The sequence below is a fragment of the Aplidium turbinatum genome, chromosome 11 (genome assembly GCF_918807975.1).
Source record: "Aplidium turbinatum chromosome 11, kaAplTurb1.1, whole genome shotgun sequence".
In the NCBI taxonomy this organism is placed as follows: domain Eukaryota; kingdom Metazoa; phylum Chordata; class Ascidiacea; order Aplousobranchia; family Polyclinidae; genus Aplidium; species Aplidium turbinatum.
In genome coordinates, this window is record NC_137482.1 from 9,522,950 (window position 1) to 9,667,128 (window position 144,179).

Sequence of the window (144,179 nt, forward strand, 5' to 3'; positions counted from 1 at the left end):
TGTGAAAAAATTGTTTGGGCGGCGTCTGGCAACATTAGTTTTATTTATTTTTTTAACAGTAGGCTATAAATGATTGTTTTTGTTCTAACTTTGGTGCACAAAAAAGCAAAAGAAAACTTGGCATCACTATTATCGTTATTATCATAGGCGTAGCCAGGGGGGGGCGAAAGGGGCCATGGCCCCCCCCAAATTTTCAAAGTTTGGATTCCGAAGTTGAACCCTTTGTTGAAAATATAATATAATTTGTATAAATTTATATTGTTTTTCAAGACATCTGGCTATTAACACCCTCCAGGACTTGTTTTAGACACACAGAAAGACACCAATGAGTTTTGCAAATCGTAAATCCCGCAAAATTTACGCAATTTACGCTTCTTTTAACTAATCTGTGGAAGCAACTTCAGGATCGTTTACTCTGTTGGTTTTTTTTGTAGTTTTTGTGTAGCTAAGTTTTTTTGTGTTCTCTAATTTTAGCCGCAATTCTTGCCCGTTTGTGTGTAACAGCTAACTTTAATAAGTTAATAGCTGTTTATCTGTCTATAAATTTCATACAAATATTCCCTGAAAGTGTTTCCGGAAAGCGCTATAATCCATTATTTGAGTGTAATTTTGCAAAAATTTTCCGGGGGAGCATGCCCCCGGACCCCCCTAGTATACGCGTGCCTTCGGCACGCTCTAACCCCCCATCAGCTTTATTGCTTCTCTTTCTTAACCCACCAGGAAACGCCACTGCAGATTTCTTAAATTAAACACTTTGTCGTTCTCTTCAATTCATCAAATATTTGGCCCCCCCCAAATTTTTTTTCTGGCTACGCCACTGATTATTATTATTATTTATTTCGGTCGGACAAAGTTGTGCAATGTGCATACTGGCTACTGCATATCCAAAACAACGAAATAATACACAAACTGCAAATGCAAAAGGTCGCAGTGAGCCACTTTGGATGTCGTCAGCAGCGCGCGGATTTATGGGGGGGGCCCGGGCCCCCCCCGAAATTTTGTGAAAAATTGTATGTTTCCGCATCAAATGGTTTGATATGCTTCTAAACAGCTGATATTAGTCCCTCGGCATCACAATTGATGAAAAAATGGTTGTTTTAATGTCTATTTTATAGCATATCGTATATATATGTCGTAGTATCATTGTTCATATCTGTTTAGCTTTTTCTTTCTTATTAATTGATTTTCAAATTTTCTGGCCCCCCCCGAAAAAAACTCTTAGATTCGCGCCTGGTCGTCAGTTTAAGAGCTCACTAAATATCTACGGTAACTTACTGATTACAAATTAATAATAATATACAATGAGCGTTGTAAGAGTTGAAAGTATTCAGAACGATAAAAATAATCAGATCACATTAGGTCTGATACCGTATAAAGCGATTTGTGGAGTATATGCAATGGTTGATAAACGAAAACATGTTTTTTCTCATATATTATATTATGCGTTTACTTTTCAATCAATCAATGGTTCATTTGCCAGAAACAGGAACAGCAGTAGCATATATTTGAAATATGCACGTATACAGTACATACACAGCAAAAGTTGTACAAAGTTCCCGTACAGACAGGGAAACGACCATACGGTCTACAAGTCAATTGCCAGTTCTGCAGAAATAATAACTTTGTCATTTAAAATAGAAAAAAAACATCTAATACTTACGAAAAAAGAAAGCAAACTCCAAAAAACTGACTGAAGTCAGTCATATTTCCCACTTATCTGATACATAAATAATTGTATGTGAACTTGACAAGTGGAATTTTATAACATATCACTTACGATAGCTTTGTAAAATTAACCGAACGTTTTGATCACTTTTAAAACAGTGAAATAATAGTTCTTTCAAGTTGCTTGGAATCTCTGACCAGACCATTGGTTCCAGTACTTGCATGGATTTTATGCCAAAGTTTATATTTGGTCTGTATTTTCTGCTTGTCTGATATCTTGTGCTATGCTGATGAATGGATGGAGCATTTGTGAATAAATCATAACCAGAGATGGGCAAGATCACCAGTATTGGTGATCTTGAAGATCAAGATCAAGATCACCAAGAATAGGTGATCTTGAAGATCAAGATCAAGATCACCAAACTATGTAATCTTGAAGATCAAGATCGTGATCTTGAAGATCAAGATCACTTTTAAGATCACTTTTTGTGTACTTGAAAAAAAAATGAAGTTTTTGATCAATGATGTTACAAAAAATAATTACTATAAGCAATCTGGGTAAAGGTATATAGTTGGTATTGCTAACTTTTACTTTTAACTACTCGATCGCTGGCCTAAGAATTGTAATAAGTTAGTGACTGTTGCTATTATAGGCCTATCAATTGTTGACGTAGTTTGCTTAGAATCGCAACGTCACCCCCAAGGCAGAGGTTAATTACAGTAGTTCTGAAAAGTCGCGAAATTTGCAATTAGTTTTATACTTTTTATTTATAATAAATAAATAAAAATAAAGTTTAAACCGCATCATTTTTTACCAAATTTTTGTCTGGTTCATGTGGGAGTTTTTATTCGTGTTACTAAGTAGTTTTAACTTTCACTACATTATGTAAATGTTTATTGCACCATTTACCCACCTGGCAACTTTGATACTGTTGTCTGCTATCAAAAAAGTTCAGAGGTTTGCGGTCAAACAAACCGCTCCATACTCAGACCCTAAACAAGTCTTGGTCTGGTTGATTTGCTGCAATAAACCACTTTACATGACCAAAGTCGGCTAGAATCCAGATTTTTTAACACCGCCATTCTAGACTTTTGAAACATCTAAAATTGGGTCAATAAAAGCAAACATTTCTTTAAAATTCACATTAAATCATTTTTTATTATCCGTTAACATAAAGTACACGGAAGTTGACTTCTTCATTATGACCAACACAGAAAACTTTTTCAATTTTGAAATGGCAACACTGACCAGATTTGATGGAGACTTATCGTCTTTTGTTGGGCACAGATCATATTAACAGTGGCTTAATGTTAGTAGTTGCCACTAACTACTTTGTACAGTACGAGTTCTAAAAAATGCCTCTATGTAGGAAGTAAAATTCAATTTTAAAGTGATCTTGATCTTATTGTTCTTCAAGATCAAGATCACACAAAAAAAAGTGATCTTAGATCAAGATCACCAAAAAAAAAGTGATCTTCAAGATCAAGATCACGCCCATCTCTGATCATAACACATAGAGGGATAGGCTAGGTACTGATTCGTATAGCCTAAGTCTTGTACTTATGTTCTTTAATATCAATGTTATAAATGTCCTTTTGTTTGAAGATGTTTGTTTGGAAAAATAAAAAGCTAGTATGAGCATTAAAACTTTTTTTCATAATTATTCTTATAACTTTTTTTTCAAACTTGTTAAAGAATCCAGTGTACTGTCATAGGCCTTTCCCCCAACTTAATACCGGTATGCAATTGCAATACTGTAATTGTGAGTAGATCAAAGCATAATACACAATTTTTAAAGTCTTTGGGTTGACATAATTTTTTAGTTTTAGTACCGGTCGGTAACGTCCATGAAATTTTAGCAGCTTTTTCACAGACAATGTGATATTTCAATGTTAATTTGTTGTCTATGTGAATTATGAACGCCAAGATATTTAGTTTGATCTTTTTGTTGAATATGCAGATTACCGGGTGCAACCTAGTTCGTACCCTGAACAGTTCGTACCCTCAGTTCGTACCCTGAAAAGATCGAGAGAGAAAATTAAAAAAAGCCGAAGTCGCTGATCACAGTTTAATAGCACAAAGCCGAAGTCGCTGTTCGGAGTTTCCGCAAACAACTCAAGGGTTAGGGTTAGCGGAGACTGCGGTTAGCGGAAACTGCGGAAAAATATTTGCGGAAACTGCGATCAGCGAGGGTTAGAGAGCATAGATTACTCGATGGTTAGAGTTAGGGTAAGCGGAAACTGCGGAAAAATGTTTGCAGAAACTGCGATCAGCAAGGGTTAGGGTTAGAGCATAGATTACTCTATGGTTAGAGTTAGGGTGAAGGTTAGCGGAAACTGCGATCAGCAAGGATTAAGGTTAGAGCATAGATTAGTCTATGGTTAGAGTTAGGGTTAGCGGACAGTGCAGAAAAATGTTTGCGGAAACTGCGATCAGCGAGGGATAGCAGAAACTGCGATCGGCGACTTCGGCTTTGTGCTATCTTTCTCTCAATCTTTTCAGGGGGGAAATTTTAAAATGTTTGCAGAAACTGCGATCAGCGACTTCCGCTGTTTTTAATTTTTTCTCTCGATCTTTTCAGGGTACGAACTGAGGGTACGAACTGTTCAGGGTACGAACTAGGTTGCATCCCATATTACCAATGTTAATGTTTAAATTTGTTATTTGTTTTTTGTTTGTTAATATCAGTATTATCACATATTTTCACTCCATCCATGTTCCATACAGATTTCAATTTTCAATAGAAGCATTTGCTTCAGTGATCACTGTTTAAACGTAAATCTTTTAAATTTGTACACATGTTGATTGTGCAAGTGCAATCTATTTCATAGATATAAAACCATGCTCTGCTGCAGAGTCTGCACTCTGCAGTAGTAATTGGTGTGTTCAGCTGAAGGGGGAATTTGGTGGTAACAAATCTAAAAATATCCATTTCTTTGAATTTACTACCCTACTCTTGTTGTGTTTGAGCTTAGTTGATTTTCAACCTGTTAAAACTGTTCTAATATGGTATAGTAAGAGTACGTGTTGATGTCTTAAGTGTTTTTCGCTTTTCAATTCAATTAGAAGCATTATTTTAAAAGTAAATACATTAAACTTAGGCTATTTTACTTAACTAAGCTTAGAGTTGTAAGATTATAATGTTCAAATATTCAAATGCTTAGTTTAACTTTAAAATGTATTTTATTTTAGCATGCAAAATGCAATATCATTTATTGATGATTTTAGTTGTAGCAGTGCCATATTTGTTTCCGATTTGTGAATGCCGACAAGAAAATCGTGAAGGCAAAAAGCAAGCAGTGCTTCACAACAGTGAAACATTAGGTCTTCGTCCAAGGGAGACCATTCATAAAACATTACGGTATGATCGTCCAAATCCCAGTTCTGATCGAGAAATGTTAGATCAACTGGTTGATGTTTATAAATATTCAATAAAACCTTTAGAAGATGCTTACCACTATAATGATCTGCCTGTTAGAACTGATATGACAGTTGGGCAAATTAGAGCAAAGCCAATGGTGTTATTTTTGGGACCTTGGAGTACGGGAAAGACAACTATGATAAATTACATTTTAGACAGTGACATTCTTCGAGTTGGTGCAGAGCCAACTACTTCAGAATTTATGGTGATAAATTATGGCGAAAAAGTTAAAAACACTGAGGGTGTGGTTTTGGTATCTGATAAAATGAAAGAGTTTTCCCCACTTGAAAAGTATGGTCAAAATTTCATGGAACGCTTTACTGGTGTGGGTTTACCTCACCCGTTATTAAAGAAAGTAACTTTTGTTGACACGCCAGGAATTATTGAAAACAGAAAACAGCAAGAACGAGGTTATCCATTTAATGATGTTATCCAATGGTTTATTGATCGTGCTGAACTTTTGTTTATAGTTTTTGATCCTACCAAATTAGATGTAGGATTAGAGTTGGAAACATTATTTAAACAGCTTAAAGGTAAAGAATCACAAATCAGACTAATTCTCAATAAAGCAGATAGCATTGCTTCTCAAGAGCTTATGAGAGTGTATGGTGCTTTGTTTTGGAGTTTAGCACCTTTAATAAATGTGACTGAACCACCTCGACTGTATGTCGGATCTTTTTGGCAATACGAATACAAGCAGAATACCAACATTCCTCTGTTTAAGCAAGAAGAGGGATCCTTGCTTCATGACTTGAATGATTTAATTGAAAATAGATTAGAAAATAAAATTGCTTTTGTTCGTCAACATGCTGCTCGTGTGCGTATTCATGCTCTGATTGTAGATGAGTTTGTAACTCGCTTTAAAGAACAATGGACTTTTCTGAAAGATCAGGAGCAAGTTGCAGATGATTTGATTTTCCATCCTGAACGTTACAATATCTTCAAAAATGTTCAATCAAAAAACAATATCAGTCCGTTTGATATTCCTAACCATAAGGTATATGTGGATTTTTTCTCAACCAACAAACTCATCAATTTCTTGTCCTTACAACAGCATTGTGGCTACTTTTCAGGATGCCCAATGGACAAATTAGAAGAAGCTATATCTACCACTTTACCAGCTTTACTTGCTAGTGCTAATCGTCATAAACAATTTTCAGGTTCACGTGATGAACTCTAATTTAAATTGTGTGTCATTATATATCTACATGCTTTTTTTAGTCAAGCTACTCTTATCACCTGTTTCAAATGCAATGGCAAGAGAATGAAAATGCTTCAATTGTTTAATTTATTGTGTGCTGGTACAGGGTCTGCTACTATTCGGGTAGTCTGATTCAGTGAGTTTCTAACCTCTAACCCCTAACCCTAAAACGGCAATGATAATTAGGCTACGGTACCCGATAATTAAAAAATTGAAAAAATTCCCCCTTATGGGATCGGACTCACCGAAACGAGCCATTCCGGCTGGTGCAACACATATATATTCTTTTTGATTGATGTATCATAATTAAAAACTTATGAACTTGGTTGTCTACTATACTGTGGTTGTTTACTGTATAATCCGATCGGTTTAGATTTTTTGTTTTGAAGATTCCTTTTAAATAAGAATTGTCTTGTAGTGTTTGTGTGTCCACAACGGTTTTGCGATAAACTTTCCTCATTAGTATATCATCTTTTGAAATAGACTGTTAAAAAAATGAGAATATTGAACTAAAAATACTTTGTCTCAGAAAAGTCATGTGAGTGTTTATTTGCTTGTGATTGCATCTACTTCTGTGTGCCATTTTTTTAAAGAAAACTTGTTTATTAAAAGCAGTACAAATACGATATAATGAATAGTGTACACAATCTGCAATATGACAGCCTTTTGCCCTTTTTTGTAACAAAAACAATCATTTAGTAGCCTAATAATTGTTTTAAAAGCTTTGCTCAGTTCAATTTCAATGTTGTTTGAGCTTTTAGATCCGAGAATCTATCATTTTACCATCCCTTAATTGGATATATTTTTCTTGACTACACCAAGAGGCACTGAGAACGAATTAACAATATCATTTTTATAATGCTATATCTTATAAAACCAATCTGTTGTTAGGCTATGCAATTTTATGAATCTTGTCCTGATGTTTAAATTTTGCATTTTAATTTTCAAAAATGTTTGCCTGCTTGAACATCGAAAACACTTTGCTTTCCGATTCGTTGTTGACTAGGCTATTTGTCACGTTGGTGGTTCCTAGTGGCATGACCATATCAGCAAAAGAAATTTATCTTAACTATATATTTAAACAACTATTATATTGAGAGCTGGTGCATGTTTTTAACCTTTTTCGGCTTCATTATGTTTCCCCAATGTGGTAGTATTTCATTTTCATATTACTGGTAGTGCTTTTTTATCCCAGATGCATCACTGACAAAGTTTTAATGAGTATCTGCTTCAAAAGCAGTTTTGAAGTATCACTGTGATTTCTGCAATGTTTTTATAGGATACTTGCAAGTCTTGGAAGATGAAGTGCTGTTAAAATCCCTTTGTAGTTTAGAACTAAAGTGATTGTTGTTATTCCAGAATACAAACACTGCATGATTATCTTAGTAATGTGAAAGTTACAATGAAGAAACTGTATTCATTGTTAGACAAGCTTTTTAAATGCTGTCACCTGAACTGACGAGGCAAGCCTATAAAAAAAGCAGTGATATACAGGTATATTGGATTAAAAGTACAATATGCTGATTGCTGATAATGACTAAAAAAAATTAATAAATTAGTATATTTTACGTATATCACTCTAATAGAGAATTTTTATATGGTCAACCCATGCAGTTTTGTGCATTTATCTAACACACAGATGTAACACAGTTTAAATCATTTATACAAACTCAGCTGGATTTCAAAAAAAGCAAGGTATTTTTGCTTGAAGTTGCAAGTTTGTTTTTAAAATTGATGGAACATGTAATTCAAATGATGTGCACTTGATGCAATAAGCACATGTACTGTAGGAGTGTAGGTAGTGTCTACATATTTGTATGCAGTAAGTTATGACAATTTATTTTGCGATTTGTTGAGCAGAGAACATGGACTGGTTAAAAAAATTGAAGAAATCAGAAAATTCCATTCCAAAGGTTCCAGAATTTGTCTCTGATGAGCCAGCTGTAATACGTTTCGATGCCTTTAAAAGTCACTGGCTTCAGGTACATGGCATTTTTTATCTAGCGAAATCAATCCTTTTGCATTGATGTTTCATCAACAGACATTGACTCATTGTAAAAACAAAGGTTTCTGTTAGCTAGTTCTGTAGTGTTGTATAGTTGGTAGCTTCTAACTAAGACAATATATACTGCCTTTTGAAGGTTCTGGATAATTAAGGTTCATATTTTAATTGCAACTATATACATTCTGTATTTGAAATAAAATTTGTGTTTGTCTTTTTTAAAACGTGATAGAACTATGAGAAATTGCCTTACAAGTGATTTTATCAGTGTAGGCTTTTCTAAATTGATGACTGAAACTTGACAGCCGAAACCAAACCAGCAAGACTGTCTTACAAAAAGACTGATTGAGTCATGTCATGAATAACATAAACCGTGTAACAAACCGTGGACTAGAAATAGAGAGCCAAGCATTTTGTGAATCAAAGTATTTATGCTACTGTAACTGTGAAACAGCAATTGATATATGGTGTTGTCATGAATTGTTAGATACACAGTGTGATCAGCCCCACTTCTTCAAAGAGAAGATTTATCACCACTAAACAAAGCGCCCAAAAAGATGAAAATATAACATCTGATGATGTTGATACTGTACGGATTGTTATGGAGCAAATGGTTTTTCTGCTTATTGAAGAACAATGTTCAGGTGATAAATTTAAATTTTGTACATTTTTGTTTTTGTATGATTTTGTTGCGTTTTTATTTACAACGGTTACATTACAACAATTCATACACAATCAGTTTTTTTGTGCCCTGGTTTCTACGTGGTGGTGGAGGTATGATATAGGAGAAGGTGGGCAATCTTCATGTCCACCTTCAACTTGCTTCAAGCGTAGCATCAAGTGAAACGATGGAAAGCAACTTTTTTTGTGCATTTAGATCAATTTTCCAACCTCATCTTGGATTATGCCATCAACCAAGAGATCTTTCAAAATCTCTATAATTGGTGGGAAGGATCGTCATCATTCAAAGAGCAAATATTGCTCAACTTGGTATGGGCACATATTAGTTTTATTCTTTATATTAGAATAACTTGCATGGCATTTTGTTTAGTGGTACAGTAGTCGCCACTTATAAGATCCACCTCCGTTCCAGGAGAAATGGATTCTACAAGAGCCCATAAGCAATGAGACCTTATATCCATGGATTCTTTAAGCGACAACTACTGTAGTACCATTTCATCTAAACCTCTTCTTCTAGTAGCTTTAGTACCACATTATAAGACACTCAGATTCTGCAATAATTGCAGTCAGGCAATGTATTAATCAAAACATCCCAAACAATACGTTGTTGTTGTTTTCCAAACTTCGATTTCAATTCCTTTGTTTTTCAGTTGAAGGTTTATGAAGTCATGATCAGCCAAGCTCAGCATTCTCTACTTCATCACAAACAACTTGTGTCTCCAATGTTGCAGTTACTTTCAAGCAACTCTGGTCCCAAGTGAGATACATTGCTTCTTTGTTCAAATGTTCTTTCCAAATTGGAGACACTTTTTAAACGTATGATACACTTTATGTTTTTATGACCTGATTGAAACTGAACAAGATGTTCAGCAATAGCTCAGCCAACGTACTTTTTCCAGGGAACACTCACTCATTAGCTAAGTGGATATTTACTAACCTGACGGATTACTCGGATTATCAACATCATTATTTTTCGCATCTTTTCTTTCGAAGAACTAAGCTCATACACAAATGGTAGCCTATCAATCAGAAACACAATGTGCAATGCGTATGTTTTTAGTTCAGAAGAAACGGACGGACACATCGTGTTGCTGCTTAATCTTCTCTGTGTTTGGATGAACCGGGATCTCACTCTGATAGAAGTATTCTTCAATCCCCAGCCTGACCATGGGCCTGATCACTTTCAAATATTTTCTCTTTTGATTGGATACATTCACAGGTTTGCATTCCAGTTGCAATCGTTCTAATTTCGAGGAATTATTTTACTACACTGTTGGGGTTTTCTCGTTACAATGTGTAGCTTTATTTATGTATTACGTCATTGTTTCAATTCAACTCAATTTCCGTCACTTGCGTATTTTTTTAGATTGGAATATATTTTTTTTAAATCAGTGGTCGTGTGTAGGGTAGGTGTATTAAGTTCAAAGTGCCAAAATTACCTTCAAAATTTACTTTTCTAAAAAAGGTTCACCAAAGTTGTAGTTGTAAAATCGAGAATGTTGTAATTGGAAGCACTCGTGTAGTCGCATTAAACGGAGGCTTTAAATCGACTTATGCTTTGATACATAACATTATTTTATATTAAATTTGAAAAGCCATTATGTAGCTTGTAATTGCCAAGAAAATCTGCTATTTAGAAATATTTACTACACACGGAAACGGAAGTGAACATTTAATATCGATTTGTTTCACTTTGCAGGGAAGGCACAGTTGGGCAACAAGCACGTGACGCATTACTTCTTATCTTGGGATTGACTCTTGAACATCCCGCCATCGCCGACTACATTGTCCAAGACTCCAACTTTTGTCCGGTACGTGTCTGTGTGGTGGTGTGCAGTGCTGGGCTACAGTTTTGTACCACACTGCGATACCTGGGATCTGAGTTCAATGAGAAAGTTGTTTAACGCATGCTCAACATTGTTTTCATTCTGTGGTAGCCCACTGCTGAGCGAAGGCCTTCCCATTTCTTGCCAATCCGGTCAATTGTGTGTTTTTGTATATCAGTTAGAATTAGATGTTGCACATTCTTTATCAATCTCGTCTCCCCATATCATTTTTTGCCTCCCAACTATGTCAATATCGCATGTTAGAGACGTTTTATTGATCTACAAATATTGTATAACAGTTGTCTAGTATTTGGCTGTATTTTCAATGAAAGACCATCCCACATGGAAACATAGCTATCCTTTGTTTACAGTTCAATGTTGCAAAGTTTGTTAAAAACTTCTTTGTTCGTTTTACGACTTGCCAGTTGTATGTCACTCGAAGGTTCGATTTTTTGAAGACCATTCTATTGTCATCAGGTTCTTGCCACCGGGTTAAGTGCCTTGTATTCCACCCTACCTCGCCACATGGATGTGAGGGCAGACGACTGGCATTGCTTGCAAAAGAATGACTGGTCGCATGTACCTGAGCTTATCAACTTCATGGATTCATTTGATTTTTGCAATTCCGTTATAGAAGTAAGATTTGACGCGAATCAATACTGTTTTTATTCTATGCGGTGGTGCAAAATGGCGTTATTTTGCTTTGAAAACAAACAACGCTGTTGTAGATATTTCTATCACTGACGAGCTGTCGCTACAGTTTAAATTAAACTTTTTACATGGCAGTTCGATCCCACATGTGCTTGAAGATGGCACGGATGGCATACGATATCGCAACAGGGCCGATTGTTTAACCGGTTAGCGGATGCTTACAGCTCTTTTCAATCGTTCTACTGATTGCAGAAGTTATTTGTGCAAAAGTTTTCGACGGGATTTTTTTACATCATTGCAAGGGGCCAGACAACACAATCCGTCATTTTTACATTGGTTTAACGTCTTCAGGCGTTGAATCAATGTAAAAATGACGGATTTTGCTGTCTGGAAGGTTACGTGCTTACTACAAAAACATAAGGCTGATGTTCATTGCTCAAATGCTCACAGGTTTCATGTGAAAGCGTCACCGAACAGCTTCTAGATTTCTTCTATAATGGATTCCTTGTGTCTGTTTTCGGACCCTCTTTACACAAAGTAAGATTTTACATAAGAACTTCCTAATGACTGCTAACCATTATTTTTATCTCGTGTAATGATGCTTATTCCTATCGTTCATCTTATTAAGATTCTGTAAGGGATCAAATGTTGTGTCGGTAACTGATCTTGCTGACTGCTTCTTGCTGATTCAATTTATTTTTGCAGTTTTGTTGCTTCAGTTTTTGGAAGAATTCTCTTTCTTTTTAGAAAGTATTCTTTCTCAACTGACATTGTATCTGTGTATTAATGTATTATTTGCTTGTGACAGAGCTGCTTCAACGAATCTTTGAAGTATGTTTTTTTGTTTTCCTACGATTAACTTTCCGGGATATCGAACAATGCCTGATATACGATCAGTCCCCTAGTTTTAACACTTTGATTATTTTTTGTAATGACCGGTCATTAAATTGATCATTTTCAGACTGATTTATTCATGGTCCACCTACAAGATAGGTGAAACGCCAAATTAACGTGACGAAATAGTTGGTTTGTCTTGGTTTTATTGTGTTGCCTTATTCCCCTCGTCTTCCTGTGGTAATGGTATTACCACGAAAAGATGAATCCATGATTTTTTGTGTTTTAAAACCTCCAATCTAACGCTGATCACATTCACAAGTGATTACGTCACTGCACAATTGGTGTACGGTGACGCGACTGTGCAGAGAATGCACAATTTTCAAACTTAGTCCTTTATCAGATTTAAAAATCACTGGGCATTTGTAGCATTGATAAAAAAAGTAACAAAGATCTAAAAATTATTCCCTTTGAGTACCAGGTTATTCGACACTGATCTAGTGTTGTGTGTCTGTTCCATGTTTTTATGACTATCATTAAACTCAATGAGTCAATGTTGGCATAATCAGGAAAATGAAAACGTTCTCACTGCATCAGGAGTAAGTGGTGCACTCGAATCAACTCAATCAATTGCTTTAGATGACATTTATAATTTCGAATCGTTTATTTGCAATTCAGAAAGGCATTATCCACCACTGCATGATGCATTATATGTTTTTTAATCATTTTATCTTATTTTCAAAATCACATTGTCTGCTGGCAGCCCAGTCGGCAAAGTTGCGACGTTGAAACGATTCAAAACAGCATTTTTGCCATCTGGAAAACCTGTGTGCTATTTAAATGCGTACAATGCCTTGAGTATTATGTGCATGTACAAAACCTCATGACGGTTGGTTACTTTGCATGATTGTTCTGAATATATCAGTGGAATGATTCTTATTTACATTCGAGCTTTTGGTAATGGTTTATCAACGCTTTTGGTACTGAAATAATTGTCAGTTAATATTGTTGGAATTACGGTATAATTTAGCAACTGGTCAATGGTCATACCACATATTTCTTCTTGAAAACAATAATCACTTGACCTTCTTTTTTTGTATGTATAGAAAGATTGTTATCGCCAGTTTTACCCAGGGTGTCTTTGCATGAGATCTCACTATAGTCTTCTATTCCGTATCTTAGTTGTTTGTATTCACGACAATGTGTTGCCATTAACTTCAAAGTCAAATCAAAAAGCTTCCATGAAGCTGCTCCATGTTTCAGACGTCAGCTGATGAAGTTGTGGTCACCACTGCTTACCTCAATCTCTTTCTCCGATCTGTCATTGCTCCGGCTCTGATGCGCTGTTTCCTTCGCTTCCTATTAACACATCGTCACGAGAGCAGCCTCATCATCAACACCCTCATACAAAGAATCACAAGCAGCAACAAGGTGCGTCCAAACCAGGCCTTTAATCAAATTGTTAGAGGCTTTTGGTTTCAGGGACAATGTGCCTGCGGTACTTGCACGTGGTATATTGTTCAAAAATATCAAAATTTCAGTTGAATTAATGTTCTTGCTCAATTGCATTCTGGATGAAAACCTTTAATTTTTTAGTGAATGCGGAACCTTTCTCAATGTTGGCATTGTTTTCAATGCATTTAGTTTTCTATTTCAAACAGATGTATGTTGCACCCCTGACAATGTAGTTTTTGTTTGTTCTGACATCAGCGAGACGTTTTTTTGTTCGTCTAAACTGTGATCTATCACACTCTTTATGACTTCTAAAGTAAACAGCCATTGCTTTAACAGCAGCCTACAGTACTTTGAAGGCATGAAGTGAACTTGTCAAAACCAGCTGTTTTTGTTTCAGCTCGCATTAGTCTCGCTATCCTTGATCAGGACATTGGTTGACATGAATTGCGAAGACTTGCTTTTGCAATTGGTGTTGCGGTAGGTCTGCTAGTGTAATGCACTCTGAAGTCTATGACTCATCGTTCCAGAATGTATGTAACATTACAATATATAGAGAATTGATACATATATTTAACGTGGTCCTACTTTGCCTCGTCATGTTCAATTTTTTTTTACCAGCTTAACTTGTTGTTTTGGTTTGCTTAAATGTATACAGCACTTTACATTTATAATATCCCACATCCCTGGCACGAACTCTTATGACGCTTCCTTCGAAAAGACAATAGACAAATATCACAAGATTATCAGTATGCAATCAATCCTCGCATCCTTGCCTACAAACCCTACATGGCTATTTGTAAATTGTAACACAAAAAAGTTATTTTCCAAAAAGCTCCGCGGCACACTTGTGTATTTTGGCACAGTAGTGTCGTCGTAGCACACAGTTTGAGAAACACTGTTTTAAACCATTACACATGATGCACGAAAATGTGTTGTCATTTCTTAAATTTTGTCCTCCAAAAATTGTAAAAAGAAACTTTTTTTCTATATAATACTCGGCTTGAAAAGTTTTTACAATTTGACATCAAAAAGATAGTATCTTGATGTTTTAAGACGGTTAAGGTGGTAATCATATCTGGCCCTTTCCTTGCAGGTACCTGATGCCTTGTCAACATATACTTGCCAGCCAGCGACGAGCAATCTGTGACGTCGACCTCTACAATGCATCAGCGTCGCGCTTCCTTGCGCTAACTCCGACAGCTTGTGCATCGGAGTCGCACCCCGATCACGATGACGAAATATTTTGTCCCGTTTCCGAGAACAAACAACACGAGGCCAAGACTGAGGTTTGTAAATTTCATTCAGGACTTTTTCCATTCTTTATTCCAAGTCACTTTTAAATTTGTCATGTTCCAACGTTTTATAACGGTTTGGAATCTTTTGAACATGACCTACTCTTTGAACCTATATATTTCATTGTGATTATCGCTACTAACGTGTTTCGGAGTAAAAGAAACTTTCAGCGATATACCAGCACTTCAGTGAACGTGAAAAAGATGGAACAACTTCGGAAAGTTTCAAATATGCTATTGAATATTTGTGGCAAGTCATCATCATGTACTTTAATTCTCATAACTACCCACGAGAAATTGTGGATGGCTAAAGTAGATTTTAACATCAGACTTCCTAGACAGCGAATCAGTTGTTTTCGTTGAATCAATGTAAAAAACGACTGATTTGCTGTCTGTCATTTCAATCACTTGTTTCAACAACGTATCGATCGTTAACAACCAACTTTGCAACATCATTTGGCAACAGCGCAGTCTCTTTTTCTTTAGAATCCCGTCGTGGATGTGAAACCGGATCACAGAGAGTCTTCTAATGATGAAGACGGTAACAATCCATTTCACATCTTGTCTCCTCCTCCTCGTATGCATGAATCTGCATCAATCAAACCTCCATTTTATAGAAAATCACAAACTCACAGCAGCTCCTCCATCAACGGCGTCCTCCATGCTGTGCCAGAATACACAGTCAATGAGGACTTGTCCGTCACTGTTAACATGCATCCAGGTTTTTTGTTTAATTTCTTCGATTTTGTTGCCATATCTAGACAACAAATCAACCGTTTTTACAACGTCTGCAGACGGTGAATCAATGTAAAAAACGGTTGATTTTCTGCCTGGGTTCTGATGTAATCCCATTAGCACCAATTTACCAACGCATGCTTGCAATTCGTTTGTTCAAAACTTAACAATTCAAAACATCGTTATTTTATTTTTATTCAGTAAACTTTGATGAGCGTGATTCGCTATTTTGTGCCTATATCAATGCATATTGTTTAATTTTTTGCGTCACGACTTGAAAAGCATGACCCATTACCAACAGAAAGCGTCTTGCAGCATGCGGCGATCGAGTAGCATTCGGTAGACTATCTAGTATGTGTAGATGAAGCTCTGGTTAGGGCAAGATCTGTTTTATTCTGGTAGTAGTTTCGTGTGGCGTTTTCATACTTGAAGCTCGTTGTCATTTAGCTAGTTTTTAAACAAATTTCCGCATTGGTAAAGTGTGTTGAAACCACCGGGTAGCGCAGTTCATGGACAGTGTAAAGTCAACTGATCAACGGTGTGCCTGCTTTTTTCGCAATTTGGACAAATTGGTGTGTTTGATAGCTCTATTTATTTTGTGCTTTCTTACATTAAGTGAAAGGTTGTATTTTTAATATTCAAATCCAATATTTGATCAACTATTGCACGTGTCAATGCCAGCATTGTGTCACAACACCTCTTCGGTATGAAACCTGTAAAAGTAGCATCAATTACGTAAAACATTTTTCTTTTTTTAGAAGTTTAAATGTAAATTTGTAAAAAAAAAAGATAAGATAAATCTCCATTGCATCAAAACTCGTTTAGTTTAATTAAGTCTAAATTTAACACGACAACCAAGCCCGTATTAAATCCACAGTGAATCTCAACGAAACTCCGCACGAGGAGCATGAGATGCAATCTTCAACGCCAACACACCCAACTCCCGCGGATGACGTCGAAACAGATTTGCGATCCCATTTGGATCTGGGCACAAGCTACATGGATTACTTGGAAGACGCAAAAACACTCATCGCTCAGTGCAAGTAATAACAATAATACTAATCATGCTTTTATTTGCGCCCATTGCGATAACATACAGTACACTGCGATTACAGATGCGATACAACAGACGACAGGAAGCAGCGAAGTGACATATAGTCTTCGAGTCAGCTGCTTCCCTTAGTTGGGCTTGCCATTAAGTGTCTTTGCCAAGACACAGCCGCGTGCTCTGGAGCGGTATCGAACCCACTTCCTTTCGAACGTGGCGCAGACGTTCTCACCACTCGGCTACGCAGCCGACAAGTGAGCAGCTCAAACTTCCAGTTGACATTGGAAACTTGTTGGTGTCTCTTTGACAATCAAGTTTATTTTTTCAAATACTTTGGGTTGGGTACACCAACAACGGATCGTTTTAAGCCGCCGATTATGCTCACCCTGTGATTGATCTATAGAGTACAGTATCAGTTTTTGCAAAGTTTGTATGCAAATCTGTAATCTGCGATTCAAATCAGCGGATTATGGTCGGTGTATAAGCAGATAAATTGTCTGCAAATTTAACGTCTTAATCATCCGGTTTACCTAATGCGTTGATGATCGACTGTCGGTGCATCCAACTCGAAATGCGACAGATGGTGACTGTGAGTTTTTTGTAAATCTTTCGATTTTCAACAGAGAGGCCTGTGCGGGATGGTCGGCAACCTACGATGGCGCGGAAACCCCAAACGATCAACTCCCCAGTGACAACCTTAACCAAAGCAGCACGGCGAAAGGTTTGTAGAAACGCATGTTTTTAAACACGCTCATACCAGCAATTTAGAGTTATTCGCACAGAACACGCATGGAGCTAATTAGGTTTTATGTTACATTAACATTTAGCGACGTTAAAATAATGATAATAGTCTTTTTTGTATTTCATATTAAATTTATAACATTTTTACTTCGTGCAGCTGAAAAGCAACCGACTTCATCTTCAGACTCCAGCGCAAATGATCAAGCAACGAAACCTGCAGAAAAAGTCGCTTCTGTGCCAAACGCTTTGCAATCCGATGCAAGTGACACGACTATGAAAGCCTTGTCTGCAACCTACCAGACCTTGAGCATCACCGCCCTTGCCTTGAATAGAAGCAACGACAGCCAACCGACGAGTTTGTTAAATTCCACCGACGACACTTCAACCGAGTTGACAAACGGGGATTCACCGAAACTGCCCTCTACCGACATCACGCGGTTTGAAAATATTGAAGGCGACACCGGAGCTGAAGTGACTGAACAGTCAGTTGTAATTGACGAAGAAACACTAAGCGACTCCCAGCATGCACGCAAAATGTCGCTGAGCGAACTGGACACCGATACCAAGTTTTTGGAAGCTTCACTTGACGACACAAAAGAAGCTGCGAGCAACACAACGCAAGCCGCTCTAGGTTGGTACCGCACAAGTATTGTTATAATGGGAAACTGTTTGGTTGCCAGGTTTGGTTTTATGCCTTCGGTTTATATTTGCACGATCGTTAGTTTTAGACATCAAGCAATATAACATCTGTTATTTTTTTTATCTTTATGCCGAGTTGCATCAGTAGATGTCAGCGGCAATCCTCTTCTTTAATTGCCCTGCCTGAATGAGGTATCTACGACCCCAAATCATTATTTAGTCCAAGTTTTTCTTTTGTATGATTTATAGATAATTGTTTCTGCCTTGTCATTGCAGGAATGCTCTGCACAGCGTATTATATCAAGTTATGTCACTTTTTTTTTAATTGCACCTGTCATTGTATTATTAAGAGCTTAGGAAGAGAATTGGCTTCACTGCACCACGTTTACTGCATCCGATTATGTTCAATTTCTTGTGTTGTTTGATGTGAAGTAATGCAAAACTGGCATTGCTTGTTTTTTTTTGTACTGCAACAAAGGCAACTGTATATCGAAGTTTTGTGTTTGTGATAGCGAGTTTTTTCAGTTTAAGGGAAGAAGGTGATAGGTAGGATTTAAGATGCCACGCTTTAGCAGTTTTTTTTGTATTTTGAAGCGTTTTATATTGTTGCAGAAGCAAGAAGTTACCTATCTTCGTCAACTACAACCATGTCCACGTCATCAGTTGACGAATTCTTCCGCGGGTTGATGGAAATAGTTCCAAAAGCTTCCACAGATAAAATAGAGACAAGCAAAGATAAAAAAGTGCGTAGCCTTTTGGTCATTTGAGCGCATTCTTTGTAAAACCTCATTTCATTCAGCGCATTGCTTATTGAAATACTGAGCATGGATTCTGCATTGAATACGAAGGACTTTTGATAAGTTTTAAGTTGATGTCATGGTTGGGGAAATACTCTTATGCTACTTTTTCCAGAGTGTGCCTAACGTAGCCTGTTAATGTACCCAGGTTTTAGATTTGAAAATCGAAGGCGTTGAACCCAGCATTGAATTATCCGCTGAGATTGACCAACTAGCTACTAAAGAAGTAAGCTATAGTAGTATTTTAACGACGAAAGAAATTTGAGCTAACGTACGTTTGAACACAGTGGAAGCCAGTTTTATGTGTTTAACTTTGCTTTATTGCGATGTTAAGTTCACCTTCTTTCCGGTGAAAGAAACCGAGGCTCATCTCAATGGAACGTTGTCAAAAGACAAACAATCCACAGCTTAGTAGCTGCTTATACGGAGAGCTCTTGGTCGTCATCCCAGGCTGCAAAATCCGTCATATTTACATGGATTGAACGTCTGCACAGACGTTGAATCGATATAAAAATGACGAATTTTGTGGCTTGGGATTGATACGGTTGCTGCATGTTTTGTCGGTAAATCGAAATTACGTCATTGCAGGATGACAGTCGAGAGCCGATGGCAGATGTATCGGGTGATTTTAGCGAGGTCGTGGAGGAAACAGAGAGTCCACAGGAAGAAGTATCTGAACTTCAGGAAGATTGCGCCGAAGGAGAAGCAACTGACGCGCGTACTTACAGGTTGGTGAAAAGAAACAGTAATCTGTGTGAGATCGTAAGTTTTGTCTGTGTTTGTAAGGGTGTTTCATTTTCGATTTTCAACATTATTCGGAAGGTGTCTCACACCTTTATGAAGTCATATTGAGCTAAAATTTTGGATGACGAGTTTTCACCCAAAACCGCAAGATCAGATTCCAAGCTTTCACAAATTGAAAGTATGAAACACCCTGATCTTTGTCCTATTAAAACCGCGAGCTTTCTTGGAATATTTGTATCATTGCACCAGATTTGTGGTGGGAAAGTACAGCTGATGATAAGTGAAAGTAGAAAATTCTTTGCAAACAAAATAATACACAACCAACAACGGCAAATGCTGCAGTTTAGTTTCATGCGGACGTCAGATGTTTTCATGTGGATATATACCTAATTACTTAAATCAAATTAATAGTATTTATTGTTTATTTAATTACTTACATGTTTTAGTTTTGCCGATGAAAGTGACTACGAGTTTGATGATTCCATGTCAATGACATCATCATCTTTCTACGAAGGTAATGATGAGTATGAACCCACTGACGTGTCTGTTGGCCCAGCTGTGCCTCTCAAGTTGCAAGGAGTGCCATACACAGGTAACTAGCTTCAATATTATGGTAGCCTATAAGCAATTTACTGTCCATCTTTATTCGAGTAGGCAATTTCTTATCAACTTCTGTTATCCATTTCTAAACGAAAAGGTGAGTGCTTGACTGCAAAACAGTTTTGCTCGAATCAGGTCAAAAATTGTCGGCTGCTTGGTAGGGGTGTTCAATTTCGATTTTCGATTCGATTTCGATTAAGGTGATATTCGAAATTCGTTTTTCGTATCGGACATATTCGAAATTATAGCCGCCCTTTCGGCTGAACGCGGTTGAAAGTAACGCGAGTGGCGCGAAATCTGTCTTGTCGCATTTTGCAAGCGAAAAAAGACTTCGACACATGCGCATCGTCGATCACGTGACTATCACACGCTCTCGCGGGTCCAACGGCCAGTCCCGCACCAGGGATGCCAGGTTGGCATTTTTAATGCCAAATTTCTCAAGAATGAAGATAGCTAGGTTGTGCAATAGCAGAAAGTGTAGGCTGAGCTTTGTCGCAGTTTTATCCATTTTTTACCGAATCCATAGGTGCCTAAGCCGTGGAGGCAGGGCCGTAGCCAGACCGCAGAGCAAGGGGGGGCAACTTTTTTTAGGGGGGGGGCCGAAAAAATTTAAATGGGCAAAATCATTATAATTGTAGCTGTTGCTCGAGAATGTTGAGATTTTGTCAAGGGGGGGGGGGGCGAATTTTTTTCAGAGGGGGCGAGGCCCCCCTGGCTAAGGGCCTGCGTGGGGGCCAGGCCCCCACGCATATTTCTGTGTGGGGACAACTTTTTATGCTGTATTGATACATAAAACAATAGATGAACTAGCGATCGGTAGCAGGAAAACACTTTTTGAATGCAAACCGCAACAGGTTCGCGATAAATAATCACTAGAACGAGTTGCGATGCTACAATCCAACACCAGACAACAAAATCTGTCATTTTTACATTGATTTAATGTCTGCAGACGTTGAATCAATGTAAAAATGACTGATTTTGCTGCCTGGGACAAAGCAAAAATCTACCATTTTGCGTCGATTCAATATCATCAGATGTTGAATGCACCCAAAAACAACATAATTTGCTACGTAGACGAAGCGTGCATTTAGCTTTATGCGCTTGCAAACATACTCGATGTCGCTTTCGAGTCGAAACCTCTGCACTCTGCAGTGAAATGTCGCGGCAGTGAAAATGAACTTGAAGTGTTTGGGATCCCAGCGACCTCGGCTCCAGCGGAACGATCGTTTTCAAAAGCTGGCCTAACCGTCACGAAGCTGAGATCCCGACTGACGGGTGACCATGTCGATCAGCTTTTCATAAACACCAACATGGGCCTGGAGCTGTAGACGTTATTTTGTGTTCTTTTTTCGCAAATTTTCATGACTTTTTTTTTGCGTTTTCTAGCGAATTTTCATGTCGTTTCTTTCAAGAAAATCACATTTTGCAGTGTGGTGAATAGTTGTGATATTCGAAATCGAAATTCGAAAATAAATTGAATTTCGAATATTCAAATAATTGAAATTGAACACCCCTACTGCTTGGTGAGGGAGAGTGTTTCAGCGACACTGGGTTTGACGCTGCTGTTGAGTTCCCGGCGGTGTCATGGCACGATATTAAATGGCAATTAACACAGAGGTTGCTTCCTTGCATTCCGGTTCAAACAAACTGTAATTTTCAACCCGGATACGCGAAATACTTAATCAATCATGCTTATTAAGCTAAACAAGGTAAAATTGCTGTTAGATTCGAACTTATTGAAGGGTAACATTTGATATTAAAACGAATTATTTGGACTTGTTCGAAGGGCCACTGATTGGAAACCTGTTTGCAAAACTGGATCAAATGATCAACAACTCATTGTACGAGAACCTTCTTTTGACGGGCATCGTTGCAAGGCTGGCTGCTTACCCTCAGCCGTTGTTGAGGTCATTCTTGCTCAACACTCACATGGTATTTCATCCGTCTGTTCGCTCTCTATACCAAGTAAGTGCCAGAAATTGGAGATTGCAAGCTTTCCATTTGGAATCGACGAATGTGTGGTGGTTATGTTTGCTGTTATGAGTTATGCAGTTATGAGTTTACTATACTGTTTGCAGTTATGAGTGCTGAAGTGACACGGAAAGTTGTGATGTATTTCTAGAGACGGTTTTTTGTTTTGTAGAGACGGTATCAGGTTTGTGATGCCAATGTCGATTTAGGTTTTAAACAGCGCGAGAAACAAAATTGACACGTACGCGTCGCAAGTGAACGATTTCAAGTTATTGGTCCGGAGAGCACAGAAGTATCTGCTAGCCCGTGGCACTTATTCCTTCCCTGGCAACGCGAGATCGAGAAACAGCGTCAACAATAGACCCATGCCTGTTCCAAAAGGTGCCTGGAATTCGTTTGTGCTTGTTGTATTATATATCATTGTATCGTCATAAACACAAGCCTGAAACTGGCGATTGCGCCGTTAGTAATAAATCGATTGTTGTATTTTGTATAATATCTGATCTCAGATTGAAAGATCCCCCTTTTCACATTGATTCAGTGTTGAAAGGACGGATTTGTCTAGCTGGGATATTAATCTTTCACAGTTAAAACCCGAACTTTGGGAGACATGTTTAAACGAAAAAAGCTGAAAGAATCGGCAAAGAAGAAATCCCTGCTTCCTTCGCTGGACAATCTGTTAGAAGTAAGTTGCACTAGCACAGGTCATGAAATTGCACTGCTACAAATAATTATTCTATCTTTTTATTATGTCTTGTTCAATACGGTACCAAGTAACCATTTTTTTAGCGACGCCATCGAAGCAACTCTTCCAAAGACGCCGAACATAACGGGCGAGACATCCGAGATGGCCATGAATCTGGAAGCATGTTTTATGTACGGCAGCAAATCCAACAGAAAGAAGAACGTAAACTAAGAGAACTTCGAACAAAGAATGCTGTGTACGCCAGCATAGTTCTGGCCGAGTTTCTCAAAGAGTTAGCGGCCATTGCTCAGGAACACGCAGTAGCCCAACTCTCATGTTAATATTATTTTATCCTGCATGCAGTTTTCATTCGCTTTTGTGGTTTTTGGAGTCCTGAGCTGCTTGATTTTCTTGGTATTTAAAAGTCATTCGCTTCAGTTTGTAATTGCCACAATTTTGGCTTTCAGTCGCATCATAGTCTTTATTTTCATCTTTTATCGATTGAGGACGATACAAGTGTGAGGTACCCAGGTAACTTCTATATTGGATATTCATTTGTATTTTATGAGCAATATTTGACAACATGTCGTCGATGCGGTGCATGAGGTTTGCTCTGCCGTTCTGTTGCAGCTCAACAAAACACTCTGTGCAATGTTACAATTATCGTCTAAAACTATGCTGAATTAACAACGCCTATCACTGACAATCCAATCCAGGTGTGAGGTAGCTAACAACAACCCACCGCTTGTGCATTTCCGGTTGTTCAAGTGTCGTCAGCCGATTGCTGTTTTGTATCATGTTGTGACGTATTAGTGCCTTAATACTTTCGCCTTTTGAGAGTAGGCATTCGATTTCTTGAGTGTATCTGACTTCGATGCAGGCCAAACAACTGTATCATCTAAGCACACAAAAAGCGTGCAATTGTCTATTTTACAATGAGATGTTTTATCTGCTTTTATGTAAGTTGTCACTGCTTTGTTCAGAAAGGGTCAGACTCGTGAATGCCTTGGTCAAAACACGCCGTTTTCATATCTCGTAGGGAGTATATGAAAATTTAACACAAACAGCATCCGGCCACGTTTGGTTTAGAACTGACCGTGCAATGTTAATTTTAAAATTCAGGCTTCAGCTAAGATTTAAAAAAATTAATACCGCATTTAATTTTTGCAGTTAAAATGTGATTGGCCGTTTTTTTTTCAAACCTACGTTGCACGGCTGAATTTGGTTTGTAAAGTAGTAAGATGCACACTGCACAGGTCTACTGAATACCGATATTTCTGAAGGGTTTGAAAAGTTGAAATGTTCTTCGAGCAGTATTGCACAAAATTCACTTGCAGTGTGGGCTTCTGTACTTTCTTTCATAAATTTAAAAAGCCAAAAGCCATCGTAGTGAAGTATCCATTGCATTTGCATGAAAATGACAAATGACTACACGAGCCGGCTTTGCCAAAATACGTCTAAGTGGATCACCCGATCTCGAAATCCTAACCCTTACCCCAACGTTACAAGGATCACGGAGTCCAGCCACGCCTGGTTGATGGCATGATTTCCTTGCATATCCAGTAAAACATGTCTTTTCGCTTCAAACGACGCAATAACCGTTTAGGAATTTGCATGTTACACGGCATACCTTTTAGGCTGTTGAATCCCATTTTTCCGTGGTACTGAATACATGTTATAATGTCATATCAGTGGAATGAAGGGCTGTGAAGTCGAATGGATTTTGGCATGTCCGGAGTCGTTAAAAAAAGGCCGACTCCGATTTGATATAGAACAAATAACTTTTTTGTTTTGTTAGCCATCTATATTTAAAATATTGTTTCTTGTTCTCTCTATTGCGCTCTAAACCTTTTCAAGAAAATTAAAGTTTTTGTGAAAGTCGATCACAACGTAAGTGAATTTGTTTTTTCATTTTTTTGAATTTACATTGCCAGTTACAAATCGAGGAGTCGGAGTCGCATATTTTTCACCCGACTCCACAGCCGGAACGAAATTAATGTCAACACACAAGCAGTTCAACTACAGTAGAACTTACGGTTGGTAACTGACAAGTAACGAATCGAACGACCAGATTGTAAATAAGTTTTCACCGTGGAATTCCTTTGGTGTCTCGGTTTTATTGACTGCTTTCCAAACAACAAGTATACAAACAAAAATAACATATTGCATCATCCACAACTAAAAAACAGCAAATTCGCAGTTAATTCTAAAGTTAACTGAAGCTTGGTTAAGGAAATTGTCATCTCAATAAAATAACTATTCCGCAAATGAAAAGAAAGAAACAACATGTGCGAAAAAAAATCGTGTAGCTTAATTGTCAAAAGCTGATCTCCTTGGCGTAACCAAGGATTCCCTTGCACCACAACTTCTATTCCATATAGTCTTTAAATCATGCGCCTCAATGAGCAGGCTTGAAGTTTCCAATCGATATGATTACCATTTTTTAAGACACTATTTTTACATAAATTATAGGGCCAAACCTGCACTGACACTTATTTAACAATAAATTGACCATAGTAATTGTACTGGCAATGGTAGATTGCTTAGCAACAGTTTAATCTCATGTTCCTTGATTTGCATTGCAAGCATGGGACATCGCTGGTCTGCACAAATACAGCAACAGATCAATAAACTTGGTTAATTTTCTCAACGCTAAATTTCTCAGTGCAGTGCAGAATATTTTATTGTCGATTGATAATCATTTTTTGAAATATTTTTATGGCGTACTAAAAGTACACCTGAAACTTACTCAAAAGTTATCAGGGCTGCCAAATATCTTTTTTATTGCCACCCAGGGCTGTACCATCGAGCAACTACCCTATCAGTCCTTATTTGCATTAATTGAACTACGGCAGACGTAGAATTAATGCGAAAGGTGACTTTATTAACCCCACGTGTAGAACATCAGAGTCGCTGAGCACGATTTTTTGAAAACAAAACCATGACATCAGCTTTGTGGCACACTTGAGATCAGCAATTTTCATCGGAAGCATCTCAGGCCAGTGACGGAAAGTAAAATAATAAATAAACAACAAAAATATAAATAACTTCAATAAAAAAGTCAGCTTACTGAATCTTATATTTAAAGAAAGGTTTTGCAATCGTAGTAGTGACAAAACGATTTCGATATACAAGACGTAGGTACCTTAAGTATCTGCCTTCAGAATGTTACAAAGACGACTTATTAATTTGTAATTGGTGGGTCTTACTAGTATTTTAAGATCGTTCCTCAGCTCGTTTACATGGATTTATTAAAGCAGACCTCTACTATTTATGAGGTACAAGATATACGACGATCTAAAGTGAATGAAATATTGGTTAAAGAGTAGAGTGAACATCAGACAAAAACTTTTTGTTTGATGTTTTGTTTAAACATCAAAATTTTTTGTTTAAACATCAAATGTCTTATAAGAACGGTATTGACACTGGATATATTTATATTTCACGACATGTAAATAAATGCAGATCAACTCTAAGCAGCTGTAGGTATGCACAATGGGAGAGTCTTATCAAAAGTTTAAAAAGAACTAGCCTTAGAGGGACGCGGTTTTATTCAACAATACCTTCACGTGACAGCACATCATAAAATTCAACGGTAATGCGATCATAAAGAAATTAACACCAAAAAATACTCTGGGTGGGAACGCGGGTGCAGAATAGCTCAATAGATAAAACTGTCCTCAAAATTCATTCAGGTCGCATGATAACAACTCGCAGAAGCAAACGTGGCGATGAAACATTGACGTCAATAAGCAATGAAAAAATGTCCAGCAAAATTATTTTCGTTCAAATTGAAAACGGGCATGGTGCTAAAAAAAAAAGTTTATCTTGTCTTTCTTGTTGAAAATCGAATTGAAACCATCAAGAAAGGAAGTTTTTCTTGTTTAAAAAATCACGTATAAGGAATTCTATCCCAACTTTGATATAAACACATGTAAGCATCACAAAGTAGTCTTCTCATATGCTCAGGCATTTCTTTTTGATCCATTTCCAACAGTTTGCTCTGGTCCATTTCTAACCAGTCTTCAAAGTGGTCGCAGAGCGTCACTTCTGGTACATTGTAGCCGTTTTGCTCGCCGACCCTGTCCGCCATGCTGTCGAAGAAGCACCACTTTGCATTTCGACCTCGACCGCACCTTGACAAAGCAAATAAACAGTGAGCGGTATCAAAACATCCTCAGCAAGTCGAGACTATACAGGGAAATTACCATCTGCTTGCACCTTGAGGCGTCGAGAAACAGAAAGTTTCGGTGAGATGAGAGATTGTACATTGTGTTAGCAGTTGGCAGCCGCATTGAAAACTTACTTTGCAAAGGCGACGTAATGACTAGTCTCAATGCAGACCACGGCGTACAAATCTAGAATATGACGTGCAACCGGAGCTTCACCTTCTTGAGCAATGAAACTTCTAAAAACAAAAAGCCATTTTTTTTTACAAACCAAACCACACATTCCTTTTATTAAGCCTACTTGTAAACAGAAAATTTGAGTATCATCATCTATTCGGGCGTACCCGGACGCGAAATTTTTTTTCCACGAGATTTCTGTCTCATTGATTCTAGTCACTCCAAAAGTAAGATTTTCCGAAAGTGTTCTGAGAGATTGGTTGATTCAGATTGCGAAATAACTATTTGCCAATGAAATTCTGCAATGATAATAAAATATAAGCTTTCCCTAACCCTAGTTTTTTTGAAAAGCTCATGTGCACCGCAAAAATTAATTCAAAGAAAAAAAAAGTTTGACTTCGACGGGCGTCGAACTCTCGTTCTCACGATCACTAGGCAGAGGATGAAACCACTGAACTAACCGTGCCAACGAGAAAATATCGCATTCACACGGTTTAATACAAACATTTACCAAAATATGTAAATGAGACAGAAATCTCGTGCGAAAAAAGCCGGACACCATCAACGTAGTTTTCCAGACGTTTCTTTGTTCCACATCACATTTGACGGTTCATGTTCCTGCACTGCAGTCCCGTATTCTGCTCTAATTGTCGAAGAAAGGTTTTTGCTTACCGATCTCTTTTTCTAATAAAAAGTTGAGTAGGCCTAGTAGTCTAAGCCTCACCTATATTCGTCAAAGACTTCAATTTTTTTATACTGGTGTTGCCTTCTCATGGGGTGCTGGTGACAGATTTTAGCGCACTGGTCGCAGTACGAACTTATATGTTCCTGGAAAAGTAAAGATCATGTTCAGCCAAACGCAGCGTGTAAAGACGGTTTCAAATTTCAAGTGACAACACACCTGCATTGATCGTTCTATTGAACATTGCTGGCATTCATATTCGGCGAGGCCTCCGCACACAGTGCAACTTCGAGGGAGTTTTTCGAGCATGTCGGTTACATCCAGGGTTAAACTGGGGCGAACTCTATTGTACATTTTATAATCTTTTCCAAACCTGAACAGATGACAAATCACAGAGTTAAATATACCGTGACACAAAGGCAGCCAGGTACAGCTCTCTGCAAAACTCGTGACATTTTTACCTGGGCATTTGAAGTATGAGACATACAGGAACTTCGCGGAATTTTAAATCGGATGCGAGGAAAGATTGTTCGATGAGCAGCTGTGTGCTGGGAAGAACCATCTTCTCATCTTTATCCATAAATATTTGATAAAAATAACATTCTTGTATGTGGTCGGAATCCCCTTGGCGCAGCTCAAACAAAGGTTCTGCTTTAAAAACCTGTAAAAGGGTTTAAAAAAACGTCTAAAAACAAAAATACAACGTTCACTCCGTGCAGAAACATAACAATATTTCTGAAGCACAATGAAGAACCAGATTCTTTAAAAAAATTACAGCGTAAAAATAATGATATTTTATGAAAAGACGACGTACGTGATTTAACAAAGTTTGTAAAAATTCTTCGGGGTCCTTTTCTTCGTTGGTCAAGCCAGTGACAGAACCCAGCTTATCCAGCATTTCACGCAACTTCATTATCTTATCAGCGCGCACAAAGTTTCGTTTTCGTAAAGGGTTTACAATGTCTTCTTTGAGAACCTGAAAGCAACAAGGAGTCAAATTACTTTTAAAATACAACAAAAAATGGGTGGCTAAATCATGCAGGGAAATTAAATGTAGAAATTGTAGCATTAAAAATGATGTTCACATTATGTTGGCAAGCCATGTGCAATGTAATAGCTACAGGGCAAGATAATGTCCATACAATGAGGTCGTGGCAGTAAGTACTTCTATGATCTGTAAGCAACATCAGATGAGTTTAGGAAGAAAATCCAACTTCAACTCAAATATCGCAATTTGTTCAAACCTGCAGATATAATGTTTGCGTGGGTAGAGGTCTTGCACTTTTCACACACGCACAGCACAGTCATGCAACAACGTTTGACTTTAAATACCTGCTGCACATCTTGATATTGCTGAAGATCCGAAGGAACTTTGTTACGAAACAAAATTGAATCCAAACAATATGAATACGCGAACAAGCTGTGAAAAAACATCATTGAATATTTTGTACAATGAAACAAAATTTTGACAATCATTAAGCAGGAGGCGATACCACCCCACCGTCAATTGCTGCTTTCTTCAAACCAGTGGTAACGTAATTTAAAAATCTATACCTAGACTTATCATTACCTAAAAAGTGTGCTGTCAAGATAGCACGAGTTGTGATGGCCTTGGATACCTTTCCCTTTCCCGATCATGACGTCATCAAGCTTGCTGGGTGGCTTCACACGACCGGGCAAACTCGATGCTTCGAAACCACCAAATCTGTGAGTTGGAAATCTTTCGGGAGTATTGGAGTGCTTGGCCACGTCAGTTGACATAGGGGCGGGCACTGAACAACGCAAATCAACACAGCAATGATAAAAGCGATTAGAGCTGAGAAGTAGAATTTGAACCTTTACTTTTTAGAAGCAAACCGTCTTCTGCTGAATGCGATTATAATGATATTATTTTCACATTCTTTTAACTCGCAAGTACAGTATGCAAATGATGCACGCAAACGCCTTGTCTCTAATTAAAGATTTAAAAAACGCAAGGTTAATATAATCAAATTTCACATAGTTGAGTGTAAACTAATTTTAATGTTTGGAAAACATAATTCGACAATATGATCTTTTAATGCTGCGCATGCGATTTCAATGTTTACCAAACGTAACTTGACATCAGAACGATATTTAATGCTTTATATCCACGCATGCATGCGAGAGTGCTTGGTAACATGAATTATTACCTGAGCCGGCAAATCTTGGGTCAGATCGACAGTTGTGTAAATAAACAAAGAGAGCTCTTTCCGGCGGACAAGTAAAATATCGTCGATCGTACAAGAGGCCATCAGTGAGACCAGGAACAGGCAACTCCAGTTCAACTCCGGCCATCGTTTCCTGTTAAGTGTTGATAGAAAATAATTAGATTTGATGGCGGCAGTGAAAGAGTAGCCGGAGCCGCAATGATTAAAACATCCAGCTTCGCAAAGTAGAATTTGGTACTTACAGCGAAAAAACGTGTGCGATTAAATGCAAACACAACATTACTGCAAAAAAAAATTATCACGAATCATGATATAACAAATTCAAGCGCGCAAGTAGCGGGGTCACAGTAACGGGAGGCTGCGAAGTAACCATAAAGGTTTTAAGTCAAGCAGTCACAAATAAAAAACCGGAAAGACATAGTAACAATGGTCATTCAGATGTCAACTGCAAGCACAACTTAGATTCATGTCAGACGCAAAATGGTCAATCTTACCCCATAGTGCTTAAGCTAATATATCACATAAAATGACATTTTTGACATGTTGTTTTTAGTGTTGGGCTTTTTATAACTCTTTAACCGCTCCCCAGCCAGAAAATTAAACGCTTTTTACATTGCTTCAACATCTGCAGACGTTGAATCCATGTAAAATCGATTGATTTGCTGTCTGGGTCATTAACAATTTTAAGATGAAAACAAATAAACGCAATTTAAAACAAGGCTGTGCGTTGGTTGGTAATAATTATTGATGGTTTCAAGAGGTTAAAGTGTAATAGTTTTTTTGAATGTGACACATCCATCTGGGTTACAGAGACCACCATTTATTCAAAATATAAAGGTTTGAAAGTCATCAAAGTATGACGATTAGATTTCAAACCGAGTTTCGGAAGCGTTGTTGGTCTGACGTAAGTACATAAAATCCCCTACCGTGTTACATGACTCTGTCGTAAGGCACGTGGCAACTAAGTAACACAAAGTTCAGTCAACTCTTGTATCTAGCTGTTTTGCTTACCGCGTCTTCGACGTGTGGGATAGTTCCTATCCACCTTATGACGCCATATAGAGGGCCAATAATTCCCACGTCGCCCAAGTGTTCTATGCCATCCATGACTTCCACCATGGAACCAACTTCAAGGTACGATGAAACAAAATCGAAGCTTTCCGCTGAACAACACAAAGCATGAGTCAACTCAGCCAGAAATGTAACCATGTTTTACGTTGCATAAACGTCTTCAGACGTTAAATCAATTTAGTCAGATTTACGTCTGCAGGAGTTGAATCTACGCAAAAACTGATTTCCTGCCTGGAAAGTTTGATAAACTTCAACATTTTTCTTGTGGTATTGTAGTTTGATATGAAGTCAGTTTCGGATGCGACTTGCTTATGGATATATAAGGAAACAGACGTGCACTTATATTTACAGCCAATCAAAAGCTGTCGTTTTCTCATCATTTTAAACGTCTGGAAACGTTGAAGTGATATGCTTGAAGCAGCTCTTGATAGCTAACTTTAGATGCAAGTTTGGTTTAAAACAGCCCACTCGCAACCACTGCAACCGGGCAAGAAGCTGAAAACTTAATAAGAATCATGCAAGAACTTACCATTAAAATTTTGCCTTGGAGTTGGCGTCAATATTGTGGATTTCTGTTCAACATAACATACGGTGAGACATGGTCCCCTTTAACAGTGGATTCTGCATTTGAATAACTTAGCCTTCGGTTGAGTTAATGATTGCTTGAAATAAATCAAATCTTTCTATTTGAACTAGATATCAAAAAAGCCGCTTTACGGTGGCCACAGCTTTATCAATAGGTTATTTTATCAAAGCTTTATCTCCGTTCCCAGGCAGCAAAATCTGTCATTTTTACATTGATTCAACGTCTGCAGACGTTGAATCAGTGTAAACATGACAAATTTTGCTGTCTGGGTTATCAATCGTGACGCGTTGCAAGAACACGAAATGATGAAACTGATACAACCCAGCCATCAAAACTAATTTTCTTTCGATCAAATCTAAGTAGCTAGATGTTGAAATGATTTAAAAACAATCAAGCGTGCTGAATGCTAACTACGAATAACTACCACAAACACAACTCAAACAAACTTTTTAAAAACCCGCAGTCTATACCAAATGCAGCAATAACTCCACAGTGGTTGTTAAAGTACTGCAGCTTAAGTTAGATATTATATTTCATAAGCTATAAGCGTACTTGAATAGTAGATGGCTGCTGTTGTACTAATCTTTTATCTTGGTCGGTTAAGGGTTGTCGGTTTCCATTTCCACCGTAAATGTCGATTTGGGAATGAAGATCTTCATCAAAGTCCGGGATGGGTCCTCCATCAGGCATCCCGCGATTAGAGCGCAAATGTCTCGGCAAGGTGGTTGTTGAGAAGGGCGTTAAATAACCATCGTCAGCTAGGGGTACGGTGCTGCTATGAGCGTTATGGAAAACTTTCTGGCGTGGAAACGTTGAGTGGCTGGAAGACTTGGCAGCCCTTGCTGGCTCGTCATATCCCAGTCGGTACTGTGGTTCGCTATGGAATTTGTTGGTGTTATTCGATTGTTTGTGGAGCAAAGCGCCATTTGATGGTTCGGACGCAGTGCTTCTCGCCTACAAAATACCAGTTTCGAATCAATAAACTAACATCAAAACAACGCAGTGGCTCGCAGCACTCAGGATTCGACACAACGCTTCCAACACAAGATTTTCTTGTCCAGAATAAATGGTTGCGAATTGCAATACAAAGTATTCCACGGAGGACTACTCAAAGGCAAATTATATCACTTGTACAGAAAAAAGAAGAAACGAAACAGGAAATTCATGACAAAACGGGTCATATTTTCTTTAACAAACGGCCAAATTGATGATATGACAGATTTAACTACGCCTACATCTGCTGCACAATGGTCTGCAGACGTTCAATCAATGCCCATAGATTGTTTTTTTATGAGCATAGAATGCATGAACCTGATAATAATTAATCAATAAATGAGAATGCATAAATAACCTGACGTCATCACAGAAATGTTTACGTTCTTTTCCGGTGACTTTGCAAAAAAAAAGTATCGTAATTATTTTTGATTTCTCAGGATTTGAATCCTCTCTGACCTTTGAAGTGGTTGCGGCAAGAGGCGGGGTGTCGTCACAAGTTGAAGCAGCTAGAACGCCAGTGAGTGGCACCAGAGCAGCGTGGTTTGATTTGGTTTGAAACAAATGTCGCTTGTTGAACACGCCACGTCCGTTCCCAACAGGATTGACAAGGTCGATGCCGACGTAAATCTCAGACGTAGGTAACTCCTTCGGCATCCGTCCTTGAAATGAGTGCAATCGCTTTAGACACGACGCCAACAATAAAGAGTGGTTCGCCCCCAACTAGCAAAGTTCGGTTAGGGAACAGGAAGGTTTACATGACGCAAATCGGGACCAGTTCACCTCTCAGCAGAATGGAACCAGGAAATGATTCGAATATACACGGCACTTTCACCTTTTATACTACATACTTCGAAATTAAGGGAATATCACATTTTTAGGGTTGCACAAAGGTTGAGGTTGGAACAAGAAAGCACATTCGCAGTGGAAGGCATTAAAAGTGTGCCTCTATTCTATACAAATGACTTAAGACGCCACATGTACCACTGTTCAAGTCTGGCTATGTTAAACCGTTTTATGGATTAGGCCTTAACCACAGGCACTATATCTGCTCGGTGCTCGTGCATAAAGAAACTTTAAAAATAGTACAAGCTTTTTTTTCTTTAATGGATTTTTTCTTATTAAGGCATACAAAGTTATAAACTACTTTCTGCTATGTGCTGTTTTGCGCGCAGTATCACAATGAATGTAATGTACATTAAACAAACATTAGCAGTGAAATCGAAGTTGAACTGAACGACTTTATTTAAGCAAAACGGGCTGTCTGAATGCCAACGAAAAGGTGACATTCACAAAGTATCGGTTTAATATCACAAACCAGAACATACAAAGGATAAGTGACGTCACGTTACTTCCCTTTCTCGCTGGTTACGACTTCCATACAAAAAGAAAACAATCTAATTAGCAAAGAAGTCATTTCACATAACTTTAACGTCGCGAGGAGTTAAAACGACGTAAAATGACTTCTGTTGGTTGCAAAAAGTACCTATAAACTTGACGGTTCCCCTTTCTTGACTTTCTCTTCCTCTTACTTCGGTGAAAATATAAACATCCATCCCGATGTGGACTTGAAGATTGTTTTTCTCTTCTTCTGTCAAGCCGATGATGGGCTCGGGTTCGGCAGAACGGGATGGCGCTGCAAATAAAACTTGATTCTCAAACACAGGCCAGGAAAACATTCTGTTGATAAAGCTGTAGTTTCGTTGCATTATTTACCGAGCACTCAGCGGTATAACCGCTGTTTTAAGCAGTGCCACTAGCTTCTGGCGTTTGAGCGCTTGGGGTTGGCTAGTTGCCCTGATGGAGGCACCGTCATCTAAACATATCTGTTAGTTCGAGCTGTAGCACACGAACAATGTTGTGCTACCTTGTATAACCACATATAGCCTTACAATTTTGGTAAAGAGGTCACTTTCTTCAACCACAGACATATACAACCAAGCAACCACACGGCATTTAACATAATCCATTAAAATTGAACATAAACTAATTAGCTAACTGCTTTAGGCTGCTGCTGAGCTGAGTCGGAGTCTGCCTCGCTTTCTGACCTAGTCTTGTTCTGAAACGATCCCTGTTCCATATCTAGAAAGCTAAAACCTCAATTGCTAAGGTAACAGAGATCAGTAGTCAGTAGATGTAACAGAAAATATATTTCGCACTTGCTAGTGCATCGTCAGTTCTAATCTGATTCAGCATCAGAACTGACGATGCACTAGCAAGTGCGAAATATATTTTCTGTTACATCTACTGACTACTGATCCCTGTTACCTTAGCAATTGAGGTTTTAGCTTTCATAAACTAATTAGCTTATAGTATATGTTCAATTTTAATGGATTATGTTAAATGCCGTGTGGTTGCTTGACATATAGCCTTGTTGGTCATGTCTTATGGGTGAAAGGCTAAAAGAAAGAAACACTGACCACAAACTATCGATTGCCGAGGTGGCACCCCTTCGACTACATCCCTTGATTTCTCTCATGATTATGAGCTGTAAGCGGTTCTAGAGAGGTGTCTACGGGCTTTCTTAGGGCCATTGGCTGCTGAACTGTTACTTTTCAGCATTTTAGACGAGAGGAACAGCAAAAGAAGAACTACATTCCGTAAATAATAAAACTGAGTGATTGCAGAGACGGAATTTCTCACATGCAGGTATATATAATTATTATATACAGTAGTTGTCACTACACTTTGAAGATTCGTCAATCAATTCGTCGTCAATAAACGCAATCGATGAAAGCTTTAAGTAATCTTGAAGACAGCATGTTTTATTTGGTAGCAACAAGAATTTTTAAGCAGTGATTCTTGAACATGCTAACCATCTTGAACAATCTAACCATCCCCGATAGCTCAATTGGTTAGCCCGTCACTTCTGGAACGAAGAAGCTTCAAGATCAAGCGGCTCTGGTTCGACTCTCGGGGTGTGTGCTTGAGCAACGAACGTTAAGGATTGCTCTCCATTCAGCGGCATCTAATGAATGGAATAATTCTCCGCCAACAAGATTTCAACAATCGGAAACTTCACTCTGTCAATCTCGGTGACCGGGTCTGTGATTCAAAGCCTCTACAAGCATGCGAAACTGCCAGGATTAAGCTCTGCAAGAAGCTTTCCCAGTCCGAGGATAAAGATTCAATCAATCATTCAATCTACAAATAGAACTGACCAATGCGATAGTGAACGAATTTTTGAAGTAAAGAAATACGTATAAAAGTTATTAATGTACCGGTATCAGGTTTTTACCAGGCTAAAAACTTTTTTTCTGAACTTTTCATTTAAGAAAAAATACTTCTGGAGATGTTGAAACGATAGTAAAATGGTAACTTTTGTTAGGGCTATCCAGTATCCCCTATATTACAACATATCTCAATGAAGGCAGTTAGCCAGTCTTTGGTTGTTGCCATCGATGAAGAAATCTTCCTTGTTTTCATTGTAAACAAACCAAAAAATGCTATTTTTAGCTTTTTAATGACATTGCATGATAGAGAGTCGTATGATGAAATGACTTGAAACTATTATATAACAACACTGTCATAGCAGGTCGGAGGGTTACGTCATTATCACATGACTTGTTCTTGTAAATAAATGTGCTGTGGCATCAAATCTAATCAGTAGTGGGCCTAAAGTAGTAATAGGTCCACAAAGTACTTTGTTTTCAAGTTTAAACTATCATGGCAAAATGTGATATTTATTCGCTCCAACTGAGTACTACTACCTATTTACAGTTCCATGCTCGCATTCATAAAACCAGGCCAAATCAATGCAAAAATAAACTAGTTCGATGGTTGGAGACAATCTAAAACGGTTTGCGAACAAACCTGGCTGGCTGCTTGGCCCCGCATTTCTTGCGAGAACATGGGAGTTTGAACTGCCAGATGATCTCAGTGATGACGACACTGGCTTTTCCGCAAGGCTGCGACGGACGGTTGGCGTAGTCGCTCGAAATTGATCATAATCCGCTGACATGACCCTGTTGAGGGGAAGAAAGATCCCACATTCGTCAGGACAATCAAAGTATCTAAAAAGGTAATATGCGGTTCGGGGAGTTGACCATTATGGGAAAGAAGAATCCACAAAACACTATTTTTAAGTTCTAGTAGCCGCAATTGTAGCCAATGCACCAACCTGTACTTGTTGACAGTGCCGTTCGTATTTCCTTTACCACGTACGTTGATTAATTCGACTCCAAAACGAGTGCCAATTTGGTTATGCAATAAACCTTTGTAGTGCAGTTTTCCTGAACAGTAAACTTCAATTTAAAAAAAAATCTTAAAGTTATAACACGAACTTGAAAATGGCATAGAAATGGAAGATTCAAAACGACAATTTTTTTTAGAAACACGTCAATATGGGCCGCACAGGCACAAAAGTTTGCCCAAGTCCAATTACATGAAACCATGAGAATCACTTTTGAGCGCAGTGAGCTTACCACAAAGAGTTGACAACCACTACAATGTTACACAATAATACTGTTGGCATAATAACATTGTTGACACTATTTTTAGACACGTATTTGGGAAATGGGAAAGTACCACACATCAAACACAGTGGCTAGTATGAGACACCAAAAACCTATTATTCTCAGGTGACTTGACTGGGAACAGGACAATTTGAAGTGGCCATCTTGTTGCCAGTCTGTTTGGCATTGGCCTTCAACGAGTATCACAGACTATGTAAAACAATGCTCAGTGTGGGAAAAGACATCATTTACTTCTTTCACTCAATGTCACGTTGAAGGTTTGGAAACATTAGTTAAAGTTGGAACAAATATTGTTGCTAACAGAACAACTGAGAAGAGAAGACACAGTCGAATTCCACTCTTGGACTGCAAGCATCACCGCGTTCATAATAAACAAATAACAATTTGCAAAAGCAGCCAGCAGTCACAACTACAAAAAATGAACAAGCAGCAGAAAAAGTTTTTCAGGATAAGGCAGATGTGAAATATTTCTCAATCTATTACCACACAACCAAATCATACCAAAAACTTCTCCAGACATTGTGGAGAGTCTCACAATGACATCACATCCGGGTTGCATTTCCAAACCATCAGCAAGTCTTCGTTTGTCACAAAACACTTTATATCTCTCCTTGCAACTTGAAATGGCCACAAGCAGCAACATGACATCCTACAATGCAAATGCAGACAAATATGTGATGTACAATACATGTCAAAAACATATTTCACAATCTTTTAAAAAAAAAAAGTAAATTATATCTCAGTTAAAAGAAACATGCTTGTATATAAAGTTGTTGAACATGTTTCTATCTGTGACATAACAGATAAAATGAGTTTTACAATAAACTGATTTATGTTAAGTCATGATATATATTTAGTGTGTCATAAACAATTCTAGGAATTAAAACATGTTCACTGGCCTCGGTATACAGCTTTACCGACAATGGTAAACTCAAGAAACACAAAAACAAAAAAAGGAGGTTTTCAGTAATCTTCGCTAACTTGAGGTGATAGCATATTAGTTTACTGAACGAGTAAATAATACATCCTTAAAAACATTTATTGGAACCAAAAAGCCTTCAGAGATGGAAATACATAACAAGCAATTCATCATGATAATCTTAATCAAAAGCAAGTCTTCAATAATCTTAATCAAAAGATTATCAGAGCAGGAAGATGCAATTACAAAAACCACATGTTTCAGATTTTCACCCAGCGAGATGTAGACATATATCATATACTTTATTTTTCTGTATGACAGTACATTTTTCAAAAATATGTCATATTTATATATTCATTTTTATATCAAATAATGATCATACGACAGCAAAATTTTAATACATTTCAGAATAATTACAATTTTGCATAAGCTACCATCCGGTTTGCAAAAAATGTCTCGAAAGATACCTCAGTTAATTCTTCCACATCTTCTTCATCACACTTAATTACATCATTGGAGTCCATCACAACACAGGTTAATTTTGCAAAAGAATTTACCAAAAGCATTTCGCGCAAAATAGTTCCTGAAAGTTTAACAAAGTCTTGGTGAAATGTTGCAATAAAAAGTTCAGTTAACTGATGAGTATGTGACATGAGATATAAAAAGGTAGGAACAACAAAATAAGTTTTCTACCATTGGTGAGCAGAAAATTAAACTATATATATTATACATATTATAAACTTGTTGCACACTGTACTAAACTTCTATTAAATCAGGCCTTTAAGCTCCCGGTGGCCATCGTGGTCATAGCAGCTGAGAAGTCGTTAAATGCCCCCAAACTACTGAGCCGATACGAAATGGCCTGTTTCGGTGAGTCCGATTCGGTGAGTCCGATTCGGTGAGTCCGATTCGGTGAGTCCGATTCGGTGAGTCCGATCTCTTTTCGGTGATTTTTTCAATTTTTTTTTAAATTATTGGGTAGCCTACCGTAGTCTAATTATCATTGCCATTTTAGGGTTAGGGGTTAGGAGTTAGAAGTTAAGAACTCACCGAATCGGACTCACCGAATAGTAGCAGACCCGAGCCGATAGGCCATGTTTGGTGGACGGTTTTGAAAAGCCAACGTTTCCCTGCTCTGTTAGTATTTCAAAGCCGAAAAAGAAGGGAGCTTAGAGGCCTTATTAAACTATACCGTACTTCATGTATAGCAGTATGACCTGTACAAGTGTACATATAGTGTATGCACATCATCCATGGCATGTGGTTAAATGTGAAATTAACATTGCAAAATAAATTATAAAGTCACCAGTAAGCAATGACACTGATGTTTTCGAAAACTCCTATATTGTAAATGTAATTTTTTTATCATACCGTATATATATACTACATAGTGACACAACTAGTTATTTTAATATTTGTTCTTTATCAAATCAAGGTCTTTTGATTTATATATACTTATTCAGCAAAAATAATTATATATACCGGTATTTACCTTTAAAAAATTCACTGGAACTTGAAACAGAATCAAAGCTTCTTGATTTCGTATCATTTGCTGGACGATTGACAAATAAGTCTCTAGTTAAAATTAAATATCTATCCATTTCAGGTCTCCCATCCATGGTGAAGTTTATTCACTTAACTGTTACACAAAAAAAGTATATAATACTAAATTGTTACATATTTGAGGTGCTCTGCAAAATAATTATAGAATTTCAAGTCAAACAAAATCTCCACTAACACGAGAATATTAAGCCAAAACATCTTTGAGTTTTTAAAAAAGTGTTGCATACCATATGAAGGCAAAGTCCTTTGATCCTTGAATCAGTGAAGATGGGGGTTGATGTGTAAGAGTTTCACACATAAACATAAATAACTTAATAGCAAAACTTTATAAAATAGTATTAAGACCGTCTAAACCAGCGGTCACCAACCTTTTTAACTCCATGAACAACTAAATGTATATACAATTTTAAATTTGGAAGACCACTAATATATATAATAAACAATTAAACATCAAAAAACTAAAATGGTCATGGGCAGGTCATGTAGCAAGACATCAGGACAACAGATGGACTAAGAAATTAACAACTTAGACAGTAGACACCCTGGGAACACAAACGCTAAAGAGAAAAGCCAAAAATGAAATGGAAAGATGAGATTGACAAAGAATCTGGAACAACAAACTGGTATACAAAAACACACAATCGAGTGGATTGGCAAAAAAAGGGGAAGGTATTTGCTCAGCAGAAGGTTACTACACTACAGGCTGCAAAGGATGATGATAACTAATATACATAAATCAAGAAAAAAAAAGTAAACATGTTACAGAATAATACGGTATTTAGAAAACTTTTTTATCGATATGAAATGCACCCGTTAAAGGTAGCCTAGGAAACAAAGTAGTAGTGACTAGTGAGGTTATATACATATTACCGGAATGGCCCGATTCGGTGAGTCCGATTCGGTGAGTTCCCTATTTGGTGAGAGCCTTTTTCGGTGAGAGCCCTATTCGGTGAGTTTTTTTTTAAATTATTGCGCGCCGTAGCCTAATTATCATTGCCGTTATAGGGGTTAGGGTTTTTGAGGTTTGGGGGGTTTTTGGGGTTTGGGTTTTTGGGGTTTTGGTTTTTGGGTTTGAGGTTAGGGGTTTGGGGTTTTTTTGGGAGTTTTGGGTTTTTTTGGGGGTTTGGGTTTTTGGGGTTTTGGTTTTTGGGTTTGAGGTTAGGGGGTTTGGGGTTAGGGGTTTTAATTAGGCTACGGTACCCGATAATTTTAAAAAAAAAAATCAAAAAAATCACCGAATAGGGCTCTCACCGAAAAAGGCTCTCACCGAATCGGACTCACCGAATAGTAGCAGACCCACATATTACATACTACAAAAATAAACATTGGAAATTAGAAGTTTATTTAAGTAATACCAAACTCTATAGTGTGGTATTTGTTCTTGTTTGTTTGAAACCAGTTTGTAGATTTTTGATTCCAAAGATATATACATGCCTATATATAATCTTTTTCTTTTGGTTAATAAAAATCTAAAAAAATTGTTATGGTTGGAATTGGATAATGCCACACTTGTGTGATTGTGTAGCCTACTTGTGTTTATTTAAAGATTACTTTGAACATATCATATATATAATTAGTCTATACCAACGGTGGGCAAACTGCGGCTCGCAAGCCGCATGCGGCTCATCAGCATAAATTTTGTGGCTCTTGTATTGAATCGTAATAATACAAAAAAATTAAGATTATTATATTTTATAAATATGTTACCGTATTTTACGGACCATAAGGCGCAATTTAAATCCTATTTTTCCTCATATATTGATCATGCGCCTTATAAGCCGGTGCGCCTAATGTATGGATCAAGTAGTGCTTTATTGCCTACACTTAAAACCAGTACCGATACTATTATTATATCAATAAACCACCGTGTTACAGTTACACAATAAACTACGATAGAAGCAATTAGCAAAGTTCTGTGATATTCACTAGGCCCATTTTTTCTTTTGCTCATTGTACTATTGTGACTTGCTTACATTTATTATGCAACAAGTAAACTGTGATATTGACTAGGCCCATTTTTTTCTTTTGCTCATTGTACTATTGTGACTTGCTTACATTTATTACGCATTTTTGTTTAATGAACTTTATACGGTATCCCATACTCCTTAAAATACGTTGCATTCTATAGCCCGGTGTGCCTTATGTATGAACAAAAAACTAATCAAAGCAATTTATTGACAGTGCGCCTTATAATCGGGTGCGCTTTATGGTCCGTAAAAGACGGTATCTCCCAAATTCAACCAAGCAGTGGTGTACCTAAGGTATGGCAGGCATAGCTCAAGCCATGGGCGTCACATTGATAGAGGCACGAAAATCGGTTGGTAAAAATTAAAGTTTGTTACTTACACTTCATTCAAAATCTAATTTGCACCCAATACAATACAAAGATCAAAAAGGAGTCTTTTACTGTAGTAATTGTTAGACAATGAAAATGTGACGTTGCAAAGCAACATTGTGCCTCTCCTGGCTCATTTTGCGTTCAGTCAGCAACAGTTGGAAGTTTGATAATGTCGCTTAGCAGCAATTAGTTGAAGCTTAAAAGTAGCACCAGAATTGACTTATTCATTTTGATAAGAATTTATAACTTTGTAAAATCAAAACATCGTGCAACCTTAACAAATGAACACTTGGAAGAATTAACTCGCACAGTATTAACAACTTATCGTCCAAATTTTCAGAGATTAGTGAGTCAAATACAAAACTGATATGGATAAACAAGCATTGTGTTTTTATTGCTGTTATGTTAGTATGTGTCAACTGATTTTGCGGCTTGCCTAACACAAAAATTTAACACAACTTAAATGGAAAAGGTTTCCTCTGTATTTTATAGGCTATTGTAGCCTGCATGATAAAGTATATTTACAGTATGTGCTACATATACAACATGAATTAGATGTCTATTAATCAGTGTCAGAAATACTGCAAAAGCTCCGAAGAAATTTTGGCATTTATAATTACCAAGATTTAGACCCTGTCTTAATTTGTCAAATTTGATCTGTTTGTACACCATTCTTTAATTGAAAGCAACCTGAGGTATTGCATTACAACTTGGAAATATGGCAATGAAGGACTTATACAAAAACTTCAAAAAATCTGTGACAAATTTCATCATATTTTTCGTCCTAACAATGATAGTTGTAGCAAGATCCCGACATCAATTGAGCAATTGTTCAAACTGGAAATTGGTGTTTTTGTGTTTAAATTTCACAACAATTTATTACCAGATTGCTTCTCCAACCTTTTTAAATATGTCAAAGACAGCCTGTCTATAAGAAACCATGATAATGATTCTCTAAACATTCCATACTTCTCAAAAATGCTTAGGCTACTCAGCAGTCAATAGAATTCACAGGGGCGAAAACATGGAACGAATTTCTTTCTTCACTTAGAAAGACTGATACAAAGGGGTGCAACCTATTTTGTCCCATGAACACTTCGTCCCCCGATTTCACTACGCTGCTCTATTTTTTACCACAATTTCTTTAAGGGATAAAGGGGGACGAAGTGTTCAGGGTTACTGAAACAGTTTGCACCAGTTTTAGTGTATTATAAATATAACTAGAATCTGATCTGCACATTTCCTGATGCTTGGTATCAACTTGAAAACAACATTTTAGGCTACCGTACTGTACTTTTGATCGATAAATAGAGGTGACACTGCAGGACTAAGCTTCATATCGACGGTCGAAAACAAAAAAGTTGTAAGTGCATTTTTACACTTTGGAGTAAATGGCCAAAAAAACAATTTTGTTTCTTTTTTAAATTTCGTTAATGCTTTTACTTTTGAGCATTAATACCTGTAACGAAAGTGGTAAAATAGTAGTAGATACCGTAGCCCTAAGTGCATACGGTAGGTTTTGAAAATGCAAAAAAGGGAATTTCTCAAAATGTCACTTGCGACTTACTTGTTTTCGACCGTCAAGCGTCGATATACATATAAAAGTAACATTGCTTTATTACCGTAGCTTATAAGACTGGTACCGTATTGGGCTGCAGTTGTACCATTATGTTCTACACCACACCACAACTTTAAAAGCAGTAATAGACCATGTCTTATTGCTAATGTTGTCTACTATTGCCATGCTTACTACCATACCGTACTACTTGACAGATCTAAAAAGCATGCTGTAAAAGTGCCAATGTACCGTAATTTTCACTTTTAGATATGGTACCGTAGTTTTCAGTTTGCACATGGGCTAGATTCACATTGACACACATACAAACCAGCAACCATAAACAAACAGTTCAAAAATCTAATCCATAATTGGTATAAAATATCTTCCATTTATTGAGCTTTCTTTTTTGTTATGGTTAGGAAATTGACCAGAGTGTATTATTATGCTAGCCTATAGGCTACTGTACGGTACTGTAAGATAAAACATTTTCCTCTCTCTCTACTTACAATTTTTTGCAAGGCCTGTCAGAATTCCTGAAGTTTAACCTGATACTCCGAACTACTGTAGCTTACCCTTTACACAAGGGACAGGGAGGTTAGCCTAATTTTCTGATGTTCCTCTTTGTGAGTATTGATATTTTCTACATTTTTATCATAACTACAAGCTCTTTCCTTTATCATGAACATAAATTAGAAGAACAGAAGTAAAGACAATCGTTACAAGGAAAGGATCGGTCACCCTCACTAGGGGGAAAAAGCTAGTTTGGATGATAATGATGAAGAGTTTGAAGATCAGATTTTCTCAAAACAGACATTCTCATTTCTCAAACTCAAAGATCTGATCGAATTATCTAACCAGAGTTGCCAGAGCCAAATAAATTTTTTAGCCAAAAACACAAGACAAAAAATTTTGCATCTAGTGCAGAAGCAGAAAAGATTCAAAGCACATAAGTATTTTACATAGCCTACATCTAAAATCTTGGAAAACAGATTTCGTTCCAGTTTTAAGCAAAGTGTGATTTTTGAGTTTTTGACTCCACTCCAATCCGACTCTGAAAATTTTCATCATTTTAAACTCCAAATCTACAAATCTAAGGAAGTAGCACGTAAATATTTTAAATGACGTAGGCCTATTTATAAGCATTAATGCTAGGTCGAAAATCGTGGAGGAACTTTTCATTTTTATCGTCCATCAAACAGAACAGAAAATGCAAATCCAGTCCACTCCATACCTTTTATGAAAAATAAAAACCCCAAATTCACTCCTTTTTCTGAAAATCTGCCTCCACATGGACTACACTTCCAGCTGAACTCTGTTTCATTCATATTTGTGGGTTCATTTATCGTCTGCAGATCGGTTTCAGAGAACCAGTGATCAGTGAACTCACCGTGGTGTAAGAGATTGACAACTGATGCCTGACAACTTGATTAGCGTAGCCTATAGGCTGCACTGTATAAGCCCTAATCCTCAGCGCTCAATATTTCACTCAGGTTGGCCAGGTTTGGAAAAAAGTGAAAGCAATTAAAAGTAAACATACTTCTTTGCCTGCTCAAGTTGGTGACGTTATTGGACCTGACAAAATCGTAAACATGTAGAAAGATTATTATAAATCTTCACTTATATAAATCTTCAACGTAATTTGCCGATGCTTGACATTTGTCACATTAAGAACTGGGAAGCAGCTGACTCGATGACTGATATAGTCTTTCGCTGCTTCCTGTCTGTTGTGGTATTTAGATAGCTATGGTAATATTTTATTCGAATTGTGTAAGCTTATAATTGTACCGTACTATTGTCGCAACAAACAAAATAAAAGGTTTCTCTCTCTCTCTCTCTACTAAACCTTGAATGTGCTACGGCAGGCCCACTTCAAATAAAAAAGAATATGATACAGAAACTAACTTCTTTTCTGTAAATGAGTTTTCCTCATTTCATTGTGATGTTAGTGTAATAGGTAGGCTATAATGTTGAATAAATTGCCTTTAAATAGTGCCGCTGGTGCAGATGGAGTATGTGTTGAACATCTTCTGTATTGTGAATGGAGCATTAAAAATTATCTCAGTACCGGTATCTTATTTAAACCTGTGTCTTCTTCAGAACTATATTCCAAAAAACTGCCTCAAGACTGTGGTAAAAAACGCTAATGCCAATATTAGTGATGTAGGCAATTACAGACCTCTAGCTTTATCCACGACTATTTCCAAGCTTTTTGAACATGTGATTCTGCATTTTATTTCGCCTTTCCTTGTGACTAGTGACAACCAACGTGGTTTCAAGTCTAAGCATGGCACCGATATGGGCAGTTTTGGGCACCTTTCTCTTAAAACAAGTTATCTCTTCGTATGTAAATCACAACACTCCTGTTTTTGTTGCCTTCTTAGATGCATCGAAGGCCTTTGATAAAATTGACCAAGATAAGCTGTTTAATAAATTAAGTGATCAAAATGTGCCATCGTGTTTTAGCCTATTCGCTTACTTCGCTCTTGGTACGGTATTCAGACCAAACGATGCACGTAAAATGGAGAAGCTTATTATCTGAATCGTTTCATGTTTCAAATGGGGTGAGGTAAGGTGGTGTTCTCAGTCCACATCTGTTTTCAATATTATGTTAATGATTTATCAATTCGGTTGAATAAAGTCAATGCTGAATGCACAGTTGGTCATAAATTTTTAAAACACATTTTTTGCGGATGACCTGCGTTGTTTTTCCCCTAGCTTAGATGATCTGAAAGACCTTATAAATGTGTGTGAAAATTTTGCTGTCAAGCATAAAATGGTGTTTGATGCTATAGCAAAAACCAAACCAATAACAGTTGTCAATTTTAAAGGATACTGGGGTATAGACCTTTCCCGCAGCCGACCAATGAAGCGTGACGTTGAAAACAAACCACTTTAAGAACTGGAATCGCAGTAGTGAAGCACAGTTTTTGAACGTTTTGATCGAACAATGGCGCATTCTAGTCGTACGTTTTGTACTAAAAGTACTTTTTTGACTGATTATTATAATGATTAAGTATTATTTTTAGAAAAAATTTGAATTTACTACAGGGCCTTAGCCCACGAAACTGGGTAGGCTAAACAAACAAATACCGGTAATTGAAATCCTTCTGTGGTCGGAAAAAAAGATTAAAACGTAGCTTCGATTTCATATCTAAGGTAATCACCAAACTTCTGCGCAAATCCAGTTTTTATTGGATGAGTTTGGGAAAATGCGAAGTGTGTGCCCATACATCTTCATTAATAGGTTGACCCGTTGGGCAATTGAGCGAAAAGCGGCCAAAACAAGGTATAAGCTTATAGTAACAATAAATGTTTGTCAGCAGCAGCTGATTGTAGCAAGAATTGACAGCAATAGCGCCGGTGTTTCATGGTCTGTAGCTCCTGCAAGCTTTAGGCCTACATACCGTACCGGTAAGCCTATGTCATTTCTATGTTCTATAATAAGCACAGAAACAAATGGAGGCCTCATAATTGTATCGGATCCCCAACTGACGAGGTTAGGCTACGGCCCTGATTGAATGGCAGTCCAGCTTATTAGCCTACTTCAGTTGGTTCATATTCAGTGCAAGTAGGCCATAAGTGATAGGCTGCATTGCTTTCACAAGTAAAGAAGCAAAAAAAGGCTATAAACTGAAACCCACTTAGCCTACTTATTGTAGCAAATAAGACAGTAATTCTCACTTATTATTATAAGACTATAGTAGCTAAAGCAAAAAGAAATTTCAAGTCTATCAGAATTGCAGACCAACAGCGTTTTGCTTAAACATTAACACACTACCAGCAGTTCCTTCAAGCGCCATAGCTTATGCGCAGTTACTAGAGCCCATTAAATAAGTGGCTTATCATTGTATCACTTGGCTTGTTTTTCATATAAAAGTAACTTGCAGAAAATTTAACAGTCAGATCCTTGTTTTTTATCGTTGATTCCATGTTTTTAAGAAAATTCTTCTGGATTCTTCTAACTACTTAACAAGTTATCAAGTATTCACAAGCAATTTGGTGCTTGCCAATGGAGCAGCCAGCCTGATTGTTTTCAACGTCAAGCTTCATTGCACAGAGCCGCGGGAAAGGTCTATTGCTGTTACTTGATGAGAGGCATTAACACCTCGACCAGAAAACCGCAAGGTTATTCGGTGCTGCCAGTCATTTCTGCATGGATCCGACTTAGAGACAGTGGAATGCCAGAATGACTCACTGTACCGATTTTTCTTGCGATATGCGATATAGGCTATAGCCTATACAAATCACCTCATCCACTTGTTGACTTGGTTTGGTTTTGAATCTTTATCCTCGGACTGACAAAGCCTTGATAGGTTATTCCCGGTAGTTTCGCATACTTGTAGAGGCTCCTGACGCATGGACATGGCCGGTTACCGAGATCGACAGAGTGAAGTTTCCGATTGTTAAAGTGTTGTTGCGGGGGAATTATTCCATATATAAGGTGCCACTGAATGGAGAGCAGTTCTTAGAATGCATTGCTCAAGCGCACACTCAGAGAGTCGAACCAGCGCCGTTTGATCTTGAAGCATCTTCATTCCAGAAGTCACGCGCTAACCAACTGAGCTTTCGGGGCAGACTGTATTTACTGATTCACATTCCTACAATATGACAAAACTGTAGCTCTAGCCTTGTAGGCTACCTTTTTTCCCAATCAAGTTAAGCCAGTTGAATTAACCAATGTGCGAGGGCTAGGCTATTGTCTGTTTCTCCAAAAAAAAATATTTTTATTCAACACTGTTCCAGACAATTGTTTACCAAATCAAACGTCATATAAAACCGTTCAGGTCTACTGAATCTTAGCGTATTACGTAATGGAATATTTCTAAAAAATGAGCAGATTGCACCATCGTTTGCAAGACCTATAAAACATTGCAGCTGCAGCATAACATTACATCATCGTTAAATCTTGAATTACGAGATATGGTGCAAGCCAAATCTAACAGGTGCTGGAATAGCTTTTTAATGGTTATCATTATTACGTCACAGAAACTGCTTACGTGCGTTTGAGATATTGCAATCTATTCTCGTCATTCTTAAAATTGTTGCTTGAAAGTTGGTTGCATATTTAACTGTTTTGCTTAGTCCTTGCCAGCTGGACGAAATTTCCGTCTTTATCTCAGTAATTTGCATTGTAGTGACAAGTTTAGTGGTGTATCGCGTTGCACCCAATTTCGACAGCCAGTGGACTATTTTTTACAGAAATAAAATTCTCGAATAGACGTTTTCAGCAGAGTGTATCTTTTCGGGCATTACATACAGACGAACGGATCCGGGAACTTTATGTTACAATTTTCCCATGAAGAGATTATGGTTTAGGCTACCGCTGTGACCATAAATAATAAAGACGTTTTTGTTGGTTGGTAGGCTACAGAAGCACATAAATAATAAAGACGTGGATTGTTAGTTGGTAGGCCAAGAAGAACTTAAAGCACATAAATAATAAGACGTGGATTGTTAGTTGGTAGGCCAAGAAGAACTTAAAGCACAAGAAATAATAAAGACGGTTTGTTGCTGTTTGGTAGTCTGCAAAAGCTCAATAATAAAGACGTGTTATTGCTGTCAGTTCCAGAAGCACAAAAGAAAATTAAAGACGTTTCTTCTCAGTTGGTACTGAAGAACTTTATGCTAAAATTTAAAGATGTTTCTTTGTTGGTCCTGAAGAAAAACAACATTGACATTCATTGGCAAGAAAAAAGATTAAAGACAATCAATCTGTCCTTGAAGATTCAAGTGGACGAATCCAAGCAAGTTTTGTGGAACTTTAGGACTTCATATATATACCCCTACAACTACGGTATTGTGCATTTAAATTCTTTTGTATTTTTACGGTCTTTGCAGTTAAGTTTTTTATAACTTTTATTTTGTGTGTTTGTGTAACTTAATTTTTTAATTGTTAAATTTAGCCCCAACTTTTAATATGTCTACACTCGATGGCGACAGGGACTCGACCGCCGTCGACTCGACTGAGTTTAAGCATGATGATGTTTTTTGCGGTCGGGCAGGCCATTCTGGGGAGGGACCCAGTAACGATGAGGCTAAATCAGTTCGAGAGGCCCGGCATCTTAGAAGAGATATTTTGACTCCAATTGGGAAACTTTCTGTAGCCCTAGGTTCTTTGAGTGATAAGCAGGAACTGTTGATTTTTCGATCTAACTTATCTACTTTAGAAGAAGAATTACGGCATTTCCATGCTGTTTTGAGTAAAATTTTTAACTCTGCAATTTTGACAGAACTTCGTGATAGGGTAGATCCCGAATTTAACTCGTTAAAAAATAACTTCGAACAAAAAGAAAGTGAGTTCTCAGATATGTTGGATGCTGACATACATCCTGAGGATAGCGTCTCAAATGTAAGCACTAGGATGTCTAGGAGTTCGTCTCGGATAGTTGCACAAATTAACCTACAGCTAAGACGAGAGGAGCTCCAGATCCAAGCTGAGGCCGAAGCAAGAGCTGCTGAGGCCATCGCGAGAGCTGAGGCCATACGAGCTGAGGCTGCCGCGAGAGCTGAGGCCGACGCGAGAGCTGCTGAGGCCGCCGCGAGAGCTGCTGAGGCCGTACGAGCAGAGGCTGCCGCGAGAGCTGAGGCCGTAGCGAGAGCTGCTGAGGCCGCCGCGAAAGCCGAAGCGAGAGCTGCTGCTGAGTTCGCACTCAAAGACGCTCAGTTGAGGGCTGAACAACGTAAAGAGGTAGTTTTAGCTGAATATCGATCAGAGTTGGGCTCCCGGCGTAGTTCTAAGAAGGGCTCTTCTTGCAATTCCAGAAGTGAACATCAATCGCAGTTTAATTTACATAACCCTTTCAAGACGCTGTTCAACCCGTAAGTGGACCAGTGCAATCCACACGTTTTCAAGCTGTTTCAGGAGGTCTCGGGACCGCGGCTAAGGGTCTTCCAAAGGCTCTAAAGCCAAGGCCTGCGAATTATAACCGAACTCCTCCCCCAGAGCGTACAGGTTACGGGGCCGCTATTAGAAGTAATGTTTTGCCCCCTTTACAGTTTTCTGCGCCGCCAGTTTTTGATCGACCAGCTACACGTGACCAGGGTGGTTGTGAGAGGCGTATCGCGTCTCCTGAATTTAACGTGTCTGTGGATCGTGATCGGGCTGTGCATGTGACTGAGCCCCCTCAGCCCCTTAAGGGATATAGCTTGTCTTCTCCCGCTAAATCGAGTTCTCAACAACAGGATTGCTTTTTTGAATACCAAAATAGTAGGACGTTTTTGGATAAGGCGGCCTTGATTGGTTACGATGGTAATAATATGCCTTTTGTCTTTTTTAAAAGTCGTGTTACGGCCTTAATGGCAGCTTCGCCTTTTAAAGGGACTTGTTTGACTTTGTTACAAGCAGCTTGTGTTAGAACAGCTGCGCAAACGATTATTAATTTGGTTTCTGACACTCCTGGCTTGTCAGAGGAAGACAGGATAGTAATGTCGTTAGCTCGCTTGTCCCAACGTTTTCGAGTTCGTGGAGGTCTTTTCGCCGAACCAGAAATTAGAAAGTATCGGTATGGTAGCAAATTAACTTCGATTTCTTCCAGTGATTTGAAAGAGTTTAAAGATGAATTGTCGCAGTGTCTGCTTTACGCGCAAGCTTATGGTCAGCGCGATAAATTGAAAGGACGTTTTGTTTTGGATTTGGCTAGGGATGGTAGAAGTAGGGAATTGCTCACTCAAAAGTAAGGTGGACAACTGGAGGGTCATAATGTTATGACAAAATTTGATGCAACTACAACTGGAGGTCTACTGCCGTAAGTCGCATACCCAGGTGCAGTTTATATGACCTGTCCATGTTTGTACAAAGTGTGTATCGCCAAAATAAATGTTGGAAATATGGGATATCATTTTTATTAATAGTATTCAAGTCGTGATAATGCATGGGTAGATTTCACTCAACAGCGGTAACGGTAGTTAGCCTCAGACTGCTGCATTAACATTTTACAGATTTTCTAGCACCTAAAATTTTAACCAAACATAGCAATTCATTTGATGAGAATAAATTTACCTAAAAGCAAAGGAAACGTTGTGCAGTTCTGCTAATTTTTGAACTTCTTAGTGACCCTCCAGCTGTCCATTTCGCAAGAAAAATCAGTAAAGTGAGTCGTCCCGGTATTCTACTGTCCCTAGATTTGGCTAAGCGACTCCCGTTTGACGCTAAGCAGCGTTATCTTGATTTTTTAGGTGATCAGTATGGTAGCACTAATGAGCCTACTTTTCAGAGTTTGTTCGATTTTGTAGTACGGGAGGAAACGCGCAAGTCGACTGATTTTAGCATTATGCTAATGGGCGATTCTGGTGAGTCGCAGCATTTAAAAAAGTTTGGCAAAGGAAAATTGCCTTCATGTCCGGTTAGGCAGACGTTGGTAAAGCCCCATGATAATGTGATGTCAGAGAGTTCGCAGTACTCGACTGTTGTTGGCGCACCGCGCGGTGGTGAGGCCAGACGAAGAGACCTACCGGCATGTATTTATTGTTCGTCACGTGGTCAAGTTGAATATCATTTTTTGTCTAATTGTAAAGATTTTCTGCGCTTGACACCTAAAGATCGGAGAGATGTTATTATGAAAGCTGGAAAATGTTTGAATTGTTTGCGCCAGCATATGGTTAGGGTCTGTAATCATGCAAACAACTGTCGTCAATGTGGACCTAACAACGATAGGAAACACTATTTTCTTCTGCATGATTTTCATGTGACGTCACGTGATTCTCTGGATTCGGTAGGTAAAGATAATGCTGGTGCCAGAGTTCCTGTGCGTAATGTTAAGATTGGAAATGTTAAAGCAGCCTTTAACCGCGTTACTGCTGCTCGTGTTTTGAATCCAATAACTGGTAAATCGAAGTTGGTCTACTGTCAGCATGATCCTGGTTCGCAGTTGACGTTTGTTTCGACTGATTTTGTGTGCAAACTTGGCCTTAAACCGTATGATGAAGCGTCGTTTAAAATGGATACTCTGGCTGGTCAGAAACCTACTTGTGCTGACCTTGTTAAACTCAACATCCAGTCGTTAGAGACGGATGAACTGTTTTATGATATAACTTCGGTGGTTAACCCAGCTTGGGCTGACGATGTTAAAACTTTACCGCATAAGCAGGATTTAAGTGGTTTCCGTCATTTTCATGACGTGAATATGTTTCATTTGAATGATTGTAGTACTGTAGATGTACTGATTGGCAACGACAACGCTTATTTGATGTGGGCTAAAGAAGAGCGTGTTGGTGAGAATCGTAGTAAACCACATGCTTTACACGCTTCACATTGCTTCACATGCTTCACATGCTTCACTCACTCTGCTCGGTTGGTTGGCTTATGGTGGTAAGTCACCCTTAGATGAAAGCGTTGCTAATGTGTGCAGAGTGCAGACGTCTTCAGAGTCGGATGTCATCTCTGGCTTTCAGCGTAAAATTGAGTCTCGTGATATGGAAATAGCAGACCTGAACAAAGTCATTCAGGATTTGACGTTGCAAAATGAAACCTGTGAATTGTCTCGCAATGACATTTTGGCTAGAGAACTTGTTGAACCGAATATTGAGTTGAAAGATAGTCGATTTGAGATACCTGTACCGTTGAAGGAAGATATTGATCTACCTAACAATTTTGTGTTGGCGTCAGATAGAGCTGCTGCTTTAAGAAAGAAGGCTTTAAAACAACCTGAACTTTGTGATTTCCTTACTGACACCATGAAGGATCTTAAATCTAATGACTATATTGAGCGTGCTAGTGAAGAAGGAAATGTAAACGGATTTGAGTGGTATTTACCATACTTTGTGACGCCACAATTAAAAAAGCGCATTATTTACGATGGCAAGTCTGAATTTCGAGGAACTTGTGTTAATGATGTAATGTTTTCGGGTCCTGATTTGTTAAACCCTCTGGCAGATGTCTTGGCTAGATTTCGGCTTGGTTGATTTGGTTTCGTGGCCGATATGACTAAGTACTTTTTTCACATTTTGGACGCTGCAATACGTAAGCCCAATGTTATTGAACTGCTTACGTACACGAGCAGTGCTGTTCGGATCGTGAACGAACGCCCTTTGGTACCTTTTGAGTGACGACCCTAGGGATTTTACTGTCATCACCCCTGCCTCACTTTTGACCCCATACTTAGACCCATACTGAGTGTGCTGTTGGGCAATCACATGATCGTGACCAATTAAGAAGGGATTATCAGTTCAATTTGTCACTTTCTCAGCAGTTTTGGAGTAAATTGATCAATTTTTACTTGCCAGGGCTTCAGGGCCGGAAAAAATGGTTAAAAATGGCCGAGAATTTGGAGTCTGGTTAACTTGTAGTGGTGGGTTCTCTCCAAGACATTGGTAAACGTGGGAAGTATCAACTTGGGAGGGTGCATGAGGTAGTTCCACAAATTAGGAAAGGGAAGCCTGTTGTTCGGAGAGCTAAAGTTGCCGTTTGCAACTATGATGAGAGTACGGGGAAAGTGAAAGTAGACTACGTATTGAGGGATATTTCGTGCCTCGCCCCCGTAAAGAACACCTAAGTGTTAGGGTTTGAGCCTGGTTCTGTCTGCGGTGGTCGACACTTGTCTGAGCCCAGAACAGTCGGTTATTATTGCAACCATTGTATATAGCATCATTTTAACGTGTACCTACGGTACCAATTTCATGTAGCCTCTCGTCGCGTATTATTTTTATTGTTGTTCATTCTTTGCATGCCCATGGCCACCTGAAGATGCGGCCTGATTTGTCACATTTTGCTGATTTTGATTACAGCTACTGCTAGTGCTTGACTGACATTTTTTGAGATGTTTTTACTTTTTGCGGTTTCCTAATGACATAAAACTTTTTTGTTGCCTTGGGAAAGCAGTAGCAAATGAGAAAAAGTAAGTTGAAAAACGCAAAATTAGACTGTTATTGAAAATTAACAGTCTGACTAAAATCTTCGAAATCGAATTTTCTTTGTTTTTTAACATGTGAGAATGTTAAAACCTATTGTGTCATCTGGGGAAAAGAATAAAGAAAGCGTAAAAATCTAATTTTTAGAAAAATTTATTTAAACGTTCGCCCAAAGTTAGAAAAACCTGGAAATTTCTGCAAAATGTGACAAATCAGGCCGTATCTTTAGGTGGCCATGGCATGCCCTTTGTATTTGCGTATTAACTTAAACGTGAGTGATTCAAACAATTTGTGTATCGTGTGTTTTTATTCATTGGCTCACAATTGTACTTAAATTCTTTTTTAGTTATGCCATGTTAGACTGTCATAACTAGGGGTCGCTATGTTCCAGGCAATTGTTCACCAAATCAAACGTCATATAAAACCGTTCAGGTCTACTGAATCTTAGCGTATTACGTAATGGAATATTTCTAAAAAATGAGCAGATTGCACCATCGTTTGCAAGACCTATAAAACATTGCAGCTGCAGCATAACATTACATCATCGTTAAATCTTGAATTACGAGATATGGTGTAAGCCAAATCTAACAGGTGCTGGAATAGCTTTATAATGGTTATCATTATTACGTCACAGAAACTGCTTACGTGCGTTTGAAATATTGCAATCTATTCTCGTCATTCTTAAAATTGTTGCTTGAAAGTTGGTCGCATATTTAACTGTTTTGCTTAGTGCTTGCCAGCTGGACGAAATTTCCGTCTTTATCTCAGTAATTTGCATTGTAGTGACAAGTTTAGTGGTGTATCGCGTTGCACCCAATTTTGACAGCCAGTGGGCTATTTTTTACAGAAATACAATTCTCGAATAGACGTTTTCAGAAGAGTGTTTCTTTTCGGTCATTACATACAGACGAACGGATCCGGGAACTTTATGTTACAATTTTCCCATGAAGAGATTATGGTTTACCGCTGTGACCAAACACTAAACTTCACATCCGTTCCACTCCGGTTTTCGGACGAAAATTCAGGTTCTGTTCCGGCTCCGGTTGAAAATAGCCGGAATTCGGCTCCGGTTACTCCGGGAATTCGGTTCCTGCTCATCTCTGGACTGTGGTAGGCACTTTAGCGTGTTTTTCTGTGTCAAAGCAGTAACGCAATCATGCGTGACATATGACATCACGGTCATGTGACTCAGCACGTGATATTCTGAGCATTCTTCTCGAAAGAATTGGCAAAGTAAATTAAGTGAATGTATCACCAGAGTTGCCAATTTGGCTTTTTTGAAGCCAGATTTTAAGAATCTGGCTGTTTTTTAACTCCCTTGGATTTTTTTCATCTTTTATCGATTTTTGTCAAATTAATAAACAGCCAACATAATTTTGGCTTTTTTGGCTTAATTTTATCTTTCCCGATTTTTTTTTAGAAAAAAAATCAATCTGGGTCAATCGGAGCAGTAATTTCTCCCTTATATTTGGTTGTAGTGTCCGACCGAATGTCGTTTTGAAGTTGAAACTAGAAAATTTTCTAGTTGCTTGTCTTTTCATTAACTATGTTTCTGCGTTGTCGCTGAAGTCAAAGTTTGATAGGACATTATTTGGTTGTGCACTTTTTATATGTGTATGTTTAATGAATACTAATTGGCTTTTTCTTGGCCTTTTCAGCTTTTTTCTGCTGGCTTTTTTTGTGACTGCACGCCAGACCAGACTGCACGCCATGGTGCAGTCTGGCTTTTTTTGGTGAAGACAGGTTGGCAACCCTGTGTATCACCACCGACAGCCGGTAGCCACTTAAACAAGTCGAAATTCTGCCACTGCGAATGACTACAATGCAACCGCCAACCAATAAGAACATGTTATAAGAGGCTACCGTCCAATTGTGACCCTTCTAGCACTCAGCCAGAGAGTCAATGCTTGTTTTGAACTTTATTTGGTAATTACAGAAGAAAAAGAGCAATAGCAGTGGTGGGAATCGAACCCGCGTCAATGAAATGACTACTTTCTAGCCCTAACTCTAACCCCTAAGCCAACCAGCTGACAAAAAATCCATCACTTAATTTGCTTTCTATCATCTTCTTTTCGCCATTATTACGTCACTTAAACCGTAGCTTATGATTGGTTGTCGGTTTCATTCTAGTCAAGTTTAGTGGCAGAATTTCGACTTGTTGAAGTGGCTACCCCTACAGCCTGGCCAACAGGTTGGGGAAAGGAAATAGTCATTTCAATGGTGTGGGTTCGATTCTCACCCCTTGCCATTATTCTTTTTTTTTTCTGTTACTGAACTGCGTGCAGGAAGGATCTTAATGACTGCAATCAGTTGAGTTCATAAAGGAAATTATCCCACCTTTCTTAACCTTAATCGTTAAAACAAAATAAATTGACTTGACTTGACCTAATCACAATCTGGAGCTAAAAAGTCACGTGATTCTGTGATGTCACATAAATCACACATGATTGCTTTAGCACAGAAGAATTCGTTAAAGGTTAAAGTGAGTACCCTTGGCCTGGACGCGAAATTTTTTTTCCCACGAGATTTTTGTCTCATTGATTCTAGTCTAGGGTTGCCATACCGTCCGGAAAATTCCGGACATGTCCGGAATTTAGGGTTAAATTTTGTGTCCGGGAGGAATTTAAAAAAATGCTCAAATGTCCGGAATTTTATGATGGGCGTTTTGGGGGAATTACAATTGCGGGAATAATCCTGTAAATTAGGGGTGTCCTAGAAAAATCGCTCAGCCAGCTCATTTTACTGCATCTGCAATCGTACTGTGCACACTGCCAATCCAGAACATTGTTATTTCGTACCGTGTGCATTTTTTTAACTACAAGGTTGTACGGAATTATGATGTAACAGAGCGTTTTCCTTATCAATGATGTTTACCACTTAGAAGTCAGTGTTACCATTTTAGTCTTTTTAAAACCAAATCTGTTTTTTGCAGCCGTTTGGTTTATTTTTTTCGCTTTGGTTTATTATTTTTTTTAATTTTTTTTTATTTTTTGGTTTATAATTTGTTTTTTTTTAACATACTTTACGTCAGGTATTCGGTTCGTTGCAGTGATTATTTCACTCGAACAAATTTTTTAGTCTATTTCTGCTATAGTTATTCAATATTTTGACTGGAGGAAAGGTGAATTGCAATCAAAATTGATTGAGTTTACAAACAAGGCAAACGAGACTGCCGACACAATAGCCACTTATGTAAAAGACACCTTAGAAAAAAAGATGCTTTTGAAAAAATGTGTGGCATTTACAGGAGACAACTGCAATACTATGTTTGTAGGACTTAGGCGTAATGAGCAAGGAAACAATGTGTTTGCAAAGTTGAAGAAAATGTTAAACCCCTCATTGATTGGGGTTGGCTGTTCAGCACACGTTTTGAACAATTGTATCCATCATGGGGCTGAAAGAATAAACATCGATATTGAAAATAATATCAATAAGATATATCAATATTTTTCTATTTACACAAATTAGAACTCAACAACTGAAAGAATACTGTAAATTTGTAAATTGTGAATACAAGAGACTTCTCTCTCATAGCAAGACTCGCTGGCTCTCCTTGTTTCCTGGAATTTCAAGATTGTTAGAAATGTTTTCACCCCTGAAGTCCTACTTTTTGTCACAAAAACATCCACCAATAGTTATTAAACGGTTCTTTGATAATGAAATGAGCGAGTTATACCTTTGGCATATGCACTCACTAATGTCCGTGTTTCATGGACGTATTCAAGTAGTTGAGAGAGAAAACAATTCCGTTGCAGAAGTGCTAGAAAATTTGGAGCTGGTTCATAAGGTGCTTGTGGAAGGAAGAATGAAAACTTTATGTCCTTGAAAGTTAAAAGGCTTTTAGTTGAAAAAAGAGAAGAGGGATATGAAGATGAATCACAAGATGAATGTAACAATTTTCTTTCCGAAGTTGCAAACCTCTATGAGAGATGCTTGGAGTACCTGTGCAAATGGATGAAACCAATGAAAGTGTTTGCTTGTTTCAAATAGATGACCTTAAACGAGATACCAAGTTGGAAGGATGTAGAGCCTTGCCTGGAATATCTCATTGGTAATGGGGTTGATGTGGACGATGCAAGTGCTTTGACCAAATCTGTAACTTGAAGCAGTTTGTGGAAAGTTACCTACAGGACGAAGAATTTATTAAATTGCTAACGCATAAGAAATGGTGCAAATATTTCGATCAGTCTACGAACATCACATGCCACTCAGAAATTACATATATTGATTTCCATTAAGGATATGCTAGGGGATCTCCTGACTAAGAAGCAGCGGGCCAGCGATTCTCCATCAAGTATCAATTAATCATTCTTTATTACAAAATACAGTAGCCTACATGGAAAATCAGCAGAGCCCTATTGGCATATGCATTTCGCTCTAACTTTAGAGCATCTTTAGTGCCTAAAACGCAAACATAAGAAAGCAAAACCTAAAAACTGTCACTAAATAAATAAATAAATGAATCTGCAGTAGCCTAAGATACTGACCAAGACTAACTGCCAAAACTAACTGGTAGAATACTGCGTAAATATTAACTGGCTGCGTAAAATATTTCACTCTGAAAATTTAAGGATTGTTCAGTTTTTCTTTGCTTTTACATCCCACAATGCCAATGTAGAGAGACTCCTTTCACTGATGCAAAGTCAGTGGACTAAAGAAAGAAACAAGTTGAGCGTTGCGACTATGAAAGGCATATTGACTCTTCAATATAATTTCAAAGATATGTGCTGTAGTGAATTTTTCTCATTTTTGAAATCACGCAAGGCCCTATTGAAGAGAATTAGATCTTCAGAAAAATATGCATGGTCAAAAGAGTTAATTTGTAGTGACTTGACTTACAAGCGTGTCTTTAATTTGTTTTAAGCATGTAATTGCTGTTCTTCCTTTTTCGGCACAACCTAATTCTCATTATTATTTTTCACTCTGAAGTTGAGATTTTTTTCAGTGACGGTCCGTAGCTATATTTAGAGAGTGCTTACCCTGCCTGGTGTGAGATTCTGCTCGTGACAGAAGACAATACTTTTCATTTCGGTAGCTGGCGCTTTAGCATGTGTATCGTACAACGTTTGCAGCTTTAGCATTTCGGTAGCGCATATATATGGTCTCATGTAAATAGTCATGCGCTGTCCGGAATTTTGCTTTTTCAAATATGGTAACCCTATTCTAGTCACTCTAAAAGTAAGATTTTCCGAAAGTGTTTTGAGAGATTGGTTGATTCAGATTGCGAAATAACTATTTGCCAATGAAATTGTGCAATGATAATAAAATATAAGCTTTCCCTAACCCTACTTTTTTGAAAAGCTCTTGTGCACCGCAAAAGTTAATTTAAAGAAAAAAAAAGTTTGACTACGACGGGCGTCGAACCCCCGTTCTCCCGATCAGTAGGCAGAGGATGAAACCACTGAACCAACCGTGCCAACGAGAAAATGTTGCATTCACACGGTTTTAATACAAACTTTTACCAAAATATGTAAATGAGACAGAAATCTGGTGGGAAAAAAATTTTCGCGGCCTGGACAGTGTTATGCAAAAGTGTTGCCAGATTCAGGCAAAAAGCTGTTTTTAATCAAAAAACTCAAAAATTAGCCAATTATTTCTAGTCAAGCCTTGACTAAAATTTCAACTGTAAAAATTATTTCAATTTCTAAAGTGATCTCCTGTCAATTTATTAATCAAGTATAAACCAGGATATTTAAAATCAAGAAAGCCATTTGTACGCGCTGCACAAGACCTTCTGACAGCCTCTGGTGGAAGCCCTAGCAAACAGTGGTGCCACGCGGCGTGGAGTGAACAATGGTCAAGCAGCACATCTCCACTTCGCCAAGTATTCAGATCCCCGCCCGAGAACCAGCTGGGCCATGGCCTCTCTAGACTTGCCTCATCAAGGCGTAACCGTTTGCTCACTGGTGTTGGACGCCATGGTGCAGACATGCTGCGCTGGGGCTTGGCAGAGAGTGGTGCTTGTGAGTGTGGTGAAATGCAGACGGCGGCCCACATTATCAAGGATTGCCGGTTATACAGCCTCATGGTATGGAAGACCTAGTTTCTATAGATGACGACACCAAGCAGTGGCTAACCAACGGATGCCCTGACATATAGCGACAACACGAGAGAAGAAGCCAGGATATGAAAAAATGACTAAAAATCAGAGCATTGGTGTTGATAAATTTAAACCAATTATCTCCATTGAAATAACAACTCAAAAATAAATTGCAAATGTATTAAATATTACTCTGATTACTTGAATCATCCAGTAAAGATATCTTTAGCTATGCTGATGAATGATGATGTTGTACAACAGTAGCTTATTTGATAACTTTGTACGCTAATTTTTCAGGATATACCGTAGCCTGTTTTGAACATCTTAAAATTTTCAACACTAGTTTACTGCAATAATGAGATGATAAATTAAAGTTCAATTTTTAAATGTTATGTTTGAAAGTTTTGGAATTGATGTAACAAACAAGCATTAATTACTTTTGAGCAAATCAAGAATAGCATTTATGCTGACTCAAAAAACTGGCAACACTATTATTTCACGCCCTCTACTTTGAGAAGTAGTTTCGCATCCCGTAGGCCTACTTCTAGAAATCCCTGAGTTGAGCCTATAGCACAATTTCAGGACTAAAGAAACTTTCATTACAAATAAATGGATAGTACGCAAACGTATAAAATGCTCAATTGGTTGAGCTTACAAAGTCGTGACAACAGAGCAGTTTCACAAAAACAGTACGGTAGCTATCTAGCCCAAGATAGATTCGGAGATCACAATCTTTCATCTAAGATTATAAGGCATCTATGTCGTTACGATAAGCCTTATTGAATTTAGCTTAAAAAGTGCGAAAGTAAAGGCGAATTGAGCAAATATGAATAGTGCAATACGTTTCCCAAAACTCGTGTAGGCCTACTGTATGCATTACGGTTTGCTGCAGCATTTAACGCTATCGGAACTGTAACATGTGGGATTATTGTGACTTATTTTTTATAACTTAAGAAAAATATTGGACATTTAAGAGAATGGCATCGAAATTAGTAGTTTGCTAGTTTAAGAATCAAGTTTTGCAGTTCAGTCCAATGTTGAAGTAAAAGAGGCCAAACTCGTTTGTTTTTTCGCTAAGTGGCACCAGTGCGTCAACCCTAAGTTTTCGCGTTGGGTTATTTGTTCATGACGCAAAGGTCGAGATTTATTTTTTCTCGTTTACCAGTTCGATTGTAGCGTAGGGTTGTGGTGCGGCACGCGTCAGTGTCACAAAAGTTGCAAACGAAGTTCGCTGCTGATCAACAAAATGACAAGAACAAAGCAAACGAAACCGAGGCACATTGTCGAAGATGGGGAAAAAAGTGAAGGTATTGATATGTGCCCAATATTGTGCTAAATATTATCTTAATTTGCGCTCTAAAATATTCGCCAAACCTTTACATTGCTTGGTTTAAAAAAAAAGAAATTTTAGATAGGAAAAGAATAAAAAGAGTGATTTTTAGGCGTAACTATTTTCGGTTGCAGGTAGGGTAAACATTTTTGTCATAATAATTCTATTTTCTGTGTATCGAGATTTGGAATGGTTATTCTACAAGTGCTGACAACATTTGAATGTCATTTTTCAGGTTTATGATTTAAATTATTTGCTGTTAGATATTTAAGGAATTATAACTTACATTCAACAAATCGCTTGAGTGTGGTAATATTTGGCCGGTGAAAGTCTACATTCTTTAGTGAGTTTGATATTCCAGAGATGTTACAACTTTTTAAAACCCTAAACATTTCTGCTTAAAATTTTCACGGTAGGGTATGTAAAATATATGAAAAGTGTGATTAGTTATCTTTATAGTCTCGTTGATACATAACTTGGTCGTGAATGTTTACACCTAGTATTGGTATAGAAAACATAATATACCAATACTAGGTGTAATTTAAAAAAAAGTCGGACTGAAGGAGGAAGATGCAAGGGACAGGGTGAAATGGAGAAAAGGGATAAAAACAATTGCTGCGCGGAAACAATCGGCCACCCCCACTAGTGGGGAACAAACCGACGATGGATTATGATGATGATGAATATCAGAAAAATTACGTTTCTTGAAAGAAATTATTTATCCATTCAATCTTTATGTATCTAGCTCTAGATACAATGAAGATAGGCCTACTGGTCGAGATATAAGGCAAACTACAGCATCGTAATTCACTATTGTTGTGAATTGCTTTAGATTTAGGTCAATGTGGCTTGCAGTATGTGTGTCACCACATATTTACATAGCCTAGGTGTTTTTATATGATCTCATTAGAAAACGTTTATAAAGAATGAAGCTTATCTGCTAACCTAGCGAGTATATACTTACTATGCTTTGTAATGCGTTCTAAGAAACGCATATCGGCGATGGATGCAGCTTTGCAGTACCGTATATAAAAAGTTAAAACCACATATTATTTTTTATAAAAAATGACAAAAAAACAGTTTTCTGCGCTTTGGGCATACATACAGTTTTGCAGCAATCTACCTAGAACGGATTTGCATTCTTTGATACTTTGTGTATATATATTTTGATATATTTTTTGACAAAAGCGCTTCTAGAGAAAAATAACTCTGTTGTTTGTTCGAAAAAGCGTGTTTTGTAGGATTCAAATCTTTCTCGTGAAAAGCAACCCACATCTGCTTTCTTTTCCACCATGTTGGTTAAAAGTTCCAGGAGTTGTTTATGTCTTGACCAACAATGCCATCATCGGCTGTTCACAAGGATTTACCTCATCAAAGATAAATACTTAATTGGGTGTTTCGTAACCTTTCGTTACTTGTTTTGTTCAATGTTGTTTTCCTCGTAGGATTTTCATGTTAATCTTTAATTTATTCTTTTTGCTGCTTTTATATTACAGCATATTTACACCTTCCTACGTTGAATCTTTATAACTATTTCGTCACTATTTAGCTGTTCCTTTTTAATTTTGTGGTAAGGCCATCGGTTGTTCAAAGCCGCTAAAAATAGACTTCAAGCACCTGATTTCTAGAAGAAAAAAAACTGACGCCATCTCACTCCATTCAAATTGTCATTTAAGGCAAAAATATGAAAAAAAAGAATAATTAACATAAGCGTAGGATGCAGTACTGACATAATTTGGGATTGGTTTTTCTAAGTTCAAAGCTAATAAGGCAAAGATATTAAAAGACGTAAGCGTTAAACTGGTTTAATTTATATTTTTCATATACATATTCGAAGTGGAAAACCAAGTAGCGGCTTGTCATTGACGCCATTTTGCTACCCATTGAAACCATTGCAACTAATTATAAGAGTCATTACGGCGACTATTCGTGATTTAGTTTGCAGAGGCTCCATTGAAAAACAACTGTTCAAGTAATACAGTGCTGACACAAAGGAACAATTAACTTTACTATCTCATTAATCTATTTTCTGCCAAAAAATGTTAATTGTCGGTCAGTGTGTGGTAACGACGACTTGTTCTCCACTAAACCGTGAAATCAAAATAAATTTAGCCTTTTTTCAAAGGGGCATCTAATTTCTTCATTTTTTAAAATTCTTGTTGTTCGCTTTTAAATTAACACAAACTGGTTGAGGTTTAAAACTTCATGGCAAGATTTTGTTTTGCATCGTGTGCTAAAGCCAGACTGGCCACATTGTAGACATAACCACCAAGTTGCGAGGAGCCTTATATACAGTAGTTTTCTGATTGGTTTGAGACAAGTATGGTAATGGCGTTGTAGGCCCAAGTGCGCTGTTTCGAAGCTTGTGCAGTCGGCCTTTCATTAAAATGTCTTTTATTGACAAAATATACAGTAGTTCATTTTCCCAACAATGTTTTCCCAACAACAGTTGCATCTGCGCTCCTGCAGTATACACGGGCATAAAATACGTTAGGCTTTCCCAGAAATTTTTCTTGGCTTGTATATTTATACAGTTACAAGGGTTGACATACATGCGGTGTTTTGTAACGGTTCAGCTTTTGACGAAGTTGATGGGATATTGCAAAGTCGCAAAAATGTTCTTGTTAAATTTTAAAGCACCCAGGATGGAGTTGGCGATGATGCTTTTGAAGTGACATTAATTACCTTGTTTGGCAATATATTATCATCACTTTTAGTTGTTGATTTAAATGTGAAGTTGTCAAATTGATCAAAGGGCAAAGATCATTGCTTTAACAACCGAAGTTGTAAGCTGTTTTATTTACATGTTAAGTTTTGTCGCATTAGTATTGATGCAAAACGGCTATACTATGCTTACAATAGCCTATATCTCTCTATTATTAATAAAAAAAATTATTCTTCAAATCGCCATAAACTGCTCGAACAACTGTTTTCACGGCACGTAAATGAAAAACATTTTTTTTTTAATCAATTTGTCGAATTTTAATTTTTTTTTAATATTTTACTCGCCCAAATATTTTGGACTAATTATTTCAAATCTCATCGCCTATAGCTTAAAAGTCGACTTGATACAAAATCTGTTTTGTTGCCATAACACACTATCCCACGCAAAGTAAAGACCCCTGCGCGTAGGGGCCTGCATACCCGGAAATGATGCCTTATATTTGAGTTATTCTGGTTGGCAACCACTTTACGTCATACGTATGCTTTTCAACGTTGAGAAACACTTCATCAACATTGTGATTTAATTGAATGTTTACAATGCAAATTCCTATTTACCATTAACTTTTGTCGGGTTTGTTACTTTTATTGGTCCAAGTACTCTGTTTAAAAAGATTAGATTTTGTTTCATAATAAACACTAATTCAATGGCATATAGAAAATTTGTGTACAGACTGTTAGCTTGCAAAAGCAGCTGTGATATGCAAAAAGTGTTTGCCGCTGCTTGTTTCAAAATAGGCTACTAATGCTGATAGTGGACGATGGGCAGATGATGCGGTGGCAACCAGCATTTATACCGAAGACAACTTTTAGCTGGTGCAGAGCTAATTCAAATGATATTTGTGTTTGGCCTTTGCACTGGTTTAAGTTAAATACCGGTTTTGGCTAATTTTAACTTAATTTAATAGCGGCTGTTACAAAATTTTTTATAACTCAATTGCGCTTATTGTGCGCGTGATGTCCTATATCAAAGTACATGGTGCAAAAGGGTCGCGATTCTGTGAATCATTGAATTGATTCAGACTTCCGTGCCCCTTTGCATGTTGCAATGGCGGTCGGTGTGATTCACGGCAATGTTTTTCTTTTACAGTTAGGGTCAGATACGGTTGATATAAGTTTATGAAACTTTAGAAAGATAAACCCAACAGCTTACAATCACTGAACAGAATGGACGATGAGTTCACTTATCACACTGGTTTGACGATTGTGGGCTATGTATGAGGTGAAATACAACAGGCTGCTGCATAACAATATCCTTCTGTGATTTATTACGAGGGAGTGTGGAGCTGTGTTGCAATATTTTAAACGTGTTAATTTTTAAAAGCATCAATGACTTTAATAATAATGAACAAACGACTTAAAGTAATTGTAGTTTAAACACACTTCTATTTCGTGTTTATTGCAAAAACCGCTTTTACAAAATGCAAAGTAGTTGCCATCCCTTAGAAACACCATTTGTTTTCTTTGTGAATTCTGTTCTTCGAAGTGTTTGAGATCATTGGAATTTTCTAATTGAATATTGCACAATATCTCCTCCTTGCTCGCTTGGTGCCAATAGTTATAATGAGACTGATAAATTGACCACATTCTCATTACTACGTTCTTGATTTCCCTATTTGCAGATTCTCGGTCATTGAAATCGACTGTGCCACCCACCAAAATATATGCCCTCGTTGATATCAATTTAGCTTTCACTTGTCTATTTCTGCTTGCTCTACAAGCTTTTGGCTTGAACTCTTGGCATTTTTTAGCATTAAAGTAGTTTGGTTAAAGCAAAGTATTGTTTATATCCACTTACGGGTAATGGCCTTGTTTCACGCTTTATGATTCAGGGGTTGAGAAGTTTTTAGATAGTTTGTTAAAATGAAACTTATTCGGTTCGTATTTTCTAAGCACTTTTAAAAGCGGGTTGACCGTGTTTTCACCTTTCTCTAATTTACTTTTGAGCCTTTTAGCTACTTTTCAGTGTTATGTGATATCCAGATTCATTACTTTTCTGCCCTTACAGCGCGTTCTTGCCTATAATTGATACAATGTATTTACTGGGCGGCCAGTCTTGTCGATGTGTGCCAGCGATTTCTACCCCAGACAACCTGCAGCTCGTTTGTCTCAACTAGACTTTACTTTCTTTTAGCAATTTCTTGAAAACAACGGATAAGGTTAGCCCCCTTTGTTTTGTGCGACAACAATCAATTTGGTTTCAACGTATTTGTCGTTAGCTGACCTTGAATGAATTATAGATTTGCGCATGAGTGATTTAGGCCACTTTGGAGCCCCATTTATTTGTTGATGTTCCTACCAATCTTCACGCATTTGACGACATGACATTTGACTTAGGCTGAGACAAAGGACGAAGTGTCAAACCAAAAGAGTGAAAAAATCTTAACAGTTTAGTCCTCTTCCTTTTGCATCTTTTCAAAGTGTACTAGCCCTCACGACATAACTTTTTTCTTTGCTCGGCTGCCTTTCCTGTTAGAGTTTGGTTTGCTGAAAATTTTGGATCATAAAGCATAGAACACACGTAAATAAGCAAAGGATTTTTACACCTTGACCTTCCTCACAAATTTACAAGAAAAATGAAAGTGCACCGCGTAAAGATAGGAAATGGTTTGTCATTGTAAAAGCAAGTTCATTTTCTTTGCAGCGATTTCAAGCAGATTCTTTATGGTGTACTTTGTAATTCATTCATTTTTTTGAATCTTCAAATAGCTGAATAAATGAGTTCAAAAATCGTCTCATGAAAGGGTCTTTCCCAACGAGCGTGTTGTTCTGAACAGTTCTGGTGCTACGGGTTGCATATTTTCTATTTCATTGAATAAAATATAAGGTTTGCACATGCTTTTTATTTGTGAGTCGATAAGACCACAGTCGATTTGATGCGTTGTTTGAAGCATGTTCCCTACTTTTTTACCTTTTTTTAATTCCTGAAAATGTGTAGCCTACGTTAGGTTACAATACAACATTCCAGTGTTGTACACTGATAATAATTTTTAGATATACAGTAGAAAAGAGCTGAAAAACTGTGCTTTTAATCGAATTTTCTTACTGTATGGTCTCTTGTGCAAAACATGTTGGCATTCAATTGAAAAAAGAATGTAGCATAAGATGGAATGTAGGCTAATGTTTTAATAAGCTATGTTTTAATAAGCATGCTTGTTTTAATAAGCTACGTATTACTCTGCTTACCTGAGAAACAAAAAATAAGAAACAAAAGTGCTGTTTTTCAGGTGACAAATAATGAATGAATGTCTCATTGTCTGAAATTAAATCACAGCGCGGCAATTAATATATTGAAATTTATTGTTTACCTGTCCGTTTCTTAAAATAAATATCGGATCCATTCTACTGTAGCTCCGCTGGGGTAAGACAAAAGACAGTTTTAAATAAAGCTTTGCATTGAATTTCGAATGAAATTGTTTCAAGGTAAAAAGCAAATATAGTTGCAAAGATTCCATAGGTTTTAATTCCATGTAGACCTATTTTAAAAGCTGCCCTCGTTTTGAAACCTTATTCAGAAGCTATAAATACAGCGTTATCAAGTCACAAACAAGTCATATATTCTCATCAATCGCTCCCAGGCAAGGCTCACTTTTCTTGATGGAAGTTGATTTATTATTCTAAGAACGCTTCAGATAAATCGCGACTGAAATATGGAAATGACGTGTCAGTTTGGGGGTTTAGAATAACATTCTAATTCCAGCAGAGCAGTTATTTGGAACTCTCCGTCCTACGTACTGCTGTGTGTTGTAGTCACACACTCCCACGTTGGGAAAATTTTGCAAGCAAACGATATTTCAAGATAACATGGAAATCGCATCGCAGTTCACTGAGTTTGTGTGTAAACACTAAATTAAACGGCTAGCTAACACACAATGCGATGTAGCCTACAACGCAACACTTGAAGCTTGCCTTGATCGTACATATATTTTGTTTTTCAACAGACACCTGGCTCGTCACATGAGTCGGATGTACATGTCATAACCCAACAAGAAAATCTGTCCTGTTGCATGGATTCAGCGTCTACAGACGTTGAATACACGTAAAAAGGGACTGATTTTCTTGCTATGTAGGGTTTCTTGAAAGTGGGCCGCTCTGTGACGTCACTTTTAACCCGGTGTTACTTCCTTGTGGGCGACAGAATGTGGCCAGCACTCTTTGTGGTGATTTAAGTTTATCTTGTGATGAACTCACATATTACCTACAATTGCTGGCTTGATTTTTTTTTATATAACCACAGAAAGATATTAGCCCTAGTATGTCGTTTGCTGATTTGTTGCTATGTAGAGCAAAAGCTGTGGTTTCTTGTTTGCGTTGACTTTTCAATTCCAAAACTTTTGCATTGTTTGGTTTTAAGCCATGTGCTTTTTTTCTTCTTCAGTTTTTCAATTCTTTGTTTTTTGATGACAAACCTCAGCAATTTGAGCTGATAAAAGGATAGTTTCCGATGCAAGGGGTGGAAACGAAAAATAATTCACTTTGCGGAAACATTTTACCTTTTCATGGAAATTTAATTGACTACAATTCGAAACAGGCGCGAAAATTACAGTAGCCTGTATGCAAAAATTCCAAATACTTGGAAAGTAGGAAATGTTTGTCTTTGTGCAGCACTATTTTTGTCATTCTGTGTCTAAACACCTGAGATTTCATATGTAGATTACTTTCCTATCTTTACATATCAGCTTTCCGAACTCGTGTGTCTGATGTAGGTCAATTTGTGGTTGATGATGATCAATCAAATAATAAGTGTTCAAGTTTCACGACATTTTATTCTGTTTAGAAAAGATTGATAGGGATGACATTAGATTCAATTTGTGAACGGAAATATTGCGGGAAATATGACACTTTTTTGCCGGCATCAAAACTTTTCGGGAAGCTATTTCAAAGTGCAGTTGCATGATTTTGGCGCTAGTACATGTTGGGTTATACCTGGAAATGCAGCACATCAAATTGTGGTTTGATTTTAGATTTAATTCCGTTCTTGTCAACCACTCCTGCAATGGCGATTGATATACAAGATAGCAACGCACAGGAATCAAGTAAATTAGGAAAACCCGAGCTCATTTTGCGGTCAGCAGGAAAGCGAACACGCTGCATGGGACAAGCTACCTCTTGCGTCGAAAACTTCCCTTGAAAAATCGTTTTCTTTTAGATCATGTAACGATGGCATACGTGTTCAGAAATACATGAATGACCCGCATGGGAATGTAGAAGTTGTGGCTCAATGCACCAATTTCGGCCAGAGGAGCCGTTTGATGCAGAAATACGGCTTGCGATGAATTAAAGATTAATTAGGCCTTCTATTGTTTTTAGCATTCAAAACGCTAAATTAAAGCCGAAACAGAATGATTTGTGAGCAAGCTATGGGCGTTTCCTGTGCTCGCTTCAAAGTTCACTGTTTATGTTTAAGTTTTGATGAATAGTCCATTGAGTTTTGCACACATTGTTTGTCACCACTCGTTTTATCTCTTCAAGCCTAAAAATGTTGAAATAGTGCCATAAGAAGAGATAATAATAAACGTGCTAGATGGTTACCTGTTTGGGTTTGCAGCCATATTCCTTTTTGTATGTTTATACTAGATATCAATCTTTCCCTGTTGTTAATGCCAGATAAGGGCTTTCGTAATTGGGGAAGGAAAATGTAAACATGTTTATGTTTTCCCATATATTTCTCAAACAGTATTTGCTGATACCATCTTGTTTTTGCATTTTGACGTTCTTTATTTTACAACAAATGAGCTAAAATATTACCCTAATTGGAGTACCCAGTTAGCCTAATCCGTCCTTTTTACGTTGTTTAACGTCTGTAGATGTTAAACAATGCAAAAAAAGAATAAATTTTGCTACCTAGGTTGTTGAAATGGTACAGAATTTGAACTTTGCTGTCGTTAAAAGGAAAAAGTAGTTACTTTGCGAAGTTAAATTATGTTGTCGGTTATCAGCTTGAAAAGAAAGAATGTTACAGATTTATCATTGTTTTCATTAGCAAAGTACTTACACTTCGTGATGAAATATATACATCTGAAGCTCATCAAGATGAAAAAGTTATTTTTAATTAACCTAACGTGATATGCAATCCTTGCTCATCCTTAGCAAATACAGCCTATTAGGGTGGCTAACGTAAATAAACTCAACTTATGATGTAGGCTGGTCGATTGCGGAATGGCCCGTTTCGGTGAGTCCGATTCGGTGAGTCCGATTCGGTGAGTCCGATCCCTTAACGGGGGATTTTTTCAAATTTTTTTTTAATTATTGGGTACCGTAGCCTAATTATCATTGCCGTTTTAGGGTTAGGAGTTAGGGGTTAGGGCAGGCGCGAATCTAAGAGTTTTTTTCGGGGGGGGCCAGAAAATTTGAAAATTAATTAAAAAGAAAGAAAAAGCTAAACAGATATGAACAATGATACTACGACATATACGATATGCTAGAAAATAGACATTAAAACAACCATTTTCATCAATTGTGATGCCGAGAGACTAATATCAGCTGTTTAGAAGCATATCAAACCATTTGATGCGGAAACATACAATTTTTCACAAAATTTCGGGGGGGGCCCGGGCCCCCCCCATAAATCCGCGCCTGGGTTAGGGTTAGAGGTTAGGAACTCACCGAATCGGACTCACCGAATCGGACTCACCGAATCGAACTCACCGAATAGTAGCAGACCCGGTCGATTGGGCCTAATCCGTTATGAAAAGAAAATTGGAAACTGATACAAACGACAAAAAAAATCATTATAAAAAGGAAGGCCATTTTTACAAAATCTTTGCAAAAAAAACACTTTGAACGAACATGATCGACGTTTGGGGAAATGGCTCAGGCTACATCCGGAAATGTAGACAAGTGATCCACTTGTGCACTCTTACTTTCAATTTCTAACTCACTTCGTTTGTAATCTAGACCCGATGCCTGTATGTATCAACGAGGAAAAGGATTTGATAGTTGATGTTGAAACCAGTGAGGAGAATGATAAAGTTCTTTCAACAACAAATTCTGAAAAATGGGTATGTGAAAAAAATGTTTTTCTGTATCTAGCTGTAGCAGTTCAAACTGTTTACTCTTCCACAGACCTGGTGATTATTTATTTTGCTAGCTTGGTAATCTACTCCGAACAAGTTGTATGTTTATTACATTAGATTTTTTATTCTTATTTTTTATTACTCTTTGACAGGGTATCCTGACATAGATTTTTGAGCTAGACTGTTACATTCTTCACATAGGCTTACCTAATTTGTATTTTTATGCATTAATAAGTGATATGTTTTTTTAGATGAGCTGTTCTACCAATGTCTCACCAAGCGATTGTAACAGCTTTGAAGGTGATGCTTCACACCCTCTATTGCCCATAGGTTTGTGGTTAAATTTGATCCTCAATCGGTTGAGATTTCTCTGTGTTTGTTTACTGGTTTTCACATGTACGCATGACCCCTTTCAGTGTTTGTATTTGCAGTTGACCAAAACACTGAATATCATATCTATGCTACTTTGAAAACACGTTTCTCCTGCGGGCTTGTAGCCTAACATAAAAATATTTTAACTTACAGGCAACTTCAACAGTCCATCAGATGCTTACGATCTGCTTCATAAAGATGACAGTGAAGTAAACGACTCTGCAGGGGACATCAACAATGCTGATCCTTTTCATTCTGAAAGATTGTGGAAAGAAGAGAATGAGACCACTCAAGAAAATCAACTCTCACCCGGCCACAGCTATAATCAGCTGCAGACTTATAATCAAGTTCCACCTGCAGAAAGTGCTAGTGTTTTATCTGATAGCAATGTCGAAGTAGCTGGGATAAGTGATAGATCAGAGACAATTTCTAATTCACAAAGCACCATAGGTGAAAGAAATTATAAAGATATTACAGATAATGAAGAAGTGCCAAATTCAAGCACCAGCGCTAACGTAGAAGAGGAAAAAATTGCTCATCTGTATCAAAGCGATCCAGTGCAACAGCATCTTGCATCTCTTGCAACTGCTCACTACATGAATGCAATAAAGATGTTTGTTGACAATGGTACCGTTTCTCATCCTAGCGATGGAAACACAGAGGCTTGGAGTGCCTGGGCAAGTTCTGCTCGAAATGTGATACAGCAAAATGGTGCTAATGCTAATTCTTCCAGCTTAGTGAATCGTTATGTAGCTCAGCTCACTGAAACATGGAACAATATGATGATGCAGCAGTTTTCAAGCCAAGGTCAGCTTCGTTATCACCCTTACCACGCAAACAGATCAAAGCAGGCTTCACCTTATGAACAAGGCAACGAAACTCCTGAGTCAAGTTATGGAAAAAACTATTCTGATAATACGTCTTCACCAATGACAAGTAATAGAATATCACCTCCCTTATCAGAAAAAGGCCCGTCCAGAAAGGCATCTGACATACAATTACCACAAAATGAAGATTTTTCGAAAAATACTCCAGGCGAGGTACATAGCATTTCAGTCAAAAACAATGACACAGCTCTCGATATACTAGATATGCCGAACGAGAAAAACATCGCTTCAAAAAACTCTTGTCTTGGCCGACAAGCTCCTTCCCCACTAACAATTCCCAAGTTCCCAAACCCAGGCGTCTTTCAACAAACGACTCCATTGTCAGCACCAGCTCTGGGCAATAATAAATACTTGGATTTATCATTGAACTCTTTCCACTATCGACCGTGGTCAACTTCCAGCTGGCTTGGCTATCGTTCACCACAACTAAATCGTTCACCACTAGCTAACTTCTCTGATCACTTTTCTCATCCTCGTCACACTTCGAGTAAAAGTAGTCAATTTGAACCATTATTGAAAACACAAAACAAACCGTCTTCTCTTGCACAACAAAAAATTAGAAATGATATTCACAGAAAGACTTCGCTTTCCAGCAAAAGAAGCGACATTTCATGTAACAATTCGTTTCCCCATTTTTCTCCGGCAATTTCAGGAAATGCAGCGCTTCAACACAACATTTCTCCGCGAAGAAAGTTTTCTGATCCTACTGCATTTTTGAAAAATGCAGATTATCACAATAGCCAATTTTTAGAAGAGATTCGCCATCAGTATAAGTTGTCACACCCTTCTTTCAACTCACCTTGGCTCAATGCTGGCTTGTCTCCAAACACCATAACGTCTCCAAAATTTCCGGCCATGCATTCTCTTGCTTCCAACAAATCGAATCCCCAAATGTTCTTTCCATCTGGAATGCATTTAATGTCCCCCACTCCTGGATATCCTCTTACCACTTCTTTACCTCAAACGGAACGACCTTCTTTTCAGGGCAATGTGCCGTATAAACCAGAGAATGTTCTTCCTTTGTCGCCTTCAGCAGGAAAGGTGGGTTCTTCGCGGCGCAGTCGTTCAAGAGGAGGACCATTGGATAGCGTTCACGCTGCTATAGTGAGAGAAGCTAAAGAGCAGTTTAAAGGTCTTGATCCGGAGAACATGTATATCCAATGCCCGATTTGCCACAAACGAATAAAACGACTTTATCATTTTCAACGTCATATGCGCATTCATACCGGCGAAAAAAGTCACCAATGCCCTTGCTGTCAATACAAATCTGTGAGAAAAGACAACCTTAAAAGTCATATGAAAACTCATGAAAAGCAAAGCATAGAAAATGGTAGAAAAATGTCAAAAGCGAATTTTCAGACAAATCGTAATTCTGAAGGAATGAATGAAAAAATCCACGCCAGAGGTTCTGGTGGAACTCATGAAAACAAACCAACTGATTTTCCTAAAAGTGCTGATTCTTCACTTACAAGCTTACCAGAAAGTAGAAAAAGCATGAAAAGCTTTCCAACTGAAATGAGTCAAGATAATGTATCATTTCCAGCTCCGAAAAAAGAACCAACGAACAATAAAAGATCTTTCCCAACGTCTTATCCATTAAACTATCAGATGCCGTTTATTAAATCACCCCATGCCACAAAGACGAACGAAGGCTTTCGGAATTTATCTCTACCTTCACCTGAAGGTGAACATTCGAACACTTCCTCTCACCATCAGAAAACTCAAAATGGAGATCGCTTCATGGAAGATCGAGCAACACAATTTGGACAAGCGGACTTTGCGTCATCTTCGCCCGGGAATAAGTTTAAAAAATCTTCTGATAAATTCAGCGAGCAGTTGAAACGCAATTATAGTGGCCTGGAGGTGCCACAAGATTTATCGATCGGAAATGATTGTGGAGAAATACCCAAGAAGCAAAAACTACTAAAAACTGAAACCTATGCGCCAAAAAACAAAATGTCCTATTTTCAGTCTGACGAAATGAACATAAACAACAACAACGATTCAAACAGAGAAGGGCTTCCAATGATCTCAAAACCTCCGTATTTTCCCAATAGCGTTTCTTCTACAGCTACTGGTTCAAATTCAAATGGTTTGCTCTCTGTATTTTCTGAGCCAAATGTTCAGGAAAAGAATTTTGAAAACATGGTGCTCAACACTAAAAGAAGGTAATTTCTTGATATTGGAGGTTTAATTTGTAGGCATATCTATTTTGTCTGTGCAAACCAAGTCAAACATATATATCAACAGTTCTTCATGATTATAAAAGTCAGTGCATTTATGTTTCTAAAGTGGCCTACATTAATTTAGATAATCTACATGATGTGCGGTTGAATGTTCACGTCTAAAACTTACCAAATTGTATATTGTTAGGTTTGGATCAGGGGCTTCGGCTACTTTGGCTGGGTTCGCAGCAGCTGCTGCTGCTGATCAAACTTGTAACGAAAAAAACTCTGATCTTGTGGCATCATCAGGTTGGTATTTGTCGTTAATTTTGCAGTTGGAAGTGTGTTCATAAGTTTGATATGTAGCCCGTTAACCTTAACATGGGTTGGTCATATTTTTCTTGTGTTGACTTGTATCTCTTATGTGGGCCATGTGTGGGCATTGCAACAACTACCATTCAGCTACAATTTTTGCAAGCAATTAAACGCCAGTGCAGACAACGCGTTGAATATCAATCAAAATTATTTTATGTTACAAGATACACAGGGGAGGCTATTTTTTGTTAATTTTTGTGTAGCCTACTGTGTAAATGGGGTCACATTTCAATCAAATATATTTTTAGCCTAATGACATAATACGAACTTTACTTTATTAAAGACTGTACTGTCACTTTTTTCAATTCAACATTATAAACTTTTGTAGAGATATAAGACTTCCACATCGACTTTTGAAATTTAGAATATCACGATGTTTGTCATTCAGAAAAGCTTTGAAAATCAGTTATTCTACTAGTATTAATTAAAGTATCATAAAGGCAGACAGAGCGTGCTTTTGCCAGAGGATAAGATTATTCGCGTCGTATGTAACTAATACTTTTGCTCCTTTATGAAATGACTTAAGCTGATGCCAACAAGGTGAATTGAAAAAGCCTTTGACCTTTAAATTTAAACGAGGATACCTCACATCAAAAACACTTGATACATTGGTAGTCAGGATCTACGGTCTGTTGATTGAATGCTAAAATGACCGTCAGAAATTTGATTTCAACTTTGGCTGTAATATATATTTTTTAATTTATATTGAGTATGGCTATTCGAAACAATAATATTTTAAAATTTCGAAATATGTCCGTTTTACTGTAAAAGAGAATGAAAATGGTATAATTATTTTGATGTTGTACAAGTGCTCAAGTTTTAAACAATCATATTAGTGAGATTTCGTTTTACAGTCTCAACATCTTGTAAGTGACAGAAAATATTTGCCGACGTACAGTGATTCAGTTCCTCCCTAATACTTCAGTTTTGAAAATGTTCATTTGTGATAATTTTGCGTTTTGAAAGAGTAGAGGCAGCAACTGCTTTTCTGACCATTTTAGTGTAGTTTCAAGGTTACGAACATTTCAATCAATTAATTACCATTTTAAAAATATTTTTGTTATCATTCCATGATAAAACTATGCTTTGTTTCACCTGATATTCAATTTTGTCGTGGCGAGAATTGTATAGCCTACAATTTGTTTGGCTTGTGATATTTTTTGTTCCTGTCATAAAACTTTCCACTATTTTTTCACCCGCATTCTTTTAAATTTGTGCTGTGCTGAATATTCGCTGCACGTTTTGAGACGTCGTCTGCTTGCTTAAGAGCAACAAAACGCTTTAAAGAAAACACGGGTTGATTGCCACCTATCCAATCAGGATTCTTGAAACAAGCAATCAGCGTACATAAGCAATGCGCATAGGAATAACCTAAACGCCAAGCAGACAAACAAAGACAAGGTAGGAGGCACTTGCCAATTGACCGCATCTACCAGGCTCCGGGTCGGACACCACAAAAGAATGTGCGCCTACCTTGTAATTTGCATTGCTGGGTTATATGTCTCTTAAACATTTAATTACACAATTGTTTTTGACGAGTCTCATACTGTGAAGTATTCGACAACACACTGAGGGTTCTCGGTACATTTAATGACGCTAGGGCATATCAGGAGTGAAAATTTTGCATCTTGTTTGTTTGCACCTGCACAGTTGGAACTTAAGACGTCATTTTATCTTGCAAATAAATGAAAATCAAAACTAAAGGTTAAGATTTGAGAGTAACATTTAGCGGAGGTCCTTTAATCACATTCGGCCAAAGTATTAATTTTCGCTTCAGGGTAAGAATTTATTCACGGAGTCTTGTAAGCGCTTTAACACAAGTTTTTTTTGCACTGTAAGATGAAATGTTATGTAGAAACTGGTAGGATGCGAAGGCTTACAAGGCATAAAGTTATTTCATAATCTTTTAATTGTTTTTTCGCCACAGGCTTTGTAGCGCAGACCTCTCCAGCCGATGATGTTAATGCAGTGATTTCTTCATCTTCTCAACCATCGTCAGCACATTCTTTTAACGACACTACCTCGGCTCCACCAATTAAAAGCGGAAAGTCGTGTAATAAGAGTTTTAGATCCACCCTGATTGAAGATTTCTCCCCAAATCGAAAAGTCAGCGAAACCACAATTGTTCCAAAAGACTTTGACACAAATCTAGCTACAATGCAAAACGAACCATTGTCTCCTCGATTCAATGCGAAACTTCAGAATAAATTTCGCGATTCGACGTCAGACAAATCTAAAAACGTTAAGGAAGTTGTCTCAAAATCTTCCGTCTCTTCCAAAGGTATGTACCTATGCTTGTAGGCATAGTGATATAAATTTTACAAGTTTATTTTAACAGATTTGACTTATTCACTGTCTTTTCCTAATTGTGACAATGTTCTTTTCAGGCTCGCCTTGCGATGACAAAAATGTTGACGAGGGTCGCGCTCCAGCAAAGGGGCTAAGCTGCCGACTTTGCTCCTTTAACTCTTTGTCCAGCGCAGAGCTTCAATCGCACGTATCATCCACCCACAAACAAGACGGCTTTTACAAGTAAGAGCGACCTCCTACATCTCACCTCAAAGTAAAGCTTAATTTTTCTTTGTCAGCATTCACAGTTTTGACAAAAAATCAAGATGAATTCATAGCCTAAATAAGGGGTCGACAATCATGATGCAATTGTCAGATACCTCGCGTATGAATCGCACCCCAAGCTTTAGAGAAAACATTTGGTGCAAGTTTGTGCGACTTGTAGACCTATAGCCTACTCGAATAAATACGGTACTTTAATTGCCACAAAGTAGGCTTAGTAAGAATTAAATAAACGACATAGCCGCGTTGTAAATCAACGGAACACTTTGTAAAATTTTGTTTTAATAACCAAAACTTGATTAAGATGCAGCTGCGTGCCTATATATATTACTTTACTTACCAAGTGTGGCATGCGTGCCGTAGATTGCCGACCCCTGGCCTACACAACCTGTATCTTTTTTTCGGAACACTGTTCCTTGTCAAACAATGCTGTGAAAACAATCAAACAAACCTTTTGGATTGAAGCATATGAAATACATTTCTTTTTTTTCAGGTGCGAAAAGTGCAATTATCTTGGGAAAAACTTGAGCAAGTTGGTAGAACACATTCGTATACACACTGGTGAGCGGCCTTTCAAATGCGACCAGTGCAGTTACGCGGCCAAACGAAAAGACAATCTTGGCCAACACAAAGCTGTAAGGCATGACAAACGAAAAAACAAATCAAGCAGCTTGTACACCGTCCTCGACCAAATCAATCGAGAATCTGCAGCAACGACTGCCGGCACTGTTGGCAGAAGTTCTCCTGTCAATAGAAAAGCCAATGTGGAAACAAATTCTTCAGTGTCTTTTTCGAATAGATTTCCAGTATTTCGCGATGTTCGATTTTATCCAAAAATGGACATTCTCTCCGACTATTCGTACGGGAAAGATAAAGAAAAGGAAAAAAGTCCATCAGCGTTTGCTCCCCTGACTCCTCCCTTTCATACGTTTCCTGGAATGTCAGCCGTGCATCCGACTATGTTTCAGTATCCGTTCCACACTTTGCCTCCAATGTTTCACCATTCAGATCTTGGCACTACCATGGCCCGCAGTGCTGGGCAAAACGCCAACAATCCAGGAACGTATTCCGTTAAAGCGCGAGCCGCTTTAATTAGCCCTTAAAACAACGAATCACTTCCAAACTAAAACTTTCACAACAAATCTCGGAAAATGCAGCAAAACAACTCTTTGATTAGATGTTTTTGAGGTGTTTTTTTATACGACTGTCTAATGCGTCATTATCAACAAGTGCCAGTTTGAAGACGGCTACTTTGCTCCACAAGATCGAAAACTGCCATGTCAACTGAAATCAACAAATTGTTTTCAGGTTTGTACATTAACCTTTTACAATTACCAAGTAAGATATTTGCTACCCATGCTATATCCTATAATTTAAGGAATGCTCATAGTGAGTTGGTGACTGACAACTGTATTGCGACGTGCGATACTCAAAATATTTCGATTTAGCAAAACCCGTTCTTTGTACATTGATTCAACATCTACTTACGTTGTGCTAAGGTGTAATTCGGTTAAGATGACGCCTGGGTGAAGGTGCAATTGCAAAGATTTCGAATTAGCGAAACGAAACTTTTAATGAACACTCAGCGCAAAACCGCAACAAAAATTCGTGACATGTTGCTTTATACCTGAATGATATAAGAAAATTTAATCATGTTGTGTTATGCGAAAACTACTTTAATTGTCGTCATGAAAGTACAATGCACCGCCATGACGCCAAACTATACCAAAAACAGTGGTTACGTATTGCCTTCTTTCGCGGAAAGGAACCTTCTGAGCGACAATATTCCTCCGCTCGTGGTGGTTGTTATTCATTCTTGTGCTGACGCCTTTAGCGGACCTGAAGCGAATTACGGATTTTTAGACCTGGTTAATCCATATCGGCGATTAAGTGCCTTTGAATAGTGAAATGTATCTACAACTTGAAAATAGAATTGAGATGCAAGTGTTGGCAAGGTAATCTCGCTCATTTGCTTTATGCTTTGATAAAATAAAAACAAAACAAGTCTACAACATTATTCTATTAAAAATTTTGTTGTTTTTTAAATTTCCTATTTCGCCTTTCATGATCTCATTCTTGTAAACTACAACACTTTCTCCTTTTTTTTGTATAGGCTTAAAATTGATAAAGGAAGTTTACCCTCAAAATCTAAACAGAACACAATGGCATCATACTATTAAAACATAGGAAGGTAACAGAAAAGTAAAATCATATTATTTTATTTTGTGAAAGCGGTTTGGTCGTCAAAGCCAAAAATTGTATCGAAGTTCATTTTGCTTGGCTGGTTTTTATGACTCTTTGCTCTTCCAGAAAGCAATGACTAACGTTTATGAATGATCATAAACAAGAAGATCATGCGAACAAGGCCACCCTAAATATCCTGTACCAAGAGTTGATGTAGTACTACCCTTTCGCTAGGCTGTGTGACTGTTTTAGCTAAAACAGTTTAATTAAATTTTTTTCCGAGTGCTAATGCCTTTGTCTATACTCAAACACTATTGTTTTGGTTGCATTGTTTGGGGTGTTTTGCACAGGCGTACTTTTTCCACATGACGTTTTGAAAGGCTGGTAGATCAGTGATTCATGAATCATGATGGACAGTGAGATGGCAAATAATGTCGTAAATTGTTTTGTTTAAGTACCTATAGTAGCAAAACATCTTCTGTTGGTTGAGAGCTACTCGGATAGTTGGCACTAATAGGGTACCTTTCAAACTTTCAAAAGTTGTATTACTTTTCTATTGTATCAAGGGCAGTGGGACAAATATTTTTTCGTAGCTTATTGTTAAATCATTTCGGTTAAATCGATGAAGTTGTCATTTGCAGACTGTTTTAAAGATGGGTGCAAAGACTGGACTATAAAGTTTTGACCTGTGAAAAATCCTTCTCAAACAATCTCTCCCTACGAACTGTTACTGCGTTGTTGGTGATTGGTATGATGGGCGTCTGTGCATCATTTCCTCTCCTTAACCATGCGAAAAGAAAAACAATTAAAATTAAGCTTTTTTCTTGGGGTTCAGCGCATAAACTTAACATTTCATGATAAGTGGCAGGCTGCGCTTTTTTTTCGTAGCAAAAATTCTTGTGTTTTGAGCAAGGAACAAAAAACAAGAAAAGGTGTAAAGATTGGAGTAAAAACAAAACATTTGCTACGCAAAAAGTTTAAAGGCAACAATGAACTGTCTGGAAAAGTATTTTTAACCATCAAAATAAAAACTGTTGGTAGCCTGCTTTTAATTTGTCTTTTTTACAATTACCAATTAATTATTTGGGTAGTAGGTTATAGCGTTGCATCGAAATCAATGGTGTCAAGAAATTGTTCAAACACCAAATGTTCACAGCGGTTAAGAATTTTTTTACTTTAACAATGTGACATACTGACAAACATGAGATTTGGTGTTTGCCCAAATGTTGGTTTGCAAAATAGCCTGATGCTATGAAAACTCACAGTTCCTGCGCAAGTTGATACGAGAGATTGCTTCACCACGTATTAGAAGCAAGGCATTAGCGATTTCGGAGATGTTTCTTAATTTGAAGCCGCTATAAGTTTCCAGAACGGTAGTATGATTGATTTTTTAAAACAATTGTTTTTCTTGTAATTGAAATTTCTAAATATTTGTGCGCCCTACAGCTACATCAAAACTGGACTGAAATCTCTTTATGTTTATTGATGCACATCAAAGGACATTTTAAAGTAAACCACAGCAACACGAGAGACTTAATCGCCGTGTATGAAGTTTGATTTCTGGCTTTAATCGGCTTACTTAAGGGATGTTTTTTTGGAGATAATTGTATGAATTTCAATCAAATACGGTTTCCCAGCGACTTTACTTGGCAAAGGTTATTAACATTTTCATTCAGTGACACATCTCATCATAAAGGATCGTATAATGCTCGTTGAAAGTTTAATTCTTGTAAAGAATCGCAGCGGCCAACGACCTACCCCATTTCTTTGTCTTAAAGACGAAATGTTTAACTTTTGGACAACGGTTTGATAGTCACGCAAACAAAACATCATCAAAACCAATAGTGGACGTTCTTTTGTTGCGTCAGAGGTACGTTTTGTAACTATGCTGTGAGTTTAATTTCCGAACGACATCGATAAGACACTGAAAAAGTCACAAACCCTAAGCACACATCTCCTTCGTTTGTTTTAGTGCACTTTGTGTGACTTCAAATAAACCAACGCCCTTCCGAAAGTCTTAAATATGCTTTGCCTGTTGCATCTTGCTCCCCATGTAAAGATGATATTTAAAACCTGGTTGTCAGCCAACGACTTTCGTAAACAAAAGCACAGATCACCACAAGCTAATGCGTCGCTGGAAAAAGTGATAAATGGCTAAAAGTGGGTCTCCTCGCAACGGTGATACGTAAAGATTGATTTTAATTTCTTATTGTTTTTGCTTATGACTTGTTACAGCTAAGCATACAGGAGTTTTAAAACCTTTACTTGGTACATCTACAGCGGTAGATCCTTGCAGTCCTACTTAAGCCCTGCGCTTAAGACGATTAGACTCAGTTCCATGCCCTGTTTTCTTCACCGGACACCTGCATCTTAGTGTGAGCAATTCAAAATATTTCCCACCACCTCAAGTTAGACTTAAATCAAAGATCACATTAGTGGCTGTGTTTCGATCGTTATGAAGCTTTCTACATCGTCTTGATGTCTTGCTTTTTCATTGCTCCTATTTTTACCGATTTAACATTAGTCGATGTTTGATGATGACGTTTCATCTATAAGTGGATCTTGTTTTATGCGAATTGATTTTTGAAACAATATCAAGCAATCAGCTTGCAATTAGCTCATAATTTTTTTCTAAATTTCCAAAGCGTTTCTTGGGCACTCGCATTTACGGAGGAGCTGCATTCACTTTCACTTTTTGTGATCCTTTCATTTCGGTGTCCAACTTTTCATAAAACGATCAATCACTGTTGTTGTCAAAGACTATATGTTTCGTCAGAAACTAGAGTGGCGAAAAATGACAGTAAACAATACACGCCATGTTTGTGCGTCAAATTTTTAGCAAAAAGACAACAAACTACCTCACAAGTTTGCAATGCCAATTTGCATTCTATTACAGTGTGGTCATGATTCTACAATGCATACAATATATGATTTCTATCTTGGTATGAAGAGGTTTTGTGATTTAAAAACTCTGACGACATGCTTCAACTGTCAATTTTACCAAACAGCATTTTAATGGCGGCATTTCTTTTAACTTTCTTTCCAACACGTCACAAAAATAGACTAATAAATGTGATGCAATCCGTAACATCATCCTGGACCGTCAAAACTTATTCTTACTTTGTTTATTGTCAGCTTTGTTAAACTTCTTGTTTATAATCGCATCTTACGGTGGGTCTACATACTGATGGATGACATTGGCCTAATCCGAAAGAATTGCCGACACGGATTTAATCTTTTTTGTTTGGGTTTACTGTTGCAGTGCCTAGCAGTTGTTTATTTTTAAACTCTGTCAAGCGCTTGCAAAGTTTGATATTTGACATAAATTAAGTGATTTAGCAGAACAAAGTTTATTTATAAGTGAACTCGCAAGGGTCACGACTGAACATTGGGGGTTTTCTGCCTATAAATTGATTTTGTGCTAAATATTTTATCATTTGATAAGCGAAACCACAGCCCAATAACATTGGAAGACCGGATTTTCATGCGCTAAAGTGCGGCATGAGATTTTTTTTTATTAGATTTTGAATTTACATTTAACGTTGACAAAGCAAAGATGGTGCTTGAGAAATTGTGAACAATTTATGCATTAAAATCAACATATCTACATTTAATTATCTAAGTAAGTTTTAAAACTAGTTTTTTTGGAAAAATAAACTGAAGATAAGTAATGTTAGACACATCAACAATTGAATGTGAAGTCTACTCGTACGTTTGCGTTTGATTGATTCACATTCAAAATTGTTTTGATATTAAGTCTGCAGATTAGCCAAGTATTTCTTTTTGTCATAATTGTATCGTTTTGCGTGCATTTAGTGGTTGTGTAGCATCATTGTCAAAAACTACTAAACTCGCGGCGCCATTTGCATCTTGGCTGTTTTTGTTTGCAAAATATCAGATGGGTTATGATTTTCAATTTGAATATCTGCTCGTTTTGCATGCAACAAGTCCATAGCTAGAAAATCAGTCCTATTATGCCTTGATTTAACGTTTGCAGACGTTGAATCAATGTGATGAAGAACTGATTTGCTGGGCGGGATTGGTGCCGCAGTGAATCACCAAAATCTGACGCTTTGGTGTCATCTAGCTGCTATGCAAAACTACAAATCAAGAGCTATTGTAAAAAAACGCATACTGTGATGCAAAAGTAGAAACACTATTTGCATTATAGAATTGCAAAATTGTGATTAGTCAAATACCTTGTAATGCCCTGGTCGAGGGGAAGAGCGACGCATTGCGTTTTATAAGTTGACAATATTATTGTTGAATTTAACGTCATAATTAGCGTTATATCAATACGGTGTAACAGCACACAAGAAAATCGCGTCGAATAAACATCAGAGATATTAAAACAGCCCCTAACTTAAGTATGAACTATTTAAAGTATTTTCATAAAACTTGAATGAGCTCAATGTGGCAATAGGTTTGAACAACGGAACGATTGTCGGCTACATAAAACCTCATAACTTGTCTGGTGCGGTAGACACACTGGTGTTACCCCAAGCCACAGCTAGCAATAAGTGCAGCAAAACCCCCCTTTCTAGGAAACCTATCTGCATCTTGCGAGAAAGCCAAGTCAAGAATTTGTTCCAAAATTTACCACTTCCCAGAAAAATTATATTACTCCTAGTTTGGAATTTTATGGCTTTAACGTTGTTTCTATGTTTGACGATCAGAATTCAACTAAAGGGCCGCAATCAGAAAAGAGAATCAAGAGTTTTACAACAATTGTTTTGATAAGTTTTTGTGGATACGTGTTCAGTGTTGAAAGTGTATGTTAACAAAGACCAGCTAACAAGAAATAACAAAACCCCTGCTGAGAACTTGTGAAGCATTTCAAGGGAACAAACGCTTTCTCGGAACAAATCTGCTGTTATCTTGTTTTGCAGCCTACTCCCATCAACCCATTTCGTACTTGTTTCTCGGTGGTTTAACAATGTAGGCTACATTGTTTTGATTTGCTATCATTACACAAACAAAATCTTGTTTCTGCAACGCTATTATATTTGATGAATAGTTTTGCGAGCATGAGCCCATACCAGGTCAACTTTTTTGGACTTAAATAAAGTTCTTTTCAATCTTTTCTATCAAATCAAGTGGTCAAACTAAATCAGGGGTGTCCACAGTCAAGCCCGCGGTACGATTTTGTATGGCCCGCGTGTGTTGTTGCACAATGTGTTATTTTTGGCCCGCAGACGCACAAAAATCATATACACAAGTTGTAATTCAACTTGCATTAAAAAAAAAATTGGTGGAAGGTATTTTCTCGCGGACAAACCACGCGGGAAAAGTTAAATTCATTGTTGCGTTATAATTGCATAATCAACTATTGCCTGAGTGTAATGGGTGATACAGTCGAACATTGAATTATTTTCTGGCTAGCAAATTCAACAACCGATGTGCGAAGCCGACAGCAACATCTTTCTCTCGTGTCTTTTGTCAGTAGCTCGATGAAAACAAATTTCCAAAAATGCAACTATTGCTAGAAAACTGTCATTTGACTTCTCCAGTTGAAAAGACAATACCATGAGCTTCATTTCAAAAAAGAACTACGTCCGCGTTTTTCAAATTAAACTTTCTGAATTGACATACCGTACAGTGTTTCATTTACTGTGTTTTGTATGTTCTTCTTTGTTTTCATGAACGGTTGTTGTACCTTGTCGCTCAAGACTGTATCAAACTTTGGTGGTTAGAAATCGCCTGGTTCAATTTGGCAAGCAATAAATGAGCTTGATCAGGATGATGCAGCTTATGAACGATAAGTTTGATCGTCTTTGCATATCCGGGCACCTGAAAAACTTATCTCTCCAGTCTATATCACTTTTGATGTTGGTTTGACGTCGTGAGATTGTGTTTCTTGCAAGTGTTGGTGCCGCTAGATTACAGATTTGTTCATGTTGCGGATCACCGACCGCAACGTCACGATTCGGTTTCCCGCTGGTCGAGTTCCTGCCGTTGAAATTTTTGTCGATTTCAACAGAAACAAAAAAAACTCTCCATCGTACCTTTATTCCCATGTTCACAGTCGGATCTTTCGTCGCTCGTTTTATTAACAAACCGGCATTCAAATTATACTTTTTAAAACGAGGCCACAACCAAACGCGTAAATTTGATGTTCAATGAAAGGACAGTTTAGAATCTGTATTTTCAACTGTGGCCCCTGCCTTGATGATGCATTTGCTTGCTCTTAGCAACCCAGGTGCAGGAATTTGCAAGAGAGGAAACTTTTTGCGTCTTTTCGACGTTCATAGGTGGAAAAATGCGGTTTTAAAAGAAGCATAAACAGCAAGCGGCAACAAGTGCCAACGTGGGTGATCATTGTTTATTTGTTAATTGAATTGTTTGTCAACAAGTTCGCTGCTTGCGGTTGATTTTGAACTATATTTAAAAACACTTTTAACGGGTGTTTTTAAATTTAAACAAACAAGCTTCTTTTTTAACTCGGTACCTACGTCAGCAAACATGACAAACCGACCCTTGAACCAATCCACAAACTTGACTTTGATACACAGGAAACGTCTCATTCCTGAAGAAAACATGTGTTATGACGTCACAAAGCGGTATCGCAATACCGCTGCGTTTGAAGGGCGGAAGCTGCTAACGAATACTGTGCAATGGAATGCCAAAATCTGACAAAAACTCTCGCTTCAAGTGTGATATTTTTTCCTTAAATATCACATCGTGACGTTTGAGTATGTCACGAGGATAGATTTAGGGTGGTTTGACGTCGGTGGGCATCGGAAGATTTAAACTTTTGTTTTCAAAATGTTAACAGATCGAAGAAAAAGGGAGATATCATCTCAACCTAAAAAAATTCCCCACACGGAAATTAGAAATAAAAACACGAAGAAAACTTGTGAACACACTACACGTGTCAAAACGTTTAACTTCGAATTATTCAAGGGCGCTAGTAATCGTTTCAAAAACTCATAAATAAAAGAAACTGTTTCGTGCAGTTAAGTTGGTTAAAATATAAAAAAAATATCAAAAAGAGCCTATGTTAATTTGCATAAAGTAACAATTGGCTATAACGTAACCAAAATATATTTTTGTGGTGTAGCCTATTTGCAACTCGTTTTTTCTTTTTGTAAACTATCATTTAATATGTAACTCAACAAAGATTTTTTCGGTTTACGATGAAATTACCGTCATCAACGCGTCTAATGTTGAGACATTATACTATAAATAGATTTCTGGCTAACTGGCGAAAACTTCTTGTTAGAAAAACAAACTTGTGGTGAATTTAGTCAACTATACAATATGTAGTAGAGTCAGGCCAGCACGGGCTTTTCCGCTCAACCATGCACCAATGAGGAATGGCTTCTTTCTCTACTTGTGAATGTGGTGCTGAGGAACAAACCGCAGACCACATCATCAATGATTGCACCATCTTCAAGCCACCTAATGGAGTAGAAGGTCTGTGTGTCTTGGATGGTGAAACAAAAGACTGGCTGCTCTCTAGTAGCCTTCCAGTTTAGTCCGGAAACATCTCAAATCTAGGATGGTAAAAGGATAGATCCTCAACGCTCAGTCCTAGAGGCTCACACGATTTTCGTGTCACACGAAGACGATGAACTACAACATCTTTGGAATCTGGAGATGTGATGCAAGCAGATTAAATGTAAATTAGGAAAAACAAATCCGCTTTGGTTAATTCTTTTTAAAGTGTAACTGAACTTACAATTTATCCACTTGCTGAATTAAATAAAAGTCAGGGCTCTGCCAGCCGCTCTCGGCATTTCCCGGCCAGGGAAGACCACGGCTGTTTAGAGGCCCACTCATGTTAGTCTGTCTAATGTTTTTTGACTATTTGAAACGAAAAACTGGACAAGGGGTGCTATTGGACCCGGGACCGGAGTAATTTTAGGTGCACGAAACATTTTTCAAGGGGCTCAAAAACATGAAAAAACCGCAGCATATTCTTTGGATAATGCGTTTTTCTTATAAATGTCCTGATTTGGGGTCCAAGGATCTCATTAGTACCGGGCTCGAAATATACTCTCAACGGAACTGCTTGCAACCGAACATAAAATCTACAACGCCGACTTATTGAAAGCGAACTTGTTTATTCGAAGTAGGCTATTTTGCATCCATTCCTGTGTCTTAATTTCTTTTAAAGACAAACAACGCATCATTTGTATCTTATTTGTTTTTAACAGTGATGCAATTGCAATTTTGAGACTGATTTTTTTCATTTATGCTTGGCAAAACCAAACATCATCGCAAAAATATTTTAGGAGCTATCACTAAAAAAATAAGCGACCAATAGAAGATTTTTGGGGAGGCGAGGTGGTGCTCACACAGCATTGCAAAAAATATTTCACATTCAGAAGTAAAAAAGCAAACAAAATGATGTCAGCAAGTCTACTATATAAAAAGTAGTCTTGATACACTAAAAACTGTTTAACGTTTTGTCGCTTCAGGGTCAAATATATTTCAAAAGATTTGTCCGTTTAAACTATGTTACTTCGTTTTGTCAGTAAGAACTTCCAAATTTACAAAGAACAGTTTGTTTTCGCGCCAGATACATTCACTTTCTTTCTGTTTAGTTTCATTCGTTGTTGAATACTTAGGCTTTTAATTGTAACGTGAAAGTGTTCGAGTGTTATCCAAGCTAGTAAAATCTGGTCTGTTCGCATTGATTTAACGTCTGTATACGTCGTAAATTTTCTGACGTAACCATGTTTAATTCTATCATTACATAGTTGGTATCTTGTGCATTCAATTTGAAAACTTATTTTTACAGATCGAAAGCGATTTGGAAGTTTGCTTTGCCGCCATTTTGTGGCCAATGATTTCGTCGTTATTCCAACACTTGCTGCTTGGTGGATTTAATGAGAAGAAATGCAATTGTCAGCACTGTTTTTTGTTGTTTTTTATGACAAATTTATATCAAGGCGTTATGCTCAATGTTATAATATTGCAATATATACAGCGGAATAAGTTCCAAAGATACACCGTAAAGCGAATTTGTGTTGTTGCTTAACAGTTCAAAGCAAATTTTTGTTTTTTGATTGCATAGTTCTTAAAAGTTTGTTTTGCTTTTTTTACGTGCCTTGCATAGCCAACTATAAACGAAGTTCTATCACTTACACGTACTACGAAATGAAGTGTTCTGTTTTTTATTATAATCTTTATATATATTTTTATTCTTTTCATTGCTAAGCGGTCGCATCATGAAAAAGTTCTTGCTTTGCTAGCTTTACTTTGTGGCATTATTCATTGCCTGCTGCTACAGCTTGTATCATATTTTGCTTTCCAATATTTATTCCACATACATTTGCATTATTTGGATGTGGGTGTTTTTATCCGCACCTAGGAACTACTTCTCTGCATGAAACTGTTATCATAATGTTCATTTCATGTCATTTTGAAACTTCAAGAAGATATATTCCATGGCAGCTGCGCTCCACTGGTATATGTCCTGATGGAGTTCGCAGTCGTGGCACCGTATCTATGCGGTAGCTTCAGTGGCTTCCTCCCCAAAAAAGGACAATTGAATGTTTACCCGATTGTCAATGTGTGACATGATTTTGTTCACTTAACATTCAGCCTGCAGTAGGCCTACTTGAGTCACTTGATGCAAATCAATTTGTACGTACGAATCAACCGACAAAGGTTGCTATTTTACATTGTTTTAACGTCTAGCAACGTTAAGACGACAGTAAAATGGGGTCGTTTACTGGCTGGGGTATATAATCCTTGACTTCCATTGTGAGCGCTACTTTCCCAATACACTGCGTAACTATGAGACAGTTTGTTTTAATTTCCATGTTCCTTTATTAGCTTGGTAGTAAGATAACTGTTGCAAGATTACTGCGGTTGTTTTATTGAGGTATTTCTTGTAGCTTGTGGATTCAACTTAAAATAGCTTTAAGTAGAAAGGAAACGTTGAAAGCCAAATAAAGATATAATCTTTGTCTTTCTTCCCATTTTGTAGAAACACTCTTTCGTAGTTTTCACTCATTTGAGATTATGGCCATTTAACTAAAAAGCAATTTCATTCAATGTAAAATTAACAAGCTGATAAACCATTATGCAGAATGCGGTCTCCATCGGGCATCAAGGTGATGTGAAAATTTATAAAAAAAAAACTTTGTTTAGGCGAAATCGACACAGTTTCTTGGTAGTGGTCGCTCTGTTCTGTAATCCTTTCTGCGGACGATGTTTTTAAGAAATAAGTGTTTTTTTACCAACAAACTTAAGCTTTTGGTTATCAAATTCAATGGCGCCATTTCTTCAAGTTTTTTTTTTTTTTTTTTTTACAAAAATGGCGATAAACCCATTTTTACGATAGTTTGGGTGGAATACAGAGACACTGGGTTGCATTCAACAAAGGTTGCTTTCATCAGAAAATCTTCTTTAACAGTCTGCAAAGATTGTACAAAATTGTATACATCTCATCAAGTCACAGACATTTCAGGAACAGGTTTCAAGAGAATTAAACCAATAAAAAAAAGCTTGATGAAAAGTAAGGGTGGAATTTGCTAACAGTGCTGATGAAGGTATCGGAAGAATGCGATCATCCAGTGTAGCATCGTAAAGTTTTATATAATGGACTATGAGTTCATGTTTGATGGCTGATTATTATTCAAGTACAAATCATCGTGATAGAAGTGACAGTCTTAATGACAAGATCAGTTGTTGCTTTGAAAGATAATTATTTTCCAGGTAGCGCTATTGCCAGTCGGATGAACACGATAGACGGAAAGACCAAGGCCCCGAAGAGAGAAAATCACATGGCCTTTTATAAGAATTCCGCTACAAGGTTAAATCAGTTTATGTAAAAAGTAACAAGTTTTCTTTGGAGTTTTCTTCAATACGTCATTTCAAAACTAAAGTCTTTTTTTTTTATTAACAAAAAGTATGTGATGGGCTGCTTCAATAAAGTTAACTTAACCAAGATGATAGGAAAAATCACTACTGCCAAAAAAATATTAGCCTATATGATTATTTTTAGTAAATCTTATTTTAAAACAAGAGTAGCCTAATTTTATCTGGTGCTTTGATAGAGAGCTAACTTTGAAACCTTGTTGGCGTCAACTTTTGACATCTTGTTAGAGTCAGGCAAAAAAATAGACGGTTATAAATTATAACATAAATAAAAAAGCAACTAACTTTCAAACGTTTTCACCACATAGTTATGTCCTCATCAGAAATAGCCTGATAATGATTTCATCTGTAGTAATCTAGTAAAAAGAAGCAGACATCGACAATTAGAAGTTCAATGTCACAGTGCACCAGCTACAAACAGTAGAAACTCAACAATTGGCACAAGAATAATAAAAGCCAAACAACTTGGAGAGAAGCAGATCACAATGATGAGGTGTAAATACCAACACGTAAAGCAAACACTTAAAAAACGCACAAAAGAAATGAGTAAATGACCAGCATAAGCAATAGTAATTTTGTTTGATTAAAATAAGGAAATTGGGAGCATGCTTAGTTTGCTGAGTTGGCCTATATATACAAACGCCAACATCACAACCTTGCTCCTTGTAGCGGATTTGAAATGACAATTAAAGTTACGTCTGACTGCGATTTTTCACCCAGCAAAAGCTTCTATAACATATTACTCTACAGGTAGTACCAGCCCAGCAAATGTAGGAAAGAACACTTGGTAAACTAGGCTACTTCTCATAATCGAAAATACACAATTTTTGTTACAAAACAAGACAGGATAGTCAAAACTTCTTGTGGGTCACTTTCCCCATTCCCCATTAGGCGTATCTTCTTTGCAAGGATATTGCATATTTCTTAGTTTTCAAGAAATTGTGGTGGCCCCAAAAATACTTCTTGAATTTGCTGTTGTTTACACAAGTCTATACCCTGTGTCTATTCAAATGAAAAGCTTTCTGACTAAAAAACTTTAGGAATTGAAGCGAAATTGAAAAATAGCCCACAGTTTTTTCATAAAATTAATTTGAAAATAACAAAAATACAAAAGAATTTTAGTTTTCTTTAAACTTGCAACATTTCTGACAAATCAGAAAATCGAACGTTCGTTTACTGTGCTAAAATTTTAGGTCTTGTTGGAGACGGCTATTGGGATAATAGTTCTAGTTGGACGACAACATTGAAAAACATCAATCACGATTTGTCAAAAACTTGTTTATTTTATTCAATGTTTCTCTAGCAAGGGAATGAGACAACAAAGCTTGCCCCAGGCAAACAACTTCCTTTCTTTTTTTGCAAAACAAATCCGAATTACAATTTTCTGGTAATTGAAATGTGCGGTATCTAAAATGTACCTAAATTAAAACGAGCGAAAACTTATTTCCTGCTGCTCGACATTGAGATTGACTATTGTCAACCGCTTCATCGCACCACAATAACAATTAATTAATATTTATCGAACAGTTCAGGCACTCCCAATCGATAAGGTATGATCAGTATTTCATTTTAAAGTCATATTTTACTTCGTAATTGACTTTATGAAAATATTTCCTTCGTCACAAAAGATAAGTTACGGACTTTATTTATGGACAAAAATGGACAAAAATTTATGGACAAAAATTCTGTCAACTACGTAGGCTCTATTGTGCATACGTAGACCTACACTTGTGAGGATCCAAAATATTAGCAAACCAAAGTAGGCTAACCTTTTCTTTTATATTAGTTTATTTCTAACTTGCAGTGTTAATAAAGTTTTTGATGACTTTTCTCGGAGAAGAGGTTTTTGTGTTTTGGAAAATATCTTAAATAAACGCCAATTGAGCAGTTTCATTAGTAATTTTACATGAACATTATTTATATGATTCATTAAGAGTCGTTTCTTCTTAAAAATGACGCTCAGAACATGATTGTCTTCAATTTCCAATTAAAACAATAATTAATGTTTTGGTGATGCGTTAATTGTTGGTCTGTGAATGTAATGGAAAATACAATGAGATATAACTATAATAATAACTAAGCATTAAAATATGAGTGATGAAACAAGTTGAAGCTGTAGAAGCCTAACTGGTGATGGTCTGCAGAAAATGCTCCAAATCTAAGAAAATGCACATCCTTTTCAGCCAATGCAACAAATTAGCTTTTGTTAAGCAGTATTATACTTACAGATTTATATTACTGTATTGCTTCAGTTTTAAATTTCTCAAGGTGTTGCAACCGTGCCAAAATTTTTATATTTAGTAAGTCATTTCTCTCTCGAGCACGCTTTAACGTTTACTTTTTGTCGCTTCTACGTTTTTTCAGAACCCTGCTATGTTATGGCATGTGATTTTTTTTTTTAATTATTTGATGGACGGAAATAAAATAAAAAAACGTTATGATGATGATATTAGCTCTTACATAAACTCATTGCGGCAAGGTATAATATTGCATGTATTTTAGTACCTCAATTCATAAAATTGCAAAAAAAATTAAAGTCAAGATAGCAACAATTACTTCCCATGTTGCCACATCTTTGACGTGATTCGTTTCTTGCACTTTCAGGTCTGTATATCATCAATATAAATTCTATTCATGTAAACATAAATGGTGAGCGGCGCCTCAAAGTAAGTATGGTAAGGGATATGAGACTCCACCTGTCTAGCGACGCACAAAGACAAGTGGAGAAAGGCTTACTACTCTTATAAGCTGTCTGATATGACGTCTTAGATAGAAATTAAACGGGTGGTCACAGCGTTGCACAAGCCTTTTTTCAACGTCTCTGTTTACGTCACAATTGTTGGCTTCGACTGTCCTGACTGAGTTTTATGCAAGTACAACAATCCCAGTTAAAGGTGAATGCTCATCTTAGTCTTAAAAACTCAACAACAATAGATGCCACGTTTTCAAATGATTGACTGCATTGAAACTACATAGATACAATTTACAGTTTATTGTAAAGTGGCAGCACGAGACTGCGCAGTTCACCAAGTGTGAGTACCGTAGTATTTGACCAAATAGCACAGTAAATTACACTGATCTACAAAAAAAGAATTTTTTTTTGCTCCATGAACTTTGAAGACTGATTCAGAGTAATTTTGGGGTGCTGAATCCGAATCTGACCTCAGATTTATCCTATCACGACAGGTTTGTGAAATATGATAACAACAAATTGCTACTTTCGTCAAAAGTGGAAGATTTGGCGTTGCGTTTACCACCAACATATGCAGTGCTGTAACGAAAGGTTAGTGTTAGACAGGCCAAAACAGCCTAAACATGGTTACTGAACAAGCATTGCCATAGGCTTGCTTAAATCTTTGTGGTTTCATGCAAAACATTGACGGGGGGAGGGGGTCAGTTACACTTATAGCCTCCCTTTTAGCTTGTTATTACTGCCTTGTTAATAATGTTGCTTAGAAAACAAATTGGTATCAAAATTATAATTGGTAGGTGTATTTCAGCTACTTATGCACCACATGGCCTGGATTTCTGGATCTTGCACAATGTGTATTTGCAATAAACGCAACGTCAAATCTTCCACTTTTGACAAAAGTAACAATATGCTGTTATCATATCTCACAAACCTGACGTGATAGCATAAATCTGAGGTCATATTCGGATTCAGCACCCCAAAATTACTCTAAATCAGTTTTCAAAGTTCACAGAGCAAAAATCGTGTAGACCAGTGTTATCATTGGCTACACGACCAAAGTAACAAACGCTTACAGAAAAATACATTTTTGGAAAATTTAAGATAATACAGTACATAACCACAGTTGTTCAAGCACAACATTGCAAATGAGGAAAAATCAATGTTCTGTCGAGATAAATTTGAGGAAGCAAATCACAAAACTGAGTCAAAATTATTTCCTCCACAAAAATGAACTTTTTCAAATGTTATGTAGAGCAGAAGGCATAAAATGAAGTTTACAAGACTTAAAAAATGATGGTTTGTTCAATAACTGTGATGTTTCGATAACCAGTCATAGCTGTTCAAATTTATTGTTGCCTGTTACAGCCTGGCCAAAGAAATCGCATAAACGTCACGTGGCCTATTCATTTTCTATTCATAGTTTTTAGGCTTTGTGTTTGTGGAAAATAAAAAAAAATCGTATGGAATAAAAGCACATATTTATTCACAGATAGCTTATGTCTGATTTTTGAGATCTAAAAAAACATCAAACTGGAAAGTTATTTGTAAAAAAAGCAAGGCGTGATAGTAATTTAACAATCAAATTTATCCAACTTGATTTCAATTTTAGTAGTAATAACTTAATGGAAGACTTAAACTGAACTGAAATTATACACAATTAAAAAATTTAGCAGTAGAAGTTTAAATATGAAAATTTAACCGTTAAATTTTGCTGATCGAAGTGGCGTTATCAAGGAAAAAATTGTTTCCGTTTACACTTTTTCCCTTTTGCTGGATGGAAAGACCATTTGCGAACGGGTTAGAAAATCCGACAGCTCCTGGAGCAGCCATGGAGTTCATGCTAGCGCTAGTATTTTGATAAGAAGATGTTGTTGAGGATGGAGTAGCAGAAGATGATGTCATCAACACAGCAGCAGCAGCCATGGTCGTACATCCGGGAGTGTTGCGAGTCAACACGGATAAAACATCCGCAAACGGAGTTGCATTAAGCGGACTTGCAACGTTGTTTCCTCCGCCGGATAGCAACCATGACACAGATGAAGGAACAGCGTTAGAAGAACGACTTTGACCTGTCAGAAACGAATTGTAAATGGCTGGCGACAGTCTATGGTTTGCACAATAAACCAGAAGTGTAGGCCTATACATTTCCTTTTTGTTATTTTTAATGCGTTCAAGACAAGACAAAAACAGATGAAAGTCAAAAATAGAACTTGCGTCTGTCCTGTTTCAAAATAGTAATCGAAATCTTTTTCAATTTAAAAGAGTAGACTGTATTAGCTTTCACTTCACAACCTACTTGGTAGTAGTTGCTGACTGCTGTTGTTGTATTGACCTGAGGCAATGTGTGATTGATTGCTCGTCATTGGCTGATGCTGTTTGTTTCGAAAAATTCCACCCGAGACTGCATTTGAGGGAACATGATGTTGTGGTTGTGACTGCGGTGGGCGGTCATTGGGAAGCATTGGCGATCCACTGTGAGAATTGGATCTCACGGAATTCCCTTGTTTCCTCTCTTGCAAAAAACAATGGTATTCATTATAAAAGCAGTGAAACGAACTAGACTCTTTGCATCAGAATGTGATTCATTTTTGTTGGGATACGTTGTAAACAAGCTACTTTTGTCAATTGTTGAAAACATTAAACTTAAAAGAAAAATAGTTCTAAAATAAATTGTGATTGTTGTAACAAAAATTTTCATTCTCATTGAACAAGTTATCTATCATTCTTAGGCCCACTGGCACCAGTCACATGAAACAATCATGCAGGTTAATAAATCACGTTTATAGAAAGAACACGATCAGTCAAGTTATGTATACTTTATATTAAAACGTCAACCGATTTTGGTGCGGTTTAATAAAAAGGAAAGCAAGGCATTCAGTTCTTGCTGATTCAGAAGCTCCACAGAAAACAAAACCTTGTTGGTTTTGAAATCAAAACGCCTTTTAAGGTGGGTAATTTGTTAGCTACACTTATTCAAAAGGTTGTCTGATGTACAATTCTATAGCACTTTTAATAAGTAAGTACATAAGTAATTAAAACAGTCAAACAGTTGCTGTTCATAGCTTTTAAAACTAGCTCTTTAGCGCTACCTAACAGCGAAGTTTTCACGCTAGCCATTTCATCTCTTCCAGACAGAGAGCCAGAGCTGTCGTCTGCCATTGTGACGGTGGTATTTGACGGGACAGATGAATCTGACAAAAACAAAACAAATTCATAAATATTTCGATGAATTTACGTCTGTTCGCACAATATGCTACCATATGTGTGTTAACTTCTAAAAAGACTCATAAACTTAAGCGCGTGACTTATAACAAAACCGTTTTAATATCAGATGTGAGGGTAAAAAATTAAAAGAAGCCACTCATTCGGCTTGAAGGGTTTTCGCCCTGTTACGCAGGAATCCCGGCACTGACATTGACAAAGTAATTTTTCTGTATGTGGCTAATATGTTGTTGTCCTGGATATTAATCTACCCCTTAGATGCTGCTAAATGGAGAGCTGTTCTTCAAGTGCAAATCTCAAGTGCACATATCGGAAATTGAACAACCATTGCTTGATCGTGCCGTTGTTGGCTTAATCCAATTGAATTTGTGTTTTGTCGCCCATCTTATATCGTCCCCGAATACTACACCCAGAAAGTAATTTCTTTATATGCCTTGAAATAATATAGCACTTAGCAGTTGGTATGTGATAGCTTTACAATAAGAAAGCTTGATTTCAAAGTTGAGAATTTTTATTGGTTTTAGGTAGCCAATCTTGAGCAAAAAAGGATTGTCAAATGATTATTATTCAATGATATCAATTAATTCTATTGGAACGCAAAAACGGGAAGAGCAATGGATCGATAAAAAACTGATTGAAAATTTAGCAAACAACTAGTTTACCCATTGAATTTGTTAAGACAGCCACAAAACAATGTCAGTTTATAAATAGAAAGTTTAATGTACAGTAGTTATAAGTGTCTGCTCTTAGAAATATGGTTGTTTTTATGTTTTTACACAATCGTAAATCCTTATATTTTTAGATGTACGTACATAATTAACAAACGTTAATATGCATACTCTTCATTTTACATTTTTGCTACATATATTTTTTGTCAACACATGCAGGCCTACTTTAAATCTTTCAAATTTAGCACTCTGAAAATGAGTGTTGTTTCGGCATGCAAAACGTCAATACAGCGTAGCATTACTGTAATAATATTTTCTTACCCTGCTTTTCTTTTGTATTTTCTCAGATAAAAACTTTACTTTTTTGTTAAAAAATAATTTATCTTGGTGATCAACAAAAAACTTTTAGGATTCCACCAAACGATTTGTCAAAGAGAGAAGCTATTTTGTGCTAACAAACGAAAAGCTCTGTAAGTGGAAAACATACTATACAGTATTTTTAAAAAGTTAAGCTTTTAAAACGAGCCGTATTTACGTCATGTCCATGTTTAGTTATTTTACCGTTGGTAGTTATTATTTGTGTTTTAATTATCATGCATGCTTAATTTTTGTCTTATTTATTTCAATGTTTGCGTGGCAGCTGACTTTTCGCTGCCGTCTTTGTTTTCAAAACTATTTGCCTTTTGCGTTTGTTGTAATTGGGTAATTTTTTTTTTTTCACCAACAAAAACAAATAAATTAAGCTGAACCGGCAACTTTTATAGTTAATGTTTGAAATATAATAAGTTACTTACTCATGTCTTCCATCGGGCTGGCGCAATCCGTGTTGGCAAGAATCACCCCAGGACTAGACGGCGAGCTATCCGGGGAATGCTGCATGGTATGGGGCTGCTGCTTGGCTCGCTCCATTTTGCGCCATTTTGCTCGCCGGTTTTGAAACCAGACCTACAAGACAAGCAAATTGTTTTGACTTTTTTAGTGAAATATTTTGGCATGGAAGATAGAATTTTTTTTTGTGGTAGGCCAATGAATTCCAGCAGTAAAAAGCATTGATGCTATATATTCTCTAAAACATGTCTTGAGAATTTTTTGCTTGTGAAAAAAGGTTGTAACTTTAAATGTTACCAAGCAGTATGAAACGTAAGCATCCACAGTAGCCTATCGCAATCTGGCCCATGCTCCTAACAAAAGTGTGTCAACTTATTTTTCATTAGGCCTACATTTTGCTTGACGACGGAAAAAAACATGTCTTTATAAACAAACCCAAATAAAAGAAAAATGAAAACTGAAACAAAGTGACAACGACACTGGTTTAAAACCAGGCTTCGTCTTTTATCGCAATTGTTTTGAAACAGAATTTGAACATAGACAAATAAAACCTAACAACCACACGCCATTTAACATAATATAATAACATGAAAGTAAACTAAAAATTACAAATGTTTTCGGCCATACTCATGTTAGCCCCTTTCAAGTAACCAATTGACTAGTGTTCTGCATAAATTGAAATTACAAAACTTATCTACATACACAAGAATCGAAAACAAAGAAACGCATAAGAATGGAACAGCAAGGCAGGGGAAAGGCAAAATCGCATGACACTTAATTACGCAAGGAAACAAACACTTAAATGACGCAAAATTGGCCGAAAACGTAAGTTTTGATTTATTTTCATGTTATTATATTATGTTAAATGCCCTGTGGTTGTTAGCTTTTATTTGTGCATGGTTCAAAAAAATCATCTTTTTACAAAAATTGTAGAATTTGAACAATAACTGAACGTAGGTAAATCAGTCAATATGAAACTGTAGCGTTACCTGAACTCTTGCTTCTGTCAAGTCAATCTTTAGAGCGAGTTCTTCTCGTTTGTAAATATCTGGATAATGAGTTTCAGCAAAAACCTTTTCAAGTTCTTTCAGTTGCGAGCTTGTAAATGTTGTTCGAATCCGTCGTTGCTTTCTGCGTTCGTGCAGACCTCCGTATCCCGCATGATGTTGGTGGTTGGAGTCAGGAAAGAACTTGCAAGGTACTATTCAAAATTGCATGAAGTGTTAAAACCCAACAACAATAGTGATAAAAATAGGCCAATCATGTTTTATTTTACGTTACCCATTACGACAACATGCAGTACAATAGCCTTACAGATGCAAGACAACAGACAACAAAAAGCAGTGAAGAGACATATGGTCATTGAGTTAGCTTCTCCCTTTATTTAGCATCTCATGGAGTGTCTCGCCGAGACTCAGCCGAATGCTCAAGAGCAGTGTCGAACCACCACCTTTCGAGCGTCGAGAAAATACTCACACTGCACAGCCACGAAGCTGATGCCGAGAAACAAAGTTGAGAAAATGTTCACGCACTTTTCTGTATATTTTAAAGCCAGTTAAAATTTTTGTATTGTATAAATGTATTTGGTGAAAGAAACGAGTGAAATAAAATTGTTTTTCGCTTCGAATGCTGGCAACGTTAGCCTATTACATTTTGTTGGTTAGATCATAGAAGCGAGCCTTGAAAATAATTTTATGGTGGTCTACGCTGCGTTATTGCATTTCTAAACTTTATCTGTTAACTTAGTTAATGCTTAAGGTTTTTTTTTATTTTAGGCATGCTTGCAGCTTAAAAGGACTTTCCTAAATATTCTGCAACACCATTAACAGTTTCCTATTTCGTGTAACTATTATATACTACAACGCCGATTTTAGTAAGTTTTGACTAAATAAATAAACAAGTTTTTCAAAACAGATGCCGTTTAACGTTATCATGAGTTTGAGCACCTTTAAGCCACGCAAACAATGGGATTGTTTAAAATTCCTTTTTGTTTTTATCGCATTCGAAATCTTGTACGAAGGGAAGACTTCGAATCTCATATATCATTGTTCTGGGATTAAATTTGACATCTCAAGCTTTATTTGGAGTCATATACTCCTTTTTTCGGGAAAGAATGAACGAGGATTTATGATAAGCAGCAGCTGTTTGAGAGCTTTGGAATAAATGTTTTTATTTTTAAAAGATTTCTTTTCCCGATATTGATTGCGTCATAAGATATATTGCAGTTATTATAGAAATGGCATTTAAAAATGATTTTTCAAATATTCAACACATTAAATACGAAAATTCTTTGTATTATTATTTTTCATAGTCATGACGTGCCACAAATCACAGAATCAATAGTGGGCTACAAACTGTCTGCATAGAATCTATGTAGCACTTTCAGCAAATATTTATTTCAGTTGAGTATATGTCCTAGCAAAAACAAAACTTAATTATGCCTAACAACCTGCAGGGTAAGCAGAAGACTCTCTGAGCCCGTTCAATCCATAAGCTGCCGCGGCGGCTGGCATTGAAGATTGGGAACCACCGAAGGCTGCGTTGCGTATCGGGACTGTGGAAGCATACGCCGAGGGAAAAGCAGCTTGCGTTGATTGCTATAGAATAAAAACAATTTGGAGAAATTTTAAAAAATCGTTTAAAATAAATTAATGGCTTTTAAGAAATATTCGAATAAAAGTTTTTGTCTCTTCAAATTTTAAAATCAATTCGTCATCATTTTAGAAAGAAAACTTTGAAGAAATATTACCAAGTCCCAGAAGATTAGCTTATTATTCCAAATAAAATACTGCGTAGCGATTTAGTAAGAAATTTCAAATGATTTTTTTTATGAAGCATTAAAAACAGCATATCTTAATTTGTCTTACAAACTTGAAAAGGCCGTTTTAAAATAAAAATATGATTTTTTATTTAAATGATGAGTGCATTTGTTTGTTTGGAGAGTGATTAAATGTTTTTTGTGATTTAAATTTTTGAACAAAAATTTTGAATGATGGCTATTTGAAATAGTTAATAAAGCTTAAATTAAACCAACTAGGCCTACTCAAAGGTAAAACAAGCTGCTTGGATAAATCAAAGTTGCCATAATTTTTGCACTGACACAAAAGAAAATAGTTAAGAAGACTACCCTTTAATTAAATTGAAATTCACTTGTTAGAGTGAAGTATCGTAGATTCTAGATAAATCATATTCTAGAAAAAAGTGATGAACACAGATCAGTAGTTTAAAAACAAATGCGCTCGTTTTAATGCAAAACTTTAGGTTACAGTATATTCTTGCCTTCAGTCACAGCAACATCCACTGCAACTTTACCTGAGCGTGAGCGCATGAGTTAAAATCAGAGTATGGTGCTGACGGGTAAGGTTGGTGCCCATCATTGTTAGAGGCGGCGGCAGCAACCATGCACGCGGTTGTGTCATAATTCGAACTCACACCAAGGTACGAAGAATAGTCCATGTCTATCAGACAACTAGCTTCTGTTATTATTTTTTAATTTCTGAAAGGGAACAAATTTAAATTTTACTTGGGCCACTCTGTATTTAGCACCTTTGATCATTTCTTTCAGTTACAAATGTTGTCTATTCATTTGAAAATCTTGTTTGTCAAATTGTGACAATTTAAAAAGTTTTAATTCATACAAAAGTCTAGAAATACATATAGGCTACCAACAACTGTTTATTTTCCAGTTTTTCCAGTTCGCATCCAATTGCATTTGTTTGCCACAAGAGAGAAAAAGTCTACTCTATGGCCTATCGTATTAAAATAACTTAAATTAAGTTATGTTTGCAGCCACCTCACGATCCTCAGGAGCCAAGTTTATTAGAAAATTTTGCTGAGAAATTATTTCTAATCCAATCTTTACAAACGCAACTTTCAAGTTCCGCCATTAATTTCAACGTAATTTTAACGTTCTCCTATACAAAATGTATCTAAATTGAGTATTCTGGCTTCAGTTGATCTTTACTCGTTCGATCTAAGACAATGAAATAAAATACTATTAGCGACAAAATTAGGGTAATAAACCTCATTCTAAAGCCTTGCATCAAGGCCCTAATAAAAAATCAAATTTCAAACCCCAAACTGCATTTCGTTGCCCAATAACTTGCAATGTGGCACTGCATGGACAATGTTGTTATCTGCGCGATATAAAGTCATTCGTCTCTCGCCTTTTTCGTGGCCACATCTTGGAATCACGTAAAGTGTTTTCCGAAAGCCTCTGGCACGCGCAACAGATAAATTGGATTAAAATCTTCTCAATCACAAATCGAAAATGGTCGTTCGAGATACACAGCATTGCTCGCTGGAGTCACCATCCACGCGCGGACTGTTTAGCGGCCCGTTTCCTTGACAATAGGTTAAAGTGAAGATGATTTATTGCCCAACGTCTATGATCAAAAAGTGAAATTTAAAAATATTACATTGCCCAAAATTTAATTTCACTTAAACAATGAAGACAACGTTTACGATAGCCGGAAATTTAAAATGGTCTAATATTATTCTTTTCGCCGTGATTTAATAATTGAGGTCAAATATTGCAAGTTATTTGAAATATTGATACCATTCATGGCTGACATGGTTAGACTAACTTTGCTAAATTTTCTAACTTGTTTCGTCGTTTTTTCTTTAAAAAGTTTACAAAAATCATCGAAACAGATAAATTAAATTTTTTTTTTGTAACTACTAAGTAACTTGCAACGGCACGAGTACATTAGGGAAAAAACTGTTCAGAGTGCGCTGTTGAATTCAAAAAAACATCTTAGAACAACTTTATTAAGACTAATTTGTTGTAATCGGGTCCCTTAAGCCTAGGCTGATGTAATTTGTGCTATTTTTAAGGCCACCGTTTGGTGACAGCAGGTGCTGTCCGACTCATTTAATAGACTTTAATTCGGATTTTAATGACATTTGTAACGACTGAAATACGTTCGCGCTCTTCAGCTAACTTGGTTAGAATCGACACAATGTTAGCACTCTAATGTTACATCTTTTAGTTTTTAACTCGTTTTTCCACCGATGAAAGACATTAAATGTATTCATTTTCTTGCAGTAGGCTAAGTTAGTTGAAATCAAAAATCCTTCGGCCGGAGTGTAATTCAAAATAAAACATATGTGGCTTAGATAGAAAATTATGGACCAATACTTGAGTGTTTTGAAGCTTCCTGAAATATAATGTAGAAACTTTAAAGTTTTAATGTTGGTGTGAAAAAAATTGCAGCATAGAGGTGCAAAGAGATGTTATTGTGTTTGCCAATCATTTGATATCAGATAGTAGTTTATCAGCTAAGACCTGGAGCCCTGATCTGAGTTTGGCATTAAAGTCACTTCTTGCGATATTGTTTGAAGTTAGTTATGCAATAGAAAAACTGTGCTATTGTAAAGCTTTCTACATGAAAAAAATGTAAACTGTCTGAATACTACAAGTGGAATCAAATTGATTTGATAAATTACATGCAAAGTTTCATAACTCGTTGGTGATTTCTAAAAAATACAGGTACTTTAACACATTGTGTTTAATGCTTTTTCTAAAAGAAAGAATATAATTCCTTATATTGATAAAAAAAAATGGGTAGTCGTAGAGAGCCAAAACCAAATGTTGCTGAAAAAGCCCCATGCTAAAATGGGTTTGCATTTGGCTGCTGTCAGAAGATTCTGAAACGATGTAGCTAATAACCAATACATCAAATTAGCAACCAGTGGAAAAGTCTAGCGTTTTCTACAGGAAAAATATGCTCGTAGCAAGGAAAGGTTCACAAAATTGATCATTTTTGTTCAATACTCAACTTGTTTCTAGTGATCTAATCTATTAGTCATTAATTGTTCGTATCAACAAAGATCCTAAAAGCACCGGTTGCCAATTGTCACGTAAAGCGAGGTAAGGGATCCTTGATGCCTTGTATTGAAAACACTTAAAGCTATGTTGCTATTAGTCATTCGGTTAAAACAGGCTATATTGAAATTGTGCTCAATCTTTCGATAACAAATGATTCAATAACCTAAGAAATGCTATAGAGTAGTTCTTGCAATGTTTTGATGTCGTCAATACTTCAGTGAAATTGCAATGTCAAACCATTGTTTGCATGTTCTTAAAGCTCATGAAAATTGTGAAATTGTTTTTTAGGTTATTGAAAATGGTACCTTACCTTAAATTTTAAAGTTAACCTTAACGCTACTTCTAGTTGGTAGCCGATCCGAAATATATTGGTTAGGTTTTATTTGCCGACTTTACACTTCTTTCCAGGCAGAAAGTACCACAACTGAAATGGTCAATTTGAGTTAAAAGTGAAATGTTTCAATTATTCTTGTGATAACAGCCAAATTCAAACCAAAATTTCCATTCCTAGATCAGAAGCAGGCTACGGCGTAGACGACCAGCTTGCATTTTTCAGCAACATGCACCTACCCAAACGTACCTTGTTATCTTCCGACACTAAGAGGTTTTGAACAAGGTCTCCATGGTTGAAAGTCAAGTGTTTCATCTAATTGAGCATTTTGAGACATAGTGAAATAGTTAGAGTATAGGGTAGGCTATGTATTTCTATTTAGGTTTTAAATTTACCGAGCAGAAAGTGTTGTCGTTTTTAATAGCCTGAATTTAGGCCTACATTAATTTCCCGCATGCTAAGCGAAATAGCGTTTGATTAAACTACAAAATGCGCTATGGTTGACCTCGGAGATTTATCATAAAATCATCGTCTTATTTTATCAGTTTTTGAAGTTAAATTGTTCGTTAAATACGAATTACAACGCCGGCAGCTTAACACAAGCTAGTAGGATTTTCCTCCATATATCGTTGTGGCTGTTTGCGACTCCCTGTTGAGAGCTTAGCTCGCCTTTGTTAGCGTTGACCAAATGCCATAAAAAGAACCCAAGCTGTCGTTAATTCTTCAAAGTAAATTTCACATTTAACCTTTTTGAAGGTGGTGCCAAAAGGCCAGTATCATCTGCGATATATATTTAAGCCATTAGCGAATGTTTCTTTCCAATCCTTAAACCACTTTTTGCAAATTATTACTCAAGACAGCACTGTCTCAAAAATAATAAGAAAAAAACAATTCTAGTTCACAATCAATTTGTGTCTGTATTAAAAGCTAAAAAAACGTCTTGCTCCCTTGCAATAAAATTTTGAACTGTTGTTAGCCTTTCCTTTTTGCATTGAACTTTTTCGAATAACCGATTGCTTTATTTTCTTTTGTAGACTATGCCATGAAATAGACGCTGATATCTCTCAACCTTTGTTCTGTTTCCTCGATGCTATTGAGGATGAGAAGTTATACAAGGATCCTTCATTACAAGAAATTATACGAGTTCCGAACCTGACTTTTTTTATTTATTTTATCATATGATCTTGATTGAACTTATTTTTAGGCATTTGGAAAACTACAAATACTTTCAAGTTCGATGGGATGGCTTCACTACTTCATGGTTGTTCGATGGCTTTCAAACTAAGAATGGTGATTCTTGGACTTTCCAGGATTTTAGTGGTTTCCGTTTTGCACAAATTCGTTCTGTATTTGCGAAATTATATGTGGTGATATCTCCAACTTAGAAATACATATTATTGTTAAGCTACATTATATAGCAAAAGATTATTTCTGTTGTTTTTTTGCAGGATGTATATAAAAAGTAGCCCATGTGGTTACACTGAGCAATAAGCATGGTGGTGAAGGCAAAATATCTTCTTTTATTAAGTTATGAACAAGGTATGAATGAGGAATTTGTTGCTAATTTTTCAATTAAAAACCTCAAATTCAATTTTATTTATGTTAAAGTTGTCTTCTCAACAAGAACACAAGAATTTAGGTGATTCTGAGGTCTGTTTCATAATATGGCGACGTATCGAGCCCACCAACCGCACAAACGTATCCAATCGGTGGTAGGCCAAAAGTGGGTGTGACTGATGTTTAACTCTTGTTTCCCCATGGTGGCCGATGACCACATTATGAGTGGACACATTTCAAAAGCAGATCTTTCTTTGAAGTTACAGCTGATTCTGGGGTAAGATTAATCAGTATTTTTTGTGTATGTGGCATGGCGCACGCGAACACAAACCATGTCTAAAGGTGAAGTCATCAGAGCAAAACGTCACGATCTGATTGCCACAGCACGGATGTCTGCTCAAATCTGCGTGGAAGCGCAGCATGGAATTTTAGGCGATTTTAGACACTTGAGAAAATTGACTCAGTTTACGTTGAATCAAGATCTTTTAATGTTATTTTTGACATGAAACTATGCAGAGATATACGATTTGTTTCAAGGAACTAAGCGGCAAGTTAAAAAATTCAATTATTTGCACGCAAAATCGGATTACTTTAGGCAGGAGAAACTGAATAAATTGAAATGAAGAGTGGCTGTTTCGTTCCATATAATGCTATGCGAATAAATAATTGCATTTTGGATTGAAAAGTCAACTTAAGTCGCATTACCTTGTTGCAAATTGAAAAACCAAAAAGAATCAACAAAATATGTTGCTATTGATGGATTATGGCCACACTTGCTTAGCCTACCCGAAAAGAATATGCGCGTCTATCTTGCAAAAACAGTTATTGGTTTTAGCAAGAGTGAGATGTTCTTGTCTTTTGAGCCGAGTTTCTGCAATTCCAAAGTATTTCGTTCGTTGTGTTCTTCCTTTTGCAGCATTTTTTAGTTCTTTTTGAGAAGTTGCAGGCTTAGTTACTCTTGTAAGCAAACAAAAATTGAGATAGTTGCATTTTATACGACAGGCCAGTGTACTTCCCAAAACAATTGGATTACTGCAACTGCGATTCTCCTTTAAGCCTTCACCAGTTTAGCTTCACCATGAAGCCTAATATGGTACCAAGTCCTTCAATTCATCAGCATTGGCGTATTATCTAAAATTGGCATTTTCAAAGCACATTTTAATTTGGATATACGCACATACCGCATATATTCTTACTTTAGAAATAAGAATGAGTTCAATAATTTAAATTTATTGTGATTTTGATTTAGTTTTGATTCAATTCAAGTAATTTGAAAGACAGTTTAAAATTTTTTAATGAACATATTTCAAATCTCCTTGAGTTAAACCTCCAAAACGAAACGTTTTTGTTGGAGTAAAAGTTGGTTAAACTACAAGCACTTTCGCTCCATAACAATTCAATGCCAATTACTTTCAAAAAATGTCACACAATCTGAAATTATTTTGCAACATTTGTTTAAAAATTCATTTTCTGTAAGTCTAACAAACTTGAATCATAAGTTGGCTTTCGTTTAATGTCTTGTTTAAGTTAGTTAAAGTGTCATTGTGTCAAGGGGAAGTGCTTTTTCAACTTTAGTTTCTTTCTATGTAGAGTCTCACTTATTTCTTTGGCAAGCTCGTTTATCAACTTATGTCAAACATTTCACTTTTCCAGCACGTCACAGAACTGAAAGAAAAGTTTGAAGCATTAGAGAGGCCTTTTTTGTCATATCTTGTCTCTACTTATTGCGAAGCGTATTTACTCTGGAATAAAATTTGTTACTTTTTAATTTAAAAGCCATGTCTTCATCGCTCAATATTGAATGGACTAATTTTTGTCGCTTTCCCCTTGAATGTCGTCTGTATTTGCGCAGATTCACTGTCACGGAATGTTGAAGCAATAACAAATAAGAAACTTTTTTCCAATTTTGATTGACGCCAAAGTGAACATTTGCCACAGACCCGCTAAAAAAGGCGCCGTCCGGACGCGAATTTAATCTTTATAAACTTTTTTCTTTTATTTCAATTTAGAATATTTTCACCTGAATCGATTAAGGATCAATCATAGGTGATCATCTTTCGCAAATTTTAATCTCTCCTAATAAGTGCTTCTGTTGACCATGCTTTTACTGCTCCAAGTACACTGCTCAAGAAAAACAATAACGTCTTAAAATATTTATAAATCTGATAACACCACAGGTCTTTATTTCAATCAAAGAGATATAAGTTTTTTTTAGTTTTTTTCGTATCCTCTCCAGTAGATTTGTTTTGGTAATTGAAAAGCGAAAGACTATTAACGATTTGAGAAAACTTTAACGAATTTAGAAACAGGAAATCTTTTATTGATATTTATAAAAATCGATAAAATGTCTCCACTCTGACCAAAGAAGGCAAGCAGTTGTCACACTTATTACAAAAACTCATAGTAAAAATTCAATTGATGGACGTATGGCACAAAAATGTTATTTTTCGAAAACGTTCCATTACCAAATCCTCATTTCGGTCGTGAGACACACAATTAACACATGGGATGCAAACCAAACTTTCTACGGCTGAAACCATAGTGGGCTAATTTGTTTAAAAATCGAAAATAGGTAAGGTTGTTCTCCACAGTCCAATACTGTGCAAATCCGATATCTGATGATTGTCACAACAATGCAGGACATTTAAACGTTCTTTGCAAGCAGATGAAGGTTCTAATAGACTACCTTGAAAACTCATTGGTCTATTGTAGCCTACGTCAGCAAAGTCTTTAGGATGGGAAATGTTTCTTAGTGTTTGCACTTTAAGTATAGTTAATAAGCATAATTTGTCATGACCAGTTTGTTTCTTTTTGCAACTAGCCTACAATGAATATCCAAAAAAAATGATGGTGCCAATGACGAGAAGCAGTAGCCTAGTACACGACAAGTGGCCTCGACATCACTACACCAGCCAAGTTAAATCGGAACTGAGGGTTTGATTCCAAAGTGGAACTTCAATCCAACGCGACACCTCACGGCAGTCAGGTTAGCTGGTCCGAATATAAACTAAACAATGTCTTTAATGGTCCCATGCTTTAGCAGTAAGGAGATGATTCATAAACACTACAACGTTTCTATCACACTTCTAGAGCCAGTATAATCGTAATTTTTGCACTCATTGTAGGAACATACAGCAGCATACACTGCCGTTAGAGAATACAGATGCAATACAAAAGACAACTGGCAGCAGCTATGGGACATGTAGTCAGCTGATCTCATTATTTTAGCAAGTCATAAAGCGTTTTGCCGAGACTTGTTTCATGGTTCTATGCCATTGTGGTATAACTCGCGATGCACAAAACTACACAGTAGTAGCCATAACTTGAGCTGTTTAGCATCATGAAAACTTTGCCAAATTATAAGTTAGACTGCAATAGAAAAGTGCAATTGAACATTGCGCAAGGTTTTTGTCCGCAGAAAAATTAGGTTGACTGTATAGCATTAGCATATACCAATCACAAGCATCGCTTTAGCAAGCCCCGATAAGCTTGCTGAAGAATTTGTTATGGGAGCTGCAAAATATATTTTCTATTTCAGCAACAAACGATAAATCAATAACGGAACAGACGAGCATTGAATGTGCAATCAATTAACCATAAGGTGATTTCCCCTTCCAGTGTGATTGATGAAAATTTAAATGGGAGGCATTCTTTACGATTAAGCATTATTTTTTATTAAACACTGAATCAATTTCAAACTTACTGTAAACTTAGCAAATATTGGGCTCAATATAGTGAAAAGAAAATAGTCACAATCATGTTGCGAGCTACAAGCAGGGCGGTTGATAAAATATTTTGGGTCCGGTTTCAATAAGATCCTCGGTTTCCAAATCAAGATACTTCTGAGAATGACGTAGTATATCCAAAGAATACGCGATGGTTTCTTCAAGTTAAGGGCCCCTTGGAAAGGTTTCGGGCCCCTAAAGTTATCCGGGCCAGGTCCAAAAGTACCTCCTGGACCACCTTGTTCACGCGAGTGGTTACAAGTTTCCACCTTCGGCAACTTAAAATTGTATCAATTTAAAAAAGAGCAACATCTTGAACAAAGGTATTAGATCTACTGCAGATCTTGTTAAAATGAAAACAAGCTCAAGGTCATGGTTGTACGAGATTGGTGGCGATTTTCTCCGACGCAAAACGCGCTGGGAAAGCGACATACGGGGCTAAGTACGTTAAAGCGAACCTTAGGGATACAGGCCTAGTCTTGACTGATGTTGCACATTTGTTATTGTCGATTAAGGGGCAATTAGCTAAATTACTTTTGTCGCGATGTCATGTGAAAGATGACAAGTGTGGCGTGTTTTTTCTGTTAGAAATATGAAGCAAAATGTCATGTTCTGGGTTGGCAGTGATCAGACTCAGAGGAGTGTAAGCTCCAACAAGCTGAATATAAAACACGCCGGGTGGATACAATGCCGCAATGGCGCCGAGCTAGCAATTGTTTCAAGTCAAATAGGCCTATGCATTATTTTGTTTATTCCGGTGTAATAAGTTATCAACAAGCAATGACTAATTTTCAACGCATTTGTCAGAAATTTACCTTAGTAGTGTATGTTCAAGAAATTATTTAGTTACCTGAGAGGTCTATTTGTGGTGTTAATCATGAAAAGAATCATATTTATAGTTTGTCTGGTTAATATTAGCTTTAGTATTGTAACGTATAAAAATAAAGTTCTTTTTGTCACGATACTGCATTTTCGTCTGTTATCTGAGACTTTAGTCTTTAACGTGACATGACAATTAATCACACATAGCCTATACTCAGGCGCGAACCTAAGAGTTCTTTTCGGGGGGGGCCAGAAAATTTGAAAATCAATTAAAAAGAAAGAAAAAGCTAAACAGATATGAACAATGATAACTTACTACGACATATACGATATGCTAGAAAATAGACATTAAAACAACCATTTTCATCAATTGTGATGCCGAGGGACTAATATCAGCTGTTTAGAAGCATATCAAGCCATTTGATGCGGAAACATACAATTTTTCACAAAATTTCGGGGGGGGGCCCGGGCCCCCTGGGCCCCCCCCATAAATCCGCGCCTGCCTATACTGTACCTCACACAATTTTGATTGTGAGGTCTGCGATTCTGACGTAGCATACCCCAGACACCCCAAGTCCGGGCATGGATGGATACAGTAGCCTAAATTGCCACGCTACCAGTAATTTAAATACAATGCACATTGCGCGGAAAACATCTAAACCGGGCATGCACTTGCCGCTCAATAGCATAGAAGCAGCTTACAAGTGATCTTTTTGCAATATTCCAGTTCGGCTTAATGAAACCTATTAATGCAATATATTCGACATAACGAGCACAAGGAAGTAGGACCTCATCTTCGTCAAATGATTTTTTTTGCCAAGCAGCTTTCAATCAGCATGACCAATGAGTGCAATCAGGGCCGTGTGAGCACCATCTCGCCTCCTCTCCTAAATCCACTAGTGGGCCTCTATGTTTAGTGATTGCTCTTAACAATAGAACCAGAAAGCGTTTAGGGCGGCAAACTCGTTCAATGTGGAAAAAAATTTAGCAAAGAGTAAACAACTTTTACGATTTTACAGAAAAAAATAGTTAGGTCTAATAGGCTATGCCGTCAAAGCAGAAAGGGGTCTAGAAAAAAGTTGGAAAAGAATTTTTTTACAAAGTAAAATTTATAACATAAGTGAGCAATGCAATGAAAAACCTTATGTCCAAATAAATAAAACGGAAAGGGGGTGTGAAGGCTTGCTCCCGAGTACATGTTGAAAAATATATTCTTGTTTTGGTCACTTTCCAGGAGCAGTATTTTTTTTATCAAGATGCACACTTTGTATTCAACCAAATTCCTCAAATCAAAATGAGATTAGGGTAAAAGTTTTGTTTAAAATTTAAGTTAACCTACACCATTTCAAACAGTTTTCATTTACAAACCACAGAAAAATTTTAATAATTTATTTCATGAAAGTTTGTAGGCTATAGCCCAGAGGTTCTTAACCTTTTTTGTCTCGTTTACCCCTTGCCAAATGAAAAAAGTAAAATTTACCCCCACAGTTTTGGTGGCCCCTTGTGATGTCATCGTGTCCAGTCAACCATGCGAAGAAAGTGCAGCAGCAGCCGTGGCCGAGTGGTTAGCGCGTTGGGCTCGCAGTCGAGAGCCTGCATGTTCGACTCCAGCCACCCGCACTTGCTGTTGTTTCTCTGGGCAAGAAACTTAACGATAATTGCCTCTACCTAGTGATCGATTTCGAGTAATGGGTAGTACCAAATTTAAGTCATAAGTAGACTAGACAACCGGAAACAGACATTGCCGTCGGCTGCAGCGTGGGTCAGGTGTATGTCGGAAGGCGTACACCGATGCATAGCGCTCAAGTCCGCTTTCCCGCAATGCAGGATAAAGATAAACAAACAAATAAACAAACAAAAATGCAAAACATCCTTTTTTGTCTGGATTTACCTTTACTTGGCAAATATCAAAAACAAGCTGTTTATTTGCCGAAGACACGATTGTTCTTGACGGGGTCCTGTGATTGTGAACAATAATGTCTTGGAACAGTCGTTGAAAGAGCTACTCGCATGTTGTCTTTGGGAACTAAGCGAGATCGATGTTTTGTTTTAATAGTCAACAATGAAGAGAACTGCTTCACACAGATAAGTACGGTAGTTGGAAAAGGTATAATAACTTCAAATGCACGCTTAGTCAGCGTAGGAAACTCTTTGACTAATCCACACCAAAACTTGGAAAATTCACTATGGCACGATAAGAATTTAGAACAAAGCGTTGTTGAACATTGAAGATCAATCAATTCATCTTTGCAAAGATCAGCAATATTTTCTAACTTGGCTTCGAAGGGATGAGTTATCCAAAGAGCCGTACTGTTAAAACTTTCACCTTCGAAGTAACCGTCAAAGTTCTTTTTAAGGCGGCAAGGTGCTGGCATATTTCGACTTCGAGGTCAGAAATCTCGTTGCGACTTCTACTGACTTTCCAATCATCAAATGTTGGAAAATTTGTCTAAATTCCTTTTTTAACTCTTCTACTTCACAGATCTAATTTTGTCTAAAAGCCTTAATTTATGATTCAGTAAATTTACCCCCTCGGTAGGTGAAATTTACCCCCAGGGCAGGCGCGGATTTATGGGGGGCCCAGGGGGCCCGGCCCCCCCCCCCCGAAATGAAAAATTGTATGTTTCCGCATCAAATGGTTTGATATGCTTCTAAACAGCTGATATTAGTCCCTCGGCATCACAATTGATGAAAATGGTTGTTTTAATGTCTATTTTCTAGCATATCGTATATGTCGTACAGTCGTAGGCTAGTATCATTGTTCATATCTGTTTAGCTTTTTCTTTCTTTTTAATTGATTTTCAATTTTTCTGGCCCCCCCCGAAAAAAACTCTTAGATTCGCGCCTGCCCCAGGGGGTAAATTTACCGCCGGTTAAGAACCCCTGCTATAGCCTATGGTGTGTTGTAGGCTTTTAACAGGCTAGAACTTCGAAAATTTGACCTGAGGTGTCCCCACCTTCACAGATAACATTTTCACTTCACAACTTATCTCGATTCATATTGAAATTTATCAATTTCATTATTATTAATTAACTAGGTTAGTTAGAGGTAGGCCGCTAGTCGGGGTTTTGAAAAGCAATAAATACGGCCATGCATGATTTAATTTGCTATTGATTATCGAGCTTCTGTAGTATTTTTTTTTTACTTTTTAAACGGTCAAAAAACATGAGAGAATAAAATGAGTGAGCTCCTAATCAGCCGTGCCCCCGGCCGGGAGATACGGAGGGTGGTTAACACGCCCCTGAGTACAATGCAAGAATTAGTCTTTCAATGACTTGGTTCATTTGCTTGTGTAGATCTAAATTGCTTTCACAAAATGTCTCAAATGAGATTAATCCAAATTTTAAAGTTACTTGTGATAGGCCTACATCCACCCTTTTGTTGTGTACCCCATCAAGCATGTTCAGCTGTAGCTTTCTCCTGAAGAGTGCCATTAAAAGTCATTAATTTAAAGAAAAATTCTGGTTCTCGTTAATAATAAATTTTCTAGATTTGAGATTCGTGTCACCTTCGCCGTTGGTTTGGGGAGCGAAGCAAACCATTAGACAAATTAGTTCGGTCTGAGAGTTATTGTCGTTGCGCTCGTCAGAAATAAAACGCTCCCTTGGGAATTCGTGCCTGATTGAATTAATGGCCGCTATGATTTCGCTTATTTTAGCGATTAAACCTGGAATTGTATGTTGGAGCAGTTAAAACAAGGCAAGAATAAATTATGGGCTGATGGCGTGGTCACAGACCTTGCCAATGCTTCAATCCGACAATTTGTCAAAAAATAAAAATAAAACTTCGAAAAGAAACTCAACTACTAATCTAATTAATTTCATCTCAAGTCGTACTGAAGCGTCACAGATCGCTCAAAGTTTTCTGAACCAGATGTAACTTGGAAACACAAAACACAAAACTTAGACAATTAATTTATGGAAAGTGACTTGTAAATGTTTATTACAGCATAGTATACACTCTTACCTACATGGAATTATCAAGTGGGGATGCGCATTCACAAAATACTTGAATACAATCCAAGCCATACAAAACCAGATAATTGAAATTGTTACAAGAGCATTTGAAATAAAAACGAAATTACTGCCACTCTATCAAGATAATGATATACTAAATCTAAATTCCACTCATAAACTAGAAATAAGCAAATTTATGTTCAAATTTTATAATAACAAACTACCGAAAAACTTCAAAACTTTCTTCACACATGTATCAGCCATACATTCGTATAACACCCGAGGCTCAAGCTCCAATTAGCTTTTTACTCAACAGGTAAATATAGGCTACAACTATTCCAAAATTTTTTAAAATGCATAGAAATCAAGGTATGGAAAAATCTACCTCTAATATGAAAAAAAAAACACATGAAAAAAGGCTACAAATTGTTCAGCAAAACTTGCAAAAAACACTTCTTCAAGAATCAAGAGCTGTAGAAGCGACTTCCACTACCAGACTTCATGTCCAATATCATTATTTTTTTTTTGCATTTCCTGCGTCCGTGTTTGTATTTGATTTTTTTCCCTCTTCTTCTTTGTTGTGTCAATTTGCTATTTAAAAACGCAATACTTGCTTTCATATAACTGTTTGAATGAGAGAGTGCAGACTCGACGACCTCTTACGCCTTTTTAAGGGCTACAGTCTTTCGCACTCTCTCATTGGATGCACACTTAACGTTTTTGATTTATGTACGTTTTGTTTTGTTTTACATCCATATAAAAATATATGGCCATCCATCCACTAAATGATCATGCAAACACAGTATTTCAAACTTACAGGTTAAATGTATTTTGTCAAATAAAATAGTCCAAAAAGCTCAGGACTGCTTCACGGTTTACGACAAGCAGCTTTACAAAGTGGTGTTGATGGAAAAACAACTTTGTATAAAATAAATTATGTTGTCGAATAAAATAACAAATACACAGATTAGTAGAAACGTTACAGTGGATATAAGAGATCACAGTCAAAACAATATAGGCTAGGTGACTTTAATTGAACTAAAACAAAATAAGTATTTTTTTACAATTAAACATTTTGAAGCTTACAGAAATTGTGAGAAAAATCACAGTTTAGATAATTTTTTTATAAAATTGCTACTTTAACACAAGAACAAATTAATTCAAACTCACGTCTTACAACTGTAGCCTACACAGGTGTTACGTTGCGGTACAAGTACCAGAAAGAATTGTCAATTAAAAATGATCAGATACCATGTTAATATACGTAACTACGTAGAAAAAAAGAGAAATTCTGTTTGAGACATCGGCTAAGTCAATATGAAAAAACACAAGACATCATTATAACTTAGGCTAGCTGTGATTGATTAATGGAATTGAAATCAATTACAATTTTTTCTTTCGGAATATGTTGTCGGCATGTAACGCCAGCAAGTTTAAACATTGTTTTTGATGCTTTCGTAGAATCTCTCTGTTCGTGCTTGTCAGAACAATACACCACTTCCTTGATATCTACAGGAAAAATGACGATGCCTTTAAATGATGGGCAATAGTACTAAAACCAACTGAGCTAACGAAAATTGTAATTTACCTAAATGTCTTGCGTTCAGAGATGGGTAGTAGCGCGCTACTTCTGTAGCTCCGCTACTTTTTTGGTAGCGATAGGGGCTGCAGTAGCGACGCTACTTTTTTTCCCAATGTAGTGGTAAGCTTTTCAGTTTTAGTTTAAGACAAAAGTAGCCATAGTACGCGCTACTGTTGATCCGAGCAGCGGTAGCGCTCTAGTTTTCATCGATTGATGGCGATGCCCACCTCAGCTTGCGTTCTTGTTTAAAATTAAACCAACATGCGTTAGTTATTCACTTTGTTGCCATAAGTTATCGGAGAACGAAAAGATGGATACATCTCACCCCAGCAAATCATCAACCCAAAATATTTTCGTTAAACAGCACTATAACTAACCCGATTGATACAAAACACTGCCATTTATCAGAAGAAGTTAACTTTCCAAAGCAATTGTTGGCAAAGCACAGTTTCCGTAATAATTTGTCGTTACGATAAAGCTGGTTGAAATTGTTTAAGCGTAAAAAAATGTTTAAAATAATTCGTAGGTTAATGACTCTAAAATATCTGCAATTAACAGAAACATCTGACCCATGCATGCTTTATACTGTTGCTTGTGTTTTCAATGCATGGTGCACTGCTGAGTGCTGATTCCATGAACAAAGAGCAGTCTAAAACTTTCATTACCTGATTGTATAATAATTTTAGCACATTCATTGCAAGGAAAGAGTGCGACATAGATTTTGCAGTTCTTGACGGAAGAAGAGTTCTTGTTCACTATTGCGTTCATTTCAGCGTGGCACACTGTAAAAACAACGTTTGACATGTGATTGCTACTACTACGATACTATACTATTACTACTACGGTATCATAGCCGATGCGGCCTTTGACGACCTAGATGCTCAGTTTGTAATTTTTCCCTATGTCGTACAGAATTTCAAAGTGTTCTTGGTTGGCTGATTGATTTATTTGGTTGAAAATTGGATAAAAAATATCATTCGTTGTCTGCCACGAGCACGTCTCCCAGAAGGCGACCGCTTAGAGCCTTAGAGACAGAGATTTTCGAACTCTTCTGATGACGTGACCGAGAAATTTGAGTTGCCTTTGAGTTATGTTGTACAATATAGTTCCTTATCTTAATGCACCTACTTTAAAACTTCTGCATTTGTAATATGATCAGTACATGAAATGTGATAAACTCGTAAAATTGAGGAAATGTAAACAATGAGATATTGTTTGATTCACATTCCTCTCGCAAACGCTTCATGGTTATGCATTTAATGAAAATGGAAAAGCGAGAAAACACAATGCCTGAAAATATACACAATGCGAATTTACGTGTTATAATAAACAGTATAATAAATACTATTTAACTAATAGTCAGGCTGTTCATCTACCATATAGATGTTTTGTATCCAACCCCCTTTCTGGCCCTTTCCCCCAAGGAAGAGTGTCATCGCTGCAGCTGTTTGGCATCCCATTGTAACCGACCCCTACGATCCTCTCTTTTTCGTTGACAATGCAAGCACCAACCTTCAAAATTTAATAACGAATAGGTGGTAAAATTTGCATATTTTGAAATAGTATGTATTGAGGAAGATCTGGAATCTAGCAAAAGTTGATGATATTTTTAAATAAAATGTTTTTAAAATAATACTCCAACAAAATAATGCTTCAACTCAAAAACCCAAGAAATAAAACTGTCAACTTTCATAAATGGCCTTTGTATATGATGGTATAATAAGCCTGACATGTACAGAATAAAATCCAGTCAAAATGTCGTATCATTGATATACATATTTATGAAAATAGTTATTATTTTTTTGAAAATAAAATTAATACAAATCAGCTACAAAATAAACAGAACAAACCTGTGTACTTGGATCTTTGCTCCTCTGTGCTGATAGAAATGCAACTCCCATAAAATAATCATCCCAAGCTAAATAACCAGATCTTTTTTGATTAGGGTTCCTAAAAAATAAGGTGAAGTGTTAATGGACAAATTACGTTTTGCCAAACCAAAAAGGCCATAATGATATTTCAAAATTTTTAGTAAGCATGCTGATAAACCATAAGCGTTATTTAAAGGCGATAGCCTATATTTGCATATGATCTCTTTTTTTCCTTCACCAGAGAACATAATGCATTGGTAAACTTTTGTAATCATGTAGTTAGTGTATAACCTACTACATATCATATAGCATTTGGTGTTTTAAAGCAGGGTCAGCATTTCAGCAACCTTTTTTGCACTGCGGATCACTTTGAAACAGGCATTATTTTTGCGAACCGGTTATTCACAAAACACATATGTTTGGTGGATGCACAATGTATATAGCCTTATATTACAATGCATTCAGTCACCGTTACTGTGAAAGCCTTGGGCTTGTTTTGCAGCAATTAAGCTGCCCTCACGTTTGGAATATGGTAGTCAATTACACCACAGTGTATTCGTTGTGCCCAGCCTACTTTGAATTTTGTCTGTTTTGCTGTTATTAAAGGATACTTTATGAAATCCTCGCAGGAAACGTTTACTGATTGTTAAAAATATAATATATATTTTAGCACTAGCAAGGTTGATCAAAAAATTGTAATTTTTTGTATAAATTTTGCCTTGGTTTTGTGCGGCCCGTTACAAATTCCTCATGGACCGCCACCAGGCCGTGCTTCTGTGGTTTCCGGCCCTGTTCTGGAGAGCAGTAGAAGTTTTAAAAACCATATAAACAACAAACACAAAAACTTAAGCTTTTACACTTGAAATACCGTACTTATTATTATGTGCAATATATACCTACGGTAGTTAAGTCCAGCAACTAAATCATAAATATTCATATCTACAAGTGTGTAGTAAATAAAAGCTTGAACAGTTACAGTTGTGCATTAATCATGTACAGTATCACAGACCAACCACAAGCTCCATTGGTATTCCAACACATCTAAAAACATACGGCATTATGATATAAGTGTTGTAGGTCTGCTGTGATTTCTGGAAATATGGAAACCCACTGTGGAAAGTTAGTTGTTAACTGTTAACACAGTTGTGCCAAATAATAACAAACTTATCTGTTGTGAGTTTTTGGAGATGTGGGATTGTGAACAGTCATTCTTGTAGTTTTGGGTTTAGCTCATTCAGCTTTTGCAATATGTCTACAGCAAATGCAAAGTCACAAGCCCATTCGTCACTCTCCATTTCCTTTGAAAAGTCACAAGAGATGTCTTTCATATTGAAAAACATGGCAATCTCTGCTTTGAGGTCTCACACCCTCTTTGGTTAGGCTTACCATACGTCCCGTTTTAGGCGGGACAGTCCCGCTTTTTAACGTCTTGTCCCGTCGTCCCGACCAGTCAGTCAAGCGTCCGGCCTGGGCGTGCAGCCAGCCAGCATAATACACGAACATTACCAATTAGCATGTTCTCGTTACTGTCGTCGCTGTGTAGCGTACCGGCCGGTAGCCTAGTTGCTGAAGGTGAATGCGTGATTTTGTTTGTTTCGTTGTTTTCGATAAAAATGTGATTTGTTATATCATTGTTAGCGGATAATTGGTAGGCTACGATTTGTTACGTGTCAGCCCTGTACGTCAAGAGGGTGCTGGTCAGCCACTTTCGACCTAAACAAAGAAATATCCTGGGTGCAAGTGTGTGAGTCTGCGAAAAAGATCAACATGATGTTTGGGAAGCAGGTGATCAACAGCGACTCTCTTTTCGACTAACAAGTACTAGTGAAACGGCACATGTCTGAACGTTGTAAGGAAGAGAGCTGGAAAAATGGGTCTTTGGAACAAAAGTGGGTCGAGATGTTCAAAAAATTTGAAAAAAAATGCATACGCGTTTCAAACTTTCAAAAGCTGGTAGAGTTCATATTTTGTTTACCCGGAACATCCGCACCCGTTGAAAGAATTTTTTCCATCATGAAGAGCATGTGGTCTGAGAGCAAAAGTAGGATGCTGGAGCAGAACGTGAAAGCCGCTATCACATGTAAAATCAATACTGATTGGTCCTGCTCTGACTATAACGAGAATGTAAAATTGAACAATGTCTTTTTGAAGAAGGTGTTATCTACAGAAAAGTATGATAGGGCGAATAAGTAAATTCGCAAATGCTTGTACGCAGTGTTGGGTAAATTCAGTCCAATCGGGAGTTACTTATCGACTTTAAACCGCAGGCTATTTTATTATTCTTTCTTCCTTTTGCTTTACAGAAAAAATCTAAATTCGAATTATTTTGTATCGTTACCGTCAATTCCTTTCTATTTTTCGAACTGAAACCGATATTTAGACAGAGAATATGCGCATGAACTCTCGATGACAATACGGTCAATGAAGACAGCCGGGATGGCTTTAAATGTAGGCCTATGTAATAATATCGGAAAATGTAAGGTTAAAAAATCACAGCTAAGTGGTCTTGGTCTTTGGAGGCGTCCCGTTTTGAAGTCACAAAAATATGGTAAGCCTATGTTTGGTACTTTTCCCATGCTTAACCAGCGGACATTTGTGTGGTACAGCACATTGTAAAATCTGCCTCGATGTCATCCAAGAAACTTCGGAATTGGGCTGTGTTTCAGTCCCCGGGCTCTTATTGAATTCACTGCACGCACCACTGGATCCATAACATGTTTGAGTTTTAAAGAAGACTTACAGAGGCTTTCTACAGAGGATTTCTTGATATATGATGCAGTGAAAACACATCGCACTGTGCAGTGGAAAATCTTTTTTGATTTTATCATTCATCAACTTCACAAAGCCACAATGTTTACCCGTGAGTGAAGGAGCACCATCAGATGGAATATTTGCCAGTTTATCCAGGCTTAGTCCGGACCTGATTAGACTGTTAATGACACTGTTGTACAAATCTTTTCCAGTAACAGTGTCTTTGAGAGACTCCATAGATAACAATTCCTCTGTGATCTCAAAGTTTTTGTCAATTCCTCTGATGTAAATGAGTAACTGAGCATATAGCCTAGTATCCTGAATATCAGTACTTTCATCTAAAACAATAGAAAACCACTGGAAACTACCATTGGCTGTTAACAGCTGTTGTTGAATATCACTGCAATTGCATTTATGCGACGAACAATAGTTCTTCGTGACAGAGATATGGCTTCTACTTTTGACTTAACATCAGGACACACAACACTGACAGCATCCAACACGCAATCTTCAATAAATTCTGCTTCTGCAAATGACTTGTTTGTTTTTTTCTTTTCGCGCAACGTTCAGAGTTCAAGATGGATACCACTACATCTTGCAGGTTTACAATTTTCCATATAAAATGGATTTGTTTCCTGTCTCATCATTAGTGCGTCCGCTCCGGGAGCCGTCCACACACCCAAACACTCAGCAGGCACACCATACTTACATGGAAGATACCTACCAGGGAGGCGAGGGACTCACTACGACCGAAGGGACCCACCGCGGTAGATGGTAATCTGTGGATGTAAATGTTTGGTTAGTGGCTGCCTCAAGCTGATCTGCCTGTCTCGACTTTCCTCTTGCTGATCTTGGAGCAGACTAGGACGTGACCCGACAGTTTATCGAAAGACAATTTATCGAACGACAGTTCATCGAACGACAGTTTATCGAAAGACAGTTTATCGAACGACAATTCATCGAAACGACAGTTTATCGAAACGACAGTTCATCGAAACGACAGTTCATCGAACGACAGTTCATCGAACGACAATTCATCGAAGGGGCTAGGGGCTAGAGGCTAGGAGTTAGGGGCTAGAGGTTAAGAGTTAAGGTTAGAATTAGGGGTTAGTGGTTGGGAGTTGGAGTTTAAGGGTTAGGGGTTAAAGGTAGGGTTAGGGGTTGGGGGTTAAGGGGTAGGTTAAAGTTAGGGGTTAGGGGTTAGTGGTTAGGAGTTAGGGGTTGGGGGTTAAGGGTTAGGGGTAGAGTTAGGGGTTAGGGGTTAGGGGTTAGTGGTTAGTGGTTAGGGGTTGGGGGTTAGGGGTTGGGGGTTAGGGGTTAGGGTTAGGTTTTAGGGGTTAGGTTTTCGATTAACTGTTGTTCCAGGCCCCTAGCCAGCAGGGAACCAGGGAGGCCTCGCCCCCCTTAAAAACAAATCCGCCCCCCCCTCCCCTGGCAAAATCCAAACATTCAAGAGCAACAGCTACATTTATAATGATTTTGCCCATTTAAATTTTTTCGGCCCCCCTTAAAAAAAGTTGGCCCCCCTTGCTCTGCGGTCTGGCTACGGCCCTGTGTCGTTCGATAAATTGTCGTTCGATAAACTGTCGTTCGATAAACTGTCGTTTCGATAAACTGTCGTTTCGATAAACTGTCGTTCGATGAATTGTCGTTCGATAAACTGTCGTTTCGATAAACTGTCGTTCGATAAACTGTCGTTCGATGAACTGTCGTTCGATAAACTGTCGTAGTACCGACTAGGAGATGGCGGGTCAAGCATGAGAACTAGCGCGTTTTGGTAGATAATTTATTTTTTAATTTTATTTGAGTTTGTTTGTGTGTGTGTATCTTCTTGTTGCCCGCTTGAAGAAGGGCACCTGCTTGGAGAAAACGGGCCACTGCAGTCTGACATCTCATTTGGCGGAGATGCCAGAGAAGAGCGGCCAGATGGAGGGTAGCTTTCGCTGACCCCAGAGTCATCTTGGAATGGGCCGCTGCAATCCTATCATCCCAGGGCAAGTGGGACGACGGAGAGGGACGGTTGAAGATCCCCCGCTGCAATCACTCTTCCGGCATCAGGCCGTTGCAGATGAGTGAGAGGGACGGGTTAAAGGTGGGTTGTTACGCCCTTGGCTGTCTAAGCTTCTTCAAAGATGATCTACGACCGTACTGTGCTAGTGAGACCCACCGCTGCAATCAGTCATCCCTACCACCGAGGACGACTGAGAGGGCTGTTGAAGAGAGGGTCTCGACTGGTTCTTCTTTCTTCTGACCGTAGGAGGAGGTTTAGAAGGAGTAGAAATGTCAGATGACAAAGGAATGTTATGCTTTTGTGTTATGTCTTTCGTTTTTGTCATGATGACCCACAGGGCTTGAATGGTGGACCGTTTTGTGTCCTGTATGTATGTGTCGCCTATGTCCAGAGATATCTTCTTTTGGATGATGGTGTGTTTGGCGACATTCATCATGGTCAAAAGAAAACTTCGTTAAAGATGAAGTTTTCTGAAACACATTTTGCTGTTGCTTCAAACTTTTTACCAGATCAGTTGCTTTGTTTTGCAGTTCTCGCTTTGATAAATTGTCTCCAAAGTTAGCGCAGTGCGGTCTTTGGGGTGTGCAAACCATGCGATCGCACAGGGCCCGCAAATTAGGGACCCGCAATTTACTCAGAAAATGCAGTAATTTTGTCATATCCAATGGAAAAATTCAACAAGTGAATTAGCAACAAGAAAACATAGAGACTCAACGGATGCAACCTATTTCGTCCCCTGAACATTGCGTACCCTGAAAAGATCAAGAAAACAACAGAGCCGAAGTCGCTGATCGGAGTTGCCACAAACATTTCATAATTTCTCTCAATCTTTTCAGGGGACGAAATGGGTCGAAATTTGATTTTGTTGCTCCGATTTCAGGGTACGAAATCGGGGTACGAAATAGGTTACATCAAGATTCAACATAAAGACATGGCTTTATTTCCGAAAAATGCCAAAGAAAGCATGATCTTATCCTTTTGCTATGCCACCGGACAGCACCATTTTACAGTAATATCCATACCCAAATTTTTGTTGGACATGCTCTCAGAATGCCCCAAATTCAAAGTAATTTTCAAAATTTTCTGGAGAACACCCCAGACCCCCCGCCGCTGGCTATCCTTCGCCCGCCGACCGTCAAACCACATCCCTCCCTTTTCAAAATACCTAACTACGCTACTGAATTGGATCATTGGGACTGGGGCCGGCAAAGCATATTCCGCACAGGGCCCGAAATACCCTAAGACCGGCTCTGGTCAGCGTGTTTCGTTTGAAAGTGCCGTTTCAAATTGTAACCTATTCCTTGAACACAGAAAGTGCTTCATGTCAAATCAAACATACAGCTTTACCTCCAACGTCAGCAAAAAAATACCATCCTTAAAGAAATACTGTCCGCCCTGTTAGCTCAGTGGTTACGCGCCCAGCTCAAGATCACGCGGCGCAAGTTTGACTCTCGGGCTGTGCGCTTGAGCAACTCATTTTCAGGACTGTTGTCCATTCAGCGGCACCTCGTGAATGGAATAATTTCCCGACAACAACACTACAACAATCGGAAAACTTCACTCTGCCAATCTCGGTAACCAGCCCTGTGTCAAGGACTCAAGAGCCTCTACAAGTATGTGAAACTACCAGGAATAACCAACCAAGGCTTTGTCAGTCCGAGAATAAAGGTTCAAAACCAACCAAACCAACCTTTCAGTCAACTCTTTGTTAACAACATGACATTCGTCTTCAATTTTTCTCTTTTTAGATGACGTCGAACCACTCATTTTCGGTAACTTTTGTCAGATAATAAAAGCTAGTCTGAAATTGTATATTAAATAGAATTGTATATTTTACCTGAAAAAGAAAGAAAAATGTCTTTAATATACAGTCGTGGCCAAAAGTTTAAGATCAAACCGCAAATTTCGAGAAAATCAGTTCTCCGTCCTATTTCTTGTCGTTTTTTTTTCTTATTACTTGCTCACTGCATATATGACAAAGTAATAAGCATTTATATAGTATTTTGCATCAAAAACTCAAATTTTTAATATTTGGTGTGTCCTCCTTTCGCTTTGATGACGGCCTTGATTCGTCTGGGCATACTTTCGATTAAATTTTTGCAAAGTTTCTCAGGAATTTCACGGATTCAGACTAATTTGGTTGCTTCAAGTAGGGAGGAATACTCGAGGGATGTTTTTCAGCAACTTTATTCTTGAGAAAAGTCAAAACGTTTTCGATAGGGTTAAGATTGGGACTGTTCCCCGGCCAATGCAGAAGAGTGATTTTCCTAGCCCTAAAAAACTCTGCTACTGTCTTTAAACGATGGCATAGGGCTCCATCTTCCACCAAAATTGTACACTCCTGCACCAACATGTGCATTATTGTGCGGTTGTAGCTTCTCTTTCATTAAGTTCAAGTATTTCTGGCCGTTCATCGTGGTTTCTGGTTTTAGAAAAATGAGTTTGGCTGCACTTTTGGTCGAAATGACTCCCCATATCATCACACCTGGTGGATGTTCATCGTTTGCCGGATATACTTTTCATCAAATTGTGTTCCTGAGGGTCGACGAACATTTCTTTTTCTTGCACCAAACTGTTGGACACTTGATTCGTCCGAAAATTAAACATTAGACCATTGGGAAGAAGTCCAGCCTTTGTGCTGCAAAGCAAACAGGAGGCCCTTCTTCTTCATCGCTGGTGTAGGCTAAGCCTCGGTTTTCTTGCTGGTTTTCGTGAATTCAGACCAAATTCTACACCTAAACGGCGGCTAACAATCCTCCTGCTGACTGGAATACCGGCTTCATTCAAATCAGCCCTGATTTGTTTGGCTGAACATGTTGGAGACTTCACCACTTGCCTTTTCATAAAGATGTCAGCTCTAGAAGTTGATTTTCAAGGACAACCACTGCGTTTTGCATCAGCATAAGTTCCTGATTTCTTAAATTTCACAATTGTCTGATGTACAAAAGTTTTTCTAAATCCAAGCTGATCACCAATTTGATGTTCTGTGTAGCCTTCCCTGCGGAGAACAACAATCTAACATCACTGAACCTCCAAAAGGAAGCACATTTCGCCCATTTTGGGCAGATAAGTAATACAGAAAAGTGATCTCTACTGGCCGATGTTCAATTGATATTTGCTAAATAATGACTGATCACATCAGATTTTGACCCAAAATAAAGATGGTGCAACTTAAACAATATATGATGCAGTATTATGGCGTTATACAAAAAACGTCATAAATCAAGTCTGGTCTTAAACTTTTGGCCACGACTGTACATGAACACGTATAGCCTACATATAATGAACACTATATAATGACTATATTACTTGGCGTTGTGTGGTAATTTTTGTTTCAGATTTACTAACATTTTATCCCAAAATAACGTGAGTATGGCTTGATCTTGGTGGGCCGCATGAAAACCATTGGCGGACCGCATGCGGCCCGTGGGCCGTAGTTTTTCCCATCCTTGTAGGTGGAAAGAAGTCGCCACTTTCTTTGAGGGTCGCTTCCATATTTTGGAAATTTCTGGAGACTGTTACGCTACTAACTTGTGCACGAGACCGCTTTATGTTTTGGCAAGTAGCCTAGGCTACACTGCGTGAGCTGTTTCTTGTGCCCCTTCAAAAGATTCTGTGCCAGGCATGGAGGAACAATTTTAAAAGTAGGTGGGCCCAGAGGCGCCGCAGTCAAAGTCAATCTAACTTCTGGGAGGGTCAATAGGGTCAGAGGAGTCAATCTAACATCCAGACCCCCCACAGCATTGTTGCATTCTTGATACTTCAAATCGTTTATAACTTACATTGTGTTTTCATGATTCCCTTTCGTGCCAACAAGCGAAAATTTTTCCATTTTTGGGCCCGCTTTGGCCAAGAAAATTACAAAATTGTTAAATTCCTCTATAGCGCTGTACAAAGTATGGCGATGTACACACAAATAAAAAGGCAATAACACAAACACAATTATAATACCACCTGGGAGTAGTAATCTGCAGCATTATACAGTAGGCCAATTGCATATGTAGGCTAATGATATCATTGTTTTAATCATAGAGAATGATCATATTGATTGATAGATTGCTCCACGAATCACACGCAACCACACCCACACGTGCTTCCAATCAACGGTGGGCTCAACAGAAAAGTTTAAAGATTGGATTTCATCATTGAGCTATCAAAGCTAATCAAACTATTGTGTATCAAATGAGTGAAGATCTTTTTTTGGAACTCCCTCTCTGATTAGCCATTTTCGCTACCTTTTCAAAGAAATTTGGCTTTCAAAAGTGGATGGGCCAGGTCAGCCCAGAAAATAAAGTAGGTGGGACCAGGCCCACGAGGCCCATGTGGTCCCTCCATGCCTGTTCTTTGCCCATTGAGTAGACGGAAGATTACCGGGAAATCGCTGGACGTAGCCTACTGTCACAATCAATGTGCGAGGTATTGCGACGGGCTGCTTGCATCTCGATCGAGCGTGCTGTTTTGATTGTAAAATTCTTATGCTATAGGTTATCATCGGTCATTATCCTGAAGTAACCTCTGATTACGAAATCTGTATTATGTAACGTGTATTCTAGGTCATTCAATTGCTACGTGCAGATCTAGAGTTTTCTTTAAACTTGCTTGTTTACGCCGCTCAGTGCAACGTGACCGAACGATGAGTTCGTGTGATCCAGACTTCAACAACGTTAAGTGATCATTTCAGCATTGTTGCAAGTTAATTCTATTTACTTGTGCTATCGTTATTTTTATTTTGTATTTTAGCCTCCAAGCACGCAGGTTTGGCCGCCGAGAAGGAGCTCCCGGTAGGCCACGATGGCTGCCGAAAAAAAAAGAGTCTTAAGGCCTGTTACCTGTGTTGCAAAATTTTGTGCTGTAAATATTATTTTAAGGCAAAATGAAAGATTATAATTTGGCTAAAAGCGAATAGCAGAAATTGTTATATTGCAAAATGTGCAGTAGCTTACATGACTTTAAAAAGGCACCATTGCCCCCCCTGCCCCCCCCATCTGCAGAAAAATTGAGGGCAGGGGGCATCCGCCCCCCCCTTCCTCCCCCCCGCTTCCGGCGCCCCTGAGCACATGACTAGGACATCATAGCACATGACTAGGGAACTGTGTTCCGAAAGCTTGCGCAACTTACTATTGCCACAGCAAACTCGCAGCATCAGGCTAAGACAGATCGTTTAAATCTACCTTGTGAAGTCAAAAGTTTAAAATATACATCGATAAAACAGTACTAGCAAAAATAACTGGAATTCCTGAAACAACTGGAGCGCCAATTCTTAAAGCAATGAGAACACGACTGAACCTAGCAACATCACAAAAACAAACTAATACACACACACATATTGTAATTAGGTAACGGACTATCAAAACAAAGACTATTTACAGATTTTATACAGAAATAAAGTGATACAGAAATAAAAATTTCGTTATAGAAACCATTGTTACATTTTAGTATCGTTTTGTTTTGTACTACGTGCGACTGTTACGAGACTAGAGACATGAGATAGATTAGCTGAGAGAAAGCAATAAAGTTGTCTGTGTGTAATCCATTGGAGTGTGGTGTATCTATCTAATTCTAAGTTAATCAAACAGAAATACAACAACTATGACGTCACAATGCAGCACGGTTGAATACCGATTGTGTAGAATTGCAGTTACTTTGCTTTGGGCCACCATTAGGCCTACATTTATTTTCGAGTTCTCAGTTATCGGAAAAACAAAAAAATCTGAAATTTGCTGTAAAATTGTCAAAAAAAAATTCCATAATAAATTGTCCAGTAGGCCTAGGCTACTGAAAGTTTTAGCTATTCGCAAATTTTTAAAATTAGTGCAGGCCCTAAGGGGAATCTTTAGGCTAAACGTGTTACACGTTGTTTTTTTTGCATATTTTTGCAGTTGATCAACCCAACTTTGATTTTAGTGAGTGCCGCAACTTTTTGGGTCATGTGATCACCCCCAAATCGGGGATTTCCCAGAAATCACGTTTCAGTTCTTTTTACGGCATTTTTGTGTAATTACATATTTGATTTTTGTATATTTTAACTTAAAAAGCACATACAAATCATCATCATTAAGTTCCTTCCTCTCGTCGAGGGTTGGAGGCAATGAGACGCCAAGTTTCTCTGTTTTGTAGTTAAGTCCTGACCAGTCTTCAATATCATTAGTCCAAATTCTTGGTGGTCTGCCCCTATTTCGTTTGCCGTTCATTTTTCCTTCTAGTAGTTGTGTTTGAATAGAACTATTGCGAAGCATGTGGCCAAAATATTTCAATTTTCTTGATTTAATTGTTTGTAGAACTTCCATGTTGGTTTGTATTCTGGATAGTACATCTTTGTTTGTGATTTTATCCTTTCATGAAATTTTAAGCATTCTTCTATAAATCCACATTTCAAATGCCTCAAGTCGTTTAACCATTTGTGATGACAGTGTCCATGTTTCTGCATTGTAGAGTAGTGTAGTCCATATATAGCATTTCGCAATTCGTTTTCGAGTGTTGATGTTAATTTTGCGTGTTGTTAATGTCTTTTTCATTTTCACGAAGTTGTTTCTTGCTATTTCTATTCGTCTCAATATTTCCGTATTGCATCTGCCATTTTCAGTTATTGTGTGTCCCAGATAGGTAAAACTTTTGACTTGTTCGACCAGCATTCCGCCAATAGTAATATTTAAACTTGGTACATTTTCTTTTCTTGTAATAATCATAGTTTTCGTCATACATACAAATAAGTGAGACAAAATAAACACAAAATAATTTGATTGATGACGTCATTATGACGTCATCACATATATGTTTTTGCTTTTTTAACCTATTTTGGTCGTTTGCTGTTGGTTTTAGTTGGAGTACCGGTTACTAAAACCATTTCACAATTCCTAAAAGTAGTTTTGTCATGACTGCATCTTCTATGACGTCATCATTACATTATTAAAACTAGACAACTTCAAATTCAGGAACCAAGCAATAACAATAATTCCAGTACAGTATGACGCAATAACGACGTCATCAAGGGTATAACCAGAAGAGCAGCTACCAGGGGTGATTTCCCTTTTAGTCATGCCACTTTAATATTTAAAATAATATGTAATTATGATCTACAAATCAAATTAAATAATACACGACCCCAGATGATGCCATGTCAGAGTCTTAACATTGTTAATTCAAGATGAAAAAACTAGCGGTTTTCGATGTTCAATTCCTACCATACGTAATTTGATGTTAAAAAAATTCGTACGACAAGTTTCTTCAAGTTACAACATAGAGTTTAGAAAGTCAAAAGCATTTCTTGAATGATCAGTGTGGATTGGAGATGAAACGTCAATGTGGATTGAAGATGAAACATCAGAGAGGATGGGATATTTTGTGGTCGAATTGCATGTTTCGTACTCGGATGAACAAAGACTTGTGCATTTTATGGACTTTTTCTTACAGGAACATCGAGAACCACAAATAGACTGACAAAACGGAACAAGCTGATTTGCATCATTATGTTTCCAACCCCAAGCTAAAGGAGAAGGTAGTTCCTGAACATTTACGAGACTTGATTTCTGTATTTCAGCTTGATATATCGCTCTGCGTGTAGCCTATGTTGCATCAGAGCAGCTGACGTTGGTGGCAGCTTTTCAATAGTGCAACCATTGGTAAACATCATATAACGGCATTCGTCTACATCCGTGATAGTAGGACCATTGCCATAAAGAGCTATGACATACTTTTGTATGTCATTTATAGAACTAGAAGAGCTTGAGAAATTCAGAGAGTTAAATAAGCCACACATTTCGGTAAGATTAAGCATCCAACAATCCCAAGCCTTTTTGTCCAAAGACAAAACAGTATCACAGATTGTGATAGCATAAAACAAAGGTAAAGAAGCGCAAATCATCGGAGATTGAAATAAAGATGAAACAATGTCATGGATTGGAATGAAGCTAGTTTTTTCTCCAACTCCAAGTTCAACCCATAGTTTACAGATTTCTAACTTGTCAAAATACGAAATTGTAATAGTTACTACATCAGTATCTACTGTTTTAACTATGGTATCGAATTTTCCATGTTTCACATGGAGAAACATACGGGTGTCTGCCTCTTCGTGATCACATGAGGAAACCTCAGACATGTCCAATGTTTGATTGTTAAGAGCTGTATCTAACGGTGTAACAACAACCGTAGACAAGTTTGGATCGACTGAAGTTATCACAGCTTGTTGAACCAGTTGATATAACGCAGTTTTGTTGCTGTCATTTCCCAAAAACTCAGACCAGTTGAGAGGAAGACGAGTATTACTTGTGACAGCCACGTAACATCCAGACCCTGTTTCTTGCAGAAGATAAGCCTCAAATAGCTACTGCCATCACAGAACATGCCAGCAGTGTGATGTCAGCCGATTATGAAGTAGTGAAAGAATCTGCCTCGAAAACCGATCACTACGTCCTTGATAGAGAGTTCTTGTTGCATCGAGTGCTATGAAAACTGGAGACAGTTATGGGTCTATTGCACAGTCGTATGCAGATTTTACCATTCGTCATTATCGCTTAGCAACGGTGGTCTTTGATGGATATGGTGGTCCGTTTATCAAAGACAATACTCATCAAAGACGCGGCATGAAGGTCCACCCGGTTGTTCACTTTACTGTAGACACCGAGTTCATTGGAAAGAAGGAGCAGTTCTTGTCTCGAGCTTTCAACAAAAAAGAATTAAATTTTTCTCTAATTTCTACTCAACTGAGGAATAGAAGCTGCAATGTGATCAACGCACCAGGTGATGCAGATGTGGACATCGTCAAGACGGCAGATAGACAGCTCCTATCGACATAGCACGGCTTTAATTGGTGAAGACACAGACCTTTTAATATTGTTACTATACACTATGCTGACACTGACCCAGACATTAAAGACCTTTACTTCAGCTCCGACAAAGCTTACGCAACCAAGATACACGACATCAACAAACTTAAAGCAATCATCGGACCAGACATAGTGCTCACAGCTCCTCTTCATTCATGCATTCACCGGTTGTGATTCAACGTCAAGGATATTTGGTATCGGGAAGAAGACGCTTTTAAGAAACTAGTGAAAAGTCAACCAATAATCAAAGAATGAGCAAATTGCTTTATTCTCCCAAATCAGACAGACCACATCATTAAGGATCTTGGAAACAAAGCTATGACCGTTATGTTTGGCAACGATGGCAGTAGTAACCTAGAAACACAGCGATACAATACATTGGTTAAAAAAATTAATACAGCCAAGTCCTTTGTTCACCCTGAACGTTTGCCACCTACATCATTCTTTACCAAATTCCACTGCCTCAGAGTTTACTACCAGATTATGGTCAGGATGGGTAGGCTACTGAAGATGGTATGGATGCTCTAGACTGGGGATGGAAAGTAGACAATAATCAGATGGTTCCAATCATGACGGACATGAAAGCTGCCCCGGACAACCTATAGGCTACTGAAAATGATCACTGCAATTGCGTATCGTGTCCACCTCACTGTAGTTGCTGGAGATATGGGCTACCCTACCATACCATGCTGGATGTGGACCATGACAAACTGGTTCATGTGTCTATACGGCAATCACATAATTACAGACGATGACATCGAGAGTGACAGCGATGAGCATTAGTAATGCTTGATCTATTTGCTTTCTTTACGCTGATTATATGTCAAGAGTCTACATGACCACATCGCATAAACTCTTTATGCCTGCTCAGTTTACCCAAATATATATAGAAATTTACCGGGTTTTTTAATAAACAATACATTGCTATTGTACATTTTTAATTGATTTGGCAGCCATCTTGGATTGCCATGTTGAATTTATAGGCTATCAGATAATTTAATAATTCTGAGAATGGTCTCATTGACTTTACACTTTACAGGGTATAAAAACCTAGATATAGACACCAAAACTACATGTTTTGGTCATATGATGACCGAGTTATGGTCAATTTACTATGTTATTTTAATGGTTTGGCGGCCATCTTAGATTGCCATATTGAATTTATAGGCTATCAGATAATTTAACAATTCTGAGAATGGTCTCATTGACTTTACACTTTACAGGGTATAAAAACCTAGATATAGACACCAAAACTACATGTTTTGGTCGTATGATGACCGAGTTATGGTCAATTTACTATGTTATTTTAATGGTTTGGCGGCCATCTTGGTTTGCCATGTTGAATTTATAGGCTATCAGATAATTCAACAATTTTGAGAATAGTCTCATTGACTTCACAGGGTATAAAAACCTAGATATAGACACCAAAACTACATGTTTTGGTTATATGATGACCGAGTTATGGTCAATTTAGTGTTTTGTTCAATGGTTTGGCGGCCATCTTGGAAGCTATCTTGAAAATAACCACTTTCCGGAAGTTGGATTTCTTAAGATTTTGAATATGTTAGTACTGACACCCAAAACTAACCAAATCAGTTGAAAAACCTTTTGTTGCAATTTTTTTGAAGTCAAACCATATATGCCCTCGACCTATAGTTATTGCCTACCTACTATACTAACCTATAAGAAAAACATCTGGAAAAAAATCACATGACAAAATTATGACGTCATTCATGATGCAATACTGATGTCATATTTGAAGGAGTAGTTATTTTAGCATTGGTAACTTATTGTAACCAAAAAAGTAACACCAACAACAAACAAGCGACTACAATTAGAAAAAACAAGCAAAAATTTAATATATGACGTCACAATGACGTCATTAATAGCATAATTTTGTGTGATTTTTATCTCGTGTATTTTGCAGTGGCAGTCAATTCAAATGTAAAAAAATAACGTATCTAATTGCATAAAAATCCCGAGAAAAGAGCTCAAAATTGATTTTGGGGAATCTCTTATTTGGGGGTGATCACGTGACCCAAAAAATTGCGGCACCCACTAAAATTGAAGTTAGATTCATCAACTACAAAAAAATACAAAACAACAACGTGTAACACGTTTAGCCTAAAGATGCTCATTTTTGCCCCTAAGGGCCTGCACTAAATAAGCTCTGAAAAAGATTAATTAATTATCATTAGTAGTGTATTTTTTCCAGATTTAAGTAGCCTACCGAAACCGGTACAAAAATTCAAATAGATCACATCTAAGTGATGCGTCATGCGCATACTCGAAAGTGTGACAATGATAAAGCTATGAAAGCCACTTGGAAAACTGCAGCTACTTGGAAAACCAAACGAAGTCGAAATGTTATGAATATCTTTGATTTGACATCACATCAGTAAAATAAAAGCTGAGCTTGTAACATGTACCATGTTTTTAACTAACAAATTTAAATTTAAAGAAGATATAGCAGAAACCTATGAGAATTGCAATTTGCAAATGCACTTCAACTGTGAAAATTCAAAACCTAAGTTCTGCACTCGCGGAATTTAGGTCACGCTTCCTGTTATGCCACTCTCATGGAATTTAGCACACCACATTCGTATTTCTGAACGACATAACCGTGTAATCGTTCTGTTTTCATAACTCTCATCATAGACTATTACTGAGCTTAGTGGTTAGTGCGCCCGCCTCTGAATCGGTAGGCATGGGTTCGATACCTTGTCGGGTCATACCAAAAACTTTTTAAAAATGGTACTGAATCTAATTCCTGCTTGGCACTGAGCAATGGAGTGGATTCGGGTAATAATGTACTCAGTTGCGCCTCTATACGGCTGCATTGACACTGTCTGCTTTGTAAAGCGCTGAGGAGCAACGCATTTTGCGTTGGATACAGCGCTATATAAAAAATAACATTATTAGGCTATTATTATTATTATTAAATAAGCGGGGAATTGAAAAATACTCAGAGACAGAAGAGACGGCAGGGAGAGAACAGACCGAACGATTCTAGAACAAGAAGGTAAAATTCACGCCTGGAAAATGTCGCTTTTCTGACACCCGTCGCAATAAACTAAATTGGTTAGAGTTAGACAGGATAAGTATTTTTCAATTTCCCGAATAAGATATTGTAACTTTGATTAACAATAAATACATTTAATATTACATTTAACTTGTTTAATATTGTAGGCAATCATACCATATCCTTTTGCTGCTAGAGGCTCATATCGTAGTCTCTCAATAAGCAAAAGTCTACACCAAAGACTGCCCAATAAGCCAAAGACTAATCAAACATCAAAAAGCCTACATTGGGGCTCGCCCAAACAAAACAATGATTAACTTCTGATTAACTTGACATTATGAACAGTGAACAACAATAACATGAACAACAATTGTTTGAGAAAGGTTCAGTGGAGTCAAATTAAATAAAATTTTATCAGATAGTCAGACAGTCTTAATATAATTAATTCACTTATAAAACCACGAGCAAACATTTAATATAAATATTACCACATTGGTGACATCCGAACGTAAGTAGGGTTGAAAATCACTAAAAGCTTAATTAATAATTTGCGCCCCACTTTGGTGACTCTCAAACAAGCAAGTTTAGAAAGATTTTTTCCAAAGTACAAGCTATAAAAAATCTGGTAAGTAGGCTATGTTACAAATTTTCATCTCAAAGTTAAAAATGCAAGAACTCGTAAATATCTTTTTAAAAACACGTTACTTGACAATATTTCTAACGATGGTTCGCCAACAAATTTTGTGTAACTTACTGTACTTTATAAGCCGAATGCCGGCAATTTATTGCTTGTCAAACGTAACTGATTTTTGTTTTTCGCTCATGGGAAGTAGGCTAATAAAACGAATTGTTCAGCGGCAGACCGCTTATTTTAGCCGCCGATGTCGACAATTTTATTTACATGCCGAAGCGCCATTTGCCACTTTTAATATTTTTAAACTTTCACATGAGATTCATTAATTGTCAACTAGTTGCCTTTACAGGGAAACATAACCATGATATATTTTGTTGAATAATCACAGTGTCAAATGTAACTTGAATAGGCCTACTTCAGGGCCTCCGAGAGAAGTGAGCACTGGTCGGGAAACAATACGAAAAATGGGCCCCATAATATTTTTTAGCAAATATACAACTAATTTGTATCTTGCGTTGCATGTTTGTGTTAAGCTGAAATTAGCCTACTTTCCTCAGCATGAAAAGAACTTCCTTCAATGTAAAAATCATCAATAATAATAATCACTGGATTACACTTGCAGCAAAAATGCCATTGAGGCAAACTATTTGTCTAGTAAGCTTTGTAAACACACAATGGGCCTACAGGCAACGAAAATAGTTCAACAAAGCATTTAATTCAGGAGTGTCCAAACTTTTTCCCACGCGAGCCAGATTTGATAATAAGTGTTCGCGGGCCAACAGCCACAATAATTTTTCTGAAAACTGCAAGTTGAATTTATATGATTTTTGTGTGTCTGCAGGCCAAAAATAACACATTGTACAACAACAGGCGCGAGCCATACAAAAACGTCTTGTGGGCCGGAGTTAGCCCGCGGGCCGGACTTTGGACATCCCTGATTTAATTCAACCCTTTCTGGACTTTTTGCAATGCAAAGTTACGGATCACAGCATCAAATGATAAAATTTTGCGACGTCTGAATTGATGCACAACATGTATAGTTAGGCTTTTCAATCGGCTTTGAGTCATAGGCCTGCTGGAGCGCAAACAATTCTTTACAAATTTCAGTAATTGCTAAAACCACGTTCTCAAAGCGCAACCGTTGGAGGTAGCTACCGGAACACAAAAAAAATCATAACACAACTATTTGACAAAACCTTTCGAAAGTTGCAATCAATGATTCCTTGTGTAGAAATTATGGGGTGGTTCCTTTTGGTTTGCAGCTGAAGTTTGCTGTGTGGCTTTCTGTCAAAAGTACCAACTCATCCAAAATGTCTTGAAAAATGTCGTTGCTGTAGCCTACAAATGGTTTAAATTTGTCCCACATGCCCGCAACTGCACAACAGACATACGATAAAATTTTCATGGAACTTCAAACTCATCGACGATATGGTTGAGTTTGTTGATACATTTGTCAATTCCAACAACTATCGAATCCTTTGCAATGTACGGTAGAATACATTTCCTTCGAATGATTCAGCTAGTTAAGTGGAGTTATAAAAGCGTTCTGCCCTCTAGCCTACTCTTACTTAGATTACATCTTCCTTTAATTTCATTAAATTCATCAGTGAATCTTGTTTAGGACCTTAATCCACATAATGCAAAGCAGTCACAAATTTAAAACTGCCAGTTGTAGGCTACTTTAGCATTGACTCAGCTTCCGATCAAGCTCTTGTTGGTTCCAACTTGATGCATTTATTAAGAAACGTCTTTAGAGCTTCAATTTCAAAAGGGTAATGTAAAGCATTGGGTTTGACTGCACCACGCCTTGATTACCCTCTCGAAGTCAATTTTCTTTGCAAGATGAAAAGACAGCTTTCTTTAGATTTTTCAGAATTTTTCCTCTGACTGGGCTATAACTAGATGCCACAAGCTTACAATCAATTACTCTTAAATGATAAGACATTTGAACAACGCTGTCTGTAGGCAACATTATGAATTCCATCTAGATTTAGCCTAAGCAACAACATCCATAAACAAAAAACTCAAATAAAGAAAAAACTCACTACCTTCCAAAATCACATCATGAGAAGCATGACCAAGAAAAGGCTACTTGACCACACGAAAACAGAAGATCTTTTAACTATGACAAAATTACATCCAATTGCAGCAATAATAAAATCAAAAGTTTTAAAAGTGTTCGGCCACACTAAAAGATCACAAATCGGAATCAGCAAAGTTTGCACAGAAGGAAAAGTAGAAGGAAAAAGAAAACGTGGCAGACAACCAAAACGATGGCAAGACAACATCCAATCATGGACCGTACTCAACTTGGCGACACTGGGCGAGCTGGCTCAAAATCGCCACTCTTGGAAGCAAATAACTCATGTTGATGCGCAATCTGCTGCAGGCGGAGATGATGACTGATGATGATGATGATCCATAAACAAAAAATTTACAGGATTTACTTTCTTTAATCGTGCTTGGACTGATACCTTTAACTTTCCCAGATAACTTTTGTTAGGTACAACATCCTATGCCTGGCCAACGCATATTTTGAAGTTAAGGTTCAGTTGTCAAGCAAAAATAGTTCCCGCTTAGCTAAAACAGCACCAGTTTTCAAGTTGAAACTATCAATACAATCGAAAGCTTTCAGTGATACAGAAATCATTTCAGCTTCAGATTTTACGTCTTGAAGCTGTTCAACATCGCCTACCTTAACACGAAAATGATTTGTTCTTGATGAGAAGCATCGAGAGTGACATTTACAATGATTGAGAAATACTTGGAACTACGCACTTCATTTAAGAATTTGTTGATTATTTAGTTGGTACATTTTTACTTGTATTCTAATAATGGGCCCCCCTCAAAAGTGCAAAATCAAAAAACTACTCGTTTTTCCTTTACAATGTTTTGCTAGGGGGGAAACTGGCCCGACTTCCCCCCCCTCTCGGAGCCACTGGCCTACTTATCTCATTGTAATATTCATTTTATTCTGCCTTAAACGTCAGGGGTTCTTAATCTGGCGTAAATTCACCCCCTGGGGGTAAATTTCATCTACCGAGGGGTAAATTTACTGAATCATAAATTAAAGCAAATTTCATTTTTTTAGTTATTAAAAAACTGGTAGTGTTGCACTCGATTTTGATTCAAATTTATGCTTAATGTAAGTTTTCGTCTTTTTTTTTCATCTCCACGCTAGTAGACTACCAGTTTCATTTCAGCAGCGTATGTGTGCTACATTTTTACTGTACACAACCTAATTAGGACTTCGACCACAAAGTGGATTGCAACTCTGCTAAGATTGCAACTTCCTTTTTTGCGCAATAAAGTGCATTGTTTTCGCAATGGTCAAAACGTGGCGTAGCTCCATTTGTCTCATACTTCGTTAGAGGACAGTGGAAAGACTGCATAGTGAACGCCTTTCGCAAATGAATTATTTTGAAGTGAGTAAATAAGTTAAACAATCTGCAGTTATGTCGAAGAAGAGAACTTATTTAGAATCATATGTTGACTTTGGGTGCGACTTCTTTACGACAGATGATGTTCAAAAACCTCAGTGTATCTTTTGTTCGAAAGTGCTTGGTAATGGTTCCATTCCATGAAGCCGTCAATTTTAAAAGCTCATTTTACTTCATGCCATTCCACACATGTGCATGACAACCGTAAGTCTTTGCTGGCTAAACGTGCTCGATTTCGTGCTGCAGGAACACTACCTAAGTTAGGATTCTGTTCCGAAGACAAATCAAGATTGGAAGCATACTATCGTTTTGCTTATAGAATAGCAAAAGAAAAGAAGCCACATACAATTGGTGAACGACTTATCAAACTGTGCGCTATGGACATGGTTGAACTTGTTTGTGGAGTAGAACAAAAAAGAAAACTTTCCTCACATGTAGAAATTTCCTGACTGACTCACAGCTCTGCTCGCACTCACCGCCATTACTTACGGTAACCTCAAAATAATGGCATTTAATACGTTAGAATGCACGTCTAAGAATGTATGAATCAACATGTTAAGCCTACATTAATAGGTTTAAAGCAAATTTTTAGAAATCGAAGATAATCCGTAGCCGAAGTCAATTTGAATAAGGTTTAATATAAAGTTAATTAAGTAGTACATGGCCACCTGGAGATGCGGCCTGATTTGTCACATTTTGCAGATTTTGATTACAGCTACTGCTAGTGCTAAACTGACATTTTTTGAGATGTTTTTACTTTTTGCGGTTTCCTAATGACAAAAAACTTTTCTGTTGCCTCCCGGAAGCAGTAGCAAATAAGAAAATGTAAGTTGAAAAATGCAAAATCAGACTGTCATTGAAAATTAACAGTCTGACTAAAATCTACAAAATCAAATTTTCTTTGTTGTTCAGCATGTGAGGATGTTAAAACCTATTGTGTCATCTGGGGAAAAGAATAAAGAAAGCGTAAAAATCTAATTTTGAGAAAAATGTATTTAATAAACGTTCGCCCAAAGTTAGAAAAACCTGGAAATTTCTGCAAAATGTGACAAATCAGGCCGTATCTTTAGGTGGCCATGAGTAGTATAACAATTTTTTGGGACCTTTGGACTGTAGATTTTTCGATTTCGTCACAGTTGTAAATCTGGCCTGGGTGGAACTGATATTTTTCTATTACTTCATTGAGGTTGTGGAAATACTTGCTCACATTTGCTAGATTAAAAGCTGTAGCTCGTCCATATGATGTAGCTTCGGGACATCGCAAGTACAGATGATGCCTGTTCACAAAATTTCGTAACCATTTTTTACCACCCATCTTATCTTTCATCCAGCTTGTTGGTACGTCAACATTGTTTTTAAGAGCAAATTCATATGCAAGATATCGAGCCGTGTCTCTTGTCAAACCAAAGGCGATCGCATGAAGAAGTTATATGTGCCGCCAAGTCCGATTCCACCTTTCGAGTAAATGCTTTCCGATGAGAAGAGTACGGTATCCCATCTTAACTTCAGGATCACTACCAGTTCTGACCCTCTCAATATGTCTCAAAAGGGTCATCCTGTTAATGGAATACTTTCTGGCTGCACCAGAAACAGAAGCTTCTTCACTAACTTCCTACGCTGCTGCTTTGAAAGTTTCAATTGGAGTAACTTGTCTATCTGTTTTCCTTTCTATTTTTTAAACAGCCAAACCTGTTTGATATGATATATCCTAAAGGATTACAGCCTATAGCCACCATTGGATGTAGCATGCATGGTGCTGTTTTAGTCTGACATTTTGTGTGATGACTGTTAAAAATTTAAATTCTATGGACTTATTGTCTGATGCAAATAAATAAAATAAGAATAAAATCCTGTTGAAAATATAAGCAAGAAAACTGAAAATGCCATAAAAGAGGACATTTGAGCATTTTTGAGTGTCCTCGGAGGACCTTTCATTTTCCTTGAAAAAAGAGGACAAATCCTCTTAAAAGAGGACATATGGTAGCCCTACTTATAAATGTTTATTACAGCATAGTATATATACACTCTTGGAATTATCAACTGGGGATGCGCATTCACAAAATGCTTGAATACAATCCAAGCCATACAAAACCAGATAATTGAAATTGTTACAAGAGCATTTGAAATAAAAACAAAATTACTGCCATTCTATCAAGATAATGTTATGCTAAATCTAAATTCCACTCATAAACTTGAAATAAGCAAATTTATGCTCAAATTTTATAATAACAAACTACCGGAAAACTTCAAAACTTTCTTCACACATGTAGGCTATCAGCTATAGATTCTTATAACACCCGACACTCAAGCTCCAATTAGCTTTATACTCAACAGGTAAATATACAACTATTCCAAAAATTTTTAAAATTCATTGGAATCAAGATGTGGGATAATCTACACCAAATATAAAAAACACATGAAAAAAAGCTACAAATTGTTCAGCAAAACTTGCAAAAAACACTTCTTCAAGAATCAAGAGCTGTAGAAGCGACTTCCACTACCAGACTTTATGTCCAATATCATTATTATTTTTTTGCATTTCTTGCGTCCGTATTTGTATTTGATTTTTTCCTCTTCTTCTTTGTTGTGTCAATTTGCTATTTAAAAACGCAATACTTGCTTTCATATAACAGTTTGAATGAGAGAGTGCAGACTCGACGACCTCCTACGCCTTTCAAGGGCTACAGTCTTTCACACTCTCTCATTGGATGCCCACACGTTTTTGATTTATGTACGTTTTGTTTTGTTTTACATCCATATAAAAATATATGACCATCCATCCAATAAATGCCCATGCAAATACACTAATACAGTATTTCAAACTTACAGGTTAAATGTAGTTTGTCAAATAAAATAGTCTAAAAAGCTCAGGACTGCTTCACGGTTTACGACAAGCAGCTTTATAAAACAGTGTTGATGGAAAAACAGCTTTGTATAATCTAAATCAGGAATGTCCAACCTTTTATTATAGTGGGCCGCATTGTCACTTGAAATACTTCAATGGGCCGCAGAACCTATTAAATTTGAAGAAAAATGGGTAAACAAAGAAACAATTAAAAACCATTAATTTCATCTTTGCAAATAGAAACAAATAACACTAGCTGCACAAGTACTAAACGCATGCTTTAATCCTTCGAGTCTTATAGTTAGGCTATATATAATCCTGTTTCTCCCATACTATATTATACTATTACTGCGGCACTGCGCCCCTAAAAACTGACTGGTACATTTTAAATAGGCTAAGATTCAATGTTCAAAATACTAGACTACTTGAAGTGAAAATGACTTGCGGGCCGCACGAAAATCTCAGGCGGGCCGCACTGTGGCCCGCGGGCCGCAGGTTGGACATCCCTGATCTAAATAATGTTGTCGAATAAAATAACAAATACACAGATTAGTGGAAAACTTGCAATGGATATTAGAGATTTAAAGTAGGTGACTTTAATAAAGTAGGTGACTTTAATAAAGTAGGTGACTTTAATAAAGTAGGTGACTTTAATTGAACTAAAACAAAATAAGTCAAATAAAATAGTCTAAAAAGCTCAGGACTGCTTCACGGTTTACGACAAGCAGCTTTACAAAACAGTTTTGATGGAAAAACAGCTTTGTATCATCTAAATAATGTTGTCGAATAAAAAAACAATTACACAGATTAATGGAAAACTTACAATGGATATTAGAGATTTAAACACAGTCATAACAATATAGGTGACTTTAATTGAACTAAAACAAAATAAGCAGCCTACTTTGTCACAATTAAACATTTTGAAGCTTACAGAAATTGTGAGAAAAATTACAGTTTAGATAATTTTTTTACAAAATTACTACTTTAACACACGGATAACTTATGTTAAACTTACGCCAAACAACTGTAGCCTACACAGGTATTGTGTGGTACAAGTACCAGCAAGAATTGTCAATTAAAAATGATCAGATACGATGTTAATATACGTAACTACATAGAAAAGCAGAGGAAATTTGTTTGAGACGTCGGCTATGTCAATATGAAGTGAAGAACACAAGACATTATTATTGCTCAGGCTAGTTACGATTGGTTAATGCAATTGAAATCGATTACAATTTTGTCTTGTTTCGGAATATGTGGTCGGCATGTAACGCCAGCAAGGTCGAACAATATTCTTGATGCCTTCATAGAATCTTTCTCTTTTTTCTCGTCAGAACAATACACCACTTCCTTGATATCTACAGGAAAAATGACGATCCCTTTAAATGAGGGGCAATAGCACTAAAGCTAACTGAGCTAACGAAAATTGTAATTTACCTAAATGTCTTGCGTTCAGAGGTGGGTAATAGCGCGCTACTTCTGTAGCTCCGCTACATTTTTGGTAGCGATAGGGGCTGCAGTAGCGAAGCTACTTTTTCCCAATGTAGAGGTGAGCTTTTCAGTTTTAGTTTAAGACAAAAGTATAGCCATAGCACGCGCAACTGTTGGTCCGAGCAGCGGTAGCGCTCTAGTTTTCATCGATTGGTGGCGATGGCCACCTCAGCTTGCGTTCTTGTTTAAAATTAAACCAACAAACGTTAGTTCTTCACTTTGTTGCCCTAAGTTATCGGAGAACGAAAGATTGGATGGATACATCTCACCCCAGCAAATCATCAACCCAAAATATTTTCGTCAAAAAGCACTAACTAACCCGATTGATACAGAACACTGCCATTTATCAGATGAAGTTAACTTTCCAAAGCAACTGTTGGCAAAGCACAGTTTCCGTAATAATTTGTCGTTACGATAAAGCTGGTTGAAATTGTTTAATGCGTAAAAAAAATGTTTAAAATAATTCGTAGGTTAATGACTCTAAAATATTTGCAATTAACAGAAACAGCTGACCCATGCATGCTTTATACTGTTGCTTGTGTTTTCAATGCATGGTGCACTGCTGAGTGCTGATTCCATGAACAAAGAGCAGTCTTAAACTTTCATTACCTGATTGTATAATAATTTTAGCACATTCATTGCAAGGAAAGAGTGAGACATAGATTTTGCAGTTCTTGTCCCAAGAAGAGTTCTTGTTCACTATTGCGTTCATTTCAGCGTGGCACACTGTAAAAACAACGTTTGACATGTGATTGTTACTACTACGATACTATACTACTACTACTACTACTACTACTACTACTACTACGGTATCATAGCCGATGCGGCCTTTGACGAACTGGATGCTCAATTTGTAATTTTTTCCAACGTTCCCTATGTCGTACAAAATTTCAAAGTGTTCTTGGTTGGCTGATTGATTTATTTTGTTGAAAATTAGATAAAAAATATCATTCGTTGCCTGCCACAAGCACGTCTCCCAGAAGGCGACCGCTTAAAGCCTTAGACAGAGATTTTCGAACTCTTCTGATGA

The 144,179-nt window shown here is 37.4% G+C and overlaps 7 protein-coding genes across 11 annotated transcripts in view; 3 read left to right on the top strand and 4 right to left on the bottom strand.

Moving 5' to 3' along the window:
• Window positions 1-4,943: 4,943 nt before the first annotated feature.
• LOC145780053 (sarcalumenin-like) lies at window positions 4,944-7,643 on the top strand. Its single transcript, XM_082591765.1, has one exon. It carries the CDS (start codon window positions 5,062-5,064, stop codon window positions 6,265-6,267), a length of 1,206 nt encoding a protein of 401 aa, XP_082447891.1. The 5' UTR covers window positions 4,944-5,061; the 3' UTR covers window positions 6,268-7,643.
• Window positions 7,644-7,645: 2 nt separating this feature from the next.
• LOC145780051 (FHF complex subunit HOOK-interacting protein 1A-like) lies at window positions 7,646-24,972 on the top strand. Of its 4 annotated transcripts, none has more exons than XM_082591759.1 (25): window positions 7,646-7,782; window positions 8,149-8,270; window positions 8,778-8,934; window positions 9,168-9,280; window positions 9,622-9,728; window positions 10,032-10,190; window positions 10,671-10,782; window positions 11,275-11,433; window positions 11,899-11,985; window positions 12,852-12,881; window positions 13,546-13,713; window positions 14,135-14,214; window positions 14,831-15,023; window positions 15,516-15,750; window positions 16,642-16,807; window positions 17,436-17,533; window positions 17,711-18,184; window positions 18,805-18,935; window positions 19,138-19,215; window positions 19,578-19,717; window positions 20,180-20,325; window positions 22,120-22,298; window positions 22,514-22,685; window positions 22,892-22,989; window positions 23,094-24,972. In XM_082591759.1, the coding sequence occupies exons 2-25, from the start codon at window positions 8,154-8,156 to the stop codon at window positions 23,328-23,330; spliced, it is 3,636 nt and encodes a 1,211-aa protein (XP_082447885.1). In that variant the 5' UTR covers window positions 7,646-7,782; window positions 8,149-8,153; the 3' UTR covers window positions 23,331-24,972. The 4 variants fall into 4 exon arrangements, with proteins under 4 accessions (XP_082447885.1, XP_082447888.1, XP_082447887.1 ...); XM_082591762.1 differs by having other exon boundaries at window positions 15,516-15,570; XM_082591761.1 differs by lacking the exon at window positions 19,138-19,215.
• A 114-nt stretch (window positions 24,973-25,086) lies between these two features.
• LOC145780052 (ubiquitin carboxyl-terminal hydrolase CYLD-like) lies at window positions 25,087-39,869 on the bottom strand. 2 transcript variants are annotated; one of them, XM_082591764.1, is made up of 19 exons: window positions 39,743-39,869; window positions 38,718-38,833; window positions 37,833-37,980; window positions 36,977-37,088; window positions 36,670-36,821; window positions 34,343-34,492; window positions 33,316-33,518; window positions 32,416-32,817; window positions 31,807-31,849; window positions 31,218-31,369; window positions 30,189-30,339; window positions 29,588-29,789; window positions 29,350-29,437; window positions 28,832-28,993; window positions 28,479-28,678; window positions 28,237-28,390; window positions 28,060-28,163; window positions 27,296-27,397; window positions 25,087-27,125 (listed from the first exon to the last, which is right to left on the bottom strand). In XM_082591764.1, exons 1-19 carry the CDS (start codon window positions 39,867-39,869, stop codon window positions 26,882-26,884), a joined length of 3,012 nt encoding a protein of 1,003 aa, XP_082447890.1. In that variant the 3' UTR covers window positions 25,087-26,881. The 2 variants fall into 2 exon arrangements, with proteins under 2 accessions (XP_082447890.1, XP_082447889.1); XM_082591763.1 differs by having other exon boundaries at window positions 36,670-36,869.
• A 21,984-nt stretch (window positions 39,870-61,853) lies between these two features.
• Window positions 61,854-89,950, top strand: LOC145780175 (uncharacterized). The gene is made up of 9 exons (XM_082591883.1): window positions 61,854-61,901; window positions 71,543-71,646; window positions 71,913-71,991; window positions 72,187-75,088; window positions 75,294-75,394; window positions 77,388-77,741; window positions 77,848-77,992; window positions 78,525-79,339; window positions 88,962-89,950. The coding sequence occupies exons 2-8, from the start codon at window positions 71,548-71,550 to the stop codon at window positions 79,132-79,134; spliced, it is 4,290 nt and encodes a 1,429-aa protein (XP_082448009.1). The 5' UTR covers window positions 61,854-61,901; window positions 71,543-71,547; the 3' UTR covers window positions 79,135-79,339; window positions 88,962-89,950.
• A 5,491-nt stretch (window positions 89,951-95,441) lies between these two features.
• Window positions 95,442-101,914, bottom strand: LOC145780176 (uncharacterized). The gene is made up of 6 exons (XM_082591884.1): window positions 101,771-101,914; window positions 100,908-101,055; window positions 99,448-99,659; window positions 98,425-98,575; window positions 96,788-96,931; window positions 95,442-95,809 (listed from the first exon to the last, which is right to left on the bottom strand). The coding sequence occupies exons 1-6, from the start codon at window positions 101,912-101,914 to the stop codon at window positions 95,442-95,444; spliced, it is 1,167 nt and encodes a 388-aa protein (XP_082448010.1).
• A 13,937-nt stretch (window positions 101,915-115,851) lies between these two features.
• Window positions 115,852-119,461, bottom strand: LOC145779613 (deoxycytidylate deaminase-like). The gene is made up of 5 exons (XM_082591250.1): window positions 119,445-119,461; window positions 118,113-118,203; window positions 117,639-117,774; window positions 116,928-117,044; window positions 115,852-116,189 (listed from the first exon to the last, which is right to left on the bottom strand). The coding sequence occupies exons 1-5, from the start codon at window positions 119,459-119,461 to the stop codon at window positions 116,026-116,028; spliced, it is 525 nt and encodes a 174-aa protein (XP_082447376.1). The 3' UTR covers window positions 115,852-116,025.
• Window positions 119,462-140,802: 21,341 nt separating this feature from the next.
• LOC145779323 (deoxycytidylate deaminase-like) overlaps window positions 140,803-144,179 on the bottom strand; it is a 13,245-nt gene continuing 9,868 nt past the window's right edge. Inside the window, exons 4-5 of the mRNA XM_082590880.1 lie at window positions 143,759-143,875; window positions 140,803-143,016 (exon numbers count right to left, since the gene is read on the bottom strand). Of these exons, the coding sequence (XP_082447006.1) occupies window positions 142,859-143,016; window positions 143,759-143,875 (275 nt within the window). The 3' untranslated portion in view covers window positions 140,803-142,858. The remainder of the gene's footprint in view (window positions 143,017-143,758; window positions 143,876-144,179) is intronic.

Bases quoted from the DNA above. Each gene is read 5' to 3' on its own strand.
- LOC145780053 (XM_082591765.1), top strand. From the start codon at position 5,062: ATGTTAGATCAACTGGTTGATGTTTATAAATATTCAATAAAACCTTTA.
- LOC145780051 (XM_082591759.1), top strand. From the start codon at position 8,154: ATGGACTGGTTAAAAAAATTGAAGAAATCAGAAAATTCCATTCCAAAG. The intron at 14,215-14,830 runs GTAGGTCTGCTA...CTTTCCTTGCAG, and splicing joins CTTTTGCAATTGGTGTTGCG to GTACCTGATGCCTTGTCAAC. The intron at 17,534-17,710 runs GTTTGTAGAAAC...TACTTCGTGCAG, and splicing joins CCAAAGCAGCACGGCGAAAG to CTGAAAAGCAACCGACTTCA.
- LOC145780052 (XM_082591763.1), bottom strand. From the start codon at position 39,869: ATGGATGGGAGACCTGAAATGGATAGATATTTAATTTTAACTAGAGAC. The intron at 38,834-39,742 runs GTAAATACCGGT...TTAAACTTTCAG, and splicing joins TTCCAGTGAATTTTTTAAAG to GAACTATTTTGCGCGAAATG. The intron at 30,340-31,217 runs GTAAGCAAAACA...AACACTTAACAG, and splicing joins TCCCACACGTCGAAGACGCG to GAAACGATGGCCGGAGTTGA.
- LOC145780175 (XM_082591883.1), top strand. From the start codon at position 71,548: ATGCCTGTATGTATCAACGAGGAAAAGGATTTGATAGTTGATGTTGAA. The intron at 71,647-71,912 runs GTATGTGAAAAA...ATGTTTTTTTAG, and splicing joins CAACAAATTCTGAAAAATGG to ATGAGCTGTTCTACCAATGT. The intron at 77,742-77,847 runs GTATGTACCTAT...TGTTCTTTTCAG, and splicing joins ATCTTCCGTCTCTTCCAAAG to GCTCGCCTTGCGATGACAAA.
- LOC145780176 (XM_082591884.1), bottom strand. From the start codon at position 101,914: ATGGACTATTCTTCGTACCTTGGTGTGAGTTCGAATTATGACACAACC. The intron at 101,056-101,770 runs GTAAAGTTGCAG...TTTATTCTATAG, and splicing joins ACTCATGCGCTCACGCTCAG to CAATCAACGCAAGCTGCTTT. The intron at 95,810-96,787 runs GTTTGACTGTTT...CGTTTCTGACAG, and splicing joins AAAAGCTATGAACAGCAACT to GTCAAAGTCGTTCTTCTAAC.
- LOC145779613 (XM_082591250.1), bottom strand. The intron at 117,775-118,112 runs GTTTGTTCTGTT...TAAATTTTGAAG, and splicing joins GCAAAGATCCAAGTACACAG to GTTGGTGCTTGCATTGTCAA. The intron at 116,190-116,927 runs GTAATGAAAGTT...TTTTTCCTGTAG, and splicing joins TAAAATTATTATACAATCAG to ATATCAAGGAAGTGGTGTAT.